Genomic DNA, 107,466 nt, shown 5'->3' on the forward strand with positions numbered 1-107,466 from the left:
TTGACCAATCCTACCGCTCATTAGCATTGAGTGACGTGATGGTTGACCAATCCTACAGTTCAGTGACCTGATGGTTGACCAATTGGTGCGTCACGGGCGGGACCTAATCCAGCAGCTTCCCGAAACCTCACCGCCATTTTTTCCCCTGCTTTTCCTCAACAGCGAGCGGGGCAGCTGCGTCGGCCCGCCGGAGCGGGAGGTGAGTTGGGGTCACTCGGGCCGGGCCTCACAACCGCTCGGCCTGAGACACAGAGCGGGGGAGCGGCAGCGGGCGGCCATCAACCGCGCGGCCCGAGACACAGAGCGGGGGAGCGGCAGCGGCTGGCCGTCAACCACGCGGCCCTCTAAACTGCCCTGGCAAACGTCGGGCCCCCCCAGCTAGTAAGAAATAAGAAATAGGAGCAGGAGTAGGCCATACGGCCCCTCGAGCCTGCTCCACTTCATCGACCTCAACTCCACTTTCCCACCGTATCCCAATATCCCTTGATTCTGTTGTTGTTGAATTTTAACCTTTTATCAACCGGCTTCTAAGGAGATAGGATTCTCCACGTCTGAGTACAGGAATGCCTCGGGGCGGGGGGGGGAGATTTTAACCCAGCCCACCTGGCGGAAACAGGGAGGGGGGGATTTAAAATGGAATGGATGAGGGCTGGGGGTCCCAGGGTATTTTAACTCCCGAATAAGAAAGAACATAAGTAATAGGAGCAGGAATAGGCCATTTGGCCCCTCGAGCCTGCTCCGCCATTCAATAAGATCATGGCTGATCTTGGGCTCAAAGCCACTTCCCTGCCAGCTCCCCATAACCCTTCACTCCCTTATCTTGCAAAAATCTGTATCTCCACCTTAAATGTATTCAATGACCCAGCCTCCACAGCTCCCTGGGGCAGAGAAGTCCACAGATTTACGACCCTCTGAGAAGAAATTCCTCCTCATCTCAGTTCTAAAAGGGCGACCCTTTATTCTGAAACTATACCCCCGAGTTCTAGATTTCCCCACGAGGGGAAACATCCTCTCTGCATCCACCTTGTCGAGCCCCCTCAGTATCTTATATGTTTCAATAAGATCACCTCTCATTCTTCTAAATCCCAATGAGTATAGGCCCAGCCTGCTCAACCTTTCCTCATAAGTCAACCCCTCATCTCTGGAATTAACCTAGTGAATCATCTCTGAACTGCCTCCAATGCAAGTATATCCTCCCTTAAATAAGGAGACCAAAACTGTACGCAGTACTCAAGGTGTGGTCTCACCAATACCCTGTACAGTTGTAGCAGGACTTCCCTGCTTTTATACTCCAACCCCCTCGCAATAAAGGCCAACATTCCATTTGCCTTTTTGATTACTTGCTGTACCTGCATGCTAACTTTTTGTGTTTCATGCACAAGGACCCCCAGGTCTCTCTGAACTGTAGCATTTTGTAATCTCTCTCCATTTAAATAATAATTTGATTTTTTTACTTTTCCTGCCAAAGTGGATAACCTCACACTTTCCCACATTATACTCCATCTGTCAAATGTTTGCCCACTCACTTATCCTGTCTATATCCCTTTGCAGATTCTTTGAGTCCTCTGCACAACTTGCTTTCCCACCCATCTTTGTATCATCCGCAAAATTGGCTACATTACACTCGGTCCTTTCATCCAAGTCATTAATGTAGATTGTAAATAGTTGAGGCCCCAGCACCGATCTCTGTGGCACCCCGCTAGTTACCGTTTGCCAACCGGAAAATGACCCATTTATCCCGACTCTCTGCTTTCTGTTAGTTAGCCAATTCTCTATCCATGCTAATATATTACCCCAACTCTGTGTGCTCTTATCTTATGCAGTAATCTTTTATGTGGCACCTTATCGAATGCCTTCTGGAAATCCAAATACACCACATCCACTGGCTCACCTTTGTCCACCCTGCTCGTTACCTCCTCAAAGAACTCCAGCAAATTTGTTAAACATGATTTCCCTTTCATAAAACCATGCTGACTCTGCTTGACTGCATTATGATTTTCCAAATGCCCTGCTATTGCTTCCTTAATGAAGGACTCCAGCATTTTCCCAATGACAGATGTCAGGCTAACTGGTCTATAGTTTCCTGCTTTCTGTCTCCCTCCTTTCTTAAATAGGGGTGTTACATTTGCGGTTTTCCAATCCGCTGGGACCTCTCCAGAGTCCAGGGAATTTTGGTACATTGCAACCAATGCATCCACTTTCTCTGCAGCCACTGCTTTTAAGACCCTGGGATGCAGGCCATCTGGTCCAGGGGACTTGTTGTCTTTTAGTCCCATTATTTTACCAAGTACTTCTTCCTTAGTGATCGTGATTGCCTTTAGTTCCCCCTCCCTGTGGTCCCTTGGTTATCCATTATTGGGATGTTGTTAGTGTCTTCTACCGTGAAGACCGAAACAAAATATTTGTTCAGAGTCTCTGCCATTTCCCCATTCCCCATTATTAATTCCCAAGTCTCATCCTCTAAGGGACCAACGTTTACTTTAGCTATTCTCTTTCTTTTTATATACCTGTAGAAGCTCTTACTATCCGTTTTAATATTTCTTGCCAGTTTACTCTCATAATTCATCTTCTCTTTTTTTAGTCATCCTTTGCTGGTTTTTTAAAAAATTCCCAATCCTCTGGCTTCCCACCAATCTTGGCAACATTGTATGCCTTTGTTTTCAATTTGATACCATCTTTTACTTCCTTAGTTAACCATGGATGGTGCTCCTTTCTCTTAAAATCTTTTTTTCTCACTGGAATATATTTTTGTTGAGAGTTATGAAATATCTCCTTAAATGTCCGCCACTGCATTTCAACTGTCTTACCTTTTGATTTATTTTTCCAGTCCACTTTAGCCAGTTCTGCCCTCATGCCATTGTAATTGCCTTTGTTTAAGATCGGGATGTGGCATACCGATCACAGAAAGGACACAATCCGCTTTCCGGTCCGTAGACTATAAATCAGGCGTCATGCCTTTAAGAAGGATCACACCTTTAAGAAACTCGATCTGCAACATAGTTAAGCCCAGAGTGGGGGAGGAGCAGTCGAAGCTGTGCACTGATGAAAGGCAGTCGTACTTTGTGTAGTCTCTGACTCCATTTTGTGTTCAGCATGCAGCCTCAACAATTAAACCTTTTCTGTTGAACCTCTCCGAGTTCGGTATTTTTTGCTAGGAGTACGTAGACTCCGACATTGGTGACCCCGACGCTCAGGATGACTCCTAAGCATAACCATGGCTGACACAAACACAGTTTCGGTGAAGCTGCCGGAGTTCTGGGAGAACCTGGCCACCGCCTGGTTCCTTCAAGCCGAATCGCAATTCCGACTCCGCGGCATCACCGCCGACGCAACGATGTACGGCTACCTCCTCGCCTACCTGGGCAGCTCCACAATCACGAAAGTCTGGACAACACTACAAAACCCTCCGGAGGAAGGCAAGTACGCACATCTCAAGGCCGCGCTCATTAAAAAATTCACAGCCTCCCAATTCTTGCGCAACTGCCACCTCCTCGACCTCCCGGGCCTCAGTGACTCCACGCCGTCAGACTTGCTCTCACACATGCTTGCTCTGACCGACAAGAAACCGCCCGGCTCCCTCTTCCGCACGCTCTTTATCCGCCAACTACCTCCCAGCATCCGCCCGGCGATCGTGGCGTCTAGCCTCACGGACCTCGAGGCCCTGGCCGACGAAGCCAATAAGCTCCTGTCCGCCAGTTCCAACCACGCTGTCACCCCCGACCTGGCCTCCGCAGCGTCGGCGCGCGCTCCACCCTCTATCGCGCGGCCACACAGCTCGGCCACGAGGCCCCCCAGGCCCCCACGTCCCCCAAGCCCTCCGACCCAGGGCTACTGCTACTTCCATACCCGGTTCGGCGCACGGGCACGCCGCTGCAGCCATCCCTGCACGTTTCCAACGTCCCCACACCGGCCTACACGATGGCCGTGGGGCAAGCAGGCGCGCTGCTGTACGTTACGGACAGCGCCTCCGGACGCCGTTTCCTATGCGACACGGGCGCGCAGCGCAGCATCATCCCCGCGTCCGCCCTCGAGATCCAGCGAGGCGGCCGCGGCCCTGCGCTGGCTGCCGCCAACGGCACCGACATCCGGACGTACGGCACCCGCACTGTCGCCATCTACCTCGCAGGCCGCCGCTACCACTGGGAGTTTATCACCGCCAAGGTGCTCTCCCCACTCCTCGGTGCGGATTTCCTGTGTGCCCACGGCCTGTTGGTCGACATGCCTCGGCGCCACCTCGTGGACATGAACACCATGTCACCTATCCTGGGCGCCATGGCCCCCCCCCCCAACCCGCCGAAATGGGGTGGCAGTGCCGCGCCCGCTCAACGGATGACTACTCAGCACTCCTGGCTGAGTTCCCAGCCCTCACCAACCCGACCTTCTCCACGAAGGTTGCTAAGCACGGGGTAGAACACTTCATCCCCACCACAGGCCCACCGGTGTATGCCCACGCCCGCAGGCTGGACCCGGCCAAGCTGGAGATCGCGCGGGCCAGGTTCGCCACAATGGAACAGCTCGGCATCATCCGCCGCTCCAACAGCCCCTGGGCCTCCCCACTCCACATCGTCACCAAACCCGACGGGGGATGGCGCCCCTGCGGGGACTACCGGCGCCTAAACGACCCCACCACGCCGGATCGGTACCCCATACCGCACATTCAAGACTTCTCGGCTAGACTGGCCGGCCGCTCAGTCTTCTCCAAAGTCGACCTGGTGCGCGGTTACCATCAGGTGCCAGTCCACCCCACGGGTGTTCCCAAGACGGCCATAATCACCCCTTTTGGGCTATTCGAGTTCCTCCGAATGCCCTTCGGCCTCAAAAATGCAGCCCAGGCCTTCCAGCGGCTCATGGACTCGGTCCTCTGGGACCTGAAGTTCCTCTTTGTCTACCTGGATGACATCCTGGTAACTAGTTCCTCCAAGCAGGAACACATCGAGTACCTCCGCACCCTGTTCCAGCGGCTCAGTGAGCACGGGCTCATCATCAGCCCAGCCAAGTGCCAATTCGGCCTCCGCAGGATCGAATTCCTCGGCCACCACATCACGCAGGACGGAGCCATTCCCCTGCCCGCCAAGGTGCAAGCCGTCCAGCAGTTCCCCCGGCCTACCACCATCAAAGGCCTCCAGGAGTTCTTGGGGATGATCAACTTTTACAACCGCTTCATTCCCGGAGCGGCCTCCCTCATGCGGCCCCTATACGAAGCCCTCGGAGGTAAGAAAGACAGAATGGCGATCGAGTGGTCGGCGGACATGTTGACCGCTTTCAACTCGACCAAAAAGGCGCTCGCCGACGCCACCATGCTCGCTCACCCACAGCCCAACGCCAGGGTGGCCCTCACCACGGCCGCCTCCGACCACGCGGTCGGCGCCGTGTACGAACAGTGGGCCGACGGGGCCTGGCAACCGCTGGCCTTTTTCAGCCGCCAACTGAGCCCCCCCGGAGGCCAAATACAGCGCGTTTGACCGCGAGCTCCTCGCACTGTACCTGGCAGTCCGCCATTTTAGATTTCTTCTGGAGGGCCGCCCCTTCACCGTGTTTGTCGGCCACAAACCCCTGACATTCGCGATGGCGAAATCTGCGGACCCGTGGTCAGCCAGGCAACAACACCAGCTCGCCGCGGTGTCCGAATTCACCACGGACATCCGGCACGTCTCCGGTCGAGACAACGTGGTGGCCGACTGCCTATCCCGCCCCGCCATCCACGCGCCCACCTGGCAGTGGACTATGCTCAACTGGCAGCGGAGCAACGCACTGACCCCGATCTGCCCTCCGCGCCCACAACCCTCCCAGGGCTGCGACTGACCGACGTCGCCTGCGGCCCATCCGCCGTCACAGTCAAATGCGACACCTCCTTGGCGCAACCCCGCCCCGTAGTCCCGGCGTCCTGGCGAAAACGGGTGTTCGACATCGTCCACGGACTCTCACACCCCGGCACCCGCACGTCAATTAGACTGGTGGCCAACCAATTTTTCTGGCGCGGCCTGCGCAAAGATGTGCGCGTCTGGTCCAGATCCTGCATAGCTTGCCAGCGTGCCAAAATCCACCAGCACATCAAAGCCCCACTCGAGGAGTTCACCGTGCCAGAAAGAAGGTTCGACCACCTCCACATCGACCTCGTCGGCCCCCTGCCGCCATCACAAGGTCACACGCACCTGCTGACAATTGTGGACCGTACCACCCGCTGGCCCGAGGCCATTCCACTGACGTCCACCACCACCGCCGACATCGCGTGGGCGTTCATCGGTACCTGGGTCGCTCGGTTCGGCGTCCCCTCCGACATGACGTCGGATAGAGGCCCGCAGTTCACCTCTGATCTGTGGGCCGCCATCGCCCGAAACCTCGGGGTGGCCGTTCACCGCACCACGGCTTACCACCCCCAATCCAACGGACTGTGTGAGCGATTCCACAGGTCCATGAAGGCGTCCCTCCGCGCCAGCCTCGAGGACGAGGCTTGGATCGACCACCTCCCGTGGGTGCTACTCGACCTACGCTCCGCGGTCAAGGAAGACCTGCAAGCCTCGGCAGCGGAACTCGTGTACAGCCAGCCGCTGCGTGTACCCGGAGAGTTCCTGCCCACCACCATGACCCCCTGGTCGGCTGACCAGCAACGCCGCGCTTTCACCAACCGAGCACAACAGTTCGCTCCGGTACCCACCGGCCGGCACGGCGAACCAGCAACCCGCGTACCACCTAGCCTGCACATGGCCAAATTTGTTTTTGTGCGCCATGACGCCCACCGAGGACCTCTACGGCCCCCATACGACGGACCCTACAAGGTACTCCAGACGGGGAACAAGTTCTTCCTCCTCGAAGTGGGCGGCAGAACTGACAAGGTGTCGGTCGACCGGCTCAAGCTGGCGCACCTAGAGCCCGACTAACCCGTTCAAGTGGGCCAACCCCCACCGCGGGGCAGACCGCCTAAGAGCCCGACGCGTCCGACCACCCCGCTCCCGACACCAACCGCCAAGAGCCGTTCCGGCCGTGCCATGAAGCTGCCACGCTGGTTTGTACACTCCCTACTAGCAGATTCTGGGGGGAGCTGTGTGGCGTACCGATCACAGAAAGGACACAATCCGCTTTCCGGTCCGTAGACTATAAATCAGGCGTCATGCCTTTAAGAAGGATCACGCCTTTAAGAAACTCGATCTGCAACATAGTTAAGCCCAGAGTGGGGGAGGAGCAGTCGAAGCTGTGCACTGATGAAAGGCAGTCGTACTTTGTGTAGTCTCTGACTCCATTTTGTGTTCAGCATGCAGCCTCAACAATTAAACCTTTTCTGTTGAACCTCTCCGAGTTCAGTATTTTTTGCTAGGAGTACGTAGACTCCTACAGGGACACTGGTTTGAGATACAACTTTCTCACCCTCCAACTGAATTTGAAATTCAACCATGCTATGATCACTCTTTCCTAGAGGATCCTTTACTATGAGATAATTTATTAATTCTGTCTCATTACACAGTACCAGATCCAAGATAGCCTGCTCCCTGGTTGGTTCCATTACATACTGTTCTAGGAAACCATCCTGGATACACTCTATGAACTCCTCCTCAAGGCTACCATGGCCAATTTGATTTGTCCAATCAATATGGAGATTAAAATCACCCATGATTATTACCGTACCTTTTTTACAGGCTTCCATTTATGTTGATTTATACTCTGTCCGACAGTATTGCTACTGTTCGGGGGCCTGTAGACTACGTCCACCAGAGACTTTTTCCCCTTATTATTTTTATTTCCACCAAAACCGATTCTACATCTTGATCATCTTCTGAGCCAATATTACTTCTCACCACTTCACTAATCCCATCCTTTACCAACAAAGCCACCCCACCTCCCTTTCCTTTCTGTCTATCCTTCTGAATTGTCAAATACCCTGGAATATTCAGTTCCCAGCCCTGGTCACCTTGCAACCACGCCTCTGTAATGGCGATCAGATCTTACCCATTTGTATCTATTTGTGCCGTCAACTCATCTATCTTGTTATGAATGTTGCGTGTATTTAGATTTAGAGCTTTTAACTTTGTCTTTTTACCATTTCTCCTTGTTTTGGCCCCATTTTCAGTTGCACTCTTACTTTTAAACATTCTGGGGGAGAAATTCAGTCGTGCCCCGTTTGGGGCGCGATTATCGGCCGGGCACAAAGTTTAGCGCCTGGCGCTAATTATCGCCTCTGACTGCAAACTTGGCTTTTATCGTCCCTGGAGTTAATTGGAGTGCTAAATCAGGCGCTGCACACTGTCTTAAGGCGCAAAGGCCAAGGAGCGAGGTGCTACCTCAGAGCGCTGGCGAAGCTCATGTGATGTCAGTCAGCAATGGAACACAGACACACTGGCGCCGGCCAGTTCTTAAAGGGGAGGGTCGATCTTGCTCTCCATCCACACCCTGCTCATTGCAGCCTTGAATCTCGGCCTGGAGAGACCTATACATCAAATCTGTTGGAAAGAACAATGGAGAAACCCAGGGAAAGAGCTCAGAGTGCAGCCCCCATATTCTCTTTTAAATTGATACAAGGAAGATCAAATCAGAAAGAAACTGCAAAGTGCTGCTCAGTACCCAAAACTCCTCAACACAGCTTTGAATATCTCCTGCAGTCTCTCTCTCTCACTCAGAATGCGTGGTGCAAAAATTTTGGCGACAAAAAAAGGCAGGAAGCGGTCGCCTTTAAATAGCACTCCCCCAGTCCCTTCCCAACTGCAAAACGCTCCCCTCAACCTGTCATTGCTAGCAGCAAGCAGTAAGGCAGGGGGCGCCACTCAATATCCGGTCCAGGGTGTTGCACACTCGACTGACGTTACGATCTGCGGGTGCAGGAGTTCGTGGCGGTAGTGTTTGGCGCTGCCGCAAAATGTCTAGTCAATTTTGTGAGTGGCGCAAACATCGCCACACACGGGCGCTAGTTGCTTTGCGCCCCATTAGCGCCCTCTTCAGGCGCTAACGGGAGGCGCAAACCAACCGAATTTTTCCCCCTCTGTCCCTTCCTGTCACACTCTGGTTATTATTTCCCCCATCTCTATCCTGCTCTATTGGTTTGCCATTGATGATGCCAGTGTTACTGAGTGGGCGCTTGGCTTTGTGGCTCTGGCTGACTTCCCACTGATGCAGGGTGTCATCGAAGGCACCCCCACATCAACCAGGAGTGTTTGTGAACCGCAAGGCTTCCACTCGCTCGTCTGTAACCTTAAAAGATCATGCATGTGTGTGCCAGATTCCTTGGCAGCTGTCATGACTCTTTTGTTCTGCGCCAGTCCACTCTCCCTCAGCTCTTCACACCTCCAAGCAGACTTACCGGCTGGCTGCTTGGAGACGAGGGCTATCCACTGAAGACATGGCTCATGAAACCCTTAAGGAGGCCAAGTAGCATTATAATGCAAGCCACATCTCCACTAGATGTGTCATAGAGTAAACCATACACATGCTGAAGATGCGCTTCAGATGCTTTGACAGATCTGGAGGAGCCCTTCAGTACGCACCATCCAGGGTCTCCAGAATCATCGTCGTTTACTGCTCGCTGCACAACATAATGCAGCAGCGAGGATTCAAGCTGCAGGCACAGGGTGCACAAGCCCCTTCAGAGGAGGAGGAGGAGCAGGTGGAAGACCAGGAGGAGGAGGAGGAACCTGAGGTGGAGATGGCACCACCAGCGGCGTATATTGCTACCCGGAAGGCCCGGGATGGCCTCATCATGGCCAGATTTACTTAACTTCCTCCAATGCAGCCATATGGCTGCCACATGCTGTACTAAGTGGTGCAAAGAAATACATTTATCTGTGTCATCAAAAGAACTTAAACTTAACAGTAACATTTTTTCATACACCCATGTGTATACCCTTTTGCATCTACAGCTTCAGCAGATGTAGAGCAGGCTGCTCACTTCCCTGCTGTGACTGGTTAGACACTTTTGGCAGACGTCCTCTGGATTTTGGAGCCTGTGATGGCCCCGCCAAAGTCTGCCCCTCCTGCAACTGTGCAGGGGCAGACTTGGCCATCTGGATCTGAGGTAGCATATGGGGCTTTGACTGAGGGGAAGGCAATGCGGGAGAAGTGGGAACACTTTGAGAAGAGCCCCCACTTCCATGTCCCCTCTCAGCATCATCACTCTCCTGGTCCACCCGCAATTCCGTGCTAGCAAGGAGCTGGAGAGCACCTTGCTGCACAGCAGTGGGGCGATAACCGCGCAAGTCTACGTTTATATCCCTCCTAGAGATGCAGTCTATGAGCCTCTGCCATCTGTTGTCCACAGCTAGTATGTGCTCATGTGACTGACGCATTTTCTGCTCCATGCAGGTGGCCATCCTTTCCATGGAACAGCACATCATCGCCATCGCCTGCGACATGGTGGTGCTCATGTTGGAGATGGACTCCTCCATTCTCTGCACATTTGCAGACATTGCGGCTGCAAAAGCTGCCAGAGCCTCCTGCAATTGTTGCTACCCCTCCAAGATCACCCTCTTTCTTGATGGACCCTGAGGCTCAGCGTCTGCATGCAGCTCAGCAGAGCTTGGAGCGTCCTGCGCCCTCCGGCGAGGAGTCTCCACTGCTGTCCCTGTCTCCACCATCTACTCTTGCTCATTTGTGATGTGTGAGACACCAGGTGACAACACTACTCTATCTCACGTGGCATCCACCGAGGCGTGTGTATCTGCGCTGGTGCTGGGTGTGCATGGGTCTGCTGATGCTGCACCCGCAGAGGCTGGAGGCTCCTCTGAGGAGTAGTCATCCTCCTCCGGCTAGACAGTGGGTTGGGCGGGGCGGGGTGGGGGGTGGGCGGGGAGGCCCTTGATGGACCTGTGGGAGAGTTAAGAGATGAATTAGAAGTGTTACAATAAGAATGGGTAACGTTTCCATTATGTACATGATGACATTTCACTGGCTGCCGACATCAGTCACCATGAGTGACTGTTGTATGCCATGTGGCTGTATGTCATGTAATTCTTTCACCAGGTTGCTGGGATGTGGCCCTCTCTCTGTCTCCCACCGCCAGGAGCTCTGCAACCCCTGATATCTCAAGGGCCTCTTCTGCTGCTGGTGTCATTTGCGTGACGACTGGAGGGCCACCTCCAGTTCTCTGCCCCTCCCGTGTGTTCTGGGCTTCTTTTCTCCTGCAAGTAGGGAAAGAGAAGTTTGAGTGAGAGTGATGGAATGAGTGTAACAAATGGATGGGTTACAACTGTAGTGGGTGACTGAGGGAGTAGGGTGACAATGACAAATGACCTCCTTCTGTGATGTTACTTGCTATGATTGCTTTTGGATGAGGGCGAGTGTCAGGGGTGGTTAGTCAGATGGGGATGTGAGTATGTAGATAGAGAGGGATGGGTGGACCTGCAAGGTATGTTGGTGTGAGGAATGATGTGCAGGAGTAGAATTGGTAAGGCAGAGTGATGGGGACTCACCTTTCCTGACCTCATGAGATCATTGAATCGTTTCCTGCATTGGACCCACGTCCTCCTGACCACATCCCTGCTGCTGACCTCCTCTGCTCTCTCCAACCAGGCCCTTTTGGTGTCTTTGGGAGGTCTCCTGCGCCTATCTGCAGGGAACAGGGCCTCCCTGCATGCTCTCACCAGAATATGCAGGGATACATCTGAAAATCGGGGTGCAGCCCTCTGCCTTTGAGTATCCATCATTTAAACTTTGGAACAGTACTCGGACCTTTCTTTTTCACCTTCCACACTGCTCTAACAAACTTCAAATGATTTGAGTGCAAGGCTGCTTTAAATATCAGCGCTGGAAACGAGTCATCAATGACATCATCAGACCCGCTCCATTTAATTGGGTTGGGAAACACACATGACTGCTTTAAGTGGGGCCATTAAGTTAAAGTCGCCCTGAAGAACGCGCTGAGCAGAACATCGCGTTCCCGACCCGTTACGTGACCTGCACACATCCGCTCCAACTCCACGGTAAAAATTCCAGCAATAATGACAAAATAAAGAAACAAATATCAAATTAAAGTATAAAACACACTTGATTAACCTTCTAAGGAGAACAAGATTGCTCTCACAAGGAAATTTAAAAATATATACTTTGTATGAAAACTACATAATTCAGCTCAAGATACAATCTGGGGAAGAATGTGCCAGCCTTTTTTAAATGTGGTGGAGATATGCAATTGTGTCATTTAATAATCAATAACGAACCATCTTAATATTCAATTACTGCAGAGTCGCAGCTTTCAGGTTTAAACGTTAGATTTTTCCTCCAATTCAATACCACCAGTAACTTCTATAAGTGGACCTTGTGTCCCCTATGGTCCAGAGTTCACCTTTTCCTGCCCAATTCCATGACCTAGGGAACATAACAGAGAGCTGTTAGTCTGTGCAGTGGCTGCTGGAATGTAACATGCGTCATTCTGGGAATGCTCCTCTCTTTACACAAGGTGAACTGAATAAGCACTTAACCGAGATGAGACACAGGCTTTGAACCAATAACTAGTTTATTTAGATAAATACATACAGATGAACAGTACATGCTTTTCAGAGTGAAGATATATAATTCCCTAAATGCTCAATATGTGAAAACATCAGAGACACACTTCCTTTCTCTCTAAACATTCACTTTGGCAAACAACCACTTACATTTGTTTAAACTTTTGAGGCTAATCTGGCTCAGGCTATAAAGTACAGACAGCATTTGGATGTTGGCTGGAAAACCCACATCATCTGAGTCTGCCTTGCTGTGAACTGCCCCCTTAAGTCCATAAGATGAAGCTCCTGCTTTCGAGCTGAAGGTCACAAAGGGCTTTAGTTGATCAAACATCTTTAACCGACTCAGGAAAAACTGTCAATCAAAGTCACTGTCCTGGATTGGTGATCTATTATTTGATGTGGGGTCAGCAGGCTTCCAAGAGTCTGCTTGGCTATGCCCTCGCTGTGCAAACTGAATAGAATCACACCTTAGATGTCACAAAGAGCCACCTCAAACAATGCCACAAGATAGTAACTAGGAACCCCCTCGTGATGGCTAACCATAACTAAGAGTTCAAATCACTATTGTATGAGCAATAATGAACTTGCATCATGAGGAAAATCTAACAGGCAAACAAGTTGGTTCAGATTGATGGCTTTCTGCTGAGAAAGGATTCTGGGTAGATTTTCTTTTTCGGTGGTTCAATGGAAAGGAAAATAGTGTGGGGTTTGTAACGGGCAACCCATCCGCTACCCCACTGTGTGCAGCCTTGGGAGTGAACCCTTTACATGCTGAATCTAGAGTTACAAGAAGGCAAGTTTTAAAAAAAACCAAATCTATTTTGTAACAGCTGTCACCTACAGCATCAACTACACCGTCTCCCCCGGCGCCGCCGACACCGTCTCCCCCGGCGCCGCCGACACCGTCTCCCCCGGCGCCGCCCACACCGTCTCCCCCGGCGCCGCCCACACCGTCTCCCCCGACGCCGCCCACACCGTCTCCCCCGACGCCGCCCACACCGTCTCCCCCGGCGCCGCCCACACCGTCTCCCCCGGCGCCGCCCACACCGTCTCCCCCGGCGCCGCCCACACCGTCTCCCCCGGCGCCGCCCACACCGTCTCCCCCGGCGCCGCCCACCCCGTCTCCCCCGGCACCGCCCACCCCATCTCCCCCGGCGCCGCCCACCCCGTCTCCCCCGGCGCCGCCCACACAGTCTCCCCCGGCGCCGCCCACACAGTCTCCCCCGGCGCCGCCCACACAGTCTCCCCCGGCGCCGCCGACACCGTCTCCTGTAGCACTGCCCACACCGTCTCCCCCGGCACTGCCCACACTGCCCACACTGTCTTCCCCCGGCACCGCCGACACCGTCTCCCCCGGCACCGACGACACAGTCTCCCTCGGCACCGCCCACCCCGTCTCCCCCGGCACCGCCCACCCCGTCTCCCCCGGCACCGCCCACCCCGTCTCCCCCGGCACCGCCCACCCCGTCTCCCCCGGCACCGCCCACCCCGTCTCCCCCGGCACCGCCCACACCGTCTCCCCCGGCACCGCCCGCACAGTCTCCCCCCGGCACTGCCGACACTGTCTCCCATGACAGTTGCCTGCACAGCATCTCCCTCACTGAGCAGCTTGTGTCCTGATAATGTGGCTATAACATTTACGTCTGTTGATTTTTCTTTGCCATGAACAATCCTTAAGCTGGCTGTCTCATTGGGAGCACACATGTCTGACAGGGAGCACCTGCTTTCAGCAGCTTTCTTCTCCTCCTGCAGTCTGAATATAGCCTGTGTCTGAAAAATCTGCCAGTGGGGAATAAAACAAACAGATGGTGCTCCCTGCTCATGCTCTCTCTCTCTCTCTCTCTCTCTCTCTCTCCTGCTTTTCCTCTTTCTCCCACTTGCTTGCACGTGTGAGGGCAACATCAAGTTTGATAGCAACCTAAAGATATTCAAAATGAGGACTTCTTCATTAATTGCAGCATGGCCTGTCACATTCACTTATTACTCTTTCCCCAAGAACACAGCACAGTGTCATTGAATTTGATAGATTTCTTACACAAGATTATTGCTGTGATTTATGATTGGCAAAGTAAAATCAGAGAAGAAACATATTAATTTGCGTCGGTTGCACTTCTAACCAATAGAGTCTATTTCGGTCCAAGTTTGTTTTATAGCCATATGCTATCAGTGACGTGTCTGAGGAGTTCCCTCAGCTTTCAGCTCAACAATGCTTTTTTTTTATTCGTTCCTGAGATGTGGGCGTCGCTGGCAAGGCCAGCACTTATTGCCCATCCCTAAAAGCCCTTGAGAAGGTGGTGGTGAGCCTTGTGGTGAATAGAAGAGGACAAGGCAATTTGTAGAGATAAAAAGAAAATCTTTGACTGCTGTGTGCTCCAGGCATTTTCCGCCAGCATCTGAAAGAGAAAATCCAGATTAATGTTTCAGGTGTAAAGTTGCATCAGGTCCGGGGAAGGATCTGCACCCTAAACCTGTCTTTCCAGCTGCTGACAGGCCTCTTGTGTATTTCCAATATTTTCTGTTTATATTTAAGAGACTTTAACTTTGTTCCCCCAGCCCACCGCCCCCCCGCCACCCCCTGCCCCCGCTACCCCTGCCCCCCCCACCCCCCGCGCCACCCCCTCCGCCCCCTTCCGCCGCCCCTCCGCCCGCCCCCCACCCAACCCCACCCCCGCCCCCCGCCAACCCCTGCCCCCCCCCCGCCGCCCCCCCGCCGCCCTCTGCCCGCCCCCCCGCCCTCGCCCCCCCGCCGCCCTCCGCCCACCCCCCCCACCCCCAGCCAACCCCCGCCCACCCCCCGCCCCCCCGCCAGCCCCCACCACCCCCCGCCACCCCCCCGCCCCCCCACCACCAAGTAAATATGCTTTCTGATAATTTAGTAAGGAGTAGAATTGGTGCTGATGTCTTCCTTTTCATACTGATTAAAATGGAATATACAGTATGCGTGTGCACGTGTGTGTGGAGAGGTGTAAGTGGTTATACTTGGTGACATGAATAACCTTACGTAGCTACTCTCTTTTACAGTTTTACTCAATACTGGCAGCAGACGATGAAATGATTTTCATGCATGTGGATGAACCTGGCGGTAAGTTGTGCTTCACTGCAAATGATTTTTTTTTTTAAATGAGCTGAAGAGTGACTATACAAAAGTACTCATTTCATCACATGTGCTTATGTGTCCAGAAAAAAACATGGCCTACCACTGACCTTTTTATGCTGACAGCTGGACTCTATAGTCTCCAAAAAGTTGCATTCACAACTGTTCTAGGTGTAACACTGTGATAAGCCAGATTATTAAACCAAAGGGGCAAAAATCCAATCTACCACAAAGCAGTTACAATTGGCATGATTAGGAATCAATGTGCATGGTATTTAGCTGCCCTGAAGGTGATTATGTGGAGGCCCTGGTTTATCAGAGAGACAAGAAGTAATGAAAGCAAACACAGGGTTAAGTGCTCAATAGAAAACCGAGTTGTTCTTCATTTGTTCAATTACCATATACATATACAAGAATTCTCAGGTGATCTTCCCCCATCTTCTCTGTGTCCCAGGTAGTTTTCCCCTGTACGGTAGGATGACCATATTTGCTAAACTGAATCCGGGGACACACAGGGTGGGAGCACAGCTAAGTAGCCAGGACAGAAAATGTACGTTGCACAGTGTAGTGAGGCAAAACTTTTAAGCAGCCTATATTTTAACAGTTGCACATATACACTACAAGTGCAAAGCAAATGTGTATATAATTACCGTGGATTTGACATCACACTGTTGAAGCACATTTAGACACCATTTATAAATAATACAGCAACATTGTTCAGGAAGGTCCGTTTTCCGTACCCACTGTCTACAATGCTGCAGGCTCTTGCTGACACCTGTCCTTTTTTTCCCGCTGTGCTCGAGCATCAGTGACTGTTTCTTTTTTTCAAAAGTAAACATGTCACATATTAACGGAATCATTGGGCGTAACCGTCACTGACCAACCAATCAGCTTCTGAAGTGAGGCTGGGTCGGGAGCGCAGCCGAATTCGCTGGTGCCGCGTGCCCGTCCCTCAGCGCTCGATTGACGTGGACGCTAACCAATACACCGTCCCTTACACTGCTGAGCCCACCTCAGGGCTGGCTTCCCGACCAGTCGGCGCTCACGTGGGCATGATTGACAGGAGGGCGCCCAGGAAGGTCATGTGTAATCAAGTTAGGGTAAATGATGCAGTGTATATGTGTTGTGCGCCATATTCCAACATGAGAAATTAAAAGTTGGGGTATTCGAGGACGAGATTCTTGATCCAGGAACTCTTCCGGGGGCATTGTTTGCCCGGGGACACAGTACCTCATCTGAGAACTGTCCCCAGAAAACAGGGATGTATGGTCACCCTACTGTATGTTGACAATTCCTATTTGTATGTGGAGGTTGTATTCCTTCCAATAAACTGAGGGAGGCCCCAATGACAGGAATTTTAAGGAGGCCCCATCTGCAGGAAATAATCTAACATTTGCTGTTCAACGGGCACATTTTTAAATGGAGATTTCACACATGACTGCTTAACGTATTGCTTAATATTTCTTTTAGATACTGGGTTTGGTACAATTTACACTTCTGATGATCGGGGAATTCTGTTCTCCAAGTCCCTAGAACATCATTTGTTTTCTGACACAAGCGGTACAACTGATTTCTCAAATGTGACATCACTGCGTGGAGTCTACATCACAAACGTGCTTGATGAAGGTAAAAAAAAATCACGATTTCCTTGTCTGAACGATCAAAGTAAAGCTTGCTTTCTACTCTTCAGCGAGTCTCTCTGTTTGCCAGTATTTTTGCAGCATTATTGAAGGTAACCCTAAAGTGACTGCTTTCAGTATAACGCACTCCAAAATTTATAGCTCTACAAAAATTCACAGACTTTCTGGATTTGAGTCAGTCATTTTACAGTTCATGGACACTTAGCATTTCTCGGATAATGAAAGAAAGAAAGACTTGCTTTTAAATAGCACCTTTCATGACCCGAGGACATCCCAAAGCACTTTACAACAACCCATGAAGTACTTTTGAAGCGTTGTCCCTGTTGTAATGTGGGAAATGTAGCAGCCAATTTGTACATATCAAGACCCCACAAATAGCAATGTAATAATGACCAGTTAATCTGTGTTTTATTTAGTGATGTTGGTTGAGGGATAAATTTTGGCCAGGACACCGGGGAGAACTCCCCTGCTGTTCTTCAAAGTAGTGCCATGGGATCTTTTACGTCCACCTGAGAGGGCAGTTTAATGTCTCATCCAAAAGTCAGCACCTCCAACAGTGCAGCACTTCCTCACTACTGCTGAAGTGTCGGCCTAGATTTTGTGCTCAAGTCTATGGAGTGGGACTTGAACCCACAACCTTCTGACTCAGAGGTGAGAGTGCTACCAACTGAGCCACGACTGATACCTAAAGAGGATAGTGGCCATTATTTTAAATTTCTTCTTGATTTATATATTCCGCTAAAAGGAAAGAACAAACTAAACACTAATGAGACTCCATGGATGAATAAAGCCATAAGGGAACAATTGAGGGCAAGGAAAGAGGCGTACATTAAGTACATAGACAGCAGGGGAGTGCATGATAAGGGAGAATACGAAGAGATTAGGAGAGAAGTCAAAAAAACAATTAGGAAGGCAAAGAGGAACTATGAAATTAAATTACTGTATCAAGGAACATAAAACAAAATAGTAAAACATCAATAAAAAAGGGCCATTAAGGGGTAGACAGGATAATACCACAGGTAACGATAGAGAGATGGCAGAAATATTAAATCATTATTTTGCTTCAGTATTTACCAGGGAGATGGAACAGGCGGACATGACATTGGATGATGAGATTAGTAATGCGATAAGTGCATTTAAAATAAAAGGAGGGGATATATTAAATGAACTAATTAAACTCAAAGAGGATAAAACCCCTGGTCCGGATGGATTGCATCCACACATTTTAAAAGGATCTAGGGAAGAGATAGCAGAAGCATTACTCCACATATTTAATAATTCGTTAGAAAAAGGTGTAGTGCCAGAGGACTGGCAGCTAGCTAATGTAATACTGATATTTAAGAAGGGGGATAGAACATGTCCAGAGAATTATAGACCAGTCAGTTTAACATCGGTGGTAGGAAAAATAATGGAATCCCTACTAAAAGAGAAAACAGAAGTACATCTAGAAACCAAAAACATAGTAATGAATAGTCAGCATGGATTTCAAAAGGGAAAGTCTTGCTTGACCAACCTCATTGAATTTTTTGAAGAGGTAACAGTGAGAGTAGACAATGGTAATGCAGTAGATGTAATTTATCTAGATTTTTAAAGGCCTTCGATAAGGTACCCCAAAGTAGACTGATGAACAAGTTCAGAGAATGCAGAGTCAGGGGACAAGTAGCAGATTGGATAGCTAGCTGGCTTTAAGACCGAAAGCAGTGAGTAGGGGTAAAAGGTGGCATAAGTTGGGTAGTGGTGTTCCACAAGGATCAGTGCTGGGACCACTGTTGTTCACAATTTCCATTAATGATTTAGACTTTGGAATCAAAAACACAATAGCCCAGAAATTCGGGTCGGAGGCTTCCCGCGGGTGCAAGCCTCCGACCTGCACTTACCTAGCGTGCCGGCCGTTGAGCTGTGGGCCTGCGTGGGATTCCGATCCTGGGCCTGCTCCAACTGCTGGCGCACAGTGCTTGCGTATCCCAGGGGCTTAGTTGGTTCGATGCGTCCCCTGGGATCACGTGGGCCATGGAGAGCCAATGGTAGCAGGGAAATGCCCATTCATAAAATTGACAGGAAGAGCTGTCAAAACTATAAATACTATAAGCCCCAAAACATCACTAAAACTTCAAATTATTTATTTTTTTAAATCACATTTTTAAAATAACTATAAATTACATAAAATAACTTTTAAACAATAATTTAAATTTTTGAAAGAATTAATTACATTTTCTAACGGGGCTAAAAATAAACTTACCTTTCTTTAAAGTATTTAAAAATAATAAACCTGTGGAAAAAATGTTTCAATTTTAATTAATTCACCACTTACCTTGTTAAAAGCAGGCCTTGCGCCTGCTTTTTACATGTGTAACTCCTGGAGACTTACTCTCCCAGAGAAACCTGCAAAAAAAACTTAAGTTCCATGCGCACGCGCTGCCTCTCCGGCGCATGCGTTCCACCTCTGAACCCCTTCCTTTAAGGGGACAGAAGTTCCGGTTTCCCGTGCATGCACAGTGCATGCACGAAACTGGCACTTCCGTTGGGCCTACGGGTGAGTACCCCGTGCGTGCTCACCCGTGGAGACCCGAATTTCTGGGCCAATTTCTAAATTTGCGGATGACACCAAATTGGGGGGGAGGGGGGATAGTCAATACTGAGGAGGACTGCAACAAATTACAAGAGGACATTAATAAACTTGCAGAATGGGAATATAATTGTCAAATGAAGTTCAACACAGATAAATCTGAGGTATTACATATTGGGCTAGAAATTCAGTTAGGGGCGCCCAGCTCGCCTGGGCGCCGGAATTACCGCTGCGCGCGGAGCCACTTGCGCCAGCGGGAAATTCAGTTTCAGCGCCCCAAGTGGAAGCCGGCCGCTAAACAAGGGTTTCGGCGCCCCGCTTGGGGCGCTGAAACTGAATATCGGCGTGTAAAGTGCCGCAGCGCCACCCGCTGCGGCACGGCAGCCTGCGGTACTGCAGGCCTTCCTCTCATTCTTAAGGGGGAGGTGCTTGCAACAGCGCGATCCGCGCTCGCGAGTGCCGGCAAATGAGCCCGGCACCAAGGAGAAGTGCCGGGCTCTCTGGAAACAGCCGGCAATGCCGCGGGGGGGTGGGTGTAGGAGGCCGGGGAAGGAGGTGCGGGCAGGCGGCCGCCGAAAAAGCAGCCGGCCGCACCTCCACCTTAACTCGCCCCACTACCGGCACAGGTAGGCCCCGTGTACCGGTCGCTGTTTGCGGCCGGCGCGGAGGAGGCGGCAGCAACCAAATATGGCCAGTGGGGCGATAGCGGGGCGCTGCGCACACCGATGACATCGGTGGCGGCGCAGCGCTAATGGCTAATGCCGCCATTAGCGCCCCGCTAAATATTGCGGTAGGTTTGCACAGTGGCGCAAAAGCCCTCTTTGGGCGCAAACTGGTGGCGCAGGCCACTGAATTTCTAGGCCATTGGTAGGAAGAATAAGGAGATCACTTATTACTTGGAGGGTGCGAGTCTAGGTGAGGTAGAGGAACAAAGGGATCTCGGGATACAAATGCACAAATCACTCAAAGTTGCGACACATGTTAGCAAGGCCATAAAAAAGCCAACCAAGCACTCGGGTTTATTTCTAGAGGTTTAGAATTGAAAAGTAGGGAAGTTATGCTAAACCTGTATTGAACCTTGGTTAGACCACACTTCGAGTACTGCGTACATTCTGGTCGCCATATTATAAAAAGGATATAGAGGTACTGGAAAGGAGACTTACAAGAACGATACCAGAAATGCGAGGGTATACATATCAGGAAAGGATGAACAGGCTGGGTCTCTTTTCTCTTGAAAAAAGAAGGCTGAGGGGTGACCTAATAGAGGTCTTTAAAATTATGAAATGTTTTGATAGAGTGGATCCAGAGAGAATGCTTCCACTTGTGGGGAAGAACATAACTAGAGGCCATCAATATAAGATAGTCACCAAGAAATCCAATAGGGAATTCAGAAGAAACTTCTTTACCCAAAGATTGGTGAGAATGTGGAACTCGCAACACAGGGAGTGGTTGAAGCGAATAGTATAGATGCATTTAAGGGGAGGCTGGACAAGCATATGAGGGAGAAGGGAATAGAGGGTTATGCTGATAGAGTTAGATGAGGAAAGACGGGAGGAGGCTCGAGTAGAGCATAAACGCCGGCATGGACTGGTTGGGCCGAATGGCCTGTTTCTGTGTCGTATATCCTATTGTAATATGTAAGGGTAGATTTTAATAATTTACACTCCTGCTTTGGAGCAAAGAGCGCAATTGCATAAAATCTTCTCTACCATGTTGTAAATGCTCACATGCAGTGGATACTCAATTATCTACACTTCAACTAGCTGCACTCTCAACTATCCACAGAGTTTTCCAATGGGAGTCGGGACCTTGTTTTGCATAATCCGGGTGAAATGCATTTGCATCATCACAGACTCTAGTGCCTGAATATTTGCGGGGGTTATCCATTGGGAGATCGAATGAGTTCCCAGAAAAATGGCGTAAATGGCTGAAAACGGCAAGTTACACTGCTTCTCTAAGACCATATTCCAGCAAACCCTTGTATGCCCCAGTCACTCTCCAATGATCCCACTGCCCAGCACTCCCCGTACCCAAAACTCCTTGACATCCCATAATAGTCTAATATCTCCGTCTCCAGATTTTTCCCTTCAGTGCTCCCTTGAATCTCTGAGTGACCCCAAGCACCAGCCCCATCACTCTGTGGCGCCAGGCGTGACACCCCTCATGAATACTACCAGATCCCTGCCACTCCCAATTCCTACCAGCCCCAAACACAAATCCACTGAGTGGTCCCTGACCCCAGTGTTCCAACAGCCATCCCCCATAATGGGTCCCAGGTTTTTCCCCTTACTCACACTCTCACCAAGGCCTCGGCCTCGGCCTCTTATGCCCACTACCTCCCATGGTCCAATCGCAGAGACATTGTAGACAACCAGAAGAACGCAGCGACCAAGGAGAAGGGAGTATAGAAAGGGCGACACATAAACACTAAGAAAGAACTGGATAGTCGTACACACACCACAGTAAGAAAAGTATCTGCCAGCCACAGAGACAAGGGGAGAGGAGAGAGGAAGACAAAGAGAGGGAAAGCAACAAAGAAACAATTAGAAAGAAAGAACTTGCATTTATATAGCACCTTCCATGTCCTCAAGATGTCTCAAAGTGCTTCATAGCCAATGAATTACTTTGAAGTGCTATGTAAACGAACACATCAACCAATTTGTATACAGCAAGGTTCCACAAACAGTAAATTAAATAAGTGATTAGTTAATCTGTTTCTGTAGTGCTGGTTGAGGGAGAGCTACCCACTTTTTTAAATAGTACCAAGAGATTAGTGGGAAAGAAACCGAGATCCAGTTACAAGAGGAAAGAAAAATTGGCCTTGAAGTTCATTGTTGCCTAAGTGTCCAATATAGCAGGTGGCATGGACGCGCACACATTCCGTGCCAGGAGTGCGCTGCCCGCTATATTGGTAAAGGCTCTTGCATAGGCATCCAGGGTCAGTGCCTGAAACAGGTGTTAGACCCTTTGCATATGCCAATAGGGGGCCTAACTCCTGTTTCAGGCCCCCTTTAGTAAGTCCGTTAGGGACTTGTTAGTATAACACTCCTTATTATCATTATAAAATAGCATGTTCTCTCAACTCATCATGAGCCATATCATGGAGGAGCTACTAGTGTTTAATAATCTTTCTTTCAACACATTTGTAGATAACAACATTCAATCAGTGATTACATTTGACAGTGGAGGAGAGTGGAAACCTTTGAAAAAGCCAGATAATACTCACTGCGATACAACAGCCAAGGATTCACAAATGGTCAGTAGAAAAATTTGCTCTTTAAAAGAATCCTTTCCAGTAGTGCTTCATTGGGGTTTCAGTTGGGTTTGGTCGCCCTGAAAGAGGAACCGAGGGAGTGGGGCTGCAGTTGTGCCGCTCCCCTCCTCTCCCAGCCCGTTTGTCTAAAATCAGGACGTGCAGCTCCCCGTGCACAGCCACTAGCGACCCACTGCCAAAAGACCGCTGCGACAGACTGGGCCCGACCTTGCAGCGCCCACCCACTGCCCGACTAACCTCAGTCCTCAATTACCGGTGATGTGCAGCACTGAAAGCTGCACAGCTCCACAGTTGCTGTGCCTCTACTGACCCGCTATGTTCCAATACTTAAGCACGACATCAGGACCACGCATGACTTGCCCACCAGGGGCGCGTCACGGAGGATTCCTACATGTTGCAAACACGCAGCACAGCACACACTGAGCCAGATGAAACTGTTCCACTGGGCCATATGTTCCACACCCCTGATGTAGATGGTATTTGATGCCATTTGTGGAAATACCTGCTTTCTCCCGAACAGTCTCAATGTCTGACTCAGTCCAGAGAAAACAAAGTTCTCCTCTTACCCAGGGATAATCCTGTCATTTGCTATTTGGCCCCCTCACTGGCACTAACAGAACTTTATACAACCAACAAAAGTCTCCTCTTCAAGTCAAAAGAAATCTGAAAGAGAGACTTTTGTGATCTTTCCTGTGCTCGCGTCCCAATAAAGTTGTCGAATATCTGGACTGTCCTCCTGCTGCACTAACAACTCAGGGTGCTGTTTATTGTCTGTCCCTAGTTACCCTCGAGAAGGTGGTGGTGCACTGGTGAGCCTTCTTGAACTGATGCAATCTGTGTGGTGAATGTGCTCCCAAAATGCTGTTGGGTGGTAGGGAGTTCCAGGTTTTTGCCCCAGAAGAATGTGTGTGTGTGTGTGTGTATTTACTTCCCTCTTCCTTGCTTCTCTTTAAGTTCCTTCCCCATGCTGCCCACCATTCCATGACTGAGTAGAGAGGCAGAATCTGTAACTAGCTGCTCAGAGCAGTGCCGGCTCATTCACTCTTTCTGATTTCTATTCCCCTCCAAACCCCAGCCCCCTCCAGGCCTGGAAGTACTTTGCTTCTACTTGTTGCCTTTGCACAAGTGCCCATATCCAATGAGGAATTACTCATGTGCGGAATGGCCAATGTGAGCTGCCTCCTTCCATTCCATGGTGCAGTACGTCGGTGCATTAGCACATTGTGCCATCAGGCCTCCCAAAATAAATAGACAGAGCAACGTAATACTGTAGGAATGGTCTCATTCCTATCAAGAGACTGAGGTCGACTCAGGCGATCAATCAAAAGAAGTTTAATGTAAAACTAACAGTTTAACAGACAAATGCAAGAGAACTACGGATACAGGTCTTTACAGTTCGAAGGCTCCACGAGGACTGCTCGGGTGGTCGCGTGGACGGCGTCATGACGTCATCACGTTTTTCCCACCGTTGGAGGATCACGTGATTAACGGCATGGCGTCATCGCATTTGCCCGCGCTCTTAAAGGGACCGCGCTCTGTACATGCAAACGGTATATACAAAGATACAGGTTCAGGCTGTAGCTAACAGATTGTTAAAGGGAATTATGTACAGTTGTTCAGAGTCCCTTAGTGGCTCTGCCACAATGCGAGATTTGCCAAGTGACTCACATTATTGAGCGGCAGTCACTCGTTTTGGTTTACAAGTGCAACACATTTTGATGTTTGTCATCTCAAAAATAAACACGGCTCCTTCTATTTAAAATGGCTTTGCAATCTCTGTCACTTTTGCTGATCACCCATAAATATCACTCCGATCATTTCCTTGATGTTGACAGCTTTGATGCACAAATGACTGCAGGAACAAAAGGCAAAATGCAACATTGCTCAGATTTCCTAACTCCTGTTCCCTTTAAGCCATTTAGCTTTACACACTCTCCATTTCCTTATTTCCTATATCTCAGTGCAAAACAATGACTGTAATGGACTAACCATTTAAAAAAAAAAAATCTCCCTCCTCTGCTCTAAAATCTGCCCAACCTTCAACACCAATTAAGGATGTTTAGAACTTCTAATTCTGAACAAGATTTCCTCAGCCGCTGTTCACTGTTACACATGTCTGTTGCTATGGTTGCAGTGTGCTGAAGGAAAGCAGCACAATGAATGCATTGTTTCACTTTCTCCAGCAAACTGAGACAGGGGCTAAAAAAATCAATAGTTCTGGTATAAACTGCAGCCACATTTGGCATGAACATAATCATCCTTGCACTGATGGAGCACAGTTTTGTTTAAAGGGCAAAATCTTTTATGTAGATGCTAATTTATGCCTCCTGCCAAGTTCACTAACAATACTCATCTGGTGGCCATCTCAGTGTTCAAATCTACGCCTGGCCCATCTCTATTTACATACAATTTGTTGAATGTTTGTGGGAGCTAGGAAAGAAAAGTGTGCTGAAGAATGTGCTAATTAATCAATTAATGAGAGCCCAGGGTGAGTACTCTTTTTTGAAAGTACTCCTGTACTCTTTATTCAAAAGTTGCCTTGCTGAATATATAGTCTTGTAGGAATTAACGAATTCCTACAAATAACGGAAATCGACACAAGAGAACAATCAAACAGGTCTTTACTCAACGGAGATGCCACGAGGACTGCCTGAGTAGTCCCGTGGTTTGCGACGTGACGTCATCGCGTTTGCCCGCGTTTTCCCGTGCTCTTAAAGGGGCCACGCCCCGTACATGCAAACTCTATATACAAAACACAGTAATGCCTAACACAATGGTACAGGTTTAGGCTGGTGTTAGAACATCGTTAAAGAGAATTATATACAGTTAGCCAGAGTCATTCAGTGGTTCTGCCACATGCGCCCCCCCAGAATTCGCTTTAACGGACAAAGTCAAATGGTGAGGGGGTCTGATGAGCCTGTCAGAACGACTCCTGTACTCTCGAGGCGGAGGCTGCAGGGCAGCTGGCGGGCGATCACACTTGGTCTGCCGTAACGACGATGAGTGGCCGACCCCGTCTCGCCGGTTGTGCTGTCTCGACGGGGCGGTCGAGGTCCAAATGTGCTGGCTTTAAGCGGCCGACCGAAATGTGGTCCGGTTTACCACCGACATCTACCGTGAAGGTTTTGTCCCCTGCTTCCAACACGCGGAAGGGACCGATATATGGGGCCTTGAGCGGATCCCTATGTGCGTCATGGCGAATAAAAACGTATTCAGCCTTGTGAAGCTCCGTGGGAACGTGTGACCTCTGCAGCCCGTGGTGCGAAGTGGGCACCGGTGCGAAACATCTGGCCGCCTCTTGGTGACTAGCAAGCTGGGCAGACGCGGACCAGGGCTCCGTCAATGTTGGTAGGAAGTCCCCTGGGACTCGCAGCGGCTGACCGTACACAAGCTCCGCTGATGAAGAGTGAAGGTCTTCTTTGGGGGCCGTGCGAAGGCCCAACAGGACCCACGGTAGCTTGTCTGCCCATCCAGCATCCTGGAGGCTGGCCCTCAGGGCGGCTTTCATTGACCGGTGGAAGCGTTCGCAGAGGCCATTCGCCTGTGGGTGGTAGGCTGTGGTGTGGTGTAATTTGACATGAGTCCTTGGGCCACTGTATTCCAGAGTTTGGAGGAAAACTGCGGTCCCCTGTCTGACGAAATATCTGCGGGCACTCCGAAACGGGTGATCCAGGAGGAAATGAACGCCCTGGCCACGTGCGCCGAAGTACTGGATGACAGGGGGACCGCCTCTGGCCATCTGGTGGTGCGGTCAACCATGGTCAGGATGTGTGAAAAACCATGGGAGGGTGGGAGTGGTCCTACCAGGTCCACGTTGACATGGTCAAAACGTCGCTCCGGAACTGTGAAGGTGGCCAATGGAGCTTTGATGTGGCGCTGTACCTTGGCCTTTTGGCAGACCACGCAGGTGTTGGCCCAGTCGCGGACATCTTTATGCATGCCTTGCCATACAAATTTCGCTGACATCAGTTTCTGAAAGGCCTTCATTCCAGGGTATGACAACCCATGTATGGCGTCGAACACTTTGCGGCGCCAGACGACCGGCACGACAGGGCGAGGATCCTGTACGGAGACGTCACACAACAGCGTGGTACCTGCCGAATGGAACTTGACGTCGGCCAACTGGAGGTCAGTGATGGCCGTTCTGTAAGCTTGGACTTCCGGGTCTGAGGCTTGGTCCGCTGCCATGAGGGCGTAGTCGATGCCCAAATGAACCGTATTGACGATCGCGCGGGAGAGGCAGCCTGCCACCAGGTTGTCCTTACCGTCCACGTGCCGTATATCTGTGGTGAATTCGGATATGTAGGTCAGTTGATGCTGCTGTCGGGCTGACCACGGTTCGGCGGTCTTGGACATTGCAAAGGTCAGCGGCTTATGGTCCACAAAGGCGGTGAAAGGACGTCCTTCCAGAAGGAACCAAAAATGGCAGATGGCCAGAAAAAGGGCGAGCAACTCCCGGTCGAATGTGCAGTATGCTCTCTCGTTCTGCCGTAGTTGACGGCTGAAGAATGCCGACGGCTGAAGAATGCCAACGGCTGCCACGTCCCGTTCACCCACTGCTGTTGCACGGCACCGACTGTGTAGTCCGACGCGTCGGTGAGGGCGATGGTGGCCTCCTGGCAGCGGGTGCGCCAGCATAGTCGCGTTGGCTAAGGCACTTTTGGTGTCGGCAAACGCTCGGGCCATGTCATCCGTCCAGTCTACCAGATTCTTGCCAGTCTTGCCCTTGAGGGCCTCGTATAGGGGCTGCATGAGTAGTGCCACCTTGGGCACGAAACGGTGGTAAAAGTTTACCATGCCTAGGAATTCCTGCAGGGCCTTTATGTTCTGCGGGCGTGGAAAGGATGTCACTGCCTCTACCTTCGAAGGTAATGGAACCGCTCCCTCTGAGGTGATGCAATGCCCCAGGAAGTCAATTTGGTGCAGGCCAAACTGACACTTGGCCGGGTTGATAATCAGGCCGTGTTGGCTGAGACGTCAAAAAAAGGTGCGTAGGTGACAGGTACGTTCTTCCTTAGTAGGCCTGGCAAATAGAATGTCATCCAGGTAGACGAAGAGGAACTTGAGGTGCCACAGCACGGAGTCCATCAGGCGTTGGAAAGCCTGGGCGGCGTTCTTTAACCCAAACGGCATTCGTAAAAACTCAAAGAGGCCGAATGGGGTGATGACTGCGGTCTTCTGGACATCTTGTGGATGAACTGGGACCTGGTGGTAGCCCTGGACGAGGTCAACTTTAGAGAACACGGTGTTCCCTGCCAAATGGGCAGAGAAATACTGGATATGGGGGATCGGATACCGATCGGGAGTGGTGGCGTCGATAGTCGCCGCATGGCCGCCATCCACCGCCAGGCTTCGGGACGATATGGAGGGGTGAAGACCAGGGACTATTCGACCGGCGAATAATCCCTAACCGTTCCATGGTTGCGAACGCCGCCTTTGCGACCGCCAGCTTGCCAGGTTCCAGGTGCTGGGCCCGCGCGTAGACCGGGGGGCCGTTGGTGGTGATGTGGTGTTCCACACCATGTTTCGTGGCTGTGGAGGAGAACGTGGGTCTTGTCAGGTCGGGGAATTCGTGAGCAGGCGAGCAAACTCATCAGGAGTCGGGAACGCACAGGAGACGGTGCGTGATGTAGTGTTACTGCGGTAACACGGAAGAGAATTAAAAGTTGTTGCATTGATCAGCCGCCGGTTCCTGACGTCAACCAGGAGGCTGTTGGTGCACAGGAAATCCACGCCGAGGAGGGGCTGGGAAACTTTGGCCGTAACAAACTCCTAGTGAAAACGTTGCCCCCCGAGGCACACCGCCACTCGCCGTCTGCCGAAGGCCCGAATTGCTCCGCCATTGGCGGCTTCAAGGGTGGGGCCGTGATTCCCCGTCTGCACATCAAGGGCGGACGCGGGTAAAATGCTGCACTGCGCTCCGGTGCCGCACAGCAAACGACGACCGGAGAGAGTATCGGTGATGAACAGCAATTTTCCCGCGTTGCCGATCGCCATCGCGGCCGCGGGGTGCCCGTTAGACCCGTTCCTCGGCGGTCGCAGTGTCAGTTGTTTTTTTGGGGGAAAACTGCAGGCAGGGCGGCAACGCTTCGCCTTCGAGCCGAACTGCACGTGGTAGAAACACAGTCCAGCAGGCTGACGAGCTGGGGCGGCGTCTGCGGGGGATGGGTGCCTCGTGGCGGTGCAGTGCTGCCGAGTTACAGCAAACATTTTGTCAGCCTCCGCAGCGAGTGTTGCGCAGTCTTCAACTTCAGACCTGGCCAGGGCAGCTTGTACCTGTTTAGACAGTTGGCTGAGGAAAATCTCGCGGAATAGGAAACATTCCCGTTCTGAGCCCAGGAGTGTGAGCATTTGGCTCATCAACTCTGAAGACTTGGAGTCCCTGAGCCCGGGCAGAGTGAGTAATCGACGGGCGCGCTCCGATTTCGTGAGCCCGAAAACCTGCAGTAACCGCGCTTTGAGGGTTTCATGCTTGCGCTCCGTTGGGGTGTTTTTGAGGAAGCTGACGATCCGAGAGGTGGTAGAGCTGTCGAGTGCGGAGACCACATAAAGATACTTGGTCTGATCCGCATCGATGTTCCTCGGGGCAAACTGGGCCTCGACCTGAATAAACCACGAGGGCGCTCGCTGCTCCCAGAACTGCGGTAGCTTCAGCAAAACGGCGTTTGCTTTTATGCTGTGCTCTTCTTTTGTGAAAACATTCACAAAAACGGGGTCACCAATGTAGGAATTAACGAATTCCTACGAATAACGGAGATCGACACAAGAGAACAATCAAACAGGTCTTTACTCAACGGAGATGCCACGAGGACTGCCTGGGCAGTCCCGTGGTTTGCGACGTGACGTCATCGCGTTTGCCCGCGCTCTTAAAGGGGTCACGCCCCGTACATGCAAACTCTATATACAAAACACAGTAATGCCTAACACAATGGTACAGGTTTAGGCTGGTGTTAGAACATCGTTAAAGAGAATTATATACAGTTAGCCAGAGTCATTCAGTGGTTCTGCCACAGTCTGATAGTTATTTAAAAAAAGACATGCAAGCCTTGAGCAAGATTGTGTGTTGTGCAAGAAATGTCTTTGTGTAGCATTTGTGATGCAGTTGCATTTTGTCACTATGCAAATAAATCTGTCCAATTTGCTTCACTCATTTTCGACACTGTGTCCATTTTGTTGTATACCACGAAAAGAAAGGGCAGTGGCAGCTCACTCAGGTTCCATTTTACTAATTTTACCTCACTGTGCAATATTGCGTGCTGCCCCACAGCGACATTATCCGCAGATATGGTGCCGGGCTCCATATGTACGCTGACGATACCCGACTCTCCCGCTCCACCACCTCGCTCAACCCATCCACTGCCTCTGTGTTGTCACATTGCTTGTCTGACATCCAGTCCTGGATGAGCCACAATTTCGTTCAATTAGACATTGGAAAGACCGAAGCCATTGCCTTCATCCACTCCTACAGACTCCATTTCCTCCCCGGCCACTGTCTCGGGCTGAGTCAGACTGTTCACAGCCTCGGCCTCTTATTTGACCCTAAGCTGAGCTTCCAGCCTCTTATCGTCTCCAACACAAAGACCGCCTACTTCCACCTCTGTAACATCGCCTACCTCTGCCCCGGCCTCAGCCCATCTGCTGCTCAAACCCTCACGCATGCTTTTGTCAGCTTCACAGTTGATGATTCCAATGCTATCCTGGCTATCCTCCAATACTCTACCCTCCATGAACTTGAGCTCGTCAAAAGCTCTGTGGCCCATACCCTAACTGGCACCAAGTCCCTCTCAACTGTGTTGCTTGCTGACCTACATCGACTCCCAGTCCACCAATGCCTCAAATTTAAAATTTTCATGTTCATTTCCCTTCATGGCTTTGCCTCTTCCTAAGTCTGTAACTTCCTCCACAACCCTCCGAGAACTCTGCGTTCCTCCAACTCTGGCCTCAGGCATCTTCCACTCCTTTCTCCCCACCATTGGCAGATGTGCTTTCAGCCATCTAGGCCCTAAGCTCTGGAATTCCCTCCCTGAGCCTCTCTGAACATGTCTTGTTTAAGACATGCCTCAAAACCTCTTTGTCAATTTTTGTCTGATTGCGCTCTGTGAAGTGCCTTGGGATGGTGTCCTGTTAAAGGTGCTATCTGGGAGAAAGGAGATATTTACAAGTTGTTGTTACTGCATGGAGTGGCTGATTGGTGAGTGAGACTAGGATATAGGCAGCAGAGCTTTGCTGAGCTCAAGCTCGTGGAGGGTGGAGTATGGGAGGCGGGCCAGGATAGCATTTAGTATATATGAGTGAGAGGTATAGTAAGCACAATCTCATCATATAGTGTACCGTCACATTCTCGTGAGCCAGTCTGTTACTCTTCAAGGTTCAGTTTAATTCACTGATCACTGAGACAATACTTCAAATGCAAATTAATCTGAAACATCTTAAACTCGCTCAGTAAGTGTAGCAGATCATTTTATGATTAAATTAATTGGTTTTCTTGACCTACCTGGATCAAGCTTTCCTTAAAATCACGAACTCCAGTTAAGTAATTCTCTTTTTTTTTCCATGATCTCCCATCCTGCACAATTCAGCACAAAGCTTTTCATGAACATCCTTGGACAAGTTTAAGTAGTCTTCTTGTTAAGGTTATAAACCCATTATCGGATGGAAACAATCCTCAGTGCAGCACTGAGCATAGATGAGTGGTCAGTTAGCAGTTTCTACTGGTATCACATCCCCTTTTTGCTCACGCCTTTTTGTTGATAAAATTACAGAGAGGAAAGTGTGTTTAAAATGCATCTTGTACACTATTGAATAAAATATTAAGTCAGCCATTTCTTGCAGCTCTTAGCGTATAGATTTATCACATGTCAAAGCAGACATACAGGGATGAATTTTACGAGCTGATTGCCACCATTTCTGAAATATTCCTTAAAAAGTGCTCGTTTTTGCTTTCAGTGTAACCTTCACATCCATGCTGCATACAGCATCTCTCAGACCCTGGATGTCCCTTTGCCCCCACTCACTGCACCAAATGCAGTTGGGTTGATCTTAGCCCACGGTAAGTCATCCTTATGGTCATGCTCATCTTTTAATTATCTCTGCCTTCGCATTTTCTGTCAACTTGTCTCTGGATTCCCCAGTAAGATAAGTTTTTTTCTTTGTGAACCTATTGTGACAGGTAGTGTAGGAGATGCCATTTCTACAATGATCCCAGATGTTTATGTATCTGATGACGGAGGGTATACGTGGTCAAAAGCACTGACAGGCCCGCACTATTACGCCATTCTCGACTCAGGAGGCCTAATTGTAGCAGTGGAATCTCACCAGGACAAGGCCATACACAAAATAAAGTATGTGGCTTTTTTAAAGAAAATGATTATATGCATGTTAGACAGCTGGAAACATGTATGATGTCTAATTTTTAGCAGCTAAAAGATGTTGAAGCATGCGGCGCAGTTGTTGGTTTTTAAAAGGGATATCGATGATGAGACTTTATGTTATGCAAAATACATGTTTGAAGAGTGGCTGCCTGTTTTTGGCATTGCAGGTGCAAAATCTGCCATTAATTCAAAATCACCCTCCTACTATCCCCAAAAATCTGCACCTGCCCATGGACTCTGCCAAAAATTCACAGGATTGGGGGAGCGACCATGAGTAGAGGGGCTTTGGCCAGTTGGGGGTACATCTGGGGCTTCCCCACGCCAAAGTGGCTGGGAATCTGGTGAACATCTGCTGGGTCTCGCTTTGGAAAGAAATCCTTGGTGTCCCCGGCGGCTGCCTGGAATAAATCTTTCGGGGTTCAGGTCCAGATCCCAGCCTGGGCCCCCATATGGGACCCTAACATCTGTTGCTGAGGTACCTCTGATGAAACCATATGTACCTGTGCCGACCCTACACCGGTCCCGACTGAGGCCTGAGATGTTTGAACCCCTGAGTTCCACAGAGTACACTGTAGGGGGCGAGTGGAGGCTCCACCTCCACCCCGACAGATAGGCACAAGGCTGGGCATTTGGCACATCTGGACTTTTGGCTCTTGCAAATCATAACAACAATCACAAAATTCGAGTGAAATGTTGAACGACTGTGATTGGTTACATTAAGATTAGTGGCAAGGCAAGTTAAGTAATATTGAGCAAATCCCAAGTATAATGTTTACAGTCTCGAGCCAGATACCTGAGGCATGACTCATTCCAATAACATAAGCTTTGTCATAAAAGCAGCATATGGTTTCTAACAGTGGCCACATCATTGCAATGAAACTTTCTACCCACGGAGTTGGTGGAACTACTCCAAATCCAAGAAAACCACACACTTCTGACAGCTGCCTCTGGCAAGTCTGTATTAGTGATGCCTTTATATTGCTGCAAGATTTTGACATTTTAAGTAGAAAATGATTGCATCTGCCAGCATTTTAGTGTCAGCCTTGGCTAAATGGTAGCACTCTCGCCTCTGAGGTAGAAGGTTCTGGGTTTAAGTCTCACTCCAGAGGCATAACAACAGTGACGACACTTCAAAGTTATGTCATTGGCCAGAGCGCTCCTGCTTCTCCTGGCCCATAAGGAAACTAAAAAAAAATGCTTTAAAGAACTTAAATTGCTGTGCCTGTTCCAGCCCTGGCTGCTGCTGCTGGCAGGATTTTGCCTGGTGGGGAAGCTGCCACAGCTGCCCCGCTCAGGCCTCAGGTTAAAATAACAACATTTAAAATTGCAGGCGGTCCGATCTGGGCGGGAAAGAAGTGGGTAAATGCCCCGGGGGGGGGGAGGAGTTAAAACTGACCCATACGCCTTCAAAACCTGAGTTTAAATTTGTTCCTTTCCTCCCCTCCCCCCTTTCCCTGCCCCTGCACTTGCGCAAAACCTGTTACATCTCTAACTGTTTCCAGTCCTGATAAAAGGTCATCGACCTGAAACGTTAACTCTGTTTCTCTCTCCAGCACTTTCTGTTTTAATTTCAGATTTCCAGCATCCGCAGTAATTTGCTTTTGTCTGTGTTTAAGTTTGCTGTAGTCCAGCTGAACTGGACAAGAGTTGGAATAAACGGGTCTTTTTCCGAGTGGAAGGCAGTGACGAGTGGGGTACCGCAGGGATCGGTGCTAGGACCCCAGTTACTCACAATATATATTAATGATCTAGACGAGGGAACTAGATGTAATATCTCCAAGTTTGCAGATGAGACAAAGCTGGGTGGGCGTGTATGCTGTGAGGAGGATGCAGAGAAACTCCAGTACGATTTGGGCAGGTTGGGCGATATAATGTGGATAAATGCGAAGTTATCCACTTTGGTGGCAAAAACAGGAAGGCAGATTATTATCTGAATGGCAATAGATTGGGAGAAGGGGAAGTGCAACGAGACCTGGGTGTCCTTGTGCACCAGTCGCTGAAGGTAAGCATGCAGGTGCAGCAGGCGGTTAAGAAGGCAAATGGTATGTTGGCCTTCATAGCGAGAGGATTCGAGTACAGGAACAAGGATGTCTTGCTGCAGTTGTACAGGGCCTTGGTGAGACCACACCTTGAGTATTGTGTGCAGTTTTGGTCGCCTTATCTGAGGAAGGATGTTCTTGCCACGGAGGGAGTGCAGCGAAGATTCACCAGACTGATACCTGGGATGGCAGGAATGACGTATGAAGAGAGATTGGATCGATTAGGCTTATATTCGCTAGAGTTTAGAAGAATGAGAGGGGATCTCATTGAAACTTATAAAATTGTAACAGGACTAGACAGACTAGATGCAGGAAGGCTGTTCCCGATGGCGGGGAAGTCCAGAACCAGGGATCACAGTCTAAGGATAAGGGGCAAGCCATTTAGGACTGAGATGAGGAGGAATTTCTTCACCCAGAGAGTGGTGAACCTGTGGAATTCTCTACCACAGAAGACAGTTGAGGCCAATTCATTAAATATATTCAAGAAGGAGTTAGATATATTTCTTAAGGCTAAGGGGATCAAGGGATATGGGGAGAAAGCAGGGACAGAATTTGGATGATCAGCCATGATCGCATTGAATGGCAGAGCAGGCTCGAGGGGCCGAATGGCCCACTCCTGCTCCTATCTTCTATGTTTCTATGGAAATGAATTGGTTCACAGTCTGCTTATGTACTCCCTTCTATTTATTTTGACTGACATTGGCCATGACCTAATATCTTTCTAGCCACATTTGTTTCTGTGAAGTTTGTTTGTACTGTCTATCATCAACTGTAGTCTGATACATATTAACACCTTTTAATTTTGATCAAGGTACTCAACTGATGAAGGGCAATGCTGGAAGCAATATAGCTTCACAAATGAGACATTTATGTTTGTCGGGCTTGTGTCAGAACCAGGAACCAAGTCAATGAATGTCAGCCTCTGGGGGTACAAACAGGAAAGCCTTTATTCAACGACTTGGCTGTCAATAACCATTGATTTTGAGGAGCTCCTAACCAGAGACTGTAAGTTTCAACAAAGTCTTTTACTCATTATTTTACTCCTTTTATGTAAGAGCTGAGAGCTGACCAACTGCTAAACCAAGACAAGGGAGGGAGCTGGGTCAAACTACTATATCTCCTTTTGGATCCCTACATTTCCCCATTGAGAAGTGGCTTGTCTGTCTCTAACTGAAAACACCTGTCTCAGCCCATGCTGTGTTTCATGCACTTTGTGGTGCTGTGTGCCCTCTGTGGTCATTGCCCGATTTATCAGGTCAGCCCACGTGCAGGGTCGGAACTGTGATCATTCGCTGCTCCCATTTAAGTCTTCTCTATGCATAACAATGTTGTGTTTACATAAGTCATTGCTGCAAAAATCTTCCAACCGTTGAAAATGCATTTCTTAAACTGGAACATTCTCTTCATTCAGGCGAAGAAAAGGATTATGTCAGGTGGTTAGCTCATTCTACAGAGATTGGTTCGAAAACTGATGGCTGCATCTTGGGATATAAAGAAACTTTTCAGAGGCTCGCAAAGGCTTCTGTTTGCAGAAATGGAAGGGATTATGTCATTAACAAAGAACAAAGTTCGTGCCCATGCAATCTGGGTGATTATATGTGGTACGTGTCTTCCCAGCTTGTTCAGCTAGTTTCACATGCTTGAATTCTGTTATGTTTTTTATGTTTCTTAAATGATTCAGTCCAGGGCCTTACTATTAGGTTGAATATGTAACTCTGGTCATGTGACATTCCTTTGATGTCATCATAGTCACATATCAGTGGTGTTTGTGTAGAAAACTTGAACAAATATTTCTGAGTCTTTCTTCGAAGTCCAGTAATTTCAACAAAATTCTATTCAGCACGATCGCATTTAAAATCACACATTTTGGATCTCCAATGCAATGTATCAATTTTCAATTTTATTTCAGTTTGTGTAGTAAAAGTATAATCATTCATACTTTATTTTCAGCATGCATCGCATCCAAATATTATAGACAGCACGGCTAAGATAAGTTGAAGTTGAGGAAAGCCCTGCTATGTGAAAACTGTCTGTTCCCACTGCAGGGGATGAATCAGTCTCATTACACAGGAAGCTGAGACCGGTTTCTCTGAGTCACATTTAGAAATCAAAAACCTGCATAGACCGCACCAGCAACTGTGCAGGTGGAGCAGGAGAGTGAGAGCCAGGCAGAAGAGAAACATTTACAACAGGCAGGTTAGGGAGAAGAGAGGCATTTACAACAGGCAGATCAGGCAGAAGAGAGACATTTACAACAGGTAGATCAGGGAGAAGAGAGACATTTACAACAGGCAGATCAGGGAGAAGAGAGACATTTACAACAGGCAGATCAGGGAGAAGAGAGACATTTACAACAGGCAGATCAGGGAGAAGAGAGACATTTACAACAGGTAGATCAGGGAGAAGAGAGACATTTACAACAGGCAGATCAGGGAGAAGAGAGACATTTACAACAGGTAGATCAGGGAGAAGAGAGACATTTACAACAGGTAGATCAGGGAGAAGAGAGACATTTACAACAGGCAGATCAGGGAGAAGAGAGACATTTACAACAGGTAGATCAGGGAGAAGAGAGACATTTACAACAGGCAGATCAGGGAGAAGAGAGACATTTACAACAGGCAGATCAGGGAGAAGAGAGACATTTACAACAGGTAGATCAGGCAGAAGAGAGACATTTACAACAGGCAGATCAGAGAGAAGAGAGACATTTACAACAGGCAGATCAGGGAGAAGAGAGACATTTACAACAGGTAGATCAGGGAGAAGAGAGACATTTACAACAGGCAGATCAGGCAGAAGAGAGACATTTACAACAGGTAGATCAGGGAGAAGAGAGACATTTACAACAGGCAGATCAGGCAGAAGAGAGACATTTACAACAGGCAGATCAGGGAGAAGAGAGACATTTACAACAGGCAGGTCAGGGAGAAGAGAGGCATTAACAACAGACATCCCCCTCTCAAACAGAGATACCGCTTTGAGTGCTGTTGTGGGGGATGGCTTATCAGAGGAAGGCAGCAGCAGCCAACTTCCTAGTACCAGGGGTGGCTCTGCTGCACAGGACGGGAGGAAAAAGAGGGGTAGAGCTATAGTAATAGGGTTTCTATTGTAAGGGGAATAGATAGGCGTTTCTGCGGCTGCAAACGAGACTCCAGGATGGTGTGTTGCCTCCCTGGTGCAAGGGTCAAGGATGTCTCAGAGCGGCTGCAGAACATCTTGGAAGGGGAGGGTGAACAGCCAGTTGTTGTGTTACATATAGGTACCAACGATATAGGTAAAAAATGGGATGAGGTCCTAAAAGCTGAATATAGGGAGTTAGGAGGTAAATTAAAAAATAGGACCTCAAAGGTAGTAATCTCAGGATTGCTACCAGTGCCACGTGCTAGTCAGAGTAGAAATAGAAGGATATTTCAGCTGAACAAGTGGCTAGAGGAATGGTGCCAGGGGGAGGGATTTAAAATTCCTGGGACATTGGAACCGGTTCTGGGGGAGGTGGGACCAGTTCAAACCAGACGGTTTGCACCTGGGTGGGGCCGGGACCAATGTCCTAGGGGGAGTGTTTGCTAGTGCTCTGGGGGAGGGTTTAAACTAAAATGGCAGGGGGTTGGGAACCTGAGCAGGGGGACAGAGGAAAGGGAAACAAGGATAAAAGCAAAAGACAGGAAGGAGAAAAACAAAAGTGGCAGTCAGAGAAATCAACGGTTTAAATCAAACATGGCCACAGTAAATAATAATTCTAATAGGTCTAAGAACGTTAAAAAAAAAAGCCTGAAGGCCTTGGCCTAGAAATTGGGTTGAGGCACCAAAGTGGCGCCAAGTTCGCCTGGGCGCTGATTTTTGCGCAGCGTTCGGAGCATTAGCGAATGTCAGAAATTCAGTTTCAGTGCCCCTAGAGGGAGACGGGGCGAGGCTGGAGGCGCTCCACGTCCCTCTTAGGGCGCTGAAACTGAATATCGCAGCGCAACGTGCCGCAGCGTCATGCTGCAGCACTGCAGGCCTTCCTCCCATTGTTAAGGGGGAGGGGCCTGCAACAGCGCGATCCCCGAACGCGAGTGCCGGCAAAAGAGCCCGGCACCGAGGAGAAGTGCCGGGCTCTCGGGAAACAGCCGGCAATGCCGTTGGGGGGGGGGGGGCGGGGGGCGTCAGGAGGCCAGGGACGGAGGTGCTGGTAGGCGGCCGCCCCGCACCTGCACCTTAACTTGAACCACTGCCGGCACAGCAAGGCCCCGTGAACCGGGCACGGGTAGCGAACGGCGCTACAGCGTTGTTCGCAACCAAATATCGCGATCGGGGCGCTAATGGGGCGCTGCGCACACCGATGACGTCATCGGTGGTGGCGCAGCGCAACAGGCTAACGCCACCATTAGCACCCCCGCTGAATATCGCGGGAGGCGCGGCCAGTGGCGCTACAGCCACTGACTGCCCTCTTTAGGCGCTAACTGGTGGCGCAGCCCACCGAATTTCTAGGCCCTTGTGTCTTAATGCGAGGAGCATTCGTAATAAGGTGGATGAATTAGCTGTGCAAATAGAGGTAAACAAATATGATTTGATTGGGTTATGGAAATTGGCTCCAGGGTGGCCAAGGCTGGAACTCAACATCCAGGGGTATTCAATATTCAGGAAAGATAGGCAAAAAGGAAAGGGAGGTGGGGTAGCATTGCTGGTTAAAGAAGGGATTAACACAATTGTAAGGAAGGATATTAGCTCTGATGATGTGGAATCTGTATGGGTAGAACTGAGAAATACCAAGGGGCAGAAAACGTTAGTGGGAGTGGTATATAGACCTCCAAACAGTAATGCGGAGGTTGGGGATGGCATTAAAAGGGAAATTAGAGAAACGTGCAATAAGGGCACAGTAGTCATCATGGGTGACTTTAATCTACATATAGATTGGGCTAACCAAATTAGTAACAATACTGTGGAGGAGGAATTACTGGAGTGTTTACGGGATGGTTTCCTGGACCAATATGTCGAGGAACCAACTCGAGATCAGGCCATCTTAGACTGGGTATTATGTAACGAGAAAGGATTAATTAGCAATCTTGTACGAGGCCCCTTGGGTAGGAGCGATCATAATATGATAGAATTCTTCATTAAGGTGGAGAATGAAGTAGTTGACTCGGAGACTAGGGTCCTGAATTTAAATGAAGGAAACTACGAAGGTCTGAGGCGCGAGTTGGGTAGGATTGATTGGGGAATGTCACTCAAAGGTTTGATGGTGGATAGGCAATGGCAACCATTCAAAGACAGCATGGATGAACTACAGAATTTGTTCATCCCAGTGTGGCATAAATTAAAACAAAAAAGGTGACTCATCCGTGGCTAACAAGGGAAATTAGGGATAGCATAAGATCCAAGGAGAGGACATATAAATTGGCCAGAAAAAGCAGTAAACCTGAGGATTGGGAGCAGTTTAGGATTCAAAAGAGGACAAAGGGATTAATTAAGAAGGTGAAAATTGAATATGAGAGTAAGCTTGCAGGGAACATAAAAACTGACTGTAAAAGCTTTTATAGATATGTGAAGAGAAAAAGATTGGTGAAGTCAAGCATAGGTCCCTTGCAGTCAGAATCAGCGGAATTTATAATGGGGAACAAAGAAATGGAGGATCAATTAAATTCATATTTTGGTTCTGTCTTCACAAAGGAGGACACAGATAACCTCCCAGAGATGTCGGGGAACATAGGGTCTGATGAAAGGGAGGAACTGAAAGAAATCAGTATTTGTAGGGAAATGGTGTTAGGGAAAATGACGGGAAGATCAGAGAAAAGACATTTACAACCGGTCGATCAGAGGGATGAGAGGCAGTTACAACAGGTTGTCGAGTGAGAATTGAGATATTTACAACAGTTAGATCAGAGAGAAGAGAGACATTTACAACAGGGAGATCAGGGAGAGGAGAGACATTTACAACAGGCAGATCAGAGGGAAGTGAGACATTTACAACAGGCAGATCAGGGAGAGGAGAGACAATTACAACAGGCAGATCAGAGGGAAGTGAGACATTTACAACAAGTCGATCAGGGAGAAGAGAAACATTTACAACAGGCAGATCAGAGGGAAGTGAGAAATTTACAACAGGCAGATCAGGAAGAAGAGAGACATTTACAACAGGCAGATCAGGGAGAAGAGAGACATTTACAACAGGCAGGTCAGGGAGAAGAGAGACATTTACAACAGGCAGATCAGAGGGAAGTGAGACATTTACAACAGGCAGATCAGGAAGAAGAGAGACATTTACAACAGGCAGATCAGGGAGAAGAGAGACATTTACAACAGGCAGATCAGGAAGAAGAGAGACATTTACAACAGGTAGATCAGGGAGAAGAGAGACATTTACAACAGGCAGATCAGCGAGAAGAGAGACATTTACAACAGGTAGATCAGGGAGAAGAGAGACATTTACAACAGGCAGATCAGAGGGAAGAGAGACATTTACAACAGGCAGTTCAGAGCGAAGTGAGACATTTACAACAGGCAGATCAGGGAGAGGAGAGACATTTACAACAGGCAGATCAGAGGGAAGTGAGACATTTACAACAAGCAGATCAGGGAGAAGAGAGACATTTACAACAGGCAGATCAGAGGGAAGTGAGACATTTACAACAGGCAGATCAGGAAGAAGAGAGACATTTACAACAGGCAGATCAGGGAGAAGAGAGACATTTACAACAGGCAGGTCAGGGAGAAGAGAGACATTTACAACAGGCAGATCAGAGGGAAGTGAGACATTTACAACAGGCAGATCAGGAAGAAGAGAGATATTTACAACAGGCAGATCAGGAAGAAGAGAGACATTTACAACAGGCAGTTCAGAGCGAAGAGAGACATTTACAACAGGCAGATCAGGGAGAAGAGAGACATTTGCAACAGGTAGATCAGGGAGAAGAGAGACATTTACAACAGGCAGATCAGAGGGAAGAGAGACATTTACAACAGGCAGTTCAGAGCGAAGAGAGACATTTACAACAGGCAGATCAGGGAGAAGAGAGACATTTACAACAGGCAGATCAGGGAGAAGAGAGACATTTACAAGAGGTAGGTCAGGGAGAAGAGAGACATTTACAACAGGAAGATGCGTGAGAATTGAGACATTTACAACGGGTAGATCAGAGCGAAGAGAGACATTTACAACCGGCCGATCAGGGAGAAGAGAGACATTTACAACAGGTAGATCAGGGAGAAGTGAGACATTTACAACAGAGAAATGAGAGAGAATTGGGACATTTACAATAGGCAGGTCAGGGACAAGAGAGACATAAGAACATAAGAAGTAGGAGCAGGAGTAGGCTATATGGCCCCTCGGGCCTGCTCCGCCATTCAATAGGATCATGGCTGATCCGAATCTAGACTCGCGTCCACTTCCCTGCCCTCTCCCCGTAACCCTTAATTCCCTTATCTGCTAGGAAACTGTCTATCTCCATTTAAAATTTATTTAATGTTGCAGCTTCCACAGCTCTCTGGTGTAGCAAATTCCATGGATTTACTACCCTCTGAGTGAAGAAGTTTCTCCTCATCTCAGTTTTGAAAGGGCAGCCCCTTATTCTTAGATTATGCCCCCTAGTTCTAGTCTCACCCATCAGTGGAAACATCCTCCCCGCATCCACCCGATCAAGCCCCCTCACAATCTTATATGCTTCGATAAGATCGCCTCTCATTCTTCTGAACTCCAATGAGTAGAGTCCCAACCTACTCAACCTTTCCTCATACGTCAACCCCCTCATCTCCGGAATCAACCGAGTGAACCTTCTCTGAACCGCCTCGAGAGCAAGTATATCTTTTCTTAAATATGGAAACCAAAACTGCACGCAGTATTCCAGGTGTGGCCTCACCAATACCCTGTATAACTGCAGCAAGACTTCCCTGTTTTTATACTCCATCCCCCTTGCAATAAAAGCCAAGATTCCATTGGCCTTCCTGATCACCTGCTGCACCTGCATACTAACTTTTTGTGTTTCATGCACCAGGACCCCCAGATCCCTTTGTACTGTAGCACTTTGCAGTTTCTCTACATTTAGATAATAACTTGCTCTTTGATTTTTTCTGCCAAAGTACATAACCTCACACTTTCCAACATTATATTGCATCTGCCAAATCTCTGCCCACTCACTTAGCCTGTCTATGTCCTTTTGCAGGTTTTTTATGTCCTCCTCACTCACTGCTTTCCCTCCCATCTTTGTATCGTCGGCAAACTTGGATATGTTGCACTCGGTCCCTTCCTCCAAATCATTAATATAGATTGTAAAGAGTTGGGGTCCCAGCACTGACCCCTGCGGAACACCACTAGTTACTGATTGCCAGCCCGAGAACGAACCATTTACCCCAACTCTTTGTTTTCTGTTAGCTAGCCAACCTTCCACCCATGCCAGTATATTACCCCAATCCCGTGATTTTTTATCTTGATCAGTAATCTTTTGTGTGGCACCTTGTCAAATGCCTTTTGGAAGTCCAAATACACTACATCCACTGGTTCCCCTTTATCCACCCTGTATGTTACGTCCTCAAAGAATTCGAGCAAATTTGTCAAACATGACTTCCCCTTCATAAAACCATGCTGACTCTGTCCTATTAAATTATGTTTATCCAAATGCTCTGTTACTGTTTCCTTAATAATGGACTCCAACATTTTGCCAACCACAGGTGTTAGGCTAACTGGTCTATAGTTTCCAGCTTTTTGTCTACTTCCCTTCTTAAATAAGGGTGTTACATTAGCAGTTTTCCAATCTGCCGGGACCTTTCCTGAGTCCAGGGAGTTCTGGAAAATAATCACCAATGCATCCACACTCCCTACCGCCACTTCTCTCAAGACCCTAGGATGTAGGCCATCAGGTTCGGGGGATTTATCCGCCTTAAGTCCCATTATTTTACTGAGTACCATCTCCTTAGTGATTTTAATCGTTTTTAGCTCCTCCCACCCCCACCCCCGATTGCCCCCTGTTTATCCAGTGTTGGGATATTTTTAGTGTCCTCTACTGTCAAGACTGATACAAAATATTTGTTCAGCGTCTTTGCCATCTCCATGTTGCCCACCATTAGTTTTCCGGTCTCATCCTCTAAGGGACTTACAACAGGTAGATCAGAGAGAAAGGAGACATTTAAAACAGATAGATCAGGGACAAGAGAGACATTTACAACAGGCAGGTGATGGAGAAGAGATACGTTTACTACAGGCAGGTCAGGGACAAGAGAGACACTTACAACAGGTAGATCTGCGAGAAGAGAGACATTTACAACAGGTAGATCAGAGGAAGAGAGACATTTACAACCGATAGATCAGGGAGAAGAGAGACATTTACAACAGGTAGATCAGGGAGAAGAGAGACATTTACAACAGGTAGATAAGAGAGACATTTACAACAGGCAGATCAGGGAGAGGAGAGACATTTACAACAGGCAGGTCTGGGATAAGAGAGACATTTACAACAGGCAGGTCAGGGAGAAGACAGACATTTACAACAGGGAGATGAGTGAGAATTGAGACATTTACAACAGGCAGTTCAGAGCGAAGAGAGACATTTACAACAGGCAGATCAGGGAGAAGAGAGACATTTACAACAGGCAGATCAGAGAGATGAGAGACATTTACAACAGGCAGATCAGGGAGAAGAGAGACATTTACAACAGGCAGATCAGAGAAGAGAGACATTTACAACAGGTAGATCAGAGAAGAGAGACATTTACAACAGGCAGATCAGACAGAAGAGAGACATTTACAACAGGCAGATCAGAGGGAAGAGAGACATTTACAACAGAGAGATCAGGGAGAAGAGAGACATTTACAACAGGCAGATCAGAGGGAAGAGAGACATTTACAACAGGCAGATCAGAGAAGAGAGACATTTACAACAGGTAGATCAGGGAGAAATGAGACATTTACAACAGGCAGAGAAGAGAGACATTTGCAACGGGCCGGTCAGAGATGAGAGAGAAATTTTGCACAGGGAGATCTAAGAGAAGAGAGACATTTAGAACAGGCAGATCAGAGAGAAGAGAGACATTTTGCACAAGGAGATCTAAGAGAAGAGAGACATTTACAACAGGCAGATCAGGGAGAAGAGAGACATTTACAACAGGCAGGTCAGCGAGAAAACAGATTTACGACAGGTAGATCAGAGAGGAGAGACATTTACAACAGGTACATCTAAGAGAAGAGAGATATTTACAACAGGTAGATCAGAGAGAAGAGAGACATTTACAACCGGTCGATCAGGGAGAAGAGAGACATTTACAACAGGCAGATCAGAGGGAAGAGAGACATTTACAACAGGCAGATCAGGGAGAAGAGCGACATTTACAACAGGCAGATCAGAGAAGAGAGACATTTACAACAGGTAGATCAGGGAGAAATGAGACATTTACAACAGGCAGAGAAGAGAGACATTTGCAACGGGCCGGTCAGAGATGAGAGAGAAATTTTGCACAGGGAGATCTAAGAGAAGAGAGACATTTAGAACAGGCAGATCAGAGAGAAGAGAGACATTTTGCACAAGGAGATCTAAGAGAAGAGAGACATTTACAACAGGCAGATCAGGGAGAAGAGAGACATTTACAACAGGCAGGTCAGCGAGAAAACAGATTTACGACAGGTAGATCAGAGAGGAGAGACATTTACAACAGGTACATCTAAGAGAAGAGAGATATTTACAACAGGTAGATCAGAGAGAAGAGAGACATTTACAACCGGTCGATCAGGGAGAAGAGAGACATTTACAACAGGCAGATCAGAGGGAAGAGAGACATTTACAACAGGCAGATCAGGGAGAAGAGCGACATTTACAACAGGCAGATCAGAGAAGAGAGACATTTACAACAGGTAGATCAGGGAGAAATGAGACATTTACAACAGGCAGATCAGAGGGAAGAGGGGCATTTACAACAGATAGATCAGGGAGAAGAGAGACATTTACAACAGGCAGATCAGGGAGAAGAGCGACATTTACAACAGGCAGATCAGGGAGAAGAGCGACATTTACAACAGGCAGATCAGAGAGAAATGAGACATTTACAACAGGCAGATCTAAGAGAAGAGAGACATTTAGAACAGGCAGGTCAGGTAGAAGACAGACATTTTCAACGGGTAGATCAGGGAGAAGAGAGACATATACAATAGGCAGATCAGAGAGAAGTTAGACATTTACAACAGGCAGGTCAGCGAGAAAACAGATTTACGACAGGTAGATCAGAGAGGAGAGACATTTACAACAGGTAGATCTAAGAGAAGAGAGATATTTACAACAGGCAAGTCAGAGAAGAGAGACATTTACAACAGGTAGATCAGGGAGGAGAGAGACATTTACAACAGGCAGATCAGGGAGAAGAGAGACATTTACAACAGGCAGGTCAGCAAGAAGACAGATTTACGACAGGTAGATCAGAGAGAAGAGAGATATTTACAGCAGGCAAGTCAGAGCGAAGAGAGACATTTACAACAGGCAGATCAGAGAAGAGAGACATTTACAACAGGCAGATCAGGGAAAATACAGACATTTACAACAGGCAAAGAGAGACATTTCAATCAGGTAGATCAGGGTGAAGAGAGACACTTAGAACAGGTAGGTCAGAGAAAAGAGAGGCATTTACAACAGGCAGATCAGAGAAGAGAGACATTTACAACACGCAGATCAGGGAGAAATGAGACATTTACAACAGGTAGAACAAGGAGAAGACAGACATTTACAACAGGCAGATCAGAGAGAAGTGAGACATTTACAACAGGCAGATCAGGGAGAAGAGAGACATTTACAACAGGCAGATCAGAGGGAAGAGAGACATTTACAACACGCAGATCAGGGAGAAATGAGACATTTACAACAGGTAGAACAAGGAGAAGACAGACATTTACAACAGGCAGATCAGAGAGAAGTGAGACATTTACAACAGGCAGATCAGGGAGAAGAGAGACATTTACAAGAGGTAGTATGGCGACGAGAATAAAGGATGGAAAAGATTTGGTGGATCAGTCATAGTTATGGAGTATTCGGAAGAGGTGCTCGGGTTGGTTAGCAAACTAGTCGGAAAAGCACGAGGCTAGGCCGCGGGAGTCTAAACGGAGTTTGATTTTTTAGCTGAAGTGACCGGACTCCAAGGATGGTAGTACGGTAGACTCCGTGGCACCTTTTGACAGCAAGTCGCATCTTGGGAGGAGTATTGTGAAATACTGAGCCATTTCTTTATGGCAAACGAGGTGGACAGTGCTGAAAAGAAAAGGGCCATTTTACTGAGTTGTGTGGGAGCGCAAACCTATACACGGATGAGGAATCTGCTGAGCCTGGAGCGGCCAGGAGAAAAATCTTTTGACGAGTTGGTGAGTCTACTAAAGAATCATTTCAATCCGAAACCTAGTGAAATAGTACAGAGATGGAAATTCAATTCGAGGATTAGGAGGCCGGAAGAAAGCATTACTGAATATGTGGAGGAGCTTCGGAAGCTCGCACAGGACTGTAATTTTGGAAATGCGCTCACAGTCATGTTAAGGGACAGACTAGTATGTGGAGTTAACGACGACAGTATACAGCAAAGGTTGCTGTCAGAAGAAGGATTAACGTTTGAGACGGCACTTAAAAAAGCACAAGCCATGGAGACGGCTAACAAGGACATTAAGGACTTAAACAGTATGAGCAAGGAGAAATGGAGTAAACCAGTGGGAGGAGCTGTTTTCAAGATGGAAGCTGGCGCGAAAAGTCCACCAGTCGGGGTTGGGAATTGCTACCGATGTGGCGGGACGAGCCATTATGCAAAGGACTTCAGGTTTGCAAAGGCAAAGTGCCACAATTGTGGAAAAATAGGGCACTTAAAGAAAGTCTGTAAAAGGGCAGTGAGTGAGAGAAGCAGTGCTAAAGGGGCAAAGCATGCTAAAGGGGGGAGGGCGAAGTACACAAAGCGGGCAAATTACATACAAGAGGAGGAAGAGTCTAGTGAGTCTCGTGAGGAGGTTTTCACTATATACAGTATAGACACTTCAAGGCCCAACGTACCCCCTCTCACTCAGTATTTGATAGTGAACGGAGGTCAAGTAAAGTTTGAGATTGACACCGGATGTTGTGTAACCATAATGTCGCAGACTGAGTACGCCAAGCTATGGGGGGAAGCAAAAGTACCAGAGCTAGGTACATGCCCCATTAGTCTCAAAACCTACACAGGACAGAAGGTGGACATTTTGGGGGCGGCCGAAGTACAAGTGGAACACAAAGGAGTCACCAAAGAGCTTACGGTGGTAGTGGTAGCAGGGTCAGGGCCAAACCTGTTAGGGCGAGGGTGGATCAGTGAGTTGAGTGTGGACTGGCAGGCAATGAATAAAATGGAGGACAGTACAGAGGCACTGCAAGAAGTGCTGATGAAGCATGAGTTAGTGTTCAAGGACGAACTGGGCACCTTAAGGGGAGCCACAGCCAAGATTCATGTAGCCAGTGATGCCATGCCTCATTTCTTTAAACCAAGGTCGGTACCTTTTGCAATGAAAACCAAGGTTGAGGCGGAACTAGATCGCCTTCTAAAGGACAAAGTAATAGAACCAGTGAAATTTTCAGACTGGGCGGCACCAATAGTCCCGGTATTGAAGCCCGACGGTAACGTAAGGGTGTGTGGTGACTATAAGTTAACAGTGAACAGAGTATCATCACTGGAACAGTACCCCATTCCGAGAATGAAGGACATGTTAACATCGCTCGCTGGGGGAGAAAGATTCAGCAAACTGGACATGAGTCATGCGTATCAGCAGATATTGCTAGATGAAGAATCAAAAAAGTTTGTCACGGTGAACACGCACAAGGGGCTGTTCACGTATGCCAGGTTACCATTTGGTGTCAGTTCTAGCCCAGCAATATTCCAACGGACTATGGAGGGCATTCTGCAGGGCATTCCAAAGGTGGCCGTATGCTTAGATGATATTCTGCTAACAGGAAGTGACGATCAGGATCACGTAAAAACACTGGACAAAGTGCTGCAGCGGCTGGAAGAGGCGGGGCTATGCCTGAAACGGAGTAAGTGTAGTTTCATGGAGAAGGAAGTTACATTCCTGGGACATCGGGTGGATGCCACAGGCCTCCATCCATTACCAGGGAAAGTGCGGGCAGTGCAGGATGCACCTGCACCCACCTCAGTGACTGAACTGAAAGCCTATCTAGGGCTCCTGAATTATTATAACCAGTTTCTTCCAAACTTATCGATGCTGCTGGCACCCCTGCACAAACTGCTGAGAAAGGAGGAGCCATGGTGTTGGGGGCCAGAGCAAGCGAAAGCGTTTCAGCAGTCAAAGGAGCTACTTCAGTCCAGCAGGGTGTTAGTGCATTACGACGAGAAGAAGGAGCTGATAATGTCCTGTGACGCATCACCCTATGGAGTGGGGGCAGTGTTGGCCCACCGCATGCCAGATGGAGCGGAAAGGCCCATCGGGTTTGTTTCACGCACGCTCACAGCTGCGGAAAAGAACTATTCACAGCTTGATAAAGAGGTTTAGCCATTATATTTGGAATAAAGAAATTCCATAAGTACATATATGGGAGGAAGTTTGTAATCAGTACTGACCACAAGCCTCTTATTAGCTTACTGAATGAGATGAAAGCGGTGCCTCAAATGGCATCACAGAGAATAATGAGATGGGCAGTAATACTAAGAGCCTATGAATATGTGATCATGTACAGAGCCGGCAAGGAAAACGGGAACGCTGATGCTCTCAGCCGCCTGCCCCTCTCAAAATCTCCTCGCAGTACTTCCCCTGAGGAGCACGTCCTGATGCTGGATCAGGAGATCAGTCCCCTGATGACTTCAGCGCAAATCCAGGGCTGGACAGCCAAGGACCCCGTTCTGTCAAGGGTCCATGAGTATGTGTTGAAAGGCTGGCCAGATCATCGTGATGGACCGGAGTTGGCGCCGTACAGACAGAGACAGCACGAGCTCAGTGTCCAAGATGGATGTGTGCTATGGGGAGCACGCATCATAGTCCCAGAGCGGGGACGCTGTACTTTGATGGAACAGTTGCATCAATCGCACCCAGAAATGACTAGAATGAAAGGACTGGCTAGGAGCTACCTGTGGTGGCCTAACTTGGATGCTGAAATTGAGTCAAAGGTAAAGTCATGCACTATATGTCAGAAACAGAGGAAAGCACCTGCCGGGGCACCACTCCATCCCTGGGAGTGGCCCAGCAAACCTTGGAGGAGAATTCACATAGACTATGCGGGACCTTTTATGGGCAAAATGTTTTTGGTGCTGGTAGACGCTCACTCAAAGTGGATCGACATTTATCCAGTGAGCTCTGCAACGACTGATGCCACACTGGATTGTCTCAGGAACAGCTTCAGCACGCATGGTATTCCAGAAATGATTGTATCCAACAATGCACAGTGTTTTGTTAGTGAAGGGAGCAAAGAATTCATGGTAAGGAATGGAATCACACATGTCACCTCAGCTCCATATCACCCAGCCTCAAATGGGTTAGCCGAGCGAGCCGTGCAGACTTTTAAGGAGCTCATGAGGAAGAGATCAGGTGACACCCTGGAGACCAAGCTCAATAGAGCCTTGTTTAGTTATCGTATAACACCCCAAGCTACCACGGGGCTTTCTCTGGCTGAGTTGATGATGGGGAGAAAGTTGCGGTGCACGTTAGACCTGATACACCCAGATCTCAAAAGCAAGGTTGAGACAAAACAAACAAACCAAAAAGTGTACCATGACAAACATACTAAAGCTCGCCATTTTGCCAGAGGGGACTCTGTACACCCAGAACTTCGGCTATGGACCTAAATGGATACCAGGACTAATCCAGGACATTACAGGACCTGTGTTGTACTCCGTGTTACTAGGGGATGGTCAAGGGGTTCGTCGGCATGTGGATCAGCTTTTCAGCCGGCAGCAGGGGGAACTGCCTCAGATGGAACAAAGGGCAGTAGAGGAGGCTGTTCCAGGACCCAGCACGGCTTATAAGGTGCCAGTGGACACTGGTACTGCCAGGCCACAGTGGGACAGAGTAAAACCAACATCAGAGACTACTCCAATCTCAAGTGCGAGTGAATCTGAGAATCCACCACAAGTGGAATTAAGACGTTCACAAAGGATTCGCAAGCAACCAGAAAGACTTATACAAACCTGTTAAATTAGTCAGGGGTTAACCATGGTTAGAGCATACTGGTTAATTAAAATGTAGTACCTAGTAAGGGTTATTGTTTAAGAATTGCATACGGCAATCTTAAGGGGGGAGGAGTGTCGTAACCTGGGAGGTTATGAGTAACCTGATCCACCAGGTGGTGCTGTGGCAATTGGTCTCCTGAGTTAAGTCTGGTCTGTACTGGTTGTACTCTTTGCTTTTGCTGCCTCATGGTAGAAGCTTTTATGTGCAAGTGTTGATTAAACCATGTTACAGAGTTAACCTGTGTCCATCTCCATCTATGGCCACCTCAAGATACCACAGGTAGATCAGAGAAAAGAGAGACATTTACAACGGGTAGATCAAGGAGAAGAGAGACATTTACAACAGGCAGATCAAGGAGAAGAGAGACATTTACAACAGGTAGATCAGAGAGAAGAGAGACATTTACAACAGGCAGATCAGGTTGAAGAGAGACATTTACAACAGGCAGATCAGGGAGAAGAGATACGTTTACTAAAGGCAGGTCAGGGAGAAGAGAGACATTTACAACAGGTAGATCTGCGAGAACAGAGACATTTACAACAGATAGATCAGGGAGAAGACAGACATTTATGACAGGTAATTGAGAGGGGAGAGACACATTTAGCACAGGTAGATCTAAGAGAAGAGAGACATTTACAACAGGCAAGTCAGAGGGAAGAGTGGCAAATGTGGCCACAGTAAATAATAATTCTAATAGGTCTAAGAGCGTTAAAAAAACAAACCTGAAGACTTTGGCCTAGAAATTGAGTTTTGGCTTAGCCAGGGCTTTAGCGCCGGAAGTTAGTGCCGGCGCTAAGTCCCCCTGCGCGCGCCAAAAATTCAGCAGGGCCGCGCCCAAACGGCTGCCGGCGCTACTGAAGGGTCTTTGCGGCGGTAAATCGGCGCTAACTGCCGTTTCGCGCCGCAATTCCGGCGCTGCGGCACCCGATGCGGTGCGGCAGGCTCGGGAAGTGCAGGCCTCCTCCTTCCCTTAAGGAGGAGCTGCCTGCACCCGATCGCGGCCCGCGAAAATCTTTTAAAAAATGAGCCCGGCACCTCGGACAAGTGCCGGGCTTGCTTCTGTTCCGGCGGGGGGGGGGGGGGAAGTCCGGGGAGGGAGCTGCGGTCAGGCGGCCGGCGGGAAAGCGGCCGGCCGCCGCGGGGCCTTTAATGCGCCGGCGCAAAGACTCGTAAGACTCTGTTGCCAGAGTCTTAGTTGCGGCTGTCACGGGCGAGGCGGCCGCAACTGAATTTCGGCGCTGGGGCCCGTCGGCATGGCAACCGGGACGCTGCGCACACCGATGACGTCATCGGTGCCGGCGCAGCGCTACCGGTCTACCGCGGCGTAAGGGCCCCAGGCAATTTTGGCGCCGGCGCCAAATGCAGCGCTAGGCCCTCTAGCGCCGCAAAATCGGCGCTAAGGGCACTCAATTTCTAGGCCATTGTGTCTTAATGCGAGGAGCATTTGTAATAAGGTGGACGAATTGGCTGTGCAAATAGAGGTAAACGAATATGATTTGGTTGGGATTACGAAAACGTGGCTCAAGGATGGCCAAGACTGGGAACTCAACATCCAGGGGTATTCGTTATTCAGGAAAGATAGGCAAAAAGGAAAGGGAGGTGGGGTAGCATTACTGGTTACAGAAGGGATTAATACAATTGTAATGAAGGATATTAGCTCTGATGATGTGGAATCTGTATGGGTAGAATTGAGAAATACTAAGGGGAAAAAAACATTAGTGGGAGTGGTATATAGACCTCCCAACAGTAAGGCAGAGGTTGGAGATGGCATTAAAAGGGAAATTAAAGAAGCGTGCAATAAGGGCACAGCAGTCACATGGGTGACTTTAATCTACACATAGATTGGGCCAGCCAAATTAGTAGCAATACTGTGGAGGAGGAATTCCTGGAGTGTTTACGGGATGTTTCCTGGACCAATATGTCGAGGAACCAACCAGAGATCAGGCCATCTTAGACTGGGTATTATGTAACGAGAAAGGATTAATTAGCACTCTTGTTGTAAGAGGCCCCTTGGGTCGGAGCGATCATAATATGATCGAATTCTTCATTAAGATGGAGAATGAAGTAGTTGACTCAGAGACTAGGGTCCTCAATTTAAATAAAGGAAACTACGATGGTCTGAGGAGCGAGTTGGGTATGATTGATTGGGGAATGGCACTCAAAGGGTTGACGGTGGATAGGCAATGGCAAACATTCAAAGATCGAATGGATAAGCTACAGAATTTGTTCATCCCAGTTTGGCATAAAAATAAAACAAAAAAGGTGACTCAACCGTGGCTAACAAGGGAAATTAGGGATAGCATAAGATCCAAGGAGACGACATATAAATTGGCCAGAAAAAGCAATAATCCTGAGGATTGGGAGCAGTTTCGGATTCAACAAAGGAGGACAAAGGGATTAATTAAGAAAGGGAAAATAGAATATGAGAGTAAGCTTTCAGGGAACATAAAAACTGACTGTAAAAGCTTTTATAGATATGTGAAGAGAAAAAGATTGGTGAAGTCAAGCGTAGGTCCCTTGCAGTCAGAATCAGGGGAATTTATAATGGGAAACAGAGAAATGGCAGACCAACTAAATTCATACTTTGGTTCTGTCTTCACAAAGGAGGACACAAATAACCTCCCAGAGATGCCGGGGAACATAGGGTCTGATGAAAGGGTGGAACTGAAAGAAATCAGTATTTGTAGGGAAATGGCGTTAGGAAAATTGATGGGATCGAAGGCCGATAAATCCCAGGGCCTGATAATCTACATCCCAGGGTACTTAAGGAAGTGGCCCTAGAAATAGTAGATGCATTGCTGGTCATCTTCCAGAACTCGATAGACTCTGGAACAGTACCAGTACCCATGGATTGGAGGGTAGCTAATGTTACCCCACTATTCAAAAAAGGTGGTAGAGAAACAGCGGGGAATTATAGACCGGTAAGCCTGACATCGGTAGTGGGGAAAATGCTAGAGTCTATTATAAAAGATGTAATAGCAGAGCACTTGGAAAGCAGTGACAGGATCGGACAAAGTCAACATGGATTTACAAAAGGTAAATCATGCTTTACTAATCTACTGGAATTTTTTGAGGATGTAACTGGTAAAATAGATAAGGGAGAACCAGTGGATGTGGTGTATTTGGACTTTCAGAAGGCTTTCGATAATGTCCCACATAAGAGATTAGCGTGCAAAATTAAGGCACATGGGATTGGTGGCAAGGTATTGACTTGGATAGGGAACTGGTTGGCGGACAGAAAGCAAAGAGTTGGAATAAACGGGTCGTTTTCCGAGTGGCAGGCAGTGACTAGTGGGGCACCGCAGGGATCGGTCCTAGGACCCCAGCTGTTCACAATATATATTAATGATCTGGACGAGGGAATTGGATGTAATATCTCCAAATTTGCAGATGACACAAAGCTGGGTGGGAGGGTATGCTGTGAGGAGGATGTCGTGAAACTCCAGTACGATTTGGACAGGTTGGGTAATTGGGCAGAAACATGGCAAATGCACTATAATGTGGATAAATGTGAGGTTATCCACTTTGGTGGCAAAAACAGGAAGGCAGATTATTATTTGAATGGCAATAGATTGGGAGAAGGGGAAGTGCAAAGAGACCTGGGTGTTCTTGTGCACCAGTCGCTGAAGGTAAGCATGCAGGTGCAGCAGGCGGTTAAGAAGGCAAATGGTATGTTGGCCTTCGTAGCATGAGCGTTCGAGTACAGGAACAAGGATGTCTTGCTACAGTTGTACAGGGCCTTGGTGAGACCGCACCTTGAGTGTTGTGTGCAGTTTTGGTCACCTTACCTGAGGAAGGACGTCCTTGCCATGGAAGGAGTGCAGCGAAGATTCACCAGGCTGATACCTGGGATGGCAGGAATGACGTATGAGGAGAGATTGTGTCGATTGGGCTTATACTCACTGGAGTTTAGAAGATTGAGAGGGGATCTCATCGAAACCTATAAAATTCTGTCAGGCCTGGACAGACTAGATGCAGGAAGGATGTTTCTGATGGCCGGGGAGTCCAGAACCAGGGTTCATAGTCGAAGGATAAGGGGTAAGCCATTTAGGACTGAAATGAGGAGGAATTTCTTCACCCAGAGAGTGGTGAACCTGTGGAATTCTCTGCAAAAAAGGGCGGTGGAGGCCAGTTCATTAAATATATTCAAGAAAGAGTTGGATATATTTCTTGAGGCTAAAGGGATCAAGGGATATGGGGAGAAGGCAGGGACAGGGTACTGAATTTGGATGATCAGCCATGATCTCATTGAATGGCGGAGCAGGCTCGAAGGGCCGAATGGCCTACTCCTGCTCCTATCTTCTATGTTTCTATTTACAACAGGCAGATCTGAGAGAAGAGAGACATGTACAACAGGTAGATCAGGGAGAAGAGAGACATTTACAACCGGCAGGTCAGAGAGAGAAGAGAGACATTTACAACAGGCAGGTCAGGTAAAAGAGAGACATTTACAACAGGGAGATGAGTGATAATTGAGACATTTACGACAGGTAGATCAGGGAGAAGAGAGACATTTAGAACAGGCAGATCTAAGAGAAGAGAGACATTTAGAACAGGCAGGTCAGGTAGAAGAGAGACATTTACAATGGGTAGATCAGGGAGAAGACAGATTTACGACAGGTAGATCAGAGAGGAGAGACATTTACAACAGGTAGATCTAAGAGAAGAGAGATATTTACAACAGGTAGACCAGGGAGAAGAGAGACATTTACAACAGAGATATGAGAGAGAATTGAGACATTTACAACAGGCAGGTCAGGGACAAGAGAGACACTTGCAACAGGTCGATCAGAGAGAAGAGTGACATTTACAACAGGTAGATCAGGGAAAAGAGAGACCTATATGTTAGATCCGTGATTCTGAGAGTATGATGTTTTTCAATAACCACACGGATGCTGTAACTTAACAATAAACAGGTGTTTACTGGAGGAGGGTAGTCTCAAGACTGGGGGTACAGAGGCATGCGCAAGGCGTGGTCACTGCCGGTACTACAGTATACAGGAGCTGTAAAAGTAGTTCTGTCTTAAAGGTACATACACTACAATTCCTCCCCTTTTAGATTAGTAGTATCCCTAATATTCAAGTAACAATTAACACTTTAACATGTACATTAAACAACAATAGTCCATTTATAGATTCAGTCTTTGGGGCGGCTTCCTGACCCTTTCGGGATAGCGCCTTTCCTGAGGTTCTTTTTCTTGGTGCAGAGGCGATTCTGGCCTCTGTTCATCGGGTTCCACTGCTACTGGTTCTGAGGTACATGCAACCGGTATGTCGGGTTCATCCCCAGGTACTCGAGACATGGGGGTGACTCGTTCCTGTGACGCTAAGATCTGATCGACGTGGCGTCTCACAATGTTTTCCCCGACATCCACTTTGTACATTAATGGCCCCTGCCTTGTGAATATCGTTCCGGGTTGCCATTTCTCTGTTCGATAGTCACGGGCCAAGACTGGTTGTCCTACATTGAAGCTGCTTGTCGGCTTCTCATTGATGTGCTGGAATTGTTTGTCCTCAACATTTCTTCGCACATTTGGTCTGAGCAAGTCCAGACGAGATCTCAACCTTCGGTTAAAGAACATCATGGCCGGGGTCTGGTTGGTAACTGCATGTGTCGCGTTTCGGTAGGCTAATAAGAAATTGTCCACCTTATGCTGTAGTGGAATTTCATCGTCGCACATGGCCTTTATCGCCTTCTTAAAGGTTTGTACGAACCTCTCAGCCAATCCATTTGTGGCTGGATGATACGGGGCGGATGTGTAATGCCTTACCCCATTCCTTCTCATAAATTTTTGAAACTCTTCGGACACAAACTGTGGTCCATTATCAGAGCAAATCTGCTCTGGCAAACCGTTTCTGGCAGATATGGTCCGTAAGACTGCAATCGTTTTCTCTATAGTGGTTGAGGACATTTTTATCACCTCAGGCCACTTTGAATGAGCATCCACTGCTATTAAGAACATTGAGTCCATGAATGGACCAGCGAAATCAATATGCACCCGTTGGCATGGAGAGGAGGGCCACTCCCATGGGTGTAGAGGGGCATGTGGTGGTGCATTTTGGACCTTCTGGCATCCTGAGCAGCTCTTAGTTAGGTCTTCGATTTGTTGATCGATTCCCGGCCACCACACATAAGCCCTAGCAAGGCTTTTCATTTTCACTCCCCCCCAGATGACCTTCATGTAGCTCATTTAGCACACTCTTCCTTAACTTGGGTGGAATGACCACTCTGGATCCACACATCACTGTCCCCTGGCATACTGACAGCTGTTCTCTTCTGGATGAGAATGCTGGCAACAGTGAGTCGCCATGTGTTGGCCATCCCCTCACCGTCAAATCATATACCCGAGACAGCGTCGGATCATTGCGAGTCTCCTTCTCTATATCCACGTGCGTTACTGGCAATCGTTCAATTATTGACGAATAAAATATCTCGATAGGGTCCACTGCTGGTGCTTCCTCCACAGTAGGCAGTGGCAGGCTCGATAGCCCATCAGCGTTCCCATGCTGTTTCGTGCCTTTATGTTCTATTTCATATTGATTCACCCCTAGAAACAGGGACCATCTTTGTAACCGTTGTGCAGCCATCACTGGAACGCCCTTCTTCGGATTAAAGATGGAGACAAGTGGTTGGTGGTCAGTCAGCAAGGTGAACTTCTGCCCATGCAGATAGTGGTTGAATTTTTTTACTCCCCATACTAGGCTGAGGGCCTTCCTGTCAATCTGGGCATAGTTGCGCTCGGCTGAGGTTACTGACCGAGACGCAAAGGCTACTGGCCTCTCCAACCCGTCTGGGAATTTGTGCGACAGCACCGCTCCAATACCATAGGGTGATGCATCACATGCCAAACGAATTGGTAGTGCTGGGTTGAAATGGGCCAACACCGCTTTTGATGTGATCAATTCTTTACACTTCTGGAAAGCTCGTCTACGTTCGTCATTCCACTTCCATGGTACCCCTGTTTGCAGTAGGGTGTTCAGTGGGTGTAATACCGTGGACAAATTTGGTAAGAACTTGTGGTAGTAGTTTACCAGCCCGAGGAACGACCTCAGTTGTGACACATTTTCCGGTGCTGGAGCCTTGACCACTGCCTCAATCTTTTCAGGGGACTTATGTAACCCCTCTTCATCGATGACGTGGCCACAATACGAGATCTGTTTCTGGAAAAACTCGCACTTGTGGCGATTAGCTCGTAGCCAATACTCCTTTAATCTGTTGAGCACCTTCTCCAAGTTGGCGAGGTGATCACTGTCATTTTCGCCCATGACCAGGATGTCGTCCAAATAACACTGGGTCCCTGGAATCCCTTGCAGGACTTGATCCATTGCCCTTTGCCAGATAGCCGGAGCCGAGGCTACCCCGAACACCAGCCGGTTGTATTGATAGAGACCTTTATGAGTGTTAATCGTAAGGTATTGTTTCGAAGCTTCTTCTACCTCCATTTGCAAGTACGCCTGGGCTAGATCAATTTTGGTGAAGCGTTTACCTCCAGATAGCGAGGCGAAAATATCCTCGATTCGTGGAAGCGGATATTGTACCGTGTGAAGGACTGGGTTCACTGTCACCTTAAAATCCCCACAGATGCAGACCTTCTTTGGTTCCCCAGGTGTATTACTCAACGACCTCTTCATTACAGGAACGATGGGTGTAGCCCACTCGCTCCAGTCCACTTTGGACAGTACTCCTGAACGTTCCAACCCTTCCAGCTCTGCTTCAACAGCTGGTCTGATTGCATAAGGCACTGGTCTGGCCTTAAGAAACTTTGGGCTTGCATTTTCCTCTATTTTAATCATTGCTGTTATGCCTTTTAGTGTTCCGAGTCCCTCCTGGAACACTTCTTTTGTGTCAGTTAGCATTTTTGACAATCGGCCAGGTGTGACGTCGTCATCCTTTTTGGCCTCAACCTTCAGTGCCTGTATGGAATGCCAATCTAATTGTATCTTCCAGATCCATTCACGTCCTAGCAGTGGTGGTCCTCCATCTGGCAATACGTATATATCCATTTTAGGTATTTCCTGGCCTTTATATATCATTTTCACCCTTATTTTTCCTTTGGGGTAGACTTTTTGCCCCGTGTACGTCTTCAAGACAATCTCTGTAGCTTTCAAGGGTATATGTGAAAATAGCCGCTTGTAGTCCCTTTGGTTTATGACTGTTAGGGCTGATCCTGTGTCCAATTCCATTTTCACTTGGACTCCATCTATCTTAAGTGTAACCCAGATAGTCTGGTGATCCTCCATTTTGGTTACCTTATGTAGTTTCAGACAACCCAGCTCCTTGCTTCCAGAGTCTGTGTCACTTTTCTGTTCGTCTGAACCACTGTCCATCACCTGGTGTACCTTTTTGTACTTCTCCTGTGGAGATTTCTTACTGTTGGTTTTCTTCCCAGACCTGCAGACTCTTGCTATGTGTCCTGCTTTTCCACACTGTCTGCACACTTGGTCCTTGAACCAGCAATCCTTCTGGTCATGTGTTGTTCTGCCGCAGCGATAGCACTTCCCTGTTCCATAGGACATTTCATTGGTGCCATATTCTTGCGGTCTCCGTTGTATCTCTGCAGCGCCCCTTGCAGCTGCTTCGTGTGATACTGCCATACTGAAAGCCTTGTCCAGTGTAAGATCCTTTTCTGATAGAAGCCGTTTCTGGGTTCCTTCACTTTGTAGCCCACACACAAACTTGTCCTTTAATGTATCTGCTAGTCCCGCTCCAAACTGGCAGTGTTTCGATAGCTTGCGCAGTTCCGTTAGGTACTCAGCATTGCTTTCGTCTTTGTGTTGGTTCCTTTTATGGAACTTAAATCGTTCTGCTATCAGCAGCGGTGTGGGGTTTAAGTGGTCCTGTAGGATTTCTACTATGCTTTCGAAATTCTTGTTCACCGGCTTCTCTGGGGTTAATTAGATTTCGCAGTAACCCATAAGTTTTTGCACCCATGGAATTTAACTAAACCAGTGCTTTCCTAGCATCTGGCACTTCATTCGCCCTGCAGTACACCTCAATACGTTCCACATATGTCGCCCAATCTGCGACTTCATTGTCGAACGTAGAGATACTGCCACTCTTCGGCATCCCTGGGTGTGATTTAACTGTCAAAAATGGTGTCTCCCGCACTTCCCCTTCTTCTCCGCTGGCACAAAATGGCGTCTCCCGCGCTTTCCTTCCTTCCCGCGCTCGCCCTTCTTCTCCGCTGCGGCTTCTAAAAATGGCGTCTCCCGCGCTCTTCCTTCTCCGCGGCTCAATGGCGTCTCCCACGCTCTCCCTTCTTCTCCCCGCGGGCACTGTTCAGCCCTGGAGCCCTGGCTGTGCTCTGCGCGTTTTTTTTTTTTTTTCGACGCTGCTTGGTCTTGAACCCGGCTGTTGCTTTACCCTCTCTCTCTCCGGTTTGTTTTTTTTTTCTCTCGACGCCGCTCGGTTTTCAACCCCCGGCTGCGCCCTGTGCGCTTCACCCTCTGTCTTACCCCGTCGACGCTGCTCGGCTTTCTCTCCGCCATCAGTCGGCTCCAGCCGCCGCTGTCCGGGAAGGGTCTGTGCTGGACCTGTCGTCAGTCTCTTGCTGATCGTCGTGGCTGGGGAACCAAGCCCGGCTCTCCACAGCCTCCCCTGCGATGTTCACTCTCTGCCGGACGACTGGGCGGTTGCTCGTGGTCGACGCCCGTCCTGGCCTCGACTTTCTTACACCGCCCTCCCGGAGCGAATCCTCGAAGGGAAATGCAGAGTTGCAGGTAGATTCGAAACGACACTCGTCGCCACTGTTAGATTCGTGATTCTGAGAGTATGATGTTTTTCAATAACCACACGGATGCTGTAACTTAACAATACACAGGTATTTACTGGAGGAGGGTAGTCTCAAGACTGGGGGTACAGAGGCATGCGCAAGGCTTATATACAGGTGTGGTCACTGCCGGTACTACAGTATACAGGAGCTGTAAAAGTAGTTCTGACTTAAAGGTATATACACTACACTATACAACAAGCAGCTCAGAGAAGTGAGACATTTACAACAGGCAGCTGAGGGTGAAGAGATACATTTACAACAGGCAGGTCAGAGAGAAAAGGGAGACATTTACAACAGGCAGATCAGGGAGAGAAGGGAGACATTTACAACAGGCAGATCAGGGAGAGAAGAGAGACATTTACAACAGGCAGATCAGGGAGAAGACACATTTACTACACGTAATTCAGAAAGAAGAGACACATTTAGCACAGGTAGATCTAAGCGAAGAGAGACATTTAGAACAGGCAGGTCAGGTAGAAGAGAGACATTTACAACAGGCAGGTCAGCGAGAAGACAGATTTACAACAGTTAGATCAGGCAGAAGAGACATTTACAACAGGTAGATCAGAGAGGAGAGACATTTACAACAGGTAGATCAGGGAGAAGAGAGACATTTACAACAGGTAGGTCAGGGAGAAGAGAGACATTTACAACAGGTAGGTCAGGGAGAAGAGAGACATTTACAACAGGTCGATGAGGGAGAAGAGACACATTTACAACAGGCAGATCAGAGAGAAGAGATACATTTACAACAGGTAGATCTGGGAGAAGAGAGACATTTACAACAGGTAGATCTGGGAGAAGAGAGACATTTACAACAGGTAGATCTGGGAGAAGAGAGACATTTACAACAGGCATGTCTGGGAGAAGAAATGTATTGAATCAGTGTCATAGAATAGAATTTTTTGCATTATCCCAATGGAACAGTGTGTCGGTGCTATATTATTCCCAGCATTTAATTCCTCAATGCAATGCCCAAATAATATGTATGTATTGTTGGCCGTACATTGTAATTAACCAAATTCCGTTCCATGTTTTCTCATCGACATGCTTCTTCCAGTAGTTTTAGGATATTCCATTCTATATATTGTCACACACGGTCAGTCAAGCAGGAAGTGGTGTAACCATGATCTGAATTCGGCGCCTGTGGCTGAGTAATGTGGTTTACTTAAATAGCCTGCAGTATATCTGTGCTGTTTGAAAAAGAAACATGCCTCATGTCCTTTATTCGCTCCACATAATCGTTCTCGATGTTGAACTTGGCAGTGGGGAATGGGTGAGGGGAGGTGGGTGGAATACAGATTTTGCCCTCTTGTGGGAAGGACTGTTTCATTTTCAAAGGAGTTAGTATGGAGAAAGTGAGCGATCCCCATGGTGTAACAAAATCGTCAACCAGTTCATAAAGGACAGCTTTAAGATTTCATTACACGGAGTGCACAGAGGAAATCTTCCCCTAGTATAACGAGGACTCTATTTTTGGCTTGCACCTTTTGCCAAGTTCAGAGTCTAGCAGGAAGCAAGATAGGGCTGGAATTTTGCCTTGCATTCTGTTTTCATTGCTGCTGAAAAATTATTTGAAAACCGTTGATAAGGCACTGAATTAAGCGGGAGTTCTTGGCGTCCGGTTTACATTTGCGAAATTTCGGCACGCTTGCTCAAAAACTGGGCTGTCTGCTCCAAAATGACATGAATGGCAATCCTAATTTTTCTTAACTTTTGCACAATGTACCTGCTTATGAGCACTGTGGAACAAAATACTTCACAGCAGGGTACAGTGCATGTGACACAAAGGCACAAAATAGTATTGTGACATTCTGCACTCTGACTTGTATCTGTACCTCGTGTATCAAAAGATTATTATTTAGAAATGAAGTTATGCCTTCCACCACAATGATGAAAATTGGCCCCTTATTGATCAAAATGTTCACATGCCCTCATGAATATCAATTTCTTGTGTGAAAAGTTGCTTTGCACCATTGAATAAAATAGGTAAATTAAAGTCTTTGATTTAGCGAGGTGCACTGCACTCAGTGCCCACAAGAAAGAAATGTCAGCAAGTATCTTTTGCAGTGATCAGTAAGTTTTAAAAATGTTTTCCTCTTCATTTCCACACTTAAGTGATTTTGGATACTATCGTGTCGGAACTAGTGATAAGTGTGTAGAGCAGCCAGACTTAAAGGGTCGTGTGCTGGAATTCTGCTTACAAGGAAAAGAAGAGCTGCTGAAAACACAAGGGTGAGTTATTTCTCACAAGAATGTGTTAACACCTGCTGATAGTCAATGTGAGTTATACTTAATTAGTACGCAAGTTGCAATAGGCAGACATTGATCTAATTTAGTCTCACTGAACCCAATAAAATAATTTTTCTCCTGTTTTTTGTAAGGAAAATTGATAGAGGTGAAACCTTCTGGTGTTGTAGGGGTGATTCCGTGATCCAGGAAGTTTCGGGACCCCATCTCGTGATTTTTCATCCATTAAAATGAATGGACAGAAAATCACAGGCTCCGCACCCAACACACTCACACCCGGGAGCATCAGATTGTAGAATCACTAAATAATACTTTTTTTTTTACCAGGGACTGAAGTATTTTTTATCAGGTTCAGTGATCCTAAATTACCGTAATGTGTATGGACACCAACTTGTAAATTGCATAATGTACTTAGGAAAATGTGTTTCCTTAAATTAATATTGGATTGTAAAATGTTTTTCATGCAAAGCAACCCAATTTCCCCCCCCATATGTCACAATAACATGATTATATTTAATGTCCTTTGTGTCTTTTAATACCTTCATTAAGATTTTTACTTGAAGGTGTCCACTTTCCCAAAAGCCTGGGATTGAACCTGATAGGTTTGTCCAGAGCTGGACTGCTGTGTGCTGAATTTAGATTGTGCAATGTGCCTAATTTCCTAGGATGCATCAGTGCCATTCAGTCAACTATACTGATGGAATATTTTTCTTCTGATTCTAGCAGTTTCTATTTAGTAGATTTTCTTTAAATAATTTTGAAAAACAAAATGGCACATTTGAAAAGCTTTAAGGTGAAATTTATATTGAGTGTTTTCTTTTTAAAAAGATAAGATGATCTTGTATGTGTGAGAGTGACAGAGAAAAAATACTGTTCTGATTCCTGTGGTTTTTGTTTTGTGTTCAATTAACTTTAGAAAGGATATTAAGCTGAGGAGAAAGAAGGAAACTGGGGTCTGAGAGAGAGTCTACAATTTTTTTTGAAGTTGAATTTTGAAGCCAACTAATTATATCACCTGTATTTTGGTGACAGAAAAGGTCATTGCTAATTACTGCTTACACCAGAGAAAAAGAGAGAGATAGGATTAGAGAGAGAGAGAGAGTGAGCGAAAGAGACAGTCAGACAGATTGGAGTCAGAGGGGGGGAGAGAGAATGAAGCAGGGCAGAGTAAGACTAGGGTCAGAAATAGAGAGAGAAAGAGAGGGGTGAGTGATATAGAGATATAATGACCTAGAAATTAGTCTCGAACAGTGACTGCAATGGAACTGAATATAAGGTGCTGCATATAATAGGCGGCCGATCCAACACTGCCTGTTTTGCGCCATTTATGAGACAAATTTCTAGGCCACTGTGTCTTTCTTCATTTAATGATATGTCAACATTGGAAAAAGCACCTGAATTTTGAAAGCAACTAATTATCTGATGCTGTATTGACAAAATCAATCCTAATTGCATATACTTGGTGAGACAGAGATTCTAATTTCTAACACCTATGAGACTGAGGGAAAAAGATGCAGAGAAAGACACATAGAGAAATACAGACAAGTATTTTCTCTCCTCATTCTAATTTCATTTATTTTTAAAGCCAATTGAATTTTGAAAGTGAACAAAGCCTCTCTGAGATAAACAGATAGGGGGGAAGTGGAGGAGGAGAATTGGTTGAGGGTGAGGGGGCCTTTGGTTTCTCACTAACCATCCTTGACGGGAGCAGGTAGCAATTCAGAGGGAGTGGTTGGATGGTTAAGAGCGAGGTGAATAATAGCAGAGCAAGGAGGAGGGGGGGGTGTTGTATCCGTGTGTTAATGGAGACACGGAATGCAGGAGTTGGTTTAACAGGTGTTTACTGAACAAAGTCTGGAGGTGAACTAAAAGATACAAGACGCTATACAGGCTTATATACCCGAGTGGTCACTACCGGTATTACAGTACAAAAGGGGCTCTTAAAGGTACATACACTACAATTCCTCCCCTTTTAGATAATTAGTACATAACATTTTAAGTAATCATTAATTAACATGTTTACAAGAACAATAATCTACACATTTGCTGCAGTTAATCAATTATAAGTCAGTCTCTCTGGAGGCTTCCTGACTCGGTCCGGATAACGCCTCGGTGGTGTAGTAGTTTTCGGTGGTGTGGTAGGTTCTTTTGGCAAAGTCGATTCGGCTTGAATGCCAGTGTCGGGTTCATCTGGTTCCAGTATCACCGGATCGGGGGTAGATACTATGGGTATCTCTGCTTCATCATTAGGCGTATAGAGTTGTGGTGTAGGTTGTCCCTTTTCGGATGACTCTATGATCTGGTCAGCATGGCGCCTTATTATGCTTTCACCAATGTCCACGGTATACATCAGCGGTCCTAGTCGTGTGCAAATAGTTCCAGGCTGCCATTTCTCGGTACGGTAGTCCCGGGCCAAAACTTGTTGACCTATCTGGAAGGTTCTAGTTGGCCTTTCATTCATGCCTTGAAATTGCCGGTTCTCTACGTCCCTTCTGATGTTTGGCTTGATCAAATCCAGCCGGCATCTTAGTCTTCTATTGAAAAACATCATGGCGGGAGTTTGGTTTGTAACCACATGTGTTGCATTCCTGTATGCAAACAAGAAGTTATCTACCTTATGTTGTAGATTTATGTCTTCATTACCCATGGCCTTTATGGCCTTCTTGAAGGTCTGGACAAACCTTTCAGCTAATCCATTGGTGGCGGGATGGTATGGGGCGGACATGTAGTGCTTAACCCCATTGTTTTTTTAAGAACTTCCTGAATTCTTCGGACACAAATTGCGGTCCATTATCAGAACAGATCTGTTCAGGCAGCCCATTCCTGGCAAATATGGTCCTTAATACTGTGATGGTTTTTTCCGTGGTGGTGGAGGACATCTTTATTACTCCGGCCACTTGGAGTGTGCATCAACCGCGATTAAGAACATTGAGTCCATAAATGGACCAGCAAAGTCAATATGTACCCTTTGCCATGGAGATGAGGGCCACTCCCATGGATGTAGAGAGGCTTGTGGTGGGGCGTTTTGGACCTTCTGGCATCCTAGACAGCTCTTGGTCATTTCTTCGATGTCTCCATCGATACCTGGCCACCACACAAACGCTCTGGCTAGGTTCTTCATTTTCACTCCACCCAGATGCCCCTCGTGAAGCTCCTTTAGCACTTTATCCTGGAGTTTGGGTGGAATCACCACTCTGGATCCACACATCAAGGTTCCTCGGCACACTGACAGCTGTTCTCTTCTTTGCGAGAATGCTGGCAACAGTGGTTCGCCATGTGCTGGCCATCCCGTCACCGTTAAATCGTAGACTCGTGAGAGAGTCAGGTCATTTCTCGTTTCCTTTTCAATGGTAGAATTTGTTACTGGTAGACATTCTACTATGGTTGAGTGGAACATCTCCACTGGATCCACTGTAGGTGCCTCTTCTACTGTTGGCAACGGTAGGCGCGATAAACCGTCAGCATTCCCATGCTGTTTTGATCCTTTGTATTCTATGTCATATTGGTGTGCCCCTAGGAAAAGGGACCACCTCTGTAGCCTTTGCGCTGTCATAATGGGAACGCCCTTTTTAGGGTTGAATATGGAGACGAGGGGTTGATGGTCAGTCAACAAGGTAAATTTTTGTCCGTGTAGGTAATGGTTGAATTTCTTCACTCCCCACACCAGGCTGAGTGCTTCCCTGTCGATCTGGGCATAGTTACGCTCAGCTGAGTTCAATGAGCGTGACGCAAAAGCTATCGGCCGCGCCGAGCCATCAGGGAATCTATGCGATAATACCGCTCCTACGCCGTAAGGGGATGCATCGCACGCCAGTCTGATTGGCAGTGATGGGTTGTAATGAGCCAACACTTCTTTGGACGTGATCAAGCCTTTGCATTTATGGAAGGCACATTTACAGTCTTCGCTCCATTTCCAAATTACTCCCGTTTGTAGCAGTGCGTTAAGAGGGTGCAGAACAGTTGACAAGTTCGGTAAAAATTTATGATAGTAATTTATCAATCCCAGGAACGACCTTGTGGTAAACCACTGTTTGTATTCCACTCTGGACATGCCTCGGCTGACTCCTCCCACAAGTCCTAGTATAAAAGTGACTGCTCCCCAGCCCTTTGTATTCTGGACCGGTCGACCACTCGAGGCAGACCTTCATTCTTTTGTTAATAAAAGCCTTTAGTTACTCTCTTAACTCTCAGTCTTTTATGAGTAATTGATAGCGCATCAATTTTATTAACAAAATTTTTATAATGGAGAAGATCCTCACACCAGCATGCCTGGACTTAGATCATCGGGAGGCGGACTCATCCACCAAGTTTACTCACTGGCTTAAGTGTTTCGAAAAATTCCTGACCGCCTCCGCAGCAATCAAATCGGACGAGGACAAACTGGATGTCCTGACCTCCAAAGTGAACCACCGAGTGTACTCGGTCATCCAAGACGCGACCTCGTACGCGGACGCTATCAAGCTCCTCAAGGACCAGTACACGCGCCCAGTGAACGAATTGTACGCCAGGCACCTTCTGGGGAGTCGTAAACAACAACCTGGGGAATCGACCGTGGAATACCTTCAGGCACTGTCTGTGCTTGGCCGGGCCTGTGGTTGTAAGGATGTAAAGGCCGCCGTGTACACAGAGGAACTTATCCGGGACGCTTTTGTAGCGGGCCACAGATCCAATTACACCCGACAGCGACTGTTGGAGCAGAGTGACCTCGACCTCAACAAGGCCTCTGAACTCGCACTATCATTGGATGCAGCCTACCGGGGCATGGATGCCTACTCCTCTGCACCGTGGACGCCGCGGGGAATGACAGCCTGGGACACGGTAGGACCGCCTCATAGCGCCGTGCCACCCCAGCCACACCCCAGCAACGGCCTAACTACCGCAGCAGTGTCCCAAGGCCAGACAGCAGTGCCCCAAGGCCAGAAATGCTACTTCTGTGGCCAGGCAAAACACCCCAGAGCGCGCTGCCCGGCGAAAAACGCGATCTGCTCGGGCTGCGGGAAGAAGGGACACTACGCTAGCGTCTGCAGGGCCAAAGCCACCCCGAACCCCAGCAGCGCTGCGTGTGGGCCATGCGGGCCACCATCTTGGGCCTCCCCGGCCATGTGCGAACCACCGGTACAGCAGCCATTTTGGACGCCTCCAGCCACATGGGGATCATGGACGCCGCCATCTTGGACGACAGCCGGAACGCAGCAGGCCCCCAACACCGCCTCATCTGATACCCGCAGCGACACACCGACCCCTACGCTGGCATCCGTTACACTGGACCAAGCGAGACCGCACCAGCTGGCCAGTTCCACAATGGACATTAAGGTAAATGGTCACGATACAATCTGCCTTTTTGACTCTGGGAGCACGGAGAGCTTCATCCACCCCAACACGGTGCGGCGTTGCTCTCTCCCAGTCCTGCCTGCGCACCAGCGGATTTCTATGGCCTCCGAGTCCCAGTCGGCGGACATCGGCGGCTACTGCGTGGTGACACTCGTAGTAGACGGGACTGTGTACGATCATTTTAAACTTCTGGTCCTGCCCGACCTCTGCGCTGCCGTCCTGCTGGGGTTAGATTTTCAGTGCCACCTTAAAAGTGTTACGATGGCGTACGGTGGACCCCTACCCCCACTCACAGTCCGCAGCCAGCAGCTTCCAAATTGCCCGCCGCGCACCAGGTGCAACCTCTCCACACTCAGAGTCACCCCCCCCCCCCCAACTGTTTGCTAACCTCACCCCCGACTGTAAGCCCATCGCCACAAAGAGCAGGCGATACAGTGCCGGGGACAGGGTTTTCATTAAAACCGAAGTGGAGCGGCTCCTGAAGGAAGGGATTATTGAGGGCAGCACCAGCCCCTGGCGAGCCCAGGTTGTGGTCGTTAAGACCGGCGAGAAGCAGCGCCTGGTCATCGACTACAGCCAGACAATAAATCGCTACACCCTGCTGGACGCCTACCCACTCCCCCGCATAGCTGATATGGTCAACCAGATCGCGCAGTACCGCGTCTTCTCGACCATTGACCTGAAATCAGCGTACCACCAGCTCCCTATCCGCCCTGAGGACCGCCAGTATACTGCCTTTGAGGCAAACGGCCGCCTCTATCACTTCCTTAGGGTTCCCTTTGGCGTCACCAACGGGGTCTCCGTCTTCCAAAGGGAGATGGACCGGATGGTAGATCAAAATGCGTTGCAGGCCACTTTCCCATATCTGGACAATGTGACCATCTGCGGCCGTGACTTGCAGGACCATGACGTAAACCTCGAAAAATTCCTCCGCACCGCCCAACTCCTGAACCTGACATATAACAAGGAGAAGCGCATATTCCGCACAAACCGCCTCGCCATCCTTGGCTGTGTTGTGGAACACGGAGTCATCGGCCCCGACCCCGACCGGATGCGTCCCCTTATGGAACTCCCACTGCCCCACTGCCTCAAGGCCCTGAAGAGGTGCCTAGGGTTTTTCTCCTATTACGCCCAGTGGGTCCCCTACTATGCGGACAAGGCCCGTCCGCTGATCAAGTCCACCTCTTTTCCCTTGACGGCATAGGCCCGCTTAGCCTTCCACCGTATCAAGGAGGACATTGCCAAAGCCACCATGCACGCAGTGGACGAATCCATCCCCTTCCAGGTGGAAAGCGACGCGTCCGACTTTGCCCTGGCCGCTACCCTCAATCAGGCGGGGAGACCCGTGGCCTTCTTTTCACGAACCCTCCAAGGCCCGGAGACCAGACACTCCGCTGTTGAGAAGGACGCCCAAGCGATTGTGGAGGCTGTGCGTCATTGGAGGCACTACCTGGCCGGAAAACGATTTACCCTGCTCACTGACCAACGTTCAGTTGCTTTCATGTTTAACAACAAGCAGAGGGGCAAAATCAAAAATGACAAGATCTTGAGGTGGAGAATCGAGCTTTCCACCTACAATTACGAGATCTTGTACCGGCCCGGGAAGCTCAATGAACCCCCGGATGCGCTATCGCGTGGCACCTGCGCCAGCGCGCAGATCGATAGACTGCGGGCCCTCCACAATGACCTCTGCCACCCGGGGGTCACCAGGTTCTTCCACTTCATCAAGGCCCGCAACCTGCCTTACTCTATTGAGGAGGTCATGACCAGGAACTGCCAAGTCTGCGCTGAGTGCAAACCGCACTTTTATAGACCAGACAGGGCCCACCTGATAAAAGCCACTCGCCCCTTCGAGCGCCTGAGCGTTGATTTTAAAGGGCCTCTCCCCTCCTCCGACCGCAATGTGTACTTCCTCAATATTATTGATGAGTACTCCCGTTTCCCGTTCGCCATCCCCTGCCCGGACATGACCAGTGCCACGGTCATTAAATGTCTGAACGACCTCTTCACCCTGTTCGGTTTCCCCAGCTATATCCATAGCGACCGGGGCTCATCGTTTATGAGCGACGAACTCCGTCAGTACCTGCTAACTAGGGGTATTGCCACAAGCAGGACCACCAGTTACAACCCCCGGGGGAACGGACAGGTGGAAAGAGAAAATGCGACAGTCTGGAAGGCCGCCCTGCTAGCCTTAAAGTCTAGGGGCCTTCCAACCTCCCGCTGGCAGGATGTGCTCCCCGATGCGCTCCACTCTTTTCGGTCACTGCTCTGCACTGCCACTAACGCCACCCCTCACGAGAAAATGTTTGTCTTCCCAAGGAAGTCCACATCGGGGGCATCGCTACCGCCATGGCTGACGTCCCCAGGGCCGGTCCTACTAAGAAGACACGTGAGGACCCATAAAACGGACCCCCTGGTCGAGAGGGTCGACCTCCTCCACGCCAACCCCCAGTATGCTTACATTGCATACCCGGACGGGCGGGAGGACACAGTCTCCATAAGAGACCTTGCACCCTCGGAGGCCGCAGTAACCCACTACTCACTACCACCCCCCCCCCACGATCCGATATCCAGCCCCAGCAGACGGCAGGCCTGGGCCCCGCGACCCGCTCGACATCTACGAGGACGACACGCCTGTGCCACAGCCTACGCAGGACTCGACGCCGGAAGCTCCACTACCCCTGCCGTCGCCACGCCGATCACAGCGGCAGACAAGACCTCCGGAGAGACTCCAATGCACTAACTTTTAATACACTTCACCCCGTCGGACTCAATTTTAAACAAGGGGTGAATGTGGTAAACCACTGTTTGTATTCCACTGTGTACATGCCTGGACATGCCTCGGCTGACTCCTCCCACAAGTCCTAGTATAAAGGTGACTGCTCCCCAGCCCTTTGTATTCTGGACCGGTCGACCACTCGAGGCAGACCTTCATTCTTTTGTTAATAAAAGCCTTTAGTTACTCTCTTAACTCTCAGTCTTTTATGAGTAATTGATAGCGCATCAGACCTTAATTGTGAGACATTTTCAGGTGCTGGGGCTTTTATGACCGCTTCAATTTTTTCAGGTGACTTATGCAACCCTTCTTCGTTAATTATATGGCCACAATATGATATTTGTTTCTGGAAAAATTCACACTTGGGGCGATTTGCTCGTAGGCCCCGTTCTCTCAGCCTAGTGAGCACCTGCTCCAAATTGGCAAGGTGCTCGTTGTCATTTTCTCCTGTAACAAGGATGTCGTCTAGGTAGCATTGAGTCCCCGGAATCCCTTGCAGGACTTGCTCCATAGCTCTTTGCCAGATAGCTGGAGCTGATGCTACTCCGAAAACCAGTCGATTGTACTGGTACAGGCCTTTGTGTGTGTTTATCGTGAGATACTTTTTAGAGGCCTCCTCAACCTCCATCTGTAGATATGCCTGTGCCAAGTCAATTTTGGTGAAACGTTTCCCTCCGGATAGTGAGGCGAAAATATCTTCTATCCTTGGAAGAGGATACTGTATCGTGTGAAGGACCGGGTTTACAGTCACCTTGAAGTCCCCACAGATGCGAATTTTTCTCTTTTCTTCAGATTTATCATTATTCAACGTTTTCTTCATGACCGGGACGCTGGGTGTTGCCCACTCGCTCCAATCTACCTTGGATAACACGCCTGCTTTTTCTAAATTCTCCAGCTCTGCCTCGACTGCTGGACGAATTGCGCATGGCACCGGCCTTGCCTTAAAAAACTTGGGAATTGCCGCATCTTCCACTTTTATTGAGGCGGTGACGCCTTTCAAGGTTCCTAGTTCCTGTTGAAACACTTCTTTGGCGTTAGCCAAGATGCCTTTTAATCGTTCAGGTATTACGTCATCATCATTTTTTTTCTTACTGGTCACCGTCAGTGCCTGAATGGAGTGCCAGTCTAAACGTATCTTCCTGATCCATTCACATCCCAACAACGGTGGACCACCATCTTGCAGAATGTATAAATACAACTTCTGTATTTCCTTGCCATTGTATACAACAGGCACCTTTATTTTCCCTCTGGGGTACACTTTCTGCCCCGTATATGTCTTCAAGATAATGGATGTGTCTTTCAAAGGTATATGCGGAAATAGCCGCTCGTAATCCCGTCGACTTATGACGGTCAGAGCTGATCCTGTATTTAGCTCCATTTTAACTGGGGACCCCGCTATCGTGAGGGTAACCCAAATGGTCTGGTAATCTTCTTTGGCAATTACATTATGTAATTTGAGACAGCTTAGTCTCTTGTTTCCGGAGTCGCTATCGCTCTTCTGGTCTTCGGAGCTACTGTCCGTCATCATTTGTACCTTTCTGTACTTTTCCTTATTGATTTTTTTTCTGTCAGTGGATTTTTTGTTTCCAGATCGGCATACACGTGCAATGTGTCCCATCTTTCCGCATTGCCTGCATGCTTTGTCCTTGAACCAGCAGTCCCTCTGGTCATGGGTGGATCTGCCGCAGCGATAACATCTCTCGAAACCCCGTGTCATTTCATGGGTGCCGAAGTCCTGTGGCTTTTGCTGTATCTCTGCAGCTCCTCTTGCTGCTGCTTCGTATGATACAGCCACACTGAAAGCCTTGTCCAGTGTCAAATCTTTCTCAGAAAGTAGCCTTTTCTGTGTTCCTTCGCTTAGGAGACCGCAGACGAATTTGTCTCATAGAGAATCTGCCAGTCCTGCCCCGAATTGGCAGTGCTTTGACAGCTTCCTTAATTCGGTGAGGTAATCAGCGTTACTTTCATTCTTGTGCTGATTCCTCCTGAAGAATTTGAATCGTTCCACTATCAGCAGCGGTGTTGGGTTTAAGTGCTCCTGTAGGGTATCAACAATCTCCTTAAAATTCTTGTCCATCGGTTTGGCTGGAGTGATTAAGTTTCGTAACAGCCCGTATGTCCTTGCGCCCATCAGATTTAGAAGTACCGATGCCTTTTTATCATCCTCTACTTCATTCGCTGTGCAATATACTTCCACTCTTTCCACATATGTGGTCCAATCCTCTATATCACTATTGAAAGCAGTAATATTGCCAGTCTTAGGCATCCTGAAAATCAAAAATGGCGCCTCCCGCGCTTTCCTTTCTTCCCTGACGAGAAAAAATGGCGCCTCCCGCCGCTGCCACTGCTGACAACGCTGTTCTCCACGGTTTTTATTTACACAGATATTTTTAGTAGTTGGAGACTCGTTCCCGCCGGACTCTCTGGGACTTTTCCCTCCCTCTGCTTGGTCCGAATGCCGACCTACTTTGCAGCGCCGGCCGTCTCCCGAGTGCTCCACCCTCCGTCTCTGTTTGCCTCCGCCTTCCGACTCGCTGCTCAGCCCCGCTGCAGAGCCACCTGATCGAGCCCCAGCCCGCCGCCCAGGAAGGATTAATGCAGTACCTGCCACCAGCCCGGCTAGCTGGTGAAACCACAGTTTTTTTTTTTGTTTTTTTTCTTCGACCTTCGTCTGAGGAATCAATCTCCTTGAGGTGCTGCCGAATTGCAGGCAAGTCCATTTCCAATTTGTCGCCACTGTTGTATCCGTGTGTTAATGGAGACACGGAATGCAGGAGTTGGTTTAACAGGTGTTTACTGAACAAAGTCTGGAGGTGAACTAAAAGATACAAGACGCTATACAGGCTTATATACCCGAGTGGTCACTACCGGTATTACAGTACACAGGGGCTCTTAAAGGTACATACACTACAGGGGGTAGTTCAAAGGTGAAGAGGTAAGGATGGCGATGAGAGTGAGGGAGAAGTGATTTGAAGGGTAGTGGGATGGGGGAGCGAGAGGGTGGAGAAGCATGTGATGACAGAAGGGACTAGGAAGGAAGCTGCTGAGGGCCACATTTTCCTCACAACCCCCACCCCAATTGCTACCTGCAGCCATTGGTGGCTGCTTTCCCCGCCACACCATGCCACACCACCTAGCACCTCACACCCGAAAGGAAAGAGGAAACAAAGGAAAACACAGAAGAGGACAGAGAGACAAGTGAGAAGCAGAAGAGAAGAGACAAAGAGCAAAACAGTAACATAATGATTCAGCCACAAATAAGAGAGTGACCATATTCTCTGAGTTACCATATTCAGTACCACAGGAGACTGACTAGATTTATTTAAGTAGCATTGACAGCAGTTGCTTTGTTTCATGTTGCACAAATCTTAATTTAAAAATGTTTTGCCAATAGTGCACGCCATTTGGGAAGTGAGCTATAAACCCATATATGCAGTGGAAGTGAGTGCACATTATAAGCAGCATAGATACAGCACTGTTGCTGTGAAACAATTTGGGTTTCATCTGGTAACAGCTCTCCAAAACTGGGTAACATTCACAACCAACACTGGACTTGCAAGATAATGAGAAGTACAACCTCTCACAATTTCATTTATTTTCCATGTATTATATATAACCAGTTAACATTTATAAACAGACACACAATCAATCCATGCTTAGATCAGATGTTTAGCTTGGATCTGGTTGCATGAAATCATTTATTTATTATATGACTTATGCTTTTTCAGCCCATTTGTAACATTCCTCACAATCCTATCAATATGTTCAGCCATAGGCAGTGTATTAGTGGCCCGGGGTGGGCGGGGCACGGGGGAGGGGGCGTTGTAGCCTCCGAGAGAGAACTAGGATGAGTCCAAAGAAAAGGAAGCTTCTTACTTTTACTCAATGCCACTGCGTGACAAATTTGAAACTTCAATAATCAAAAGCTACAAGTATGTGCTGAGATTTGAGTACACTTCAACCCCAAGGATTAGCTGTGAACTGTAAGGACAACAGAAAGTGCTAGAAACACTCAGCAGGTCAGGCAGCATCTGTTGAGAGAGAAACCGAGTTAACATTTCTGCTCGATGACCTTTCATCAGAAATTTTTCTGGACAACACATGTGAGAGCCCTTCGTTTATATTTTAATATACTGAATCATTTTGTAGCTTAAGTTGTGACGGAATAGAGCACAGGGTGGTGAACCTGTGGAATTCTCTACCACAGAAGGCTGTGGAGGGCAAATCACTGATTATATTTAAGAAGGAGATAGATAGATTTCTAGACAAAAAGGCATCAAGGGGTATGGGGAGAGAGCGGGAATATGGTATTGAGATAGAGGATCAGCCATGATCATATTGAATGGCGGAGCAGGCTCGAAGGGCCGAATGGCCTACTCCTGCTCCTATTTTTCTATGTTTCTAAGAACAATGACATGATTCAGTAAAAATATTCTGACTTAATCAGGAAAAATAGACACTTAACTAAATATTATTATTCTTGTTTAACTGCAGCAAAAAATAGTAGAATACATTTTAACCTATAATTGCTGTACAATTAGAGTGCATATGGGCCCTTTATAATATCCAAGTACCAGCAAAAGCAAGGAGCTCTGCTGTCTGTGAATGCGGGCAACAATTGCACCAGATTTGAGTCCAACTTTGTGTGTCCTTCCTTCATCCCACCCTGGGTTCTTCCAATAATAATGCTCTGTGTTATCAGCGGCCTGCCTATAAGATGTGATGTCTCACCTCATAACATACATTTTGAGCCAGCAAATAGAGACTCATTTCCTTCCAGAGAAGTCTCTGATGGCAAGCACGTTGTTAATGGCAACCCACCAGCATAAACTACACTGTCAGTATGGTCCGAGGCAGTTTCCCTAAGAGCTTTATGACAGCAAAGATAAATGGCTTCTACCTGCAGTGCTTATGCTAGGTGCATTATTTTGATTCTGGCCATAAGATCTCATTGAAACATACAATATTCCGAAGGAGATTGACAGGGTAGATGCTGAGAGGTTGTTTCCCCTGGCTGGTGTGTCTAGAACTAGGGGGCATAGTCTCAGGATAAGGGGTAGGCCATTTAAGACCGAAATGAGGAAGAATTTCTTCACTCAGAGGGTTATGAATCTTTGGAATTCTCTGCCCCAGAGGGCTGTGGATGGTGAGTCTTTGAGTATATTCAAGGCTGAGATAGATAGATTTTTGGACTCTAGGGGAATCAAGGGATATGGAGATCTGGCGGGAAAGTGGAGTTGAGGTCGATGATCAGCCATGATCGTACTGAATGGCGGATGGGGATGGGCAATAAATGCTGGCCTTGCCAGCGACGCCCACATCCCATGAACGAATAAAAAAAAAGCAGGCTCGAGGGGCTGTGTGGCCTACTCCTGCTCCTATTTCTTATGTTCTTATAAGATTGAGCTATGAATCTGTTTGCACTGACCTACAATGTACTTTTATTATTGTTATCCTATATAATACTTTCCTTCAATATTAACGACTTTGTAACACCACCTGCTTATTTCTTTTGGGACTGTAATGATGCACGCCCTCTGCTCTACCCAGCCTGAAAGTTCCTGTTGCTAAGAGATATAGCCAAAAGATCACAGCTTCATTCATCTGGCAGTGCAAAATGGACTGGGTGATGGACAACTGCTGTCATTACTGCTGGTTCATGGTCTCCTGACAGTAGCGTGAACGGGTTATCTCTGTTGTTCCTACCCTGAGATGGATCATTTACTAATGTGAGGCCTCTCCATCTAGCTGCCTAGTCAAAAACTAACTCAACTCTTTGCTGGCTGGTAAAGTCAAGCAACAGGCAAAACCAGAACTTGAACCTATATCCCAGTTGGTTGAATGGCAGACACTACTGCTTCCAGGTTGTTCACACTGTTCTCTGAGACATCAGATATTGCCTGGTTGGTTCTCTTTTTTTTCAAGTTAATGGTAAACATATATAATTATATAAGATTGGTCTAAAAAAAATAGTTTACTCCATTAATTCTTCAAGGTATCGAAAAATTCCTGGCGATAAATGTGAAGGGGGTTTCACGCCCAGTCGATCGGAACAGATGACAAACATGAGATGTGAACAAATTTTGTCACTGAAAGATCCTGTAAGTAAGATGAGCTGTTTTTGGAAAAAAACAACTCATCCGTTTATATTCTTTGTTGCACACTGGAGCAGAGACGGGCTGAAACATTAGGGGCAATTTTCTGGATATACACTACCCCAGGGAGCCTCACCCACCAGCATGGGTAATTGAGGGTGCACTGTACATGATGGATGGAATATCGTGGGCAGTATACCTTAACGCAGAAGAATATATTGCAAGATGTAAATGCTGCTATATATTATATTTATATACGCACATAGACAATCACTGGCCTGGAGCCGGAGATTTACAAGTGGATGCAACTTCACTTTGGTCTCAGTAGTTTATAATAGCTACAGTTATCTGAAATTCGATCGCTGGTCTTAAAGGCACAGGCCAGGTTAGCAGCTAAACATCGCAACCACAATCCAGGCTGGACACTATCTGTGAGCAGCACCGCAGGGGACAGCCAGCCTTTGTTGAAGGTTTATGGAGTTTATTTGTGCTGTTAGTTCAGACACTGCTGAACCACATTTTGTGTATAACCCTCACAACTGACTGGAGTCTGGAAACGCATCAGTCTGGGCTAGATTAAAACTCAGTTACTAGAGCCAAAATGATAGTATTCTAACCCATTATGCTACTTATTATGCTGTCAGCCTACCCTTTTAAGAGATTAGCTACATTTTAGCCCACCTTGTCTAACTTTTAATAATTGAAAAATATTTAGATGGAATTGTAATCTTTTATGGTGTCATCAGCTGGTCATAAAGTTTGGGTCTATTCTTTTCTGTAAAATCCCTTCAAATTTCATAGCGAGTTGAGAGTGTTTGATTTTCTCAATGAGAACTATAAGATGACAAATTAGATAGCAGTCTACTGTTTCTTCTTAACTGTGCTGAGTTAGCTGACACTTTGCTAGATTTCTGCAGCCAATAGGCACTGAATAACATTCTGAATTCTGTTTGGTTCCAATCCATTTTAACTGTTTCCATTTAATGATGTTTTACCATAATTTAAAAAACAATTACTGATTTAAGTTAGTTATCACAGCTGGACGGGTCACTTTATTTTGTGGCAATGCATCCTCTTAAGGGGGGAATACTTGTGATTGATGTGTGGAGTTGGTTATGCTCTACAAAATAGATGGGCGTTTCAAACATTGAAACAGTCCAAAAAGCACCTGTGGAGGGGAGGAGCAAGTAGTTGTGTGACGCTGTAGTTGAGGGCTGAAATACCAAGTCATAACATTATAAATTAAGGGACAAAAATTCGGTTGCTTTGCGTCTCGGGTGCTATCGGGCGCAAAGCAACTAGCACCCGGGCGCGGCGCCACCAATGCCCCCTGTGAAATTCAGTGGGAGGTTAGCGAGGCAGTAACTGGCTGCGTCGCCGGCGATGACATCATCACCATGCGCAGCGCCCCGCTCGTGCCCCGGCCACAATGTTCGGTAGCGTCCCCTGACTTACTGCCAGACGGTATGTCAGATGGGGCCAGGGGAGCCTACCTGCGGCCGGGGTGGCACTATTTAAAGGTGAGGTGCCAGGTGGCCATTTTTGTTGCTTACCGCCGGCCAGCACCTGCCTCCGCTGCCGTCCCTGGCTTCCTGAGCACCCCCCCTCGCCCCCGCAGAGTGCCGGCTGCGCTCCATGAGCCTGGCATATCTCTTGAATGCTGGGCTCTTTTGCCGGCACTCTGATCTCGGTGGCCCAGCTGGGCCCCAGGTCGTGCTGCACAAGGCCCCTCCCCTTTAAGAAGGGGAGGAAGGTCTGCAATACCGCGGCATGTAGCACTGCGATATTCCCTCACAGCGTCCCAAGAGGGAGGCGGGGCGCTTCCAGTAGAGTCCCGCTTCCCTCTTGGGGCGCTACCATTCAATTTCAGCTGTGGGGGTGTTAATTTTTTCGGGGCGCTACTTTTTCCCCTAAGTGTCAGCTTAACAGAAGCCCCACGCCAGGACTAGATCACATGACCTAGGCTGAGATGCCAGTGCAGTACTGAGGGAGTGCTGCACTGTTAGAGGTGCCGTCTTTCAGGTAAGACAATAAACTGAACCCCCCCCCCCCCCCCAAGTCCACTTGTTCTGGTGGTTCAGGAGGAAGTTAAAGAGCCACGGCAATTTTTGAAGAAGTGTATCAAGTTCTGGGGTCAGACCTACATTCTTCCCTCAATGAACGCCACCAAAAAACAAGATTAACTGGCCATCCAACTCATTACTGTTGGTGGGACCTTGCTGTGCGCAAAATGGCTGCCATGTTTGCTGACATAACAACGGTTCCTGCACTTCAAAACAAAGATTACATATAGCGGCCTGGAATTTTCTGCAATGGCGTAACCGTCAGGTTGTACCAATATTTAAGCCGAAATCGTCCCATTGGCGAGTTACGCCGAAATTTCCTGAGAATCTCATTAGCCTACACTGGCCAAGGAAAGTGCAGAACTCCATATTCCTTCTTTAAGTCCCTCTTTATGCATGAAAATTAAAGTTTGAAGCCATCAAACCATTATTTACGCACATCAGATACAGCACGTTTAAGAAAATGCAATCGCAGAAGTTTTTCAATTTTTAAAGCAAATAATTCTGATGCAATAAAGATACATTCAAAGATAAAGGAAACACGTTTACGTAGGATTACATAGGATATACGGCACAGAAACAGGCCATTCGGCCCAACCAGTCTATGCCGGTGTTTATGCTCCACACAAGCCTCCTCCCATCTTTCCTCATCTAACTATCAGCATAACCCTCTGTTCCCTTCTCCCTCATATGCTTGTCCAACCTCCACTTACATGCATCTATACTCTTCGCTTCAACCACTCCCTGTGGTAGCAAGTTCCACATTCGCACCACTCTCTGGGTAAAGAAGTTCCTTCTGAATTCCCTATTTGATTTCTTGGTGACTATCTTATATTCATGGCCTCTAGTCATGCTCTTCCCCACAAGTGGAAACATTCTCTCTGTATCCACTCTATCAAAACCTTTCATAATTTTAAAGACCACTATTAAGTCACCCCTCAGCTGTCTGTTTTCAAGAGAAAGGAAACCCAGCCTGTTCATCCTTTCCTGATATGTATACCCTCGCATTTCTGGTATCATCCTTGTAAATCTTCTCTGCACTCTCTCCAGTGCCTCTATATCCTTTTTATAATATGGCAACCAGAACTGTACGCAGTACTTGAAGTGTAGTCTAACCAAGGTTCGATACATGTTTAGTATAACTTCTCTACTTTTCAATTCAATCCCTCTAGAAATAAACCCTAGTGCTTGGTTTGGTCTTTTTATGACCTTGTTAACCTGTCACTACTTTCACTGATTTGTGTATTTGTACTCCGAGATCCCTTTGCCATTTGGATTCGTTTGCAACAAAATTGCCATAAAACACCAGAAGTATGACTTTGTGCTTAAAATTTTAGGCGTACATTTACAGCCCATTCAGAACTGTGTAAGTTCAGGAAATTCGCATGAGCTACACTTTTGTATGGGGGCAGTGGAGCTATGTTACTGAGAGGCAGAGGGTTTCGGCAGAGGTTTCACAGAATTGGTGTAAAAGTTTGAGGAAATTCAGGCTTAGCATAAAAATGGGCGTGAATGACTTATGCTCCAATTACCTGAATCTTTTGCACCGAAAATTGGCAGTACACCGTGCTTACGCCATTGTCACAGCGTACGGTTTCAGGAAATCCTGGGCCAAGGTGTTTTGGGCTGTTCCTGAAAGACGTGATATGGTGCTATATAAATGCAAGTTCTTTCTATGTATTATGTGTAATTAAAATGAGTTTCAGCTGTCTGAATTTTGTAAAACGTTGTATTTATTAACAGGTACCCAAGATTACTATTGTCATCATTGTTATCAGTGTATTGGCGGCATCAGTGCTGATGTTAACAGGCATTATCCTTATTTTCAAGAAATATGTGTGTGGAGGAAGGTAAGGAAACCAGTAGCTGAAATCTGTAATTGTTTCCCCTTGCTTTAAGTCACTTTATTTACTGAATGAAGTGAAACTAGCCCCTGCTGTGCAGTATTTCGGTCATTGTGAGCGGGCTCAAAAAGCAACTGCTTGGTAAAGTAGTGTGGACCATAGACACCGCAGCAGCAAACAGTGTCGTTCTGATCACTCGTCTTGTCATCTTACTCTCAGTTAATGTTGAACTGCGAAAGGGTGCTGCAAATCCCAGCTTTCTTGAATGAGTTTCACAGGTTTTACCCATGTAGAAAGTTTCTGTTCATTATAAAACAAAGTCGTCAAGCACGTCTTAATGAATCTACAATCCCTGCATCAAAATAAGGAACTAGCATCAAAAGCAAGGAAGTTGACCACAGACTACACAGTCCTGCATTCCAAACTGAGCAAGCCTCTCAGGGAAATTTAATTGTAGCACCTGCCCAGCACCCGTGGCTGAGATCAGTGCGCTCAACCCAAACCAACAAATGAACCTGGGATTTTCCTGGTCCGTGTGGCTCATTTTCATATGAGACTGTGATTGAAGGATTTGCCAATCTTTTTCTTCTATTATTTTTTAAATGCTATTTGAACGTGTGTGAACTTTACCTCATGGATCAGCAGTTTTCCTATTGACAATGTACCTTTTTATATTTGCATCCAATTCGTAGCATCATTTTGTTTCTACTTTATTTTGAAGCGGGTCGGGTTATAAAAGTTTGATGAGGTTTATTTCTCAGATCAACTTGTATGAAATTATCCAAAACAGTTGATTTCCTTTTCTCCATGTAGGGCCTTGGTCTATCGTTATTCAGTTCTGCAAACCAATACCGATGAAGTCTGCATTGCTGATAACCTGGACAGCAGCAGATCAAACACTGAAAGAGTTTACCACGATGATTCTGATGTTGTGAGTACTTCATCTATTTTAAAGTGTGTTCGTGAGTGAACTCGTGGTGTTTCATTTACTTTTGTATTTATCTTTCATTTCTTTTGGTTCCCTGACCAGGCAGTGTTTGGTCTTTCACATCGTAGGCCAGAGTGCCCACTTGTAGTGGTGAGTCCATGTAAACCCATCGAAACTAAAGTCAATCAGCAGAAAAATCACATCCCCTCTCCCTCAGCTCCATAGAAAGTATAAAGGCTAAAACTCCAAACTTTCAGTGAATTAGATATTTGAACACCTTGTAGAATAGTGGGAGGCTCCAGCAGTCCCATTTCTATACCGGTACTTTATTTATCCAAGAGCAGCTTCATTAGTCATGTCACACTAGCGAGGAACGAACCTGAGTTGCTGATGTGACCTCCAAAGATGTTCCCACAAAATAAAATAGTCGATCCAGAAAATGAAGAACAGGATGAAGTTCCACCATTGGAAATCCGATTAGAGGTGTTCAGCTTGAAAACTCTCTGACGAACTTAAGATGATGCATATAAAAAATTAAAAAATAAGCCAATGAAGAATGAATTATTGGCGTCCCAGGCTGTGTTTAAACTGTACTACAACTCTGAGACTAGTAGTAACAGAATGAATTCCCAATTGCTAGCACCTGATTGACACTGCCTGGCTGGAAGTGCACTCTCTGTGGGGTGAAATTAGTCATCAGCAGTAGCTCACTGTGAATCGGCAGCCCGTTTTACACCCACCACATCTGATTTTCTTTCCCATTGATGTAAAAGTGCAAAACGAGTTGCCGATTTGCTATAAGCCCATTTCGCCCCCTCTGTGCTCACGGTCGTGCACAGAGCTGCTCACTCCAGTGCTAACTTGTAAATGCTTCGAACGTCTGCTTTATCGAAACATCTTTAAAAACTCTGCTTAAGTTTATATGGTTCCCGAGAGGTCCAGTAGAGCCCCTGAACACTTTTTAAGCACTCTGTTCTACTCATGTAGTGTCAAACCCAAACAACGTGAAATAGACTCCCCAGTGGGTCTCGGATGAATGCTGAGTTACACTGTCACTTTGGCATCACTACTAAAAAGGAAACTGCTTCATACTAACATGGAACTGGAAGTTATTGACCTGTGAACCTGTTTTCCTCAGTAAACTTTGTACAGTATTAGGACCATTTGCAGTGAAAGGGTATTGTACACAAATATTACACCGCTCCCACACCACAGGAGGGATTTTCAACTTCCGCCCGCAATGGGTGAGAGTCGGTGGAGCAGCCGCTGCATGCCTGAAGCCAGCGTCGGGAGGCCTGAACCATTTTCTGATTCGGGCCACGTTGGAATGCAGCCAGCTGTGGGAGAGCGGGAAATGGTTGGTTCGATGCTGAGCCGGCCGGCAGGTTGAGCCTTTGTGAGGGGAGCCGATCCCAGGCTGGCAGTGAGCCGCAGTACTTTTGTGGAGCCAGGAACACAAGATGAAGAGGTTTGGGGCCCTTTTGCGAAGTGGTCACCAGCTGTCCCATTTAGGACCACTGGTTAGGCCGCTCACAGGCTGGTACAAATGGTGCAGAGCATACGCGGCACACGCTCTGCCCATTTATACTTCATATAATTGCGATCGTGGTCCTACAAGCATTTGACACCAATTTATTTTTAAACAACCTCCCACCTGAAACAGACTGGCCTGATGTAGGCCAATTGTCAGGCCTGCAAATGGTAGCTTAAAGTGCATCTCCCCTCCCCCACCACCCCCCCACCCCCCCCATTCCCACCTCATCCCACCCCATTTTCCTCTACAAGCCTCCCACATGTCAGGCTAGAATCAGGCAGGTGGCAAAATCACTCCCCATGTCCATCAGGGGCTCATTGATGCTGTCGCAGAATCTTTATTGAACCCTTTCAATCTTGTGACTGAACAGCAATTCAAAGATTTGCCAGCATCTAATGGAAGTGTGGCCAGCATTTCATTCTGAAATCACCTGCACATTTCCGAGCTCTGTGTAGAGCGGGTGGTGGGGGGTGCTCTCCTGCTCGTTCACTGGCATTTGAGCCATTTCCTCAGCAGACGAGCAGTAGAACCCATGCGGAAATTCACCCTCCATAAGTACAACACTGCCTTGTATTCTGCCGGTTACAGTGTTCCCCCCATTCCATGGTGAAACTGAGATCTCGCTTGAAGTAGTATTCGTGCTTTTTTTTTAATTGCTACTCCATCATAAGGGGTAATGTTACAAATGCTGGGCAATGGGTAACGAGCAGGAGAGTGGGACTAATAGGATAGCTCGTTCAAAGAGCCGGCACAGACACAATGGGCAGAATGGCCTCCTTCTGTGCCGTAAGATTCTATAAATATCTACACCTGTCAGAGGGTGTTCAAACCCAAATACTGGATCAATAAAGAGCTAGTCACAAAACTAGTGGAAACCTTTTATTCCAAAGGGTAAATTTTACAAAAGACAAGGCCACAATTGCACATAATCTGCCCTATTGAATAAAAGATTTATATTAGCTCTCTGACCAGCTATTTATTTATCCCATAATTGACACTCTAACACACACATCATAAGTTCTTGGTTATGGGACTCTCAGTATGTCAGGTAAATAGCGGCTTATAGAGTGGCTTGGGGGACTGTGAGCTGAAAGTAATTGTGTTTGTCTTTGTTTCTCTATATTAAATCTTCAGTTAGATAATAAGTCTTGTTGTAACCATATTTTAATATCAAATAATCTTTCTCCTTTTCCTTCTAGGATCTACTCGAGTAGGGCTGTACTTGGTTTAAATGGTACACAAACCATTATTCATCAACATTAATATGCAAAACGGACTTTGACTCATCAAGTTCATAAATTTGCAAATAAGCCTTGCCCAAGACTGCCCTTGGCACTGCTTTCTTCCTGCTCGTCAGTTTCCTTATGTCATCTATTGCTGTTTGCAAATTTAAAGCAAGTTTTTTTGTGCCGCTGCTAATAAAAAAGGTGAAAGTATAATTTCTTTCAATGTGTGGCTATGTTCATGTAAGTACTTTTGTTGCGTGTGGATCTTATTTACAGGGTAAACTCTACGAGGCCTCGAGCCACTGGCGGCACGTGTTGCAAAATAGTTCCACGCTTCAAAATCGCTGGATGGATTTTGCAACATTTGTAGTGTGGCTCCTCACAAAACTTACCCTAATAGATGGCTCTTAAGTTCATTGATTATTTAAACTGTGAGAAAAGAAATTGTGACTGGCTAGAGACAATAAACGTCTTGCGTGGGGAGGATAAATGTTTGATTTCACTGACTGGACCTTTATCTGGCCGAGTGGATCGCCCGCCCGTTATAGAACCTGTCCGATTTATATTCCATTTGAGCGGGCGATAGGCTCCCTTCCGCTTGATTACCACCCAGCCCATGAAGATGAAAATCTACCCCATTACCTTTCACCTCATGATGAAAGGGGCTCTTCTGCTGATCCATTTGCCTCATCAAACCAAGGAAAAATTGCACCCTCATTAACTGCTGTTCAGGGACCAATTGCAACTTCAATTTCAATGTAAGGGCCAAAAAGTTCCATGGAAGTTGCCCCAATCTCCCGCTGTAACCTCGGCAGGAGAGCGGCAGAATCTCTCCCCCACCACCCAGAGAAATGGCGTAAATGGCTTCTACAGAGTTTCTCCGTTTGTTCCACCGACCTCCCGCTGAAATCACGGCGGAGATGTGAAAAGATTCAGGTCTGTGATGTTTGCCTTAAATAAAAGTTATTATTTGTTTATTGTGAATGACTACCTCTGACAAAGGGAAATTGATGGTTGTTTGTTTCTTTTCTGTGATTGCATTATATAACTCAGATTTTGCTTCATCTGGAAGTTTATTGGAGTAGAAATTCGTCTTGGCTGTAGCCCAAAACGGGCAGTATCGCATCAGCCGCCCGTTATACGCCCCGCCTGACAGTCTCTTCCATTGGCTCTGAATATCAGGCCGGAGATATAACAGCGGCCCATGCAATACCACCCTGTTTGCGTTCCCACCCAAGACGAGTTTCTACTCCATCGTGTCATGGGACGGTAGTGTTACATGCTGACAATGCTTTACTGAAATGGCAAATAAGTTTATTAGTGAGGCTCTATACCAATGCTTTGATCAGGTTTCCAGATAGATAAAACAACTTATCATCCTTCCTCAGAACCTTAAATCTGACCGACCAGACTGGCAGCTCCTCTGTGATACCTCCAAACCTTTTTTAAGTCTGTTTCCCACCCCAGTGTTTCTAAGCTCGTCTTTGCTATACTTGTTCCCCTCATCTGTTATTCCCTTCTCCTCGCCCATAAACTGTATTCCAAAACTTAACACCCTTTTAAAAGTAATTATGAGGTGGTACACAGCTAAGTAAATTACTTAAAAACGTGGTGTAAAGTTAATAGGATTCCAGCTCATGATTCCTATTTTTGTTTTAAAAAATTCACAACTAAATCTAGGAATTTCCTCAGAGATGCTCCCATTCCGCCAGTGTAACTTTGCCAAAAGTGCGGCAGAAATCTGTTTACACGTGTAAATGGGATTTCCTGTGAAGTTATGGCATTGGAGTGGGAGCTGCTCCAAGTAAATTCTCACCCTAAGTTCCCTTCCCATCTACTTCTCGTGAGTCATTCACATTAAATATTTTTTCCCTTTTTAACACTGATGTTAAGGATTCAGTTGCCAAATTGAAGTCTAATGAGGCACATCGACTGACATCTTCCATTATTTTACGGAATGCACTATGAACTCTACTTGCAAATGCGTATTGTTACAGTGGCCTACATAAAACTATGCACGGTGATGCCTGGTGACCTTTCAGACAGGTGAGACGTATGCTGTGCATGCCTAACCAAGCCAGCTAGCTCCCATGACAACGGGCCCCTCACGCATCCACCGATACCTGACGCCACAGTCCAGGACACAAGCCGCTAATCTGCTTGCCATTTTCGGGTAGTTTTCTCGATGAAATGGCAAAAAAAAAAAAACGAATAATGAACTGACTGAATCGGCAGCTACCTGACCATCAAAAGGCAGAACCATCCACCTCTCCGAGTCCGAGACACAGGTACAACGTCCACATTGGAAGCCTAGGTGAGGCACCCAATGAGCCACCTCTGACTATATAGTACTTTGTACTGGACGATGCCAAAGAAATACTAGCAAACAAAATTCTACAATGGCCTGATTCTTTTGCGAGTTTTCTGGAGAAGTAGCCTTGTTCAACATCAAATATTGAATGTTTAAATTGAAACAAATAATGAAAACACACCCTGCAATGGCCAGCCTCCTGAATCAGGCTGTCCAGTCTCAGAATTGAAAGCAGATAATAGGCATTTCTCTGCTCGGCTTTTAGCTTCCAGCACTCCTTTCCCTCCCTCCCACTGCCATCACCATTTGTCAAGCAAGTTTCTTTTAACTGATTGATATGGGGTAGGGAAGTACTTTTCCCTTGAATAAACAATAAATACGACATTACTCCATTGTAAGCATCACCCTGGAGTTGTGAGGACTACAGTGGCAAACTTATGCCAGAAATTTAGTTCTTAAAGTTTATTGTAGGAACATGATTTCTACTTTATAATAGAATTTATAGAAATTATTTTTTGAAAATATTTTATAACAGGAAAATTATTGCGATAGCTGAAAGCACAACCTGAAAAAGATAATCCAATATTTGGAAAAAGGAACTTAGGGCACACAAAAATATTGCATTTGAATCCTGATAACTGGGGCTGTTATTGGAAATGATGTTCTTTACCAAGTAAAACTTCTCAGTCTTGGGGCGGGCATGTTGGAGTTCCAACTTGTGTCATAAACGCCACACCTCTGGCACAGCAAGTTGGCCAGTGCCCGTGGTTCTCCAAATGATGTGTTACTAGTGTAAGCAATGGCAAGGAGAGAGAGGCATCTGAGTGAGAAATATCCCAGGAACTGAACTCACAACCAGCTTGTTAGGAGTCGGGCACTTCGCTACCTGAAGAACTCATTCATATTTGTTTAAATACTTTGTAAAACTGTTCCTGCCCTGCCATCCACACCCCTCCACCCACTCAGGTCAACAAGCATTAATCATATGATGATGAGCTACTTCAAGTTCTTAACTTGATACATTCATGCAGATTTTTTCTAATGCTGTGAACTTTTATAATTTCTTAAGCAATTCAGGATACTTTGGACGTGGTACTTGTGCGTAAATAATGGTGTGTATTCAAACTAAAAGCTGTTTCTGCTGGTCAATTAAGTCAATTAGGTATATGTTGGTCTTGCAACTGCTAAATAAATTCTGCTTTGTTAACTATTTGTGTGTATGATTGTCTATGCACTGACCATTTGCAAAGAAAAGCAATTATATGTTCAACGTCAGTAATTGAAGACCAGGCAAACATGTTTCCTGTGTCTGAGTATCTTTCTTCACAGCCGTGGCTCAGTGGTAGCACTCTCACCTCTGAATCAGAAGGTTGTGGGTTCAAGCCCCACTCCAGAGACGAGCACATGATCAGGGCTGGCACTTCAGTGCAGTACTGAGGGGGTGCTGCACTGTCGGAGGTGCTGTTTTTCGGGTGAGATGTTAAACCCAGGCGTAAAAGATCCCACAACACTATTTGAAGAAAGGCAGGGAAGTTTTCCCCAGTGTCCCGGCCAATATTTATCCCTCAACCAACATTACTAAAAATAAGATTATCTGCTCATTTTGCCTTTCTGCTGTTTGTGGGACCTTATTGTGCGCAAATTGGCTGCCGCGTTTCCCTACATTACAACAGTGACTACACTTCAAAAAGTACTTCTTTGGCTGTAAAGAGCTTTGGGATGTCCTGAGTGTAGAAAAGGGGGGGGGGGGAGTGGGGGAGAAAGAAGGTTTTGGTCTGCCCCTGGGGTTTATGTCTGGCCAGTCAGGCGTGTCTGAGCTGCTCCAGGCCCCGTGCGGTTTCGAATCACTTCCCTTTCCTGGTTCTGACCGCCGGACTTATTTCAGTAGCGATATAGACAAAACGAGACTCATGGTTGGGTGCAAAAAAGACCAACGTTTATTGAAAATAAAGAATAAATTGCTATACAGTGAAAATAATTATGAATACAGCACACTTGCACAATTTTACTTAACGGGGAGGAGAGAAAACGGACACATCGAGGGAAAATTGACTAAAAATGACAATTTAACAAAATTCCCCTTTAATTCCCACCCCTTATACCTATCTAGGTTGCCTTGTAATGGGCCAGAAAGTTTATGCTCACCAGTAAATGCCTGCTCTGTGCCCCTGCGGTCTGCCTTGGATTCTTCACCGCCCCGAAGTAGAGATACCCCAGTAATTCAAAAGTAACTGCTGGTATTCCACTTCTTTGGGTGGGCTGTGGCGTTCCTCTTGCAAGCAGGGCACTGGAGGCGAGGCGGTAGAGAGAGAGAGAATGGCTTCCTGAGGGGCTATCTTTATACCCCATTAGGAGCCCTTATCTTCGCGCCCAAATCTGGACGTATCTGGGCTCACACAAAAGGGACCAATCTGTCTCCATTGACTGTAATGGGTTTGAATGTGTTTCCCATTTGTTTAATTGGTTTGAATGGAGCTATCTCAGTTTAAAATGTCCCACTGATTTCTCAAGTGCTGGACAAACAAATCCTTAAGTGTTCAGTAAGTGCTTTTTTATGGCCTTATTAACCTGTGTCACTTTTAGTGATCTGTGCATCTGTACCCCCGATCCCTCTGCTTCTCTACCCTATTACCACTCTTATTATCCAAGCAGTATGTGGCCTCCTTATTCTTCCTACCAAAATGTAGCACCTTGCACTTTTCTACATTAAAGTTCATTTGCCAATTAAACACCCATTCAGCAAATGTATTAATGTCTTCCTGTATTTGGTCGCAGTCCTACTCTGTATTAACTACACCACTCAATTTGGTATTATCTGCAAATTTTGAAATTGTACTTCCAATATCCGAGTCCAAATCGTTTATGTAAATGGTGAACTACAGTGGTCCCAGCACCGATCCTTGTGGAACACCACTTCCCACCATTTGCCAAGGGAAGGGATTTGAAATTCAGAATTCTATGACTCAGGTCGTAATGTAGTTGGGGCAAGGCCATTGGTTGCGCTGCTTCTGAGGCTAATGATTCGCTGTTAGACTTGTTGCAGCATATTCAGAATACTTTTCCAGGAAATAGTTGAGTAAATTCGCAGAACAGCATAATTTAGGGCATAAGTCACAGATCGTGTTCCCAGTCCAGGAAATTACGGGACGATCTTATGTGACTGCCCTTATAAATTATATATCAGCTATAGCATAGAATGATACAGCACAGAAGGCAGCCCATCGTGCCTGTGCCAACTCTTTGAAAGAGCTATCCAATTAGTCCCACTCCACGGCTCTTTCCCCATAGTTCTGCCAGAAAGCCTGTGTGCATTGTCAAGGAGCATGGAGGAGTCCGGCACCAAGCTTGAACAGGGCTTTGCGCCAAGCTTGGAGCCCATTCTTTCCTGCACGGAAGTGATGGGAAACTCCATTAGCACACTTTTGCACCCAACCATGATGCAGCGTCTGATGGCCGATGTCTCAGCTTCCATTGCAGAACCAGCAGAAGCCACCCAACGTCTGAGTGCTGCAGTGGAAGCTTAGACTGAAGTCATGCAAGCTCAGTTTGCTGTCACATAAGCACAGACTGCTGCCATCATGGCTGTGGTTACCAGTGTTGAAAGGGGCTTGCAGGGTGTCACAGCAGTCCAGCAATCTGTCCTCCAACAGATTACTAGGATTGCTGAGGCACCGCCCCGGGGCAGTGGCTCCGTGGAGCACAAACCTGTTGTCCTTTCTCAGGCAGACAACATTCATCCTCCCACCACTGCCACTCTGTCAGTGCCCTTGCTGTTGCCTATCAGCCAGCCAGCCCAGGCTGTTGCTGCCCATGCTGAGGATGTGCAGTCTAAAGACGGGCCTGCATCATGGGGAAGCCTGCTATCCTGTCGACACTGCATACTCGTTCTGCCTGCTTCTCTCTGGCAAAAGAGAATGAAATATATTCACCATTATTTGCATACAGAGCCTCAGTGACCTCCCTTATGCAACGTCGAACTGTGAGATGTTGCAAATGTCGCCTGCTCCAGCCTGGAAGGAGCACAATGCATAAAAATTCATGGCCACGCTCACCTTGACAGCCACTGGCAATGCCGCCCTCGTGCTGCTCTGAGGCTGCAGGTCTGCCTGCAACAGGTGCCAGATTTCAGTGAGCACCTACTTAGTGAAACGGAGACATTGCATGCACTGTTCCTCGCTGAGGTAGGAGGACTGCTCCCTGAAGACCCGGGGTGGATATGGCCTCCTGCTGAGAGCCCTTCTCCCATCATCTCTCTGTGTCGCGCTCATTCTCTCTATCACACTGCAGGCCAAGGGGGATATAAACTATAGCATCCATGCCTGGGAGCAACAGGTCTGCGAAGAAGCCTTGAAGAAACCTACCACACCACTCCCTGGAGACTTCAGCAACTTCAAATAAGACACCAAACCAAGAAACACCTCGACAAATGCACCAAGAGCCAGTAGAAATCAATCAGCAACTAAACTGAAAGTAGGTGATGATCCCTTTAAATATTGCTGTGCATGCTTAAGAGAGGGCATTGGCTGCAGCGTTGAGCTCCAAAATGGCACCGCTGGTGTCAAAGTAGCATTCCACGTTGACTGATGTCACGATCTACGTACTCTGCATACTTCCAGTGTGAAGGAATAAGCAATATACCTATTCAGAAAAATACACCATTCTGTGAAATATTCTGGCCTTTGTAACATGACAAACTGGGCTTGAAAAATCTAAAAACCTAACAATGAAGAAGCTGTAAACAGCATACAAGCTATTGAGATAAGATAAGTTGTTGACACTGAATCAATAGCCTTATTGAAACAGGAGTTTGGAGGTTCCTGAAAGTCTGGAGCCTTGGAAAGAACACAATGGTATACCCTGTTAAGGTGTTATAATTATAATTTGGAAAGAAACACATAAAAATTAAGAAACATATGCCTTCATGGGAATGGCATCAAGTGGGGGAGGCACCAGCCGTCACATTGTTTTTGTGTTGAACTTGGAACAACTAGGAGACACGATTCTGTGTTGTAACCAGCTGAGGTGACATAAGAATTGCATGGAAGACTTTGGTAAGAATGACATCAAATAAATGCACTTGCTGTTACATTCAAGGAGAGACACGAGTCTGCATTGCTACCAGCTGAACTAACTGTAAAAATAGCAGGGGCCAGCAGAAAAATGACTGAGATAATTAGCTTACATCAGCAGAAAACTTCAACGGAAATACCACTGAGAAAGGGTATAAAAATTGAACTTTCAAATGGGAAGATAGATTCGCTTGAAGGGGCAAAGCGATTCTCAGCTTCAGAGGCAAGCTCTGTAAGTCTACAACTCTTTGAGTCTCGGGGATCAATGGTATTGTATTTGATTTTGGTGGATATCCTGGAATAAGACTAAGAAATGTAAAAATGTAATGAAGTTAAGATTTGAGAATAAGGATCTCTGATAAGATTGTGAAAGCTTTTGTATTTGGAACTGTTAATGTTGTGATTGAAATACTTATTGTAATTACATGTCGGTTCTTTAATAAATCTATATATTTTTAGAATTGTCCCACATAGTACTTCTGTATCAAACTCGCGAACTCAATCTCTGTACACTCTTTGGTGAGGAGTTGCAGAATTCTGAGGAAGTTTTTTGGACCCTCACAATATCCGGAACGTTACAGTCTAGCTAAACTTATTAAAAGTGCTATCTGGAGGATGGTAACATCTTCAGGTTGTTCCTTTCCTTTAGGAAGAGATAGTCTGAACCTTTAGACCCAATTAAGCGTCTTTAGGATTTGGCTACCTCTAACTTTAGTTGAAAGTGAATGTCTGGGGAATATGCCTGATCCGGGGTAGCCCTAAAGGGGCTAGGACTAGTAATTATCCCTTCACCAGTGCCCGCAGTAGCGACCTCACCAAAACGGCATTCAGCATGGCCCGCACCAGAAGTGCGTGCGCATGGAGCAGACGCCATTTTGAGCACAAAACGGCACCCATACCGCTGCAAAAAATCAGAGCTGAATTTTGTGGCCAATTGATCTTAGGAGTGTTTAAGGAATAACTGCAATAGCACATACTGCAGTAACTGCTCAGTCTGCCTTTTCAAAGTTGTTGCTGGTTTTTGGTAGAAAAGTAGGAGTGGAGAGCAATCATTATAGCTTGAAGTGAATTCCTAATGAGATCAGAATGTTCTTTGTGTATTCAATGTAACAGACCAATTAAACTACTGTGAACCTCAGCAAAGACATTCTGACATTCTGTTGTAACTTGAGGAGCTGTGTCATAATTCTTTTACTGTGCATTGGATATGTAACCAACAAGGTTGCAATGTGTTAGTAGGCTCATGCCACAGGGTGAGCTGGAAAGAAAGACTTGCATTTATATCGCGCCTTTCACGACCACCGGACGTCTCAAAGTGCTTTACAGCCAATGAAGTACTTTGAAGTGGAGTCACTGTTGTAATGTAGGAAGTCAGGAAGGAGGTTCTGTTGTGTGGCCATTGGTTACAGGTAGTCTAGGCAATACATAACTAAGTGCATTGTATGTTATTAAACACATTTATTATAACAAACCTCAAACACAAAAATAGTATGGCAGATTAACTTGCTGTGGTGGACAATAAATTCTATTTTATACCACATGTAGGGGTTGGATACTGGTGGTTTGTTTTGAGACGCTCAACAGGTGGACGTAAAAGATCCCACTATTTCAAAGAGGAGTTCTTCCCTGTGTCCTGGCCAATATTTATCACACAACCAGCATCATTAAAACAGATAATCTGGTCATATATCTAATTGTTGTTTGTAGGACTTTGCTGTGTGCAAATTAGTTGCATTACACAGTGACTATACTTCAAAAGTACTTCATTGGCTGGAAAGCACTTTGGGACGTCCTGAGGTCATGAAAAGGCGCTACATAAATGCAAGTCTTTTTTTATTAATTTGAAAACTGGCACTTTTACTTATAAGGTTGACAACACCAGCAGATATATATCAACATAATAATGGTAGCCTTTTTAACTGTCCCTTTTGCCAACCAATTACTTGATATTGTGGCGGTTCCACTGGGTGTCCCTTACTATGTATATACATAGTTCCCTTTAACTTACCTTTGTATGTACATAACTTACCTGTTTGGGCCGTTGCCCCTTTTAACTTACATGTTTGGGCCGTTGCCCCTTTAAGAACGCGACGTAATGCACTGACGTCGCGTCGCGTAACACACCGAGATGCGAGCCGACCTAGCTCGGCCTTACACTCTCCCGACGGTCGCCGGCACAACTCGGCCTCCTGCTCCTGCGGTGGCCGCCGGCCCGGTTCGGCCTCCCGCGCCCGCGATGGCCGCCGGCCCAGTTCAGCCGCCCGCTCTCGCAACGTCAGCCGCAACGGCCAGCCACAGCTATGCGCTGACGCAACAGCGCAGGTCACGTGACTGCCCAAGTGCGGGCAAACGCGCTAACGTCACGACGCGGTCACGTGACCACCTAAGCGCGGGAAAACACGACCGAGCGTGATGACGTCATCACGCTCTCCACAGGACTGCGGAGTCAGTCCTCGTGGCGTCCCCGCTGGGGAAAGACCTACTTCACGGTGCTCCTGCATCCAGCCGCCTTACCTGCTGTATTTCGTCTGTTCTTGTAAATAAACAACTTCTAGATTGTTCTCCTGAAGTCGAACTCGATTATTTAGTAGTCATTCGTCCGACACCTACCTAGGTGAACACGAACTGCTACATTGGTGACCCAACAACGTGAGTGCGGGGGCTCATCAATACCTACATTGGTGACCCTGTATCCGTGAACATTTTTCACGGACGAAACGCACAGCCTGACCCTCGTCTGCACAGAAGACAACCGACGAACAATCGACGAACAACAGCCGACGAACATCAGTTCCTGCATTGGCGACCCAGTCTTTGCGAACGTAGTCGCAAAGGAAGCGCAGCCAACAACACCTATATTGGAGACCGATTTTACAGAGGTAGAGCACGACCAACGGCAACCGTCGAACACAAACGCCAACGCCTACAACTGGTGAGTTTTGTGATCGTCTTTCAAAAAAGAAGCACGCTATGGAAGCATCAGCCGTTTCGTTGTCGCTACCGCCATTCAGGGTGCTGCAACCGCCCTCGTGCTTTCTAAAGGTAGAAGCCCCATACGCCGGGAACATCGATACGGCACAGACCGCGCACGTGCTTACGGTCTCCGTATTCGATATTTCTACCGCCACACGGATCGTCCGCCTCTACGACATCTCCCAACGCAACAGCAAGTATGAATCCCTCCAAGCGCGGGGTCCGCAGGTTTTCGAGACCGCAAGATCGGAGCGCGCCCCCGCGGAGATGCCACGAGGACTCGCTCCTCTCGAAACACAAGGACTTGCTCCTCTCGAAACATGAGGACCCGCTCCTCCCGAAACACGAGGACCCATCCCTCGCGAACCACGAGGACCCATCCCTCGCGAACCACGAGGACCCATCCCTCATGAAACACAAAGACTCATGCCCCGCCGACGACGCACCAGCCCGTCAGCCTGCTGGTTGTGTTACCTACCACACTTTTCGGCGAGACAAGAAGCGTGCCGCCCTCCCAGCTGTTTTCTCCTATAGCAAGAACAACTATAAGTGTTGCCGCCCTCCAGGCAGAGTTTACCCCTACCGAAATTAACAACAATCCGGACCATTGCCGCCCTTTCTCCAGTTTTCTCCTTAACAAACGCAAACATCTACTGACGCTGCAAACATTGAGGACAGGTCCAACAGGCATCCCGCGGCCGCGATCAGTCACGTGAAAGTTGCTGTCCTCACCGATCACTGATCAACGCAGCAACTTTTCACCCTCCGTTGTATTATCGTCGTAGCACTATGGCATGCACCGTTCCGTGCGTTCCAGCCTCCCGAGGAGTTCGCTCATCTGTCGGCGAGTTCACCGACCTCGCCTGTCAAGTCCTTCTGGATCGCTCGTTTGGCGTTCCTGCAGAGTTCGTCAGAACAAGGACTTGTTTCAACATCAACGGAGACATCGCCCGCGTCCGCCCAACCTGCCCGTCACTCTGGCAAGGCCTGTTGTTTCGCACGTCTCCATGGTCCTTCGCCTGACGGATACGTTTTATTCGCCACAACGTGCGTAAGGATCCGCTTACGACCAGCATATTCAGACCTGGCCCGCCAATTCGAGACAGCACGCCCGCCAAGACCACTAGCTCATCAGACCATCTCATCTTTGGACTTTCGTTAAAGCGAATTCTGGGGGGGCGCATGTGGCGGTTCCACCGGGTGTCCCTTACTATGTATATACATAATTCCCTTTAACTTACCTTTGTATGTACATAACTTACCTGTTTGGGCCGTTGCCCCTTTTAACTTACCTGTTTGGGCCGTTGCCCCTTTAAGAACGCGACGTAACGCACTGACGTCACGTCACGCGTCGCGTAACACACCGAGATGCGAGCTGATCCAGCTCGGCCTTACACTCTCCCGACGGTCGCCGGCACAACTCGGCCTCCCGCGCCCGCGATGGCCGCCGGCCCGGTTCGGCCGCCCACTCTCGCAACTTCAGCCGTAACGGCCAGCCACAGCTACGCGCTGACACAACGGTGCAGGTCATGTGACCGCCCAAGTGCGTGCAAACGCGCTAACGTCACGATGCGGTCACGTGACCACCTAAGCGCGGGAAAACGCGACCTAGCGTGATGACGTCATCACTCTCACCACAGGACTGTGGAGTCAGCCCTCGTGGCATCCCCGCTGGGAAAGACCTACTTCACGGAGCTCCTGCATCCAGCCGTCTTGCCTGCTGTATTTCATCTGTTCTTGTAAATAAACAACTTCTAGATTGTTCTCCTGAAGTCGAACTCGATTATTTAGTAGTCATTCGTCCGATACCTACCTAGGTGAACATGAACTGCTACAATATCTCCATTTTCAATTCCCTCCACAGCCTTGCCCTATTTTATTTGGAAACTCTTCTCCATGCATCTCATTCCATACCCTCCATTCCTCTGACTCCAAATTGCTGTTTGTCTCCTGTTCCTCAACTTTGTGGTCGGAGTCAGTGTTCCCCTCTGCCATCTGGAACTCTCTTCCAAAACCTGCTTTCAAAAGCCTCCTAAAAATCTGACTATTCACTCCTTCCCAACCACAAGGTGATTTACTTTCAGCGTGGCATCCATCTCTCCTTCTTGTAAAGCACTTTAAGAGGTCATTTTACACAAGGAGTCCTCTACCAGTGTCATTTGTTTTCTGAGGCAGCAACAGGACCCTCTGCAATTCCAGACCATCTGAGTATAGTGTACACAAGCGGTGAGAGGTGGGTTCATTATTAGTTTCAATTTGCAGTTTGACGAATTTCTGCAGCTTTTGTTTTCTGTTTGTTATGCGGACATTTGAAGTCTCATTGTCAACACCTTCACTGAAGTGTACGAGAGCATGGGCCTTACACTAAACATCTGTAAGACAAAGATCCTCTACTAACCTGCCCCCGCCACACAATACTGCTCCCCGATTATCAAAATCCATGATGAGGCCTTGGACAACTTGGACCACTTTCCATACCTTGGGAGCCTACTGTCAACAAGGGCAGACATTGATGACAAAGTCCAACACCGCCTTCAGTGTGCCAGTGCAGCCTTCGGTCACCTGAGGAAGAGAGTGTTTGAAAACCAGGACCTCAAACCCAGCACCAAGCTCATGATCTACAGAGCAGCAGTGATACCCGTCCTCCTGTATGCTTCAGAGACATGGACCATGTACAGCAGGTACCTCAAAGCACTGGAGAGGTACGACTGTAGGGGGTGGTGTGGTTGGCGCGTGCGCCCAGTCAGTTATGCCCCTGACTGTTTGTGAGCGGTTCGAATCGCTCCCACGCCCCTGGGCTCTAGACACCGGACTTAGGTACAGGCGGCGATACAGAAAAGACTCGAGTAGACAGGTGGTTTGGATGTAAGAAAACAAAGGTTTTATTAAAATAGAAATTAACACAGTCTTATGAGAAGTTACTAGTATAAAATTACAGGCAAATACAAAATAACTATATTTATACAGGGAATGGGGAACACACGGCACATAGAGGGAAAACAACTATCTTAACAATCCCCTTATCCTTATCCCACCCCCTATACCTAACTAGATTAAGCTATGAGGGGCCAGAATTCATGCTCACCAATCGAAAATAAAGCCAACTGTTAACGGGTGCGAGTTTTGAAGTCTGGTTTCTGGTCCTTCTAGGTATCCCGTCGCCACGTGGTCTTCAGGGGTGTGGTGCTGGGTCTGCTACTGCGACACACCACCTCCCCTCCACTGCCGTCGTCGTCTCGTCGCGATGGGTTCTCCTCTTCTTCTCCCTCGGGCAGTCGGCGGCGGCACTGTTGTGCCTGCAGGGCAGTTGACAGTTTTAACTGCATAAATTTTCCTACCCAAGCTTAAGAATGCCAGTCTAGTCGTCGTGGCATGGCCACCTGCATTTTCGCAGTGTTCAACGAGATGCTTATCTTCCCAAGCGTCAGTTTATAACTAGGCGCTGGGTTTTCTTATCGATACGGTTTTTGCTGCTCTGCTCTGCCCTTATCGAGTTATTATCGTCTTCTTCGTCTCTACTCGTCTCGTCTCGTCTCGTCGGACTACTATACAAGTCCTGGGCTACCTGCTCAACTTCGTCTCGCCCCTTTCTGCGGCCTGGGCATCCTGGATGGCTATGGACTTGGGTCTCATTCCCCTTCCCTGCAGTTGGAATGGTGTAACTGGCTACTGAAAATCTGCTACGGGGAGAGAACCTGCCACGAGGCCAGGGCACGAGTATGAGCGGCAGCCCAAGAGGCCGGAGCCACGAGAGCAGAGCAAGAGCCAAGAAGAGCAGAGTCAAGAGAAAGATTGCTACCCGGGACCTTCAGTTATACTCCTCACGAAAACCCTTATCTGCGCGCCAAATCAGGTTAGTTCATTGTCCCAATCTTGGCGGGCTAGTTTAAATAATTGTAGCAGTCTAAACTAACTGTTTTAAGATGGCCATTGATCGCACCTACTGGCCTGATGTCTGAGCTGTATTGTTATTAATGCATCTTAATCGGCCTGTCCAGCCTTGATGGCTCCCTTAAGCTGTTTCTGATTATTTATGCAAACAACTTGATGGCCTCAAGTATAGGCCTAACTGGTTTTGATCTGTCTACGATCTGGCTTAATGCATATTCAAAGTCCTGTGTCTGCTTTCCAAAATACAAAGTCCTTTTTCACAGAAACTGCATTTTAGGTTTTGATTTCCCCAGAAGCTGCTTGTGCCACAGAGTCCAAGCTTTTAAATCTTGCAGGCTTTCGGCCATGAGGTGCGGACGCCTTCTTTTGGGTACCCTTTTTAAAATGTCCATGCAGGGTCCCTTTTACTAATTATAGCCTTGGGGGAAATGTGGAAATTTTGCGAATCTTACACCACCAATGCTGCCTCCGCAAGATCCTGCAAATCCATTGGCAGGATAGACGCACCAATGTCAGTGTTCTCGCTCAGGCCAACATCCCCAGCATCGAAGCTTTGACCACGCTCAATCAGCTCCAATGGACGGGCCACATCGTCCGCATGCCCAATACGAGACTCCCAAAACAAGTGCTCCACTTGGAGCTCCGACACGGCAAGAGAGCCCCAGGTGGGCAGAGGAAATGCTTCAAGGAAGCCCTCAAAGCCTCCTTGAAAAAGTGCAACATCCCCACCGACACCTGGGAATCCCTGGCCCAAGACCACACAAAGTGGAGGAGAAGCATTCGGGAAGGTGCCGAACACCTCGAGTCCCTTCGCCTGGAGCAAGCGGAAGCCAAGCGCAAACAGCGGAAGGAGCGCACATCAACACAAGCACCCCACCCACCCACCCCTTCAACCACCGTCTGCCCCACCTGTGACAGAGACTGTAGGTCCCGCATTGGACTCATCAGTCACCTGAGAACTCATTTTTAGTGTGGAAGCAAGTCATCCTCGGTTCCCAGGGACTGCCTAAGAAGAAGAAGAGGAGAAGCGTGTACACAAGCGGTGGGTTCATTATTACTTTCAAATTGCAGTTTGGCGAATTTCTGCAGCTATTGTTTTCTGTTTGTTATGCGGACATTTGAAGTCTCTGTAGAGCAGTGTGAATGAAGCCTGTGCAGTATGAAAAAAATACAGCAAAACATTTAGGGAGAGGGTTTTTTTTAGCTTGGGAAAGAAACTCGATCAGCGTGGTGAAATACGATTTGCCATGCCGACTTTCATTTATTAGCCCACACTTTTCCGAATGTCAATTAATTTTGGATCTCTGTAGGTGTTTTTAAATGCCCTTATTTACTTAGACTCGACTGGCATAAATGATGACGACAAAGGGTACTCGTTTTAGTACACCAGAACAGTTTATTAAACACAGACAGCATGCATTATACAAACTTGGACAGTAATGACTTGGTTAAACAACAAGCTTTACTTCCTGTACAACCAAGGATGACGGAATGCGCTGACGTGGGAGGCTTTGCTAGACACTCTCTTCTATCTTCTCTGAAGTTGTCTCCTCAGTGTGGCGAGGGGTTTGAGTGTTAACTTTCTTATACCTTTCTTCAATATGCATTAGTCACATTTCTTGTTGATGGCTGTCCGAGCTTTGCTTTGTTTAGTTTATGATCGGATCATCGTGTTCGAATCTCATGATCAGGTTCCATCGCCTCTGGTCTTTGTGATGGTGTCTTCCAGGCAGGGAGTATTAACCAGCGAGCATAATTACAATAGCCGACTCCGTAAGGCCATTAACAAATCTGGCCTTAAAGACAGGGGCCTAGAAATTCGGTGGGCGCCCAGCTTGCCTGGGCGCCGGAATTACCGCTCTGGGCGGAGCCGCTTGCGCCAGCCCGAAATTCAGTTTCAGCGCCCCAAACGGAAGCGGGGCGCTGCTCGAGGCGCCCTGCATCCCTCTTGGGGCGCTGCAACTGAATATCGCAGCGCAACGTGCCACAGCGCCACATGCTGCGGCACGGCGCGCTGCAGTACTGCAGGCCTTCCTCCCCTTCTTAAAGGGGAGGGGCCTGCACCAGCGCGATCGGTGATCGCGAGTGCCGGCAAAAGAGCCTGGCACCGAGGAGAAGTGCCAGGCTCTTGGGACACAGCCGGCACTGCCCGGGGGCGGGGGGGGGGGCTCAGGAGGCCAGGAACGGCGGCGCGAGGAGGTGCTGGCAGGCGGCCAGCAAAAAAAATGGCCGCCCCGCACCTCCCCTTTAATTAGCGCCACTACCGCCGCAGGTAGGCCCCCCTGAACCCGTCGCAAATTGCGACCGGCGTTACAGCGGGGGGTGCGACCAAATATCGCGATCAGGGCGGTAGCGGGGCGCTGCACACACCGATGACGTCATCGGTGGCGGCGCAGCGCTACAGGCTAACGCCGCCATTAGCGCCCCGCTAAATTTCGCGGGAGGCGTGGCCAGTGGCGCTAAACCCACTAAGTGCCCTCTTTGGGTGCTAACTGGTGGCGCAGCCCACCGAATTTCTAGGCCAGGGGGAAACCAAACGCAGATTGGGTGACTGCTTTGCGGAACACCTCCATGACCCCGAGCTTCCGGTCACCTGGTACTTTAATTCTCCGCTCCACTCCCACTCAGACCTCACCATCCTCGGCCTCTTACACTGTTCCAATGAAGCTCAACGGAAGCTCGAGGAACAGCACCTCATCTTTCGATTAGGCACTTTACAGCCTTCTGGACTCAACATCGAGTTCAACAATTTCAGACCATAACCTTTGCCCCTACTTTTTTATCCCATTTTTTTTCCCTCTCCCACACGGCAGCTGTCTTTCAATCTGCCATTTACACTTCATCTAGAGCCATCTTTTGTTTCTTAACTTGTCCCATTACCATCTCCTTTTGCCTTGCACCATCTCTTAATCTCTCTTAATCTCTCCTGCCTTCCATCCTATCACAGATCTTCCCTTTTGTTCTTTTCTCCCCTCCCCCCTTTCCCTGCCCTTGCACTTGCTTAAAAACCTGTTCCATCTCCAGCTTTTTCCAGTTCTGATGAGGGGGCATCGCCTGAAACGATATCACTGTTTCTCTCTCCACAGATGCTGCCTGACCTGCTGAGTATTTCCAGCATTTTCTGTTTTTATTTCAGATTTCCAGCATCCACAGTATTTTGCTTTTGTTTAACTTAACAAGCACATTTATAATGGTCCAGGAAGTAAAGCCATTAACGAGATTGGCTCTTGTGACTGTTGCTTCAGCGAAGATACTAACCCTTTACATCTCGCCTGCAGCCAGTACAGATTCACCATGGCATTGATTTTCTGTCTATTGAATTGCAATAATTTTGGACCCCTACTTTCTGCAATTACATTACAGGTAGACTACCCTTTATCCGGACTTCCGAAAACCGAAACCCTCTAAAAACCGAAGGTTTTTTCGTTCAGCGTAAGTCGTGCGTACGAACGAAAAAACCTTCGGTTTTTAGAGGGTTCCGGTTTCGGAAGTTCGGATAAAGGGTAAGTCGTGCGCACGACCCCCCCGCGGACCCCGCCCGCCCCGACAACCGCCGACCCCCCCCCGCGGACCCCGCCGGCCCCGACAACCGCCGACCCGCCCGCTGACCCCGCCGGCCCCGACAACCCCCGACCCCCCCGCGGACCCCGCCGGCCCCGACAACCGCCGACCCGCCCGCTGACCCCGACAACCGCCGACCCCCCCGCCAGCCCGACAACCGCCGACCCCCCCGCGGACCCCGCCGGCCCCGACAACCGCCAACCCCCCCGCGGACCCCGCCGGCCCCGACAACCGCCGATCCCCCCCGCGGACCCCGCCGACCCCGACAACCGCCGACCCCCCCGCGGACCCCGCCGGCCCCGACAACCGCCGACCCCCCCGCGGACCCCGCCGGCCCCGACAACCGCCGACCCCCCCGCGGACCCCGCCGGCCCCGACCGACTTACGCTGAGCGTCAGCGTAAGTCGTGCGCGCGACCCCCCGCCGACCCCCCCCGCGGACCCCCGCCGACCCACCTTCCGAAATCCGAAATTCTCCTTTATCCGAAACTCGGCTGGTCCCGAGGTTTTCGGATAAAGGATAGTCTACCTATAATAGTATTTTTCAGTTTTTGTGGTTGGAAAAAAACAAGAGAACACAGAATAAATATAGATGAAAGGAATAGAGGGCCAAAAATTCCAGTTTGGGCCAAGGCAGAAACCCAGTAGATCTCTGGATCGAGGAATAGAAAATGGAGTAGAACCTTGATCCTCTGAGATCCTGCCTTGCTTCTTATGTCAGGCCTGTTTCTTCTACGTCAAGGAAGTATGTATGGGGAGGTCCCAGGAAACTCTGACTCACCTCTGTATTCTGACTCACCTAGTGCTACCCCCTCAAGTTCACAAGTAGTATCCTTTTGGGATGGGAAATACTGATAACAAGAACCCAGGGTGCTGTGGCCTGCTGCCTTGTTCTGGGCCGCTTAGCAGTGCTGTCAGGCTGCTCTTCATAGTCATAGAGTTATACAGCACAGAAAGAGGCCCTTCGGCCCATCGTGTCTGCACCGGCCATCAAGCCCTGTCTATTCTAATCCCATTTTCCAGCACTTGGTCTATAGCCTTGTATGCTGTGGCATTTCAAGTGCTCATCTAAATGCTTCTTGAATGAGGGTTCCTGCCTCTACCACCCTTTCAGGCAGTGAGTTCCAGATTCCAACCACCCTCTGGGTGAAAAAGTTTTCCTCAAATCCCCACTAAACCTCCTGCCTCTTACCTTGAACCTATGCCCCCTGGTTATTGACCCCTCTACTAAGGAGAAAAGTTCTTCCCGGCCTATGATGAGAGAAAAGGAACAAATGTTAAAATGTAGGATCCAAGATAAACTTCAAACTCTCATTACACTAATTGTTAGTGACGTTTGTGCGGTTGTGTGTATGCCTTTGTGAGAGGGACTGAGAAAGAGAACCCTGAGCTTGTGGGAGGCCTGTGGCTGCATCTCCCTCGACTCTCTTCATGCTGTTTCCTTGCATGAAGTGCCAGCTGGCCGTGAAAACAGATCAAAAATGCACCGGGATAAAACTGTCCAGGGGGTCTCTGAGAACGAACAGGATGATCCTGGTGGAAAATCCAGGAAATTTTGCCTTCAGTCCAACCAAATAATTTTATATAATTTTGTCCCCTTCTTAATAAACCCGTTGCAACATTTTGCGCAAGGGCACGCTTAGAAGACAATTTTTTATTGCTGCAAAATAGAATGCGTCATAGCAACATAGAAGATCTCAAGGCTGGAAAAACCCATAGCTCCATCTAATTCGCCTTCCTGTTGCCCATGCAATTGTAACCAATGCTGTTTCTCTTCAAGATGCTTATCCAATTTGACCTTGAAGACAGCTGAACTAATTACTTTGAAGCCGGCCAGTGGCCATGGGACGCTGAGCTTCCCCTGCCGGCAGCCACTCTGCACCCTCTTCATAGGAACAGGAGTAGGCCATTCAGCCCCTCGAGCCTGTTTCACCATTCAATTAGATCATGGCTGATCTGTATCTTAACTCCATTTGCACGCCTTGGTTCTGTAACTCTTAATAGCTTTACCTAACAAAAATCTATGAGTCCCAGTTTTAAAATGTTCAATTGGCCTAGCCTCAACTGCATTTTGTGGTGCCAAGAACTGAATGCAGTACTCTAAATGGGGTCTAACCAGAGCTTTATATTACTGTAACATAACTTCCACCCCTTTGTATTCCAGCCCCTTTAAGATAAAGACCAAGGGGGAAAAATTCAGTATCGCCCCGTTTGGGGCGCCATTATTGGCGGTGCGCAAAGTTTAGCGCCTGGCGCTAATTATCGCCTCCGACAGCAAACTTGGCTTTTATTGCCCCTGGAGGTGATTGGAGCGCTAAATCAGGCGCTTCACATCTGTCTTAAGGCGGAAAGGCTGTAAGGGGTCGTTTTAACGAGCTTGTGGTGTACGAGATCGGTTTTTGATTTCACACTGCTCGTGAGCGGTTCCGAAGCGCTCCCCCCTCACCGGTTCTAGACACTGGGCTTATTGCCAGGCCACCTTGATGTGTTGGCCCAACTTGTGACTCGGAAGACAAATGGATCAGGTGAGACAAGGGAAGTTTTAAATCAAAGGTATCTTTATTTTTAAGGAGAATAAAACATAGAGAATGAAGAAACAATGCAGACAAAAATCATGAACACGCCTCTCAATGGGAACTAAAATTTAACACACAAGAGTTACTTTGACTATCATAATACATCAATTCTAGATCAGCGATATAATAAAATGGGGGTGGAGAAAGCGCACGGCACAACGAAGGATGAATAACACTCCCGAATTACAAAGCCCTTAATATTAAAAACCCTCCCGTCTAAAGTATACCTCAACTAGATCAGCTAGGTGGAGTTGGGCCTCTATGCTCACCAGGGTTTTAAAACTATCCTTGACCTTGGTGCTCCTGTATCGTCCGGGATCGCCAATCTTCCTTATGGGACTGGCTCCTGAACCTGCTCTCCTGCTCGAACTTGTAGGCCCTCCGTGCTCCTGTATGAAACTCTTTCTTTTTTTTTTTGAATGTCTCTTTTCCCCCAACAGTTATACTGTTTTCTTGCCCTTATCTTGGCGCCAAATCAGGGGTTTTCTTTTGTTAAAGTAATGGGCAGGCTGCTATGACAAAAGCGGGTACTTTATTTTAATGTCTTGTAAATGAAACTAATGGGATCTGTCCTGTGTCCCTCGGAGTTTGGTACAGATAATAGGTTTTGTCTGTGCTCTGCGATTTCAGAAATGGGTTTGCGCTTTGCTAGCAATTAACACACCTTGAGGTGTAAATACTTTTGTTTTGACTTCGTTACTACTGTAACCATTTTATCATATCAATTGCAGTCAGTTCTGGAATCTTCTAATCAGTGGCGACTCAGGTTTCTTTAAGATACTGCAGTGGTATGTCCTTCTGAAATGAGTCATGTGATCTGCCAACTCCATCTTGTGTTCATAAAATGTGGCCATTTCAGGGGTTTTACAATGTAGACTGTATTTTCCTGGATTTTGCGAATCCTACAAGGCCAAGGAGCGAGGCGCTACCTCACAGCGCTGGCGAAGCTCATGTGATGTCAGTCAGCAATGGAACACAGACACACTTGCACCGGCCAATTCTTAAAGGGGAGTTCTGATGAATGGTCTGAAATGTTAACTCTGTTTCTCTCTTCACAGATGCTGCTGGACCTGCTGAGTTTCTCCAGCATTTTCTGTTTTTATCTTAAAGGGGAGGGTTGATCTTGGTCGCCATCCACATCCTGCTCATTGCAGCCTTGAATCTCGGCCTGGAGAGACCTGTACATCAAATCTGCTGGAAAGAACAATGGAGAGACCCAGGGAAAGAGCTCAGAGTGCAGCCCCCACAGTCTCTTCTAAATCGATACAAGGAAGGGCAAATCAAAATGAACCTGCAAAGTGCTGCTCAGTGCCCAAAACTCCTTCACACAGTGTAGAATCTCTCCAGAAGTCTCTCTCTCTCTCAGAATGCGTGGTGCAAAAATGTCACCAACAAAACAAGGCAGGAAGCGGTCGCCTTTAAATAGCGCTCCCCCAGTCCCTTCCTGACTGCAAAACGCTCCCCTCAACCTGTCGTTGCTAGCGGCAGGCAGTAAGGCAGGGGTGCCACTCAATATCCAGTCCGGGGCGCTACCGGGGTGTTGCACACTCGACTGACGTCACGATCTGCCGGCGCAGGAGATCATGGTGGTAGTGTTCAGTGCCGCTGCAAAATGTCTAGTTAATTTTGCAAGCAGCGCAAACATCGCCGCGCCCGGGTGCGAGTTGCTTTGCGCCTCATTAGCGCCCTCTTAAGGCGCTAACGGGAGGTGCAAACAACTGAATTTTTCCCCCCAACATTCCATTAGCCTTTTAAATTATATTGTACCTGTCCACTAGCTTTCAGTGATTTTTATACTTGGACCTCTAAGTCTCTTTGCTCCTCCACAGTTCCTAGCTTCTCACCATTTAGAAAATACTCTGATCTATCTTGACAAAGGGTTCACCTGAAACGCTGACTCTATTTTCTCTCCACGGATGTTGCCTGGCCTGCTGAGTTTTCCCAGCATTTTCTGTTGTTATTTCTGATCTATCTTTGTTAGGGCCAAAGTGGGTAATTTCATATTTTCCTACATTGAACTCCATCTGCCTCAGTTTGGCCCACTCACTTAATCTATCAACATCCCTTTGCAACTTTTTTCTCCCAGCTATGCTATTTACTCTGCTACCTAACTTGGTGGCACCAGCAAACTTGGATATATGGCTCTCTATTCCTTCATCGAAGTCATTTATAAATATATAGTAAAAAGCTGAGGCCCTAGTACAGATCTCTGGGGGCACTAGTCACATCCAGCATTCCCTTTAAGCTGCGTGGCCGCACAGCGCTCTGCAGGTCCCGCACAGCTGATGAGCTGGCTTTTAAATAGAAAAACCGCGCATGTGTGGAATTTTGAATGGCCCCACAGCTCGTTAAATGGACCGCGCGGTCCAAAAGAAAATTAGAGGGAACATTGGTCACGTCCAGCCAATTGGAGTACATACCCATTATCCCTACTCTCCATCTCCTACCTCCGAACCAATTCCCATACCATGTCGATAGCAAAATACTGCAGATGCTGGAAATCCGAAATAACAGCAGAAAATGCTGGAAAAACTCAGCAGGCCAGGCAACATCCATGGAGAGAAAAAAGTCAACGTTTCGGGTCAAACCCTTTGTCAAGACTGGAAACCTTGAATTCCATGTGCTCTCCTTTTTGTTAGCAGTCTCTTGTGTAGAACCTTCTTGAGTGTCTTCTGGAAGTCCATATAGATAACATCCATAGACTCTCCCTTACCCACCACATTAGTCA

The 107,466-nt window shown here is 47.8% G+C and overlaps 1 protein-coding gene across 1 annotated transcript; it reads left to right on the forward strand.

Annotated features, from left to right (window-relative positions):
* The first annotated feature begins 15,418 nt into the window (after positions 1–15,418).
* On the forward strand, positions 15,419–87,879 carry LOC147106030 (sortilin-like). The gene is made up of 12 exons (XM_086008712.1): positions 15,419–15,507; positions 16,990–17,145; positions 22,875–22,981; positions 31,946–32,048; positions 32,169–32,340; positions 35,221–35,414; positions 35,821–36,010; positions 62,430–62,546; positions 76,664–76,769; positions 80,570–80,676; positions 81,484–81,601; positions 84,332–87,879. The coding sequence occupies exons 1-12, from the start codon at positions 15,477–15,479 to the stop codon at positions 84,344–84,346; spliced, it is 1,416 nt and encodes a 471-aa protein (XP_085864838.1). The 5' UTR covers positions 15,419–15,476; the 3' UTR covers positions 84,347–87,879.
* Positions 87,880–107,466: the final 19,587 nt, after the last annotated feature.

This window comes from Somniosus microcephalus, chromosome 16 (genome assembly GCF_052327205.1).
Source record: "Somniosus microcephalus isolate GS21.2 chromosome 16, FLI_Smic_1.0, whole genome shotgun sequence".
Classification (NCBI taxonomy): domain Eukaryota; kingdom Metazoa; phylum Chordata; class Chondrichthyes; order Squaliformes; family Somniosidae; genus Somniosus; species Somniosus microcephalus.

Bases quoted from the DNA above. Each gene is read 5' to 3' on its own strand.
- LOC147106030 (XM_086008712.1), top strand. From the start codon at position 15,477: ATGATTTTCATGCATGTGGATGAACCTGGCG. The intron at 35,415-35,820 runs GTAAGTTTCAAC...CTCTTCATTCAG, and splicing joins GGAGCTCCTAACCAGAGACT to GCGAAGAAAAGGATTATGTC. The intron at 36,011-62,429 runs GTACGTGTCTTC...TCCACACTTAAG, and splicing joins AATCTGGGTGATTATATGTG to TGATTTTGGATACTATCGTG.